The 144,179-nt window shown below is 36.1% G+C and overlaps 1 pseudogene; it reads left to right on the forward strand.

Annotated features, from left to right (window-relative positions):
- Nucleotides 1–35,104: 35,104 nt before the first annotated feature.
- LOC133775056 (poly(rC)-binding protein 2-like) lies at nt 35,105–113,675 on the forward strand (annotated as a pseudogene).
- Nucleotides 113,676–144,179: the final 30,504 nt, after the last annotated feature.

The following is a 144,179-nucleotide window of genomic DNA, read 5'->3' on the forward strand; positions in this document are numbered from 1 at the left end:
AGAAGAGTGGGCTGATATAATCAAAGTCTTAAAAGAAAAGAAAAGGAAAAAAAAAACAAAAAACTGGGGCTGCCATTGCGGGATAGCAGGCTGTCATTGCGGGATAGCAGGCTGTCATTGCCTGCAATGTTGACATCCCAAAACTGCTACACTGCCAATCCATGTTAACATGCCTCAGGAAGTGGCAGAAGAAGGCCTAAGTGATTGTGCCCCTGCCACCCATGTGGGAGACTGAGATGTAGTTCCTAGCTCCTGGCTTCAGCCTAGCCCCGTCCCAACTACTGTGGTCATTTGGGGAGTGAACCAGCAGATAGGAGATCTTTCTCTGCCTCCCTCTGTTCTCCTCTCTTCTTCTTCCTCCTTCCCTTCCCTTCCCTTCCCTTCCCTTCCCTTCCCTTCCCTTCCCTTCTCTCTCTCTCTCTCTCTCTCTCTCTCCTTCCAATAAACAAACTTAAAAAAAAAAAAACCTTCCAACCAAGAATATTATATCCAGCCAATAATATGATATCCTTTAGAAGTGAAAAAGAAATAAGGAATGAGAGGATTTACCACCACCAGATCAGCCTTATAAAGAATTCTGAAGGGAGTCAAACACTGCAAGTAAACATTATGAAAAAGCGTAACACTACCAAATTCACTGACAGGGCTGATATAATCAGTACCGAATCAACAAAATGGCAAGTGTTTGTTCTTACATTTACCCTGAATATAAAAGTATTAAATTCCCCAGTTAAAAGACTTAGGCAGGCTGAATGAATAAAAAGCCAAAATCCCACTGTAAGCTAGGACATTTCCTTCACAAATAAAGATACATAAGACTGAAAGTGGAGAGCTGGAAAAAGATATACCATGCAAATGGAAACCAAATATGAGTAGGAATAACCACACTCATATCGCATAAACAGACTTTAAATCCAAAACTATAAAAAAGAGACAAAGATATGCATTATTAAAATGACAAATTGAGCAAGAAGATATAACCATAAATATATACACACCAAATAAATGGCTACCCAGATATACACAGCAAATACTATCAGACCTTAAGTGACAGATAGACTCCAATACAAAAGTGAATGACCTCAGCACCACATTCTCATCAATGGACAGATCATCCAGACAGAAATCAACAAAATGAACCATACTATTGAGCAAATGGACCTAAAAGTTACAGGACATTTCACACATCTACAGAGTATAAAATCTTCTTATCAGCACGTGGAATATTTTCTAGGACAGGCCACCTATTACATGAAGAATTGTCAGTTAATTTAAAAAGATTAAAATCATACCATGAATTTTCTCATACCACATTGGAATAAAACTAGAAATCTACAACAAGAAAAAGAATACATTTACAAATATATGGAAATTAAACAGAGTGCTACTGAATGAGCAATGGGTCCATGAAGAAATTTAAACAAATCAAAAAGTTTCCTCAAATAAATGAAAGGAAAACACAACATATTAAAACGTATAGGATATAGCAAAACAGTTTATTAAAGTGGAAGCTTACAGCATTAACTCCAATCATTAAAAAAGAGAAACATCTCAAACAAATGATCTATTGATGTATCTCATAGACTCAGAAAAACAAGAATGAACCAAACCAAAAATTTCAGGAGGCAAGGTAAACATTGAGGATCAGAGCAGAAATAAATGAAATTCAAACTAAAAAAAATGCATAAAGTCAAAACAAAAAGCTTTATTTTGAGAAGATAAATAGACAAATTTTATATAGACTAATAAAGAAAAAAAGAGGACTCAAAACCATACTTAGAAAAGGAGGTATTACAATTAATACCACTAAAATAAAAATAATCACAAGAAGCTACTTTGAAAAACTATATGTTAGAAACTGAAAAAAACTCAGGCAGGTGCCATGGCTCCCTTGGCTAATCCTCCGCCTGTGGCACCGGCACCCTGTGTTCTAGTCCTGGTCGAGGCACCGGATTCTGTCCCGGTTGCTCCTCTTCCAGTCCAGCTCTCTGCTGTGGTGCGGAAAGGCAGTGGAGGATGGCCCAAGTGCTTGGTTCCTGCACCTGCATGGGAACCAGGAGGAAGCACCTGGCTCCTGGCTTCGGATCAGCGCAGTGCGTTGGCCGCAGTGCGCCGGGTTGTGGCAGCCATTGGGGGATGAACCAACAGAAAAGGAAGACCTTTCTCTCTGTCTCTCTCTGTCTCTATCTCTCTCTCACTGTCTAAATCTGCCTGTCAAAAAAAAACAAAAAACAAAAAACAAAAAACCTGAAAATACATACAACCTATCAAAGTTAAATCAGGAAAATACAGAGAATTTTAACTGACCCATACCATGTGATGAGATTGAAGCTGTCATTAGAAGTCTCTCAAAGGAAAGTCCAGGACCTGATTTATTTACTACTGAATTCTACTAAAACATTTAAAGAGAAACTAACTCCAATAGTTTCCAAAATATTTCATATTATTGAACAGGAAGGAAATCGTCAAATTTTTTATGAGGCATCGCTTTGATACCAAAACCTAACAAAGATGTAACATGAAAACAAAACTGAAGAACTTTATCCCTGATGAAAACAGACATAAAAATTCTCAGCAAAATACTATCCAAACCAAATCCAAAACCACATCAAAAAGATCATATATCACAATCAAGTGAGATTTATCATAGGGAGAGTACTTCAACATTCAGAAAGAAATGAATGTCAGAAATCACATCAATAGAGTAAAGAACAAAAACCATATGATCATCTCAATAGATGTGGAGAAAGCATCTGATAAGATTCAACACCTCTCATGATAAACACCCTCCACAAATGAGGTATGGAATGAACATATTCCCAAATTATAAAGGGCATATATGACAAACAAAGTGAATGGGGAAAAGCTGAAAGTGTTTCCCCTCAGATCTGGAACAAGACAAGGATGTCGACTTTCAGCACTATTATTCATATAGTACTGGAAGAATTAGCAAGAATAAGATAGGAGAAACAAGTCAAGGATATCAAAATTGTAAAGAAAGTAGTAAAAATATCTATATTTGCAGATGACATGACATCATGCATAGAAAAACCTAAACACTACACCAAGAACCTGTTAGGACTAATAAACAAATTCAATAATGTTGTAGATTATAAAATTGTATAACATACAAAAGACAGTAGTTTTTTAATATGCTGATGATGAGATCACTGAAGAAAAAGCAAGAAATCCCATTCAGAATAGCCACAAAAAATCAAATATCAATGAATACATCTAACCACAGTGAAAGATCTCTAAAATAAAAATTATAAAACACTGATGAAAGAAATCTTCCAGGAAACATACACACAAATACAAATGGAAAGGCTTCCATGATCAGTGACATTTTTTAGAAAAATGAAGAAACAATCCCTAAAATTCATATGGAATCATAAAAGACCCAGAATAACCAAATCAATCCTGAGAAAAAAAGAAAGCAAAAAGAAAAATATAGAACCATCACTATACCTGACTTGACTTGAAGCCTTCTATGAAGTTATAGTAATAAAAACAGTATAGTACTGGCATAAAAACTGACACTTAGATCAATGGGAAAGAATAGAAAGCCCAGAAATTAGTGCACACACATATAGACAACCGATTTTGGACAAAAGTGCTCAGACTACGCAGAAGGGAAAGAATAATCTCTTCAGTAAATGTCAGACCAAACTGGCTGTAAATTGTGGAAGAATGAAGTTACATCCCTAGCTCTCACCATACACAAAAGTCAACTCAAATGGGGCCTTACTTTTAAGACCTGAGACTATGAATTTTCTGGAAGAAAATGAAGAGGAAACATTTCAAGAAATGGTGTAGGTGATGACTTCTTGCTTAAGACCCCACAAAGCACAGGCAACTGGAGCAATACTAGACAAATGGGATGTATGAAACTCAGAAGATTCTTCAGAGCAAAGGAAATAATGATTCTTCAGAGCAAAGTGAAGAGACATGCAACAGAATAAGAAAAAATATTTTTAAGCAACCTATACAACATAGAATTAAGATTCAGAATATATCAGCAACTCAAAAAACTCAAGAACAAGAAAAGCAATGAATCCAGTAAAGAAATGGGATAAGGACCTCAATAGACAGTTCTGAAAAGAAGAAACATATGGGCTGGTGTTGTGGCCTAGTGGATGAAGCTGCTGCCTGCAGTCCTGGCATTCCATATGGGCACCGGGTCGAGTCTTGGGTGCTCTACTTCCAATCCAGTTTTTTGTTACGACCTGGGAAAGCAGAATAAGACCCAAGTACTTGGGTCCCTGCACCCAAGTGAGAGACCTGGAAGAAGCTCCAGGCCCCTGGCTTCAGATCAGCCCAGCCCTGATTGTTGTGGCCTTTGGGTGGTGAACCAGCCAATGGAAGATTTCTCTTGCTACATGTGCCTCTCTGTACTCTGCCTTTCAAATAAATAAATAAATAGTTAAAAAAAAAAAGAAGGAAAATAAATACAAATGACCAACAACATACAAAAAAAAAAAAAAATGCTCAACATCACTGGTCATAAGGGGAACCCAAATCAAAACCACAATGTGGTAGCACCTCACCCCTGTCAAAATGGCTACTATCCAAAAGACAGAAAGTAACCAATGCTGGTGAGGGTATGGAGAAAGTAGAAGTAAACACTACAAGTGGAAATGCAAATTAATGCAGTAAATTAGTACAATAAGAAAATTTCTTAAAAAACTATAAACAGTTGTCAAATGATGGAGCAACCCCAATATTGTGTATATACCCAAAAGACAAAAAGATAACCACACTACCACGTTTATAGCAGCACTATTCACAATAGGGCAAATACAGAATCAAACATGCTGCCCATTATCAGAAGACTGCGTAAAGAGAACATAATACACACACATGCACACAATGGAATATTGTTATATAAAAGAATGAAATTCTACACACTTGCACACACACACTGGAATATTATTCAGTTATATAAATGAATGAGATTATACCATTTGCATCAAAATGGATATAGTTTGAGGACATCATGTTGAGTACAATTAGCTGGACACAGAAAGCCAAATATCATATATTCTCCATTACATGTGGGAGATAAAATTAAGAAGAAAAACTGAAAACAAAGTTCTATGTCAGTATTGCTACAAATACAGTTTTACAGTTTTGTCAGCTTTTTTTTTTATGTCTTTGTCAAACCAATGGTTACAATTGATACACTACAGTTTTGATGATCTGTGATTGTTTTAAAATTCACTGTACATGAGTGATATGGACATCTTTTATTTATAGCCTTTGCCTACATTCCAGCTGAACTATGGTCTTTTTCTTTCAATTTTTGAACTCGTTCTTTAGTGGAGTATTAAGTCTTTGACTACAGTATAAATTAAAATTCTTATTTCCAATGTCAGAGAGAGAGAGAGAGAGAAAAGAGGAGAGAGAGACTGAGACAAAAGGGAAGGAAGGGGTGAGGGAGGGAGTATTATTATATTCTCAGAAGAATATATATATGAACTACATTGAATCTGTTCTCTGTATTAATATCATATTAAATTGAGAACTGATGAGAATGGTAATGTAGTGATTGTCAAGCATGTGTTGTGACCCTGAACATCTAATATATTAGTAAATTTCTATAAAAAAAGAAAAGCAAAGAAGAATCTGGAGCGGCTGAAATAAACACTGAAAGTAGAAGCATGTCCACAAATGACTAGTTTCCAATTTTGTCTTTAATAAAGAACAGAAATAAAATGACTTTTATGCACTGAGAGAACCAAGTAACAAAATCTCTTTCAGAGTTATAAGAGAAAAAAGATAAACATGTTTCCAAGTAGAACAATGTACCCCAAAACTATGAATAATATATTTCAATTAAAAATAGGTTTTAGAGTAATATGTTTGGCACTACACTTAAGATGTTGCTTGGCACACTTGTAGTCCTTATCAGAATGACTGGGTTTAGTCCTGATTCTGCTTTTGATTCCAGCTTCCTATTCATGAACACTCTAGAAGGCATCAAGTGATGAACCAAGCACTTGTGTCCCTGCCACACACATGGAGACACAGACTGAATTCCTGGCTCCTGTCTCTTAGTTTCAGCCATGCTGGTGTAGGTATTTGCGGAATAAACCACTAGATGGAAGATTTCACTCTCGCCATTTCAGTTCCTCTGCCATTTAAATAGATAAGTAAAAATTAACAAAATATTTTCATAAGGAATAAAGGTATGTTAAAATACATCTTGGGGCCGGCGCCGTGGCTCAACAGGCTAATCCTCTGCCTTGCGGCGCCGGCACACCGGGTTCTAGTCCCGGTCGGGGCACTGATCCTGTCCCGGTTGCCCCCCTTCCAGGCCAGCTCTCTGCTGTGGCCCGGGAGTGCAGTGGAGGATGGCCCAAGTGCTTGGGCCCTGCACCCCATGGGAGACCAGGAGAAGCACCTGGCTCCTGCCATCGGAACAGCGCGGTGCGCCGGCCGCAGCGCGCTACTGCGGTGGCCATTGGAGGGTGAACCAACGGCAAAAGGAAGACCTTCCTCTCTGTCTCTCTCTCACTGTCTACTCTGCCTGTCAAAAAAAAAAAATATATATATATATATATATACATCTTGGGAAAAAATTAGGAGAAAGGCATACAAAGTGATTATGTCCATATAGGTATCAGGAAAGTGGATATTTTGAAGTTTATATAACCTCTTCATAGGGGAGAGAAAAAGAGGAGGGATTTAGTCAATTTGGAGGGGGAGATAATGTATTCAGAGAAAATTAATGCCCAAAGAACAAACAACATATTTCTGCACTATGGATCTGTAATCAACTCCTCTTTTTCCTTGAGAAGTTTCTGTGTGATGAGATTATAGGGAGAGGACTCAAGCAGGTACACTGATTGCTTTTTTTTTTTTTTAAGATTTATTTATTTATTTGAAAGTACAGAGAGGCAGAGACAGAGAGAGAGGTCTTCCATCCCCTTCATTCCCCAAATGGCTGCAACAATGGCCAGAGCTGGACCGATCCAAAGCCAGGAGCCAGGAGCTTCTTCTGGGTCTTCCAACATGGGTGCAGGGTCCCAAGGACTTGGGCCATCTTCTACTACTTTCCCTGGCCATAGCACAGTTGGATCAGAAGTGAAGCAGCCAGGACTTGAACCAGCACCCATATAGGATGCTGGCACTGCAGGAGACGGCTTTACCCACTATGCCACAGTGCCAGCCCCTATTCTAAAGGAACTTCCTTTAGTCAGATAAGGAAGATTCTGAGAAATTTCCTCTCTGCGTTTGGAAAGGCAAAACGGTGTACGGGATGGAGGTGGTAGAAGTGAGATGTTAGCGAGATCTTGGTTCTGAGACTGCCCTTTTATGGTTCAAAGTACTCAGTGTATCAAAGTACTATTCTTCGAGGGACTTATATTAAATGAGCAAATAGAATGCAAAATGTGCTGAGCTCAAGAGAGAAGTGGAGTCACTAGTGACTTCTGAGGTAGGGAATCAGTTGTTTTATAAACAGCTAAAATGCATTTTAGAGCATTAGATGCCCATGAGAGCCTTTCACCATTTAGAATTTTAAAACTTTTAATCAACATATTATAAGCTACAACTGTTGCGCATTATCTCCCACGTGGCAGCTGTGGAATCCACCATCAGCTCCGGCCTTGGCTGTGTCGTCACCTCCCCCTCCTGCTGAATTCCAGGGGGCTGTTTCAACTTCTGCTCCCACCTTCACTGCAACCTCTTCTGTCCTACCAAGCCCCTTGCTCATCTATTCCTCAAAACCATTATCTGCCCTCATGTACTTCCTCCCTAGCTCCTACTCCCATCTCACTGTATCTCCCCCTCCCACCTAGGAATTCAGACTTTATTTTAGAACCAGTCTTGGCCCAAAGTCTACTATGTCTGTCTTATCAGTTTGGGAATGGCTGTCTCCATGGTTTCCAACTGGTCTTTTGTCCCTCTCTTGTTCCAGTTTTACCATAAGAATCCTTTTGGGCTACATACTTATTGAGAAACAAATTAGGTATCCCACCCTTCTGATGGCTTTTTTGTTTTATCATGAGCAAGGCAGATAGGAAAATCAGGTAACTAATTTTTCTATAAATCTAGGAAGATAGATAGATAGATATATGATATGATATCAGCATCCTAAGTCATTTAGGTGTAACTGCTAATTTAAATTGGGTAAAGGCAAATGAGATAAATGCATCTAAATGTAAACTTTTGTATACTCAGCATGTTATATTCTATAAAATACTATATGGGTTAGTTTATAAGCTGTCTATGAAAATAGTTCAACATCTCTTGGAGTAACTCAGGCTGAAATTTGTGTTACCTTATTTAAAAATGTTATCTTAATTTGGAGATTTCTAAGAGGTTATTTCTAAATGTAAATCAAGGACATTGACAGATGGAAAACATCACAAGTATACTAATCTATTTCTCTTTGACATAAAATTAAAATCTGATCCTCTGTTAAAGTAATGTGTTAAAGTAATCTATTATGTTCTCTCTATTCCTCTTTGACATAGAATTAAAATCTGATTCTCTGTTAAAGCAAGGAGTTAAAGTAATATGTTCTCTTAATGTCTGTTAAATTCTAATTGTTTGAAAACAGCTGAGTTTTTATGAAGAGCCATGGGTTATTTAAATATATGCTTATTTTCAAACATTTGAATAATCACCTTGGAACAATGATCAAACTTGGTCTATATTATGTCTATTTGCCTGTTTTTAATGTTTAAGTGATTACCTTAAATATAATCAGACCTAGCCCACAGCCTTGGTTAAAATGCTCAGGTTAATGTACTAATTTTTGGCTAAGCAGTTTGACTCTCTTCCAGTTTAAATTCTAAACCGAGTCTTCCAACTTTGGGGCTTCCAGTCACATCCCTGGAACTCTCAAAGGATGAGACTCTAAATTTGTTAAAGTAACAGCTGTTTGAGTCAATTCAAATTATGCAAAGTGTACTAAAATGTGGTAAATGATGTCAGACTTATGTTGTATTCATGTTTTTGCTTTCCAGCTAAAGTGGTCTTATAAAAATGAGAGTAAATTCTGTGGATACAAGCCTGTACATGTCTTTAATATGCTTTAAACTTGTTTCTTTTACAGATCTGTTTTTGCAAAAACTGTAACGTCTCTTTTTAACAGTGTCTGCTTAATTGGTTACTCTGCCATTTCTAAAGTTAGGTCGTGTAAGCTCTTTTTAACTCTGTTAAACAGTTCTGAGTTATGTGATACTTTCGTGTGCTAACTCTCATGTTCAAGGTTTTTTATTTCTGGTTTATTTGACAAGGGACTGAGAATTCATATTCTGTCAAGGTAATTTATTGTTTACTGTCTCTGTTAAGTTTAAATTAATAAAAAAAATTAAGTCTTAAAAAGTTATGTTAAACATCATCATGCTTAGATCTAGTCTAAAAGTGTTAAAATTGCCCTAATTAAATAAATGGCTGTTATTTCAGGATGTTAAAAAATTCTATTTTGACCAAATACTCTAAGTTCTCTTAGCACCTTTAACAAACTTTCTGAAAATCAAAGTTCTAAATTCTCTAAACTTTTGGTATCTCCAGAGGGCCCCTGGAGATGTCAAAAGATATATCTCTCATCTTGCAGAGATAATAACCAATCGGGATGTTTAAATTAAAAGTACTGCCAAAATGCAAAGTAATTCAACACTCTACTAAAATTCCTCAAAACCCACAAGGACAAACAATCATCAAAAACCAAAAAACCAACTTATAAAACAAAAAGGGGGAATTATGCCCCCACAAGACCAACTATGAATGGTCATGCTCACCTTGAATATTTTAAATTTTCCAAAACAGCAGCCCTTGTCAGCCTTTCACAAACATTGGTCCTTCTAAGTACCCTACCTTTCGGTTAGGGTAAAATGGAAGGACTCACTAATGGGATGCTGGCAAGGACCAGACCCACTGATAAGTGCTGGTAGATAATATAAAACAAAAAAGGGGAAATGTTGGGCATTGCCTAAAATCTCCATTACAACATGGCGCCTGGTGGCGTGTCTGCTGCTGTGGTTAAGCTATGTAAGATCAGATCACCACCGGCAGGGATAAGTCTGCTTTAGTTCCGGACATGTGGACAGTGCGTGATCTCTATACTTTACTTAAGATGCCCCTGTGCGTGGTCCACCCATGCCTGCATGACCTTATCACTGATTGGCTCCCCTACTGCGCATGTCCTTCATAAGCTTTATAAGCCTGTACGCTTCCTCAATAAAGTAGTTCCTGCTTCGGAAGAATTCACAGGTGCTTGTGGCGTGTTCATGATCCGTCGACCTTACTTTTCCCGTTCGTTCACCTTGTTAGGGAGTGCTTGTGCTGCCCCTGCTGGTCAGGGGCCAGCATCGGGCTTGAGACCCTGACATACAACCATGGCTTTTTATTATTCTTTGGTACTGAAAATAATCGAACATTAATTGTGTATATAAACAATTTTATACAATCTTGCAAAGCAAAAACTAACCATATTGCAGATCAGTGTTAGGTCATCAGATTTATAACCATTGTTGTAGCTATTCTTGTATACAGTACTTTTTAAAGCAGTGATATCCAATATGTTTTCATTGTAATAAAAATTTTTACTTAAAGTTCTGAAACCTGAATCATCTATATTTTCACAACTATATAGAAATCTTTTATCTTTGCCTATGATCTCATTCCTATCAAATGACCCTCCCTATCAGATTCCTATGGAGCTTTCTCATTAGGAGCATTTCATCACAGAATTTTGATGGGATGTTAATTATATCTTAATTTTTATTAAAATATCAGCCTGAATACTAGTATTTTAATATTAATGGTGAGGCCAGTGCCGCAGCTCAATAGGCTAATCCTCCGCCTTGCGGCACCGGCACACCAGGTTCTAGTCCCGGTCGGGGCGCCGGTTCTGTCCTGGTTGCCCCTCTTCCAGGCCAGCTCTCTGCTGTGGCCCAGGAGTGCAGTGGAGGATGGCCCAAGTGCTTGAGCCCTGCAGCCCACGGGAGACCAGGAGAAGCACCTGGCTCCTGGCTTTGGATCAGCGTGGTGCGCTGGCCGCAGCGCGCCAGCCATGGCAGCCATTGGAGAGTGAACCAAGGCAAAGGAAGACCTTTCTCTCTGTCTCTCTCTCTCTCTCTCTCACTGCCCACTCTGCCTGTCAAAAAAAAAAAAAAAAAAAAGAAAGAAAGAAAGAAAAAAAATTAATGGTGACAAATTCTAGAAATGACAGTATTGAACAACACTCATAAAAGAGTTAAAATATTATACTCTGGCAAATTGATGATTTAAGTGAAAGGCACATGGGAAGTAATAGGTGTAAAGAGAGAACTCTGATCTTCATTCTGTTCCTTAAATTTTAAAAGAGATTCCCATATGAAATAGATCCTCCTTTTATTAGAGGAAGAACAACATTCTTGTCATCAAGGATAGAAAGTCAAGGCCAAGGGAACTCTATACAAATACACTTTGTTGAACTAACCCTTATCTTCGTCTTCCCCTCTCTATCCAATTAAACACCCTAAACTAAGTCCCTATACCTTAATCACATTTTCACAATGTACTATTCTTTGTCTAATTCAATATATAAATAACTGGTTATAATGGCTTCATTGAGTCTTCATTTCTTTACAAGGGCTCCCTTGTCATATAAAAGTTGTACTAAATAAATTTCTCTGATTTTTTCATCTTAATCTATTTTGTATCAATCTAATTCTTGCACCAAGCTAAGATCTTATGTTGATGGAAGTAGAAATTCTCTTAATTCTAGCTGGCTTCATATAAAAAAGTTTTTCCTTTTCTGAAATGTGCATTTAAGATATTGAGACATTTAAAGTAAAAACATATTGTATGCCCACAAATGCTAAGTATGTGAATACAGGCAATATTTCTGGGTGCCAATAATATTAAATATCTAGAAAGCAATTCCTAACCGTACTGAGTATTAATTTTCTGGGTTCTCCCAAATAGTCCACACAAAATATCAGCCTGATTTAGAGTCAGGCTCACCAATTTTTAAGCACTAATTCAGTTTTCCTAAAAAGAAAAAAAAAAGTAAATGCTTATGGAAGTGTGCACATCACTCTATTTTAATGACATATAGTTCCACATTTTCTGGAACTCATTATTTTCAGCTAATAAAATATTTTTACTTCTAAAAGCAAGGTCCAAATCATATTAGTGCTAGTGTAAAATTTGTATATAGTAATTATACCAATTATTTAAAATGGATGTTTTGTCTTCAACCACATTTTCTGTGAAATTTCTTCTCAAATTCATGTCTATTTATGGATAAACAAGAAATTGTTAAAATTTTAATTAAAGGTTCTAAGGTAATTTTGATACATTTACCCCTCTATTTAAAATGCATTATTTTTCTGAAAGTTTGTGATAAAAATATAATTCAGACCATGAAATTGTTGTTTTTATAATCTTTTTTTCATAATCTTATTTTTAATAGAGAAAAGAAATGAAAATTGAAATTGGAATATCCTGGCATTTTTTCTCTTAAACATTTCTGTTTTATATTTGAATGACACTCTTCAAAATACTTGATATTTGGAAGAGAACTTCAAGGAGATCATTTCAAAAATACTTGTTTGCAAAAGTCACACTTTTAAAGTGTATTTTTAACAGCACTCAAAGCTTAAGTGTCTGTCTTCTGGAAATTCAATCTGAGACTGAAAATCTAGATGGGTGCCGGTTTGAGTTCCAGCTGCTCCACTTCTAAACCGGCTCTGCTATGGCTTGGGAAAGCAGTGGAGGATGGTCTATGTCCCTGAGCCCCTGCACCCATGTGGCAGACCTGGAGGAGGTTCTTGACTCCTGGCTTTGGATCAGCGTAGCTCTGCCATTGCGGTCATTTGGGGAGTGAACCAGTGGATGAAGACCCCTCTCTATCTCTCTCTGCCTCTGTCACTCTGTAGATCTGCCTTTCAGATAGATAAATAAATCTTTTTTTTTAAAGTCTAGAAAGTTGTTTTATTTACTCTTATGTAATATAATCTGATGAGCTTCTAGTTTCAGCACCTATTTGTTTATATTTTTGTTTTTATATTTTTATATTTTTGCTTAAGGAAGTATTTTATAAGCTGCATTTTGCATTTTATTTTAATGACCTAAAACAACTATCAAACTTCATAATTAATTTGCTCTAAAAATGATCAAATCAAAATTTACATTTATCAGATCTCTGTGTTGGTTATAATCAGTAAAATGAAATGGTAAATGCAAAGAAATGCATCTCTTATAGTTGGATAAATCTATCAATAGAAATAAAAACCAGCTGACTCTCATTTTTTTAAGTAAGCTTGAGAAAGCATCTGTCTTATAATAAACTGTACTTTATAAACCATTTAAGAATTCATTTTCATTGTCATGATTTAGTTTGTTGAAAATGGCTTTCCCCAGCTTAAAAGTTACTGTTCTTATTAAAGGAGATTTTCTATATGGAAACCAATGGACTGCAGTAGACAGTAATTTTATAAGGCAGAGGTTCTAAAAGCTGTGTTTCCCTCACTATTTCAATAGTGCTTGAATATCTCCAACATAGAGACAGTTAAAAGAACTAATGATTTATAAAATTCCTTTCAAGTTATAGTACAAAGAGAATGCAACTGTAAAATATAGGAATATGACTCTTTTATCACTGTCAAAGTTAAATGGAAAGCAGATCTTATTGTATGATGGAAAGAGTGGGAACTTTATTCAGCTTGAGGCAAAAAGATAATAGAAGAAAATATAACTGTTAAAAAGACAACTGTAGAGGTTTTGACATTAAATAATTTCTTCAAATTCTTTTTCAATGTTAAATATTTTATTGACACTAATTCAAATGTTTTGAGTTCACCAACTGAATAATCATTCTAAACATTATATGTTTTCCTCAGTAAAGATGGTTACACATGTGTTAGGGTATAGTTCAACGCATAATGGGTTACAAGGTTGGGGGGACTTGCCTATGATGTAGTATTTAGGTTCATACTGAAGAGCACTCAAATGGTATATTTGGATGATTGGACAGGAAAATACAGGACATGATAAATATGGAAATTAACATGGAAGATTACTTGAAATATGAAATAATCATATTTTGGTGGGACATTGATTTTAAAAAAGAAGAGTCAAATCTATCCAGGTAGCAATTTAAATGTGAATCACTGGGCACCTGACTTAAGGATTTAAATACTTAATTATGTAGGAATTAATACAATGGTAAATTATCTTGAGTAGAGGGCAGAATAACAGGTAAAATCTCAGTGACATAAACAAGAACACTGTTCACAAATCTATGATCTAATAATTTCCTTTGTTTTCAGCATTTTTTTTTCCTATTTTTGGTTTTGCAAGGGATCAAAGTGGCTATTGTCATGGATCTACTGGATGGTCTAATGGCATAGATTTGGTCTGCTGGCTCCTGCTTGTTGTGAAGTTGTTTGATGAGGAGTTCGACAGATATTCTCATAAGTAGCACAGTGAGTTGGTGCATGGTGGTCTTAAAACCGACTAGCCTATATTGTCAGGTTCCCCTAAACCAAGTGTAAGAAATGTTCCTTGGAGGGTATCAAGTTCTCATCTTCAGATTGATATTTTACTAGTTCATATTTTTCTTGGTACTTAGCAAGTTATCTGTTGTCTGAGATTTATTTTCATATTTGAAAGAAATGGGCCATATTTATTGAAGCTAAATTCCCTTCACAGATTTTTTTTCTAGGATTCATTGCCTACCTTTAATTTTGAATAGTCATGGCCTCTTTTAGTCCAATATGTAAGATATCCTGGAAATCATTTTCTATGTGTCAATTTATAAGTTATTTATTTAGTCAAAAGTCAAATAAATAATTCTGTCAGAGCCAGACTCCTCTGTACTCTGGTGGTGTCTAGGTGTTATAGAACAACATCCTTATTATTCTTAGAGGCATTCAACCCAACAGATAATGTCTGCTCACCACCACCTTACATCATTCAAAGTTCTTGCTAAGTCTTTTCACAGATATTCCGAACTTCTGATCTTTGTAGAGAAACTATTCCTTACTTTAAAACATTCTGACAATCTGAAGTATCCAGCTATAAATTTTCTCTTCTAAATTGGGAAATACTAGAGCATTTATATTCTCTTACTATTCTAGTGAATAACTGGAAATTTTCTTTCTTTAGTTCCTCACTCACTCAACAGTACTTTATAGGATCAGAAGCACCCAGCAGCCCCTTCCATATTCCGTCATATTTCTCCTCAGCTGTGCCCTATCTGCTAAGTTAGCACCTAGGAAGCTTTCCCCATTGTTCACTGATATATCACACACATCTCCAGACTTCCCCAGGTCCTTTTGTTAGCCTTCATGAACCGCTAGCATATTAAGCTGAACAACAAGATCCATTTGACACTGACCTCAAGGCTAATGTCACACATTTTTAATTATTTTTTTATGGAAACACTTCAAGCACCAGTTTTGGTATCACATAAGTCTAAGTTAAAAACCACATTGGTTTTTCATTGTTTAAACAATAATCTTTCTGTGCACTTTGCCCCTGCCCCTACAACTGTGTAAATCACAAAGCATTGCAATCTGCTCTGCACTGAGCCGGGTGATAAGCTGAGTGGTCTTAGGGGAATTCTTCATGGAGTTGCAAACAGATGGTGGCTAATGGAGAAGCTATTTGGTACATAAATTCTGTACCTGGGTTAGTGTACTCTATTCCATATGAGTTTGGATTTCAGTGGGAAAGTGGGAGTTTTTTTATATACTAGCATTGTGCTCCAAGAGAGAAAAGGCTGAAGCTGTAAATTTGGAAAATGATGATCATAACTTCTATGATATCCTTTTAATCAAAGTAAGTCTCAATATCAACCACGATTCAAATATTGGAGTAGAGAATTAATTACAATGGTAAAAATCAATTACAAAAAGCTTTATACACGGATGGGAGAAATTGTAGTAAACATCATTGTAGGTAATTTTCCACATGAAGTACATTTGTTTAAGAAGAATTGCCAGGATATATGAGATTCAAAGAGAACAGATTAGAGGAATGGATGTTAGTGGGAAATGGATGCAGTAACTTGAGTGAAATAAACAGATGCATAACCAAGGTAGTAAGAAATGTAAACAGAATGACAGCTTGGGTGTTAAAGATTAACAAAAAATTGAACTAATAATGAAAGGATATGACAGATTTCAAGAATTAGGAAATATCTGAATAGTATGTCAATAAAGAAAGCTTAAATTTAGCAGGAAAATAAAATCTTAAGATTTTGAAATTGATTTAGGACATGAAGATTTTGTGATGTGTTTCAATCCAATAGACCTTTAGTTACCACTGGGTTATTACTTTTTAAAACTTTTTTTAGAATATACAGGTAAGTAGAGAAAGATTGATCCTAAAAATCTCAGACTCTACAAATAACACAATTATTTAATTGATTAAAATAATAAATTAATTGCTATAGGATAACATGAGTAAACAGCAAAATCAATCAATATATTATATATTACAAAAGGTTATGTAGTTAAGTATAGGAAGAATGTAAATTTATTGGTGCCATGATCCATCTGAATGCTAAAAAGTTACATGTTTCAAGAAGGTGTCTGACTTAAAAAAATCTTGCTTTTAAATACAAAAATAAGATTATTTTATATTTTATACAATTAAAAATTGTTAGAAAATTCTTAAAGAAAAACACCTATATAAATTAAGTATATATTTGTATATATACATATATATGTATGAGCTCAAAGTTTATATATACATGTGTATATACACACAATATAGATTACTAAGCTAGATAACTGGAAATTTTTATAGACTTCATGAAGAAAAAAGAAATCAGAAATTTGTTCAGGAATTAATTAGTATAAGATACTATGCATGTGACTTCATTTTGCCACACATAGCCCTATATTAACATATTCTGTAAGCATATTTTTCCAATATGAGAAGGAGAAAATGAAAAAGATGACAACAGTTCATATAGATCAGTGAGTATCAGCGCTTACATTAAAATCCAGGTATGTTAAACTAAATAGGCTATGTGATAGCCAGTCAATCAAGATAGTGCTATTTACTGGCTCAGGTCCATGGCCACTCTAAATTTTATAAAATAAAAGAATATATTTGAATGGTGCAACCATAGTTTTATGTTACATATTAGTAAAAAGTATATATGGCAAATGTTGAAAGAAAAAATCTAAAACACTTATAATTAAAAGTGAAGATAGCTTGCTCAAAAATATAGATGTATATGCCAGAAATCAACTTGGACGCTTTTAAATTATTATTTCATATAAATACATGAAAAGGGTTTGTAAACTGACTCTTCTTTTCAAGCATTATTATTATAAGCGGCTAACTTCTGGTAAGGAGCTAAACACTAAATGCTTTCTGATTAATGTATTGAGAAATTTTTATACATTTCTTGGTATATACACAAAGGAGAAGTTTAAAATGAATCCAGACATCTCACAAAAGAAAACAAGCAAACAAAATGCCAGCCATGATTGCTGACATTGAGTCAAATATACCAAGCTCACTTTGGACCTCAGGATTAAACAAACAAACAAACAAAAAGCCTTTTAGCATAAGATCACAGACATTGAGTTCAGACATTAAAAGTGTTAAGAGATTAACAGGGTTCTAACCGAGCTCAGAAACTCTATTAATTCAAGTTTACCTTTAATTGTAGTTATTTCTAATTGTCTCGTGTTATAAAGTATGATTACGTTCTTTGGGGATGACTGATAATATGATCTGGCTTTATTATCTTTATAATTAAAAAAGGAAACTGCATCACTGACTCTGCTTTACCTAAACAAACCACTCTATTAATTTAATTGAGATTATGAACTGTGCACTCAAATGATTTGGTTCTATTTCTCTGCAAGCAGAGATCACATATTTTACCTGGAATCAAACCACATAATACTTGCTTTGAATAACTATTCTACAAATAGCTCCTAAATGAGAGCTTACCCCAGGCTATCCTTGATACCAGTCCTTTCTTTTCTCTTTATCAGTTATTCAAATTCTTATGCCTCTGTGCACTATCATTCTTGATACTATCAGAATCAGAATTAAGGAAAAAGAATGACATAAATCAAGGTGTAAAGGTTTGCAGAAGCTAGGCATGTTCATTAAGATGGAGTAGAAAATTGGCTCGTTTAACATAAATTCTGAACAAAACACAGAAGTTTGGTTCCCCAAACTGCAAAATCTACCAAAAACACTTTATTTTTTAAAAATATTTTACTTTATTTGAGAGGTAGAGTTACAGAAAATGAGAGGTAGAAACAGAGAAAGGTCTTCATTCCGTTGGTTCACTCCCCAAATGGCCGCAATGGCCAGAGCTATGCTGATCTGAAGCCAGGAGCCAGGCGCTTCTTCCCAGTCTCCCAGGTTGGTACAGGGGACCAAGAACATGGGCCATCTTCCATTGCCTTCCCAGGCCATAGCAGAGAGCTAGATTGGAAGAGGAGCAGCCGGGACTAGAACCAGTACTCATATGGGATGCTGGCACCACAGGTGGAGGATTAACCTACTGTGCCACTGTGTCGGCCCCCAGGAACACTTTAAAATGATGCACCTTCCTGACATGGTGTGAAGTAAAGGGGAAGAGGATGGTGCTGGACAAGTAGCAATATTCCTAAAGATAGGTAAGGAGCAGCAATTATTCAAGTATAGGTTGGAGAAAGCTTTTCAATTCCACTCTTATAGCTCACTGGCTCTGCCTTGAAACAATGACACCTGTATTGCATTCTAGCAAACCATGGCAAAAGACCACACCATAGATATCGAAGGATAAAATCAAGGCAGCATCTATGCCATTCTGTACTGAGGGAATTGAAAAGTGAAGCAGGCTGTATGGACTCCATTAAGTCTAATTTGAGTCTGACATCCCTGTTTCCTAGGTCCTGTCACTCGAGTGGCCCAGCTTCAATTCATGGAGAATTACCTTTCACCCTTCTGTTTGGACCTGTTGACATTTTCTCACATGTTGTGTCTCCCTTGACTACCACCTCAACTCAATCTTTCCGACATCACTCTATGAATGTTCTTTCCTTTTAAGGCCTCACATGATCACAGTGACTTACTAATGTTCAGGATAACCTCATTTCCAACCCACATATTTAATTTTACCCACAAAGTTCCTTTTACTATATAAAGTGACATGTTTACATGGTATTAGGGATTGTGGGCAAATATCTTTGTGGAGGGACTGTGGATATAATTACACTTGTTGCAAATGGCTATATTTGTCATTATAAAACCAACCAACCAACCAACAACAACAAAAAAAAACCAGAAATCTTAATCTTGAAAAGAGAACTGACTAGAGCCATGTAAGCCATGAGTCTTTGGAATTTTTGTTTAATCTACTTAGGTCTTTTCATTTCCCTCATGCATAAAATAGACAACAATATCAAATTCATAAGTTCACAAAGAATACATGTTAAAATTTATATTTTATCCAAAAAAATGAGAAGGAAAATTATAATATAAAGTGCTTTAGGATCATCTTCACATACAAATATATTAGAACAAGCTATGCAATATGAAGACAAAACTTTTCAACCTCATTCCACATAATGGAGTTTAATAATAAATAAAAAGGCACTGCCACTTGACAAAAGAACTTTGACACTGAAAAGAAATAAAAGTGAAGAGGTTGAAGCAGTATTCCAGACCAGAATCTAATGAACAACCCAAATACGGAATAATGTTCAATGTTCAATCTCAACGATAGTAATTAAATAAATGCAAATTAAGAGAAAATTCAATTTGTTAAGCTAATGAAATGAAGGCAGATTAGATTTAAAATCTCATACATATTAGGAAAATATATTATTGCCATTTATCTGAAGAAATGGACATACCTGGACAAATGCTTGTGATAAATTTGTAACAAGCTTATTCTCAAATTGAATTTGACAATCATTATATAAAAACCCACTAATATTTTAATGAGTGCACTTTTAGGAACTTTCATAAGATATATAACTCTAGTAAGACTTTATCTGTAGATGCATTATTACAGTTCTATCTATAATAAGAGTTAATATACTTTGAGTACTTACCATAGGAATAGCTCTATTATAAACTTTCATGTATGCATGTTTATGGTAAAGAAAACTATTGTTCATCCAATATTCCATGTGCACCCCATGTTATTCAGCCCTAAGAACATTTAAATTGGTGCCATGTGATTATTTTGGATTAACAGATTGTAACATTTGGGTGTGTGTTGCTTCCAGGCTGTGGAAGCAACATGCCTCTGCTGAGAGGACTTTGGAAACCTTTAAATTGCCCCTAGGCTTTTGATCACCTAGAAATGATAAAATGAAGAGCACCTGCTTTTCTGTGTAAGCGTAAGAGAACTTTCCAAGTGATGTAGATAGATCTGATGTGACTGAGAAGTAAATGTTTCTTCTGCCACGCCACTGTGATTTGGGTTTGTAGGTTATTCTAGCATAATCTAGCCAGACCAATACATTATGCTTAGCCATCCAATCCATTATGTTGTGATTAAGGTTAGGTAAGATATTTTTTCAAGCTACGCTTGAGGAAATTAACATATCCTGTGGTTAAGAAAAAAAATCAGTATTAGCCAAACAGTGGGGAAATAATATTTAAGGACTTGTCTTCAATGTCAGTCTTTTAGCTTTTATAACAAAGACCACTGAAAACAATTCTAGTTTAATAAAAGAATCCATATACATTCAATGTCTGATCCATAACCTATCATCTTAAGTGGTCAGTAGAATGACATCTCCAATTTGATTTTAATAAATTTTTAAAAAAACCTTAAAATCTAATTTAAGGTTTTAAATATTTAAAAGACGTAGATATCTTGCATAAAAACTTTATATACTCTGATTACAAGTCAGTTCCAGGTGTAGTTGAAAAGTATTCTAATAAAACCTGAAACCGCCCTACTATGAATACCTAGAAAAGAGGGAAGACAGAGAGGAAAATCATCAGCATTGGCAGTAAAGTGGGGACTGATAGCTGTACTGCCTTGAAGATTTGATGTTAAAGCCCTCACAAGGAATAGGAGTGAGGACATGGTTTAAAGACTGTGAACTTCAAGATGCCTGGATAGCCAGGAATGCGAAAAGGAGAAATCTCCCTGGACTAGTAAGAAAATTCATCTTTTGGCATGGGCAGAATAAACATATCTTTCTGTGTCTCAAATCTGACCAAGAAAAAAAAAAGTTTATCTAAATAGATGAAAGCTTGAATTTGCATTTCACATAGTAACTGTTTAGCGACTTGTACTATATTGTATGCTGAAAAATCTCATGGTACAGAAGTTACACAGACCAATGAAATTCCTGTGGCTCCAAAGAAATAAATGTAAATGTCTTTAGAGGAATGCCTGCATGAAACAGAACAAGAGGAGGCCTCAGAAGGGATATTTACCACAATAACTGTGTATAATGCAAATTTCAGACTACACATTTAAAAAATTGCAAATCACATAAAAGTATAAACCTTCATGAGCAAGAAGCAGGAGGCATAATAAGCATCAAGGTAAGATCAATAGGCACTTAAGATAATTGTATGTTTTCCATTGTTATAAAATATAAGAACCAGACACTACGAAAAAAGGACAGGCAGTTTAGAAAAAAACAAATTGCTTGTCATTGAGACAAATAAAAAAACGCAGATAAATTAGTTAAAAGAAGATTAAACACATGTAACAATAGATATAGTCAATTTGCAAATAGACAGATGCAGCATAAGGTTATGGAATAGAGGAAGATGACTTAATAGATGCCTCACTGGATTTCCAAAAATATGAAAGAGCTGGACAAAAAGCATACAGAGATTATGACTGATGTTTTCTGTGTGGTAAAAAATATTTCCTCAAATTTAATAAGCTCCCCATATCTTTAACAAGAAAAAATACATGCATGCATACATAAAATATAGTCGCATTGGAACATACAAAATAAAAATATTAAAAATTTATGGACTTTTACACTGATTATTATTTTTTTTTGACAGGCAGAGTGGATAGTGAGAGAGAGAGACAGAGAGAAAGGTCTTCCTTTGCTGTTGGTTCACCCTCCAATGGCCGCTGCCGCCAGCGCGCTGCAGCTGGCGCACCTCACTGATCTGAAGGCAGGAGCCAGGTACTTATCCTGGTCTCCCATGGGGTGCAGGGCCCAAGCACTTGGGCCATCCTCCACTGCACTCCCAGGCCATAGCAGAAAGCTGGCTTGGAAGAGGGGCAACCGGGACAGGATCGGTGCCCCGACTGGGACTAGAACCTGGTGTGCCGGAGCCACAAGGTGGAGGATTAGCCTGTTGAGCCACGGCACCGGCTTACACTGATTATTATTAAACTTATTATTAAACCAAGTTGGAGGAATTGTGAGATTAAAAATCACATAACATTGAATTATAAGAACCCATTTAATCTAGATTTCAAGTAAAACCCCTCTGGAAATAAAAAGGAAAGGACAAAGAGAATTTGCCATGAACAAGATGTCACCAATGCCTACAAATCATAATCTGATTTAGAGACAGGGAAATTGGACTCTGAAAAGCAAAGATTCAATTCAAGACACAATGTGAGTAAAGCAATACATTGTAGGTCAGAAGGAATAGTGGTGGCATAAATACCACTACTCCTTGTGAGGCAAAAATTCTTCCTCTCCATTCTGCCACTCCCAACACAGGAAGGATCCATTGGGTGAATTCTGAGACCAGTAGTTGACAGGCATAAGGTCATTCAGAGAGAACTTTGCTTTGTGTCAGAGGCAAGCAGCCTCTGACAGCATCATGAAACTCTGCCATGACTAAGGGTAAAGAACTAAAACTCCTCTAGGTAAGTCCAGGTATTTGTTATGTCTGTATTTGTCAAAGTTCCTTTTTGTGCTGTGATTTGAGAGTCCAAGGTTGGAGAAGAAGGATTAAAAAATGGCCACTGCATATGATATATGTCTCTCCCACTACAGGGGCCAGAGACAAGTGAGTTAACAATGACTAGGTTGTTTTTTTTGTTTGTTTGTTTTGTTTTGTTTTTAAAGATTTTAATTTATTTAAGAGGTAGTTAGAGACAAAGAGAGGTCTTCCACCCACTGGATCACTCCCAGATGGCCACAGCAGCAGAAGCTGAGCTCATCTGAAGCAAGGTGTTTGCTCTGGGTCTCCCACACAGGTGCAGGGGCCCAAGCACTTGGGCCATCTTCTACTGCTTTCCCAGGCCATAGCAGAGAGCTGGATCAGAAGAGGAGAAGCCGGGACTAGAACCAGTATCCATATGGGATGCCGGCACCACAGTTGGAGGCTTAGTCCAGGACGCCACAGCGCCAGCTCCAAGAATGACTAGGTTTTATGTGAGATCTTACTGCAATTCAGAATGATTGCATCCATAACTCTTGTAAGTGAATAGTAGTAAGACACAAATGAAATTTATAAGAAAATTATGGGCTCTTTCTGTGATAATATCAATTTTGAAAAAGTATTTGCTACACAGCATATGTCAAGGGTCAGGGGAAGAAACATGCATTTCTGTGCACAGGAACACATTTTCAAGGATCTGAATTAACCATAAATAAATACTTTGGTTTAACATGTATATAAATTAAAGGATAATCCTTTATATCATTATTTAAAAAAAAAACATGGCAAATTAAGTTGCAAATGGATACATGCAAATGTTTTCACTATTATAAACTTCAAATAAAGAAACACACATATTATGATTTCACAAAATTTATGGAAAATGAAATTAAAAATATTTACTTTCACATAAAAATTTCGTAATTTATGCCATTTTTACATAATATGAATTTTGTTGCATTTTTGAAGACTCTGAGTGCACTTTAAAAAACTTGTCAAAATAAACATTTTTAAATCTATTTTCAATTAACTATTTGAAATACTTGTGTGTATGTGCATATACCCAATCTTAATTCTTGATAATGTAGAAAATATTACATTAACAAAACATTAACTCTAAAATTATTTATATTATTCTTGTTTCACCATTTTATATAGTAGTGTTTTTTTTAAAAGATTTATTTATTTTTTATTTGAGAGTCAGAGTTACACAGAGAGAGGAGAGGCAGAGAGAGAGAGAGAGAGAGAGGAAGAGAGAGCGAGCTTCCATCCGTTGGTTCACACCCCAATTGGCCACAATGGCCAGAACTGTGCCCATCCTAAGCCAGGAGCCAGGAGCTTCGTCTGGGTCTCCCACGTGGGTTCTGGGGCCCAAGGATTTGGGCCATCTTCTACTGCTTTCCCAGGCCATAGCAGAGAGCTGTATCAGAAGTGGAGCAGCCAGGACTAGAACCGGCACCCATATGGGATGCCAGCACTTCAGGCCATGGCGTTAACCCACTGTGCCACAGTGCCAGCCCCTATAGTAATGTTTTAACAGAAGTTGATATTCACAAAAAAAAAAAAAAAAAAAAACAGGTAACAATAATTTAACTATTTTTCACAATATAAAGTATATTTAAATTCTTGGTAATGATTCAAGTCTAGTTCTTTCTAATGATAATAGAAAACTTCTTAATTCTGCCAACATGAGACAAGCTTTGCAGTTTAATGCATTTTTAATAACAGAGTAGTGCATCCATCTATGGCCCATTCCTTTATGCATAAAAGAAGATGCCAATCGTTATACACTATTAATTTAAGTATTTATCAATGCAGTGAATGTGATTTCCATAAAGTATTACTTATTTACCCTTAACATTGTTAAAATCAGTGTCATATATATTTGTAATCTTTTTATCCAATGGAACATGTTGATAATAAAACCCACTCATAAAAATCACGTAAGATCCAAAAAGACATTTTAGAATGCTATATTTTTGAGACAAATTACCAGACTTGAAACCTCTTTATGTTTAATACATTATAAAGTTTAAATTATCAAAGTTTTTAGATGATACTTTTACATATACATTCTAGAGATTGATTTCTAGTCTCATAACTTCAAAATAAGCTTATACCATTGAGGTAGGTTAATACATATGGTATTGTTTTTCATATATTAATGGTGATAAGATTATGGATATTTAAAACTTGAAAAGAATTAATATTGAAATACTTTACACAAAGTTGAATTGATCCAAAAAGAAAGTTGATAAAGTTGTCACAGAAAATTACTAAGTAGCTTCCTTATAAATGTAAGTCCTTAGTTCTTGCCCTAATGATATATCTGTCAGGAGTAAAGATGCTGAAAGGCAACATTTAGAATATAATTTTATTAGTGGTTTGGTGACAGACTTTTGCCAATTCAAGCTGCCATGAAAATTTCAATACCTGAAACTGTGAACTTCTTCAATTTTAGATTTCATTTACACTTGAGTTCGCCACTTCTCATTTCAAAGGGAAAAAAAAAAAACCACATATACATTTAAGAGCTAAGGAATGAAGCTCTAATATCCAATAGAGTACTTAGTTTTATAAGCTCTTTAAATTGCAAAATTCTTATGACTAAAATGCAAGCTAGTAAAAAAAACATAGATTATTTTTTTTTTTTTGTGATGGACTTGGAGCTTTAAATGAAAGTTCAAAGTGTTCATAAAATGTTCTATTGGTTTCATACATTCCAATGTGCTAAGGAAAAAAAAAAGTGATAATATATAAACCCAATTCTCGTCTTCCCTTGATGATGTGAGAGGAAATACATGTAACCATTTTAGCCAAGATACATTTATATAGTATCTAGTACAAGCACTAAATCTTTTGAATGAAACATAATCCAGAAAGTCAGTCATTGACTTATTTTTATTTAAACAGATAATTAATTAACATTTCCAGAATATTGATCGATTCTCTATATTTGTGGTACTGAAATTCTGATTATGGAAGAGTGTGCCAGCAAATTTTGAGAAGTGGTAGGCTGAAAACAAATGATCTAATGAGACTATGTGAAAATGTACAGTTTTTCTACATTGAATTAATCATAACAAAAGTGAATAATTTTACCCTTATGGATGAAATGCTTGCTATAATTGGCCTAATATTATGTTGAAATTGATTCTAGTCACAAATTTTGATCCCAAGTAAAATTTGAGAAATATAATTTCTTTTCTTTGTCCTATGTCACTTTATCATTGTTTTAAGCATAATGCATTTCAACAAAAAGTAGTGCAAAAAGACTGGTTTAGAGAAAATTGATGTCATACCATTTTGAATCAAAAATCATTAAAATTTGGCAACTTTTATAGCATTAAATAACAGTGTACAGCACATTAAAGACAGAGATCCTACATAATATTTTTTTAAAAATTAATTAATTTTCTATGCCATTTCCAATTTAACACCAGATTTTTTTCTTTTCATTTCCAATTATCTTTATATACAGAAAATCGATTCAGTATATAATTAGTAAAGATTTCATCAGTTTGTACCCACACAGAAACACAAAGTGTAAAAATACTGTTTCAGTACTAGTTATAGCATCACTGCACATTAGACAACACATTAAGGACAGATCCACTCCAACAGTATATTTTTCACTTTGTGTTGCTATATGGGGGCAAACTGTTGAAATCTTTACCTAATATATACTAAACTGATCTTCTGTATATAGAGAATTGAAAATGAATCTTGATGTGAATGGAAGGGGAGAGGGAGAGGGAAAGGGGAGGGTTGCGGGTGGGAGGGAAGTTATGGGAGGGGGGAAGCCATTTTAACCCATAAGCTGTACTTTGGAAATTTATATTCATTAAATAAAAGTTTAATAAATGAAAAACAAAACAAACAAAAAAAACATTACAAAACAAAACAAAATTTGGCAACTTTTCATTGCTAAAATTTTATTTATAGAAACTTAGAATAAAGTTAGTCTAAAGGTAACTAAGGTCTGGTTTAAAAGTTCTCTTTTTTCCATGTAAAATATTTTCTTATTTTTAATTAATTTTTTGAAAGAGTTAGAAAAGGGTTGGAGCAGGGGAGGGAGGAAGAGAGGGGAAGAGGGAAAGGGAGAGACAGAGACAGAGAGAATCTTCCTTTTGCTGATTCACCGCCCCCCCCCCCCATCACCCCAGTACTGGGTCAGAACAAAACCAGCAGCTTCATCTAGGTATCCCAGATGGATGGCAGGGTTACAAACACTTGGCCTGGGAAAAGCAGCAGGGGATGGGCCATCAGCAGGGAGCTGAATGGGAAGTGGAGCAGCCAGGACACAAATCAGCACCCGCCTGAGGAGTTGCCAGTGTTATAGGCAGCATCGTTACCAGCTACACAATGTGGGTCCCTTTATATAAAGTATTTTCAGCAATCAATAAAAAACTATTTAAATCAAATTATAGCCTATTGCAAAATGGAATCCAAGGGAATTCACTGCAAATATTTTTTAAAAAATTCAAGGAAGCATATATTATAACTTGGAAATTTGAATGATATTTTACAAATTATATATTTAAAATTATTATAATAAATGTCCTCTAAAGAGGGGAGTTGGTAAAGAAGCATCAGTACCATGGGCTACGACCACTCAGGACTAAAAGACAATAGCATTAATACATGAAAGGAGAAGGATGGGTTTTAATTGTTGTTATTGTAGAGATAAAGGACGCGAGTGAAAGTGAGCGAGAGCATGCTTGCTGGCTCCATTCACTGGTTCCCTCTGCAAAACCTGGGACTGAGTCATGCTGAAGTCAGGACCCTGGAACTTAATCCAGTCTCCCAGGTGGGCGGCAGGTACCTATTACTTGAGCTATCACAATTGCCTTCCCAGTGTCTGAGTTAACGGGAAAGTGGAATCAGGAGCCGGAAGCAGGAATTGAATCAATGCACTCTGATATGAGACTCAGGCATTCTAACCGGCATCTTCACCACCAGGCCATATTACTTAAGTGTGCTGTGGTAAGTAATCGAAGCCAGAATCAAGGTTATATATGATATAATTCCATTTATACTTCAATTTGGAAAAGGCAAGGTGAAAAAAGGGAAGAAATATGCATGTGTGTACAAATTTATACTAAAAGTCTGCATGGATATTCTTTCCATAAGCAAAAATTACAAGTAGCCATTCAATATCTTCTTTATAACAGAAACCTAAAAATTCAAGATGATTAATGGATGCTAATCTATACATCAATAAAAGTTATCCATGTATAAAATACAAGATGTGCAACTATGAATTTAATCTTGAAAGAAAGTTTTCAAATATCACAAGTATGTACATATACACATTTATTTACACTTAATATTAAATATATGTATTGTAAGTGACAAATACTTTGAAACGTCAGCTGATTTTTAATGATACCATACAAAAAAATGGCGACTGGGGAGAATTATGTCAGATAGAAATTTCCACTCATTGGTTATCAAACTTTATGCTATAGACTTATAAATTGCTGAAGATTTTAAAAGCTTTTATTTATGTTGAACATAACTACTCATGTTCACTGTATTCTAAAGTTTGAGAATTTTCAAAAGCACAAGAAAACACACACTTTCAGATATCAGTCAGAATAATGGTACACATGCAGCTTCCAAAATAGAATTCTCATGAAAGAAGGAACCAAACAAGAGAGCATGTTTTATTTTTTTTTTAACTTTTATTTAATGAATATAAATTTCCAAAGTACAGCTTATGGACTACAATGGCTCCCCTCCCCCATAACTTCCCTCCCACCCACAACCCTCCCATCTCCCGCTCCCTCTCCCCTTCCAGTCACATCAATTCTCTTAATATACAGAAGATGTTTAGCATATATTAATAAAGATTTCAACAGTTTGCACCCACATAGAAACACAAAGTGAAAAATACTGTTTGAGTACTAGTTATTACAATGTACAGCACATTAAGGACAGAGATTCTGCATGAGGAGTAAGTGCATAGTGACTCCTGTTGTTGACTTAACAAATTGACACTTTTGTTTACGGCGTCAGTAATCCCCCTAGGCTCTTATCACGAGTTGCCAAGGCTATGGAAGCCTTTTGAGTTTACCAACTCTGATCATATTTAGACAAGGTGGTAGTCAAAGTGAAAGTTCTCTCCTCCCTTCAGAGAAAGGTACCTCCTTCTTTGATGACCTGTTCTTTCCACTGGGATCTCACTCACGGAGATCTTTCATTTAGGGTTTTTTTTTTTTTTTTTGCCAGAGTGTCTTGGCTTTCATGCCTGAAATGGAGAGCATGGTTTTAATATTGTGTAATGAGTCTAGTCCTATGGTCTAGTGGGTAAAGCTGCTGCCTGCAGTGCTGGCATCCTATATGGGCACCAGTTAAGACCTAGCTGCTCCATTTCTGATCCAGCTCTCTGCTATGGCCTGGGAAAACAATAGAAGATGGCCCAAGTCCTTGGGCCCCTGCACCTGTGTGGGAGACCTGGAGGAAGCTCCTGGCTCCTGGCTTCAGATCAGTGCACCTCCAGCTTTTGCAGCCACCTGGGGAGTGAACCAGTGGATGGAAAACATCTCTCTCTCTCTCTCTCTCTCTCTGCCTTTCAAATAAATAAATCTTAAAAATATTATATATTTATCAAAGCAGTCTTGTCTTAACTGACAGCTGAAAGGATCTTGGGTCCAGGCATTCAGGGACCATACTCTGTGTACTTAAGTCTAGGAGTATGATTGGTGAAAGTTGATTATTCATGAATTATTTTTTCCTTTTAAGAATCATTTTACATTTTAGCAATATGTCCATTTTTTTTGAAATCAGAAACAATTGAAATTGCAATTAGTTTTTTTTTTTAAAGATTTTATTTATTTATTTGAGAGGTAGAGTTACAAACAGTGAGAGGGAGAGACATAGAGAAAGGTCTTCCTTCCATTGGTTCACTCCCAAGATGGCCGCAACTGCGGATCCAGAGCTGCGATGATCCGAAGCCAGGAGCTGGGTCAGACCAGATCTGTTGTTATTACTCTCACATGAATTGGAAAATATTTCACAGTGTGTAAAATCCATTTAACTTTAAAATATTGATATATAAAGTTTCATTTAATTCATATTTTCATTTATGATTCTGCCAATTGTTTTAACTGGAATATTCAAGTCTGATAAAAAAACAATTACTAAATTAACAATTATAATTAATCCTTCCCTCAGTGTGAACCAGAAAGTTTTCTTTAAATATGTAATATGTATGTGCATTCTTTTACTGTGTTTCATACATTTTAATATGGTATTTAAAGATCCACATTCTATCTTTATATTTAAAATTTCAATTAATACATAATTATTTAATTGTAAATGAAAAATATGTATGATATGTAAACTAAATCATAATTGCATGTGCTGTTTAAAACATATACCAGAGAATTATTATGGAAAGTTTTTGAAGATGTGGTTTTTGAATTGGAAATAGGGTGACTAAAGCATTTTCCTTGTGAAAGTGATCATATAATGACATCCAAAAGACATGGAAAGATTTCAGTTATACAGGTAAGAGAGTGTGCTTCAGGTAGAAACATACTTGGTCATTCTAAAATTCGTGTGAGGGTAAGAGTTCCCAAGACAGCCTGGATAATACTATGCTGTGAATAAAAGGCAGTGGCATTTGGCAGTTAATTAATGGTCAAATTTGATTATCTATCTATCTATCTATCATTTGTATATCTCTGTCAGAGCTACTGTCTTCTGTGAAAACAGCATACCAGAGACTGGATAATTTACAAGGAAAATAAATTTACTTCTTACAGTGCTGGAGACAAGAAGGCTAATATTCAAAGTTCACATTTGGTGAGGGCCTCCCAAGACACAGTGGAAGTCGTCACACAGTAAGATCACATCCACAAGACATGGGAAAAGAGTGATCAGGGCAGAAGAAAGGGGCTGGAATTAAGAATTATGTCTAACTGACTCCCACACTAGCACATTCCCACAATAAAGGCATTAACTTATTCACAAGCCTCTTTTACATGCCCCACCTCCCAGTATCATCAAAGTGGCTATTAAACATAAACATAAATTTTGGAGGGCGCATTCAAACTACAGCACTAGCTATCATTCTCTAACATATTACTGTATCAATTTACCAACTTATCTAATTTTATCTCCATCTATAACTTAGTTCCTTGAATAGTCCCTCCTTGGGATACAGTTTTCACATGTTTTATATGCACACTTTTATGTGGATTCCATGATTTCTGTATTTTTATTTTTATTAACCTTTGAAGGTTATTGGTCCCATTTATAAAGACAACAAAAGTGAGACAGAGAATTAAATAAATCAGTTTAACTTAAAAGATTCTAAGTAGCTTGCTTTCTGATTTTCTTATGTATTTTGTAATCGCTATGTAGGTCATTTTATTTAAATCAAAGACATATTGTTTTTCCATGGATCAGTTTGTATTATTTAAATTAATATCTTAAAATACATTTATTGTTGTTTGGCAAAATGCTGGATTTGAAAATACTAGAAGTTTATTACCCTATGGAGAGAACATAGTAACAACCAAACCTGGCTAAAGTAACCATAATAGAACTCTGGAACAAAGCACAAATACCAACCAAATAAATGCCCACTTAACAGAAATTTCGCATTCAAAATGATAGTAAATTTTTCAGTATTTTATTTGTTCTTATCCTGCCACTCCTTGCACCTGGTCCTAGTTTGAAAGATGTGGCCATTCAGTTCCCAGTTTCCTCTCTTGAACTACTAGAAGCAAAACAGACATTATTTTTATTTGCTTACCTATCCCAGAGCTATCTGAAGAGTTGCACTCCATTTTTTTATAACTTTGATCTTAGTCAGGAAAAGGAGTAGTAATGCTAGAAAAACCTACAGGAAGACTACCATCCCTAGAAAATTTGGACTAAGACATTACCAGTAGAGATAGTGCATCTAAGATTCCCTGGAGAAGCTGGCGTGAGACTCCTTTAGAAACTGAAACATTTAAAATCCGCTGTGTATAAGAAGAAATCCAAAAACCGCACTCGGGTACAAGAAATTGTATGCACAGAAGAGTAAAAATTTATGCTAGGCTAACCTCTAGTCTTAGAATGAATGAAACTTGATAAACATTATGTGAAATGAAGATGTTCTTAAATTATATTGAATGATTCCAAAATAAAACAGTAAATGCCTAGTCAATTATTGAAGAATTGCTTAGTGCAATATCAGTCTACAGACTGGGAGAGGTGACTGTTTTTACAGCACCTCCTTCCCCATACACACACAAATCACAAAGCATTTAAAGACACAATAAAACACTATTATTTAGAGGAAGAAAACACAGTAGGAGAAACCATCCCTCAAAGGCACAGACATCTGACTTACCAGAGGTTTTATAACAGGTGTTTAAATATGCTCAAAAAGCTAAAGGAAAAACTCTAAGGAAATCAGGAAAACAAAATAATATCAACAAAAAACAGAAACTAGAACTAAACAGAAATTTTGGACCTGAAAAAATGCAATATCTGAATTGAAAAATTCACTATAGTGGTTCATAACAGATTTGAGCAAGTAGAAAATAAATCAGCAAACTTGAAGACAGGAAATTTGAAATTTTAAACTCTGAGGAGAACTACAACAAAAGGGTGGAGAAGAGTGGACAGCATCTAAGGAATTTATGGCACAGTTTCAAGCTGATAAATAAATCATCATGAGAGTCTCAGAAGGAGAAAGAAAAATAGACAGCTTCTTTTAAGAAATAACAACCAAAAAAATCTTACCAAATGTAAGGAAACATGAATTTGCAAATCCAAGCTGTTCAGCATACTCTCAGAAGACTAAACCCAAAGAAACCCCCAAGTGATGCATTAAAATGAAACTGTTGAAAGCCAAATGAAAGGAGATCATTTTAAAAAGTATCATGTTCAAAATAGCGCATGATGTTCAAGGATTCTCAACAAGATTATCAATTATCCAGATATTGTTGGATTTCATTAACATGCAGTTCCTGAAATACTCAACTTACAGAAACTGAAAATACAATAGAGTTGATAAGGAGCTGAGGTAAAGGCCTAACGGGAAATTTATGTTTCAAAGCCCCGAGTTTTAGTTTGGGATGATCAAACAGTTATGGAGACAGATGGTGGTAATGCATGAAAATAACATAAATGTAAGTAATGCAACTAAAATGCACACATACAAAGGGTAAACTGTAAATTTAATGTTATGTATGTTGAAGCACAATTTTTAAGCAAAGAAGTATAATTTTAAATGAACTTGCTTGTCTCTTCATGGTTCAAGAACTGTCATGTAGTCACGTGGCTTTCTTTTGATACAGATAATTATATTTTCTTTAAAAAAAATTCATTTGATAGGCAGAGAAACAGAGACAGACAGGCACACAAAGAGTTCTTATCTGCTGCTTCATTCCCAAATGCCTTCAAGGCCAGAGGGCCAAAACTGAGAACTCAATCCAGGTCTTCCATTTGGGTACAAAATCCCCATCACTTGTGTTATCAGTGTTGCTTCCCAGGATCCATATAGTGGAGAACTGAAGTTGGAAGTAGGAGTCACAAAATGAAACCCAGGTATTCTGATATGGGATCTGGGCTTCTTAACTGCCTGCCCCTATTTTCTTTTAAATTTCATACATCTCGGAAAAACCCTTCCTATTTAAAGTGTGTTTTAAAACAAACTTTTAGAAGCAAGTTTTAGTTGTATAGGTTGAGCATTCTTAATTTAGAAATTCTAAACTCTGAATTCTCCAAAACATGAAACTTTTGGACTCCCACAAGACACCATAAGTGAGAAACTCCACATCTAACCTCATGTGAGGAATTGCAGTCAAAATACAAATACACTAAAAATATTGTATGAAATTAGCTTCAGTCTATGTGTGTAAGGTATGAATTTTGTGTGTAGATTTGCATCACATCCCCAAAACACACACTATATTACTTTTATGGAAATATTCCCAAATCTGAAAAAAAAATCCCAAATAAAAATTTTCCAGTCCCAACCATTTCAGATAAGTGATACTCAACCTGTAGTCTATTTCCAAATATACTGTCATTCATTGATAAATATCAGTCTGATTTAAACCTATATAATATTTATTTTTCTTTTGGTATTATCTATGGTTACTTCACTTGCACACCTACGTGGTGACCATAATATTGGAAGATCTCAGCAGACTGTGACCCTGGCCACTGCCCATCTGAATCCACAATCACATTCCTGTTGAAGCTCTACTTCCCACAGGTTGTCTCAGTGACTGAAAATGAGAAAGCTGCTAATTCAGGCTCACTCCTGTGAGAAACTGGAGTATTCTAAAAAGTAACATTGGCTTACGACCTCCCCGTTAGCTTGGCAGAACAGAACTGCAGTCTGAAACTCTTCTTGCCCAATCCTCCCACCCTGTCTCCTGCAAAGGAGTAAGAACTTCATGGAGCCCAAAGCCTCTCCATGTCTTCTACTGCTCCCTTCCCTTTTCCCATCACAGACACAGTAGTCACCTTTTTCCATGGGGGATATGTTCCAAGACCCCATGTGCATACTGGAAACCACAGCTACTACTGAGCTCTATTTGTTCTTACACATACATTCCAACCAGAAAATTTATTTAGGAAGAGAGATTAATAGCAATAAAATTTAAATAAAATAGTTATACTATATTGAAATATATTTTATATGAATGTCACCTTTCACTCTGTTGGCTTCCCAAAGTATTTTTTGCATTGTATTTTTCTCCTTTTGTGACAATGTGAGATGACATATGCTATGATGTGATGAAATGAGGTGAATCACATAGGTATTATAATATATTTTTAGTCTCCAGCTTCAGGGTAACTTGAACACATGCTCTGTGCTACTGTGACAGTCGAGATGACTCAAGTACACTGCGTATAGTGAATGCAGAATGGATACACTGGACAAATGAATGAGTCACTTCCTAGCAAGAATGAGTTGGACAGTGTGAAATTTCATTATGCTACTCAGAAAGCCACACTATTCAAAATGTATGAGTTGTTTTTATCTATAGTTAGTATTTTCTGACAGTGGCTGACTGAAACCCTAGAAATGGAAACAGCATATAAAGGAAGACTTCTACATTCCTTTCTAAATCTCTGTGATAGTCTCAGGTAAACAGTGCTTCTCAGTAGACTTAAACTGAAATAACCAATCTCTCCCCATAGGTATTCAATTTCCTGTACCCATGGATGCATTGTGTGTCCCTTCAGAGACAAGTGACGCACAGTATTAGTCAGCTTTCTATCACTTTAAAACATGCAAGAGGACTTTCTTTGAAAGGAAAAAAGTTTATTTTGGCTTAAAGTTTCGATGTCACAGCAGAAAACTGGGCAACTGTACTACTATGGAACGTGCGAGAGGCTGGCGACGGTGGAGCACGTGCAGAAGAATGATCCCACTGTGAGCCACGAGGCAAAGAAGGAACCTAGGCCAAATCTGGCTTAAATAACGAATACTCTCACAAGAATTATGCTCCCAAGGTAAGCTCCCAATCACCTAAAGACATCCAATTGGGCCCACTTCCTAACAACTATCATTAGATCAAACTTCCATTTTAATCCATTGATCATTAACGTGAACCATTATATGTTCATTCAAGACTTTGGCGCATAAAAGCCTCCATGAGTTTGGGGAACCCGAAACCTGTTCCATAAATAGCATGTACATATACAGAACATCTATATATCAAATTTTATACCACATGTTTTTTTCTTTAATGAATGGAGAATTACTTTATGTCAATACATAGAGTTGCTTTTCGCTTTTTAATTTAGTATCTTTTTTCACCACCAACCCTTTTAATACATCCATAAAATAATGGATGTAGTAGACTTCTTGATTCCATTAACAATAACAAAGCTTTTGAGAGAAAATTAAGTGTGCAGATATGAGTAATGGTATAGATACATCTCCAAATATTTTTAAGTTTGATTTCAGCTATTTTTCAGTCATGAAAATATTGTGAATCACTTTTTTTTGAATAAGTCAATGTTTACAGATGTTTACACCACTGATTTCCCCATTCTTAAAGTTTTAATTTCACTTGATTCATTAGTTTTCCTGTGATCATTTAAAAATAATTCTTTTAAGCCGGCGCCGTGGCTCAACAGGCTAATCCTCCGCCTTGCGGCGCCGGCACACCGGGTTCTAGTCCCGGTCGGGGCACCGATCCTGTCCCGGTTGCCCCTCTTCCAGGCCAGCTCTCTGCTGTGGCCAGGGAGTGCAGTGGAGGATGGCCCAAGTGCTTGGGCCCTGCACCCCATGGGAGACCAGGAGAAGCACCTGGCTCCTGCCATCGGAACAGCGCGGTGCGCCGGCCGCAGCGCGCTACCGCGGCGGCCATTGGAGGGTGAACCAACGGCAAAAGGAAGACCTTTCTCTCTGTCTCTCTCTCACTGTCCACTCTGCCTGTCAAAAAAAAAAAAATTAAAAAAAAATAATTCTTTTAAAAATGTATAGATGGCTTGTTTGCTAAGTATTTTATTTTGGGAAATATAATACATTTTCATTAGCCATATTAATACATAGTAATCTATGGGTTGTATAATTACTGGGACAAAGGATTTTATCCTCAAAATGTGTTAGTAGTTCATTTATTATCTTACACATTGTACATTGCTTATGATTCATGAAATTCATTAAAATTCTCCGTAGTTTTCAATTGAAATTCACAAGGAGAATCTACTTGATCCAATTTACCTTGCTGTATCAGAGAATTAAACATAAATCAATTCATGTGAAAATGGACGGCCCTTGTGTCAGAGGCACGAAAGTTCATCACTTACTATTTTGTACTACACCTGGTGTAAAAGATAACCACCTATTGATGATCCCTGTGGTAGGTGACCTAAATGGAAAGTTCCACTTGGAAGATGTTCCAAGTACGAACATTGGGATTGACTGAAAAACAGACTCAAGGGTAAATCTGGAGGAAGCTGGTCACTCAGATACTCAACACATTCTTACCATTAGTCTTGATATAGAGAGTTTAAAAAGATTTTCAAAGATCATGAGTGTAACTCTAATCACACAATAAAGAAACAATGAGAAAGAAACAATGGGCTGCTCACTGATCTGGACTTTAAAAAAAAGATTTATTTAAAGTCAGAGGTACAGAGAAAAAGGGAGAAACAGTGAGAGAGATTTTCAATCCACTGGTTTACTTTCCAGATGGCCACAATGTCCAGCGCTAGATCAGGCTAAAACCAGGAGCTTCATCCAGGTCTCCTATGTGGATGGCAGAGACCCAAATGCTTGTTTCATCTTCCACTACTTTTCCCAGGCCATTAAGGGAGCTGGATCAAAGGTGGAGCAGCCGGGATATGAACTGGCATTCATATGGGATGCCAGTGTCACAGGCAGCAGCATTACTTGATATACAACAATGCCAGTCCCTGACCTTGATTTGTGTCTAGGCTATCACTTGAAAAACTTCATCAATAACAGAGTTCCACCCCACAAAATCTTTGTGTTCTTGCTATCACAGGACCATGTCTGAATTACACATAGAACTTTAAATCTACAGATTTTTTTTCTTTTGCAAACCTGTAGGTGAGATTTGCATAGACATAACTAGAATAATAATTTCAGAAATTAAGTAGGAATTTTACTTATTTTATAATTTCAGTTTTACCTCACATACTGCATCAACAGAAACAAAAAAATCTATCATGTAATGAAAGTCAACAGAGTGCCTTCCCCTAGGAGGTTCACACCTCCCTTAGGATATACCCCATGTGAAGAGATAGATAGGTCTGGGCCTCTGAATTTACAAGGCCTAAAGCCCACCAGATTATTATCAAGCCCCTTCTATCAGGTTCTATTTGCCTCTCAATCAGAAAACTTAATTGTAGCTTAGACAGCACCTTTCTTAGCTCCTCTAATAATGACTCTGTCCTTTGTTCTAGGCCCTGTCTAGTGCACTTGGGCCTCATTCCTTTGTAATCATAACCTCTACTCTACCACCAATGGCTCTACTCCCAACCTGTGTGTACTGATGGTCCTCTTCCCCACTTAATGCTGTATAATTGTTCAAACCTGGTAAATGCCACTCTTAGGATCATTGGTTACTATCCTCACTCTGTCTTTTATGACCTTGTGTAAATATGAGCAGAGTCGGCAAACTTGGAAGGCTTCCATAGCCTTGGCAACTCATGACAACAGCCTAGGATGGTTACTGGCGCCATAAACTAGAGAGTCAATTTGTTGGGTCAACAACAGGAGCCACTGTGCACTTGCTCCTCATGTGGGATCTCTGTCCTTAATGTGCTGTACATTGTGATTGAATGCTATAACTAGTACTCAAACAGTATGTTTCACTTTGTGTTTCTATGTGGGTGCAAACTGTTGAAATCTTTATACTAAATTGATCTTCTGTATATAAAGAGAATTGGAAATGAATCTTGATGCAAATGGAAGGGGAAAGGGAGCGGGAGAGGGGAGGGTTGCGGGTGGGAGGGAAGTTATGGGAGGGGGAAGCCATTGTAATCCATAAGCTGTACACTGGAAATTTATATTCATTAAATAAAAGTTAAAAAAAAATCTATCATGTACATATAGTTTCATAAAAGGGCATATCATTTTTCTCAAAAGGTATATGGAAGAAAGTTTGAAAATGTTAGTATGGTCAGATATCCAGAAATATAGATTCTTTAAAAACTATGATGATTATATTTAATAAATAAAAGTTCAAGTAAAACAATTTAAAAATTCATTAAAAGTTATTTTTCCTGAATTGGTAGTGCCTAATGAAATTTGAATATATGTAATTCAAATGAAAAATGAGAACATTTAAGGAAAATTTATATATGCAACATAGAGGAATGAATGTAAATTTAGTATTATAAAAGTGCAAAAATTCATATTATCAGTAATATAGATATTGAAAAAAACAGTAAGCCTATTTCATCTTACTGAATACAACTTTGAAAATATTTTATTTTTAGGTAAGCATTTTACTTTTAAAATCTAAAAATGCTTAACTTTTTGTCAGATTCACATTATATGTAGGTATCATATAAATATATATATATATATATATATATATATATATATACTATGCCTTCATGAAAATGATGTGATTTTTTGCTAATGTGCTGCTGAGTTCCATCTTTGTTTGGCATTTTTACTTTTTACCAAGAAAAACAAAAAGAAACACAATCAAAAATAAAAACAAAAACCTTTTTCTCTCTTATATGCACATTCCGTATTGTCATTGTAAATGACATTATAAAAATATCTTGTATTGCTAGGATATGCATTATTGTATCAATAACAAAGATTATTACCTCTATCAATGGTGGGAGTACAGCTTTATATAGAAATAAAGGGTATCATGATAAGAGATTGTCTCACCACTGTGTAGTTCTTCATTGTATACTTCCTAACCTACATGACAAAAGAATTTCTAGAAACTATATTAAATTAATATGATGTGTTTTGTGGATTGCAAAATAACCACCTGGGGCATTTATGATATCAGTGATGAATTATGATCAAGGTTTTGAAATATCACATATTATATAGAATAGTCTGTAAAAGCTAACATTCGCTGGGATGGTTTTTATAGTAGATGAAAGATGACACAAACCCCATACTATCACTTCCACTGAGAAATAAAGTTTAAGTCATTGACAGTTGAATCTGGGCTGGTATTAGTGACTTGCTTGAATGACAGAGTTCAACGGAATTGATTTGGGGATGTTCCTGAGGTTAGGTCATAAAAAAACAAACAAGCAAACAAACAACAGCAAAAAAACATGGAACTTTCAACTTGACTACTTATAACATAGTTACTCTGTTTTGAACTGACAGATAAGAAGTCTGTTACAGAAGCTGACTCAACTATCATAGTCATTTCCCTCTAAGGTTTCAGTTAAGGGAATGATTTCATCTTGACTCCTGGAGATCAGCCATTCAATGAGCCCCGTAGTGCCTAGTGCCCTCCATTGGCATCTAGAAGAAGTGAATTACAGGTATGACTTGTACAAACTCCTGGCCGTTCTACCTAGGATCTGGTACCTTGGAAATCAGCACAGGATCACCAAAGAACTGGGCCCCTGCTGCTGATGTGGGAGACCCAGATGGAGTTCCAGGTGCCTGGCTTCAACTTGGCCCATCCCAGGCCATTGTGGCCATTTAGGGAGTGAACCAGCAGATGGAATATTTCTCTCTGTTTCTCCCTCTCTGGCTCTCTCTTTTCACTCGGCCTGTAAAATAAATACACATTTTGAAAACTGATAATATTCTAATAATATATGTTTTGAGATTTCAGAAATATCTAAGAATGTGCCTCATATAATAGCTCAAGATCATTTAATCCAAGAAAAATACATTCTAGTCTCAAAGATCCTCACCTCTGGCTTTGGTCTCATGACCTGATCCTAGTAACGTTTATAGGAAGACCAAGAAGTTTTCAAGCACTGTGAGCTAAAAATGAAATAGAAGAGGAAGAGGCAAATAACAGTGAAAAAAAAAAATCCTGTATGCTTCCTAACTTTGTGCAGGGAGGAATTAGATTGAAAAGTCTACCAGCTGTAAACAGGGGCCATTTCTCATGAAACAGGAGACATAGAAGACTACATATCAAGGTAATTCACATTCAGATCTATAAAGATTAAATTCCCAACCAATGCCCAGTTCTTCTGATTTATATTCCAAATTTGTTTTAAAATATGGAATGGGCTTTTGGGGAATTCTCAGAGCTAATAATGCATGTTAATACAACTATATTAAACAACTGTATCACCCTTTATTGATATATAAATTAGTATATTAAAGCCTGTAAAATTTTGTGCAGTTCACCTTGTAGTGAATTGGTAAGACAGGCAATACAGAGACGGACTGCATTTCAGTGACCCTAATATTGAAATGTAATGTCTCTTTCCAAGTATCTGGGGAGCTGTGGGTTTTTATTAGAGTGATTCAATTTTTATAATAAAGGCTACAAAAAATTTCAAGCCTGTTTACTGTGTTTTTAAATAGAACTTCTGATAAAAAAAAAACAAACCTGTACATTACATATAGTATTTTAAGTAGCATTTTAAATGCTTTAAAAATCAATATTCCTAAACTATATTACTTTAAAGTTTCTAAAAGCATAAGCCAAGTCAAAGTTTCTATAAACATAAGGCAAGTTGAAAGGATCTAAACACAGTATAATATATTATTTTCTAAAAACTTCTAATAATTGATTTCTTTTAGAATTTATTGTAGGGACCAGTGATCTGATGCCATCATCCCATATGGGCATCAGTTTGAGTACTGACTGCTTGTCATCCAATCCAGCTCCTTGCTAATATGCCTGGAAAAGCATCAGAAAATGGCCCAAGTATTTGGGCCCCTGCACCCATGTGGGAGACCTGGAAGAAGCCCCTGGGCCCTGATTGGCCCAGCTCAGGCCATTGTAGGCCTTTTGAGAGGGAGCCAGTGGATGGAACATCTCTCTTTCTCACCATTTCTCTCTCCCTCTGTAACTCTTTCAAATAAATAAATAAATAAATCTTAAAAAAAAATAAAAATAAACGTACTTTAAGGGGCTGGTGCTGTGGCACAGCAAGTAAAGCCTCCACTGGCATCCCATATGGGCACTGGTTCAACTCCCAGTTGTTCCACTTCCAATCCAGCTCCCCGGTAATGCACCTGGAAAGCAGTAGAAGAGGAACCAGGTCCTTGGGCCCCTGCCTGCAACATGAGAGACTTGGAAAAAACTCCTGGCTTTCAGCTGGCCCAGTGTGGCCATTGTGGCCTTTTGTGGAGTGGACCACTACCCCTTCTAACTCTGCCTTTCAAATAAATAAAATTTTCAAAAAAATAGACTTTTTTTTATAACCTTTAAGAAACTACCTTCCCAGACTGCTGTTTCAGACATCTCATTGCCTTAACTTTATAATACAAGCATACATTGCAACATTCTACTTTGAAAAGCAAAATAATTCAATTGGGAATGCACACAACTCAGGCTTCAGCTTCAACCTAAGTCATGTCAATGGGTAAAAGCAGACAAGACAATGTTAATATACTCAGTTGTTGACACGCTGTGTCTGCTTTCTCCTTCTTACAGAACTCATCTATCTCACTGCATTGGAAAAGGTTTACAACTTCCCTAACACATGCACGGTTTATTAATATACCTTTTATGGATAAGTTTTTAGCATTGTAAATAATGAAGAATAAGAAAACAAACACAGGATTCATTTATATTCAGGACTGAAGAATAACAGGGTACCAGTATTGAATACTGGATAAAGATCAATGACTTTAATAGAAAGATTTATAACATATCTCTTTTGCTTCTTTGTATATTACTGCAAAAATAAAGTGCAATTCACTGAATACTGGAGGTAAATGCTATATCAGTCATTTCACAATGTTAAGTTCAAAGACCCAAATGATGATATTAAACACAATTTCAGGTAATTCATTCAAACATTTTTTGAAGGAGCTTTTACATATATATGAAAAATTCCTAAAGGATTCACCAACACATTGTTGCATCCTGTTATTATTTAGGATGTGTATCAACAGCAATCATTGTTCACCCAAAGATCACCCTGCCAACCACATGACTATCAAAAAATACAGTCTAAAATATTCTTCTAGCTAGAAACTGATAACCTAGTAAAGACACTAACATATATGAAAACAAACAAAAAAAAAACATTAAACAGTTTTATACAATTAATACACAGAAAATAAGTACAAATTAATTTAAACATTGATTGTGGACAAAAATGAAAGCATGATGGAGTAGGGGATATTAAGACAATGATAAGATGGGATACTTCAAACAGAACTAATAGAAATCAGTGTTTGGCACAGCAGTTAAGTAACTAGTTGAAACATCCACAGCCCATGTGAGTACCTGTTTTGGGTCCTGGCCCTTCAAATCCTATCCAGTTTCCTATTAATTCACACTCAGAAGTTGGGGGTGTCAAGATGATGGTTCAAGTACTTGGGTTCCTGCCTACCACCTGGGAGGCCAGAATGGAATTCCAGGTCCCTAGCTTTGGCTGGGCCTGTCCTGGCTGTTTCAGTCATTTGGGAAGTTAACAACAGATCCAGTTTGTTCGTTCTTTCTCTCTCTCTCAAAATTAAAAAAAAAAAAAAATTGAAAAAGATGGTTGAGTGTGGAACATCTGACACATGCAACTGCTGTATGCGAACAACCACAGAGGTTAACGCAATTATTACAGCAAATTCTATCACCAGTGTTCCAGATGATTCTGATTAAGCCCCTAACAATTAGAGAATTGTAAATTCTTGGGGCTTGGCTGAGATGATGTGACACAAGAAAGAAACATAAACATAATACAGTATAAGGTGATTAACATAGCTTAAAAGTTCTTAATTTGGAAGGTAAGCAGTTTTGGGGGAATAGGCTTGTTATGGAGTATAACTACACTGAAATACAGCCAAGTAGATATTTACTTATATTGACTCCATGTTCATTTTATTTATTTTCCCAGCAAAACATGTACATTTGATAGAGAGCTTGCCATTTTGTAAATACATCGTGAATTAGCAAGTGAGCATGGGTTTTATTTCTAAAACTTGCAATTAAAAAACACATGACATATGAATGTTAAATTTCATCTGTCCTAACTCCTAAAACGTAAATTAGTAAGGAACAATAGGCTAATACATGTTGTCCTTAATTGTATATCTACATTTATATAGATATATGAAGGAGCGGCTGAATGTTAATGTCTAAAACTCACTGATGACGTTATGAAAACTATAAAAAATAGTATTTAAGTAAATAATATTATACTATTTCAACATGTCTTTATTTGGGATTAAATCAGCATAGGGGTGCCAGATAACCTGATGGGATTAAAGAAAAAGTTGGTTTATTTCACATTTTTATATGAATTCAATTCCCATGATTCACTGAAGAATAAATAGTAATTTATGATTATGTGAATTGAAACCATGGTTTTTAACCGCTTATATGTCTGATGTTTTGTAAAATATTTGAGTTCCTCAACAGATACTTTTCTTTGAAGGTGTGATATGGGTTTCCAAGTGACAATCAAAGAATTTAAGTTATGGTTAAGTAACACGCAAACCCTAAGAACAGGCTTATAATAATTCAATTTTAATTCATAAGAATATTGATGGAATCCAAAATTATAAAATTTCTATCTATAATATCTGAGTGTGTGTACTTGTGTACATTTATAGGGACTTAGAATTTATTTTGTGTATGATTTTTTGAGGCAAGAAGGTTAATAAGTCCATTTAGATTTAGAGGGAAGCAAATAATTTTAGAAAGATAAACTCTAAAAATGCTTGCTTAGCATGACTCAATGGCATTTGAAAGACCTTTTGTCTTCTCTTAGTGTAATAGCATTTTTACTGAATAGAGGATGAGGATCTTAAATTGGCCTCTAGTTTTTATTAGTATTTATAAAATAAAGGTTTAAATCTCTCATACTGGTAAGTACCTGCTTTCCTGGTTATCTTGAGACAAGGACCTTTCAAAGCTGGAGATACCACTCCACATTTTATTCATTTCACACCAACTGAATCTGATAACATCTCTCATTATTTGAGGTTAAGAGAGCTTGAAGGCTCCAAACAGGTTAGAATTCAAATGCACCAGGCTGACTTCAGACACAGTACCTAACTGAATAAAACCAAGTTAATTGTTATAAACAAAAAATGTTACAGGAGAACGTTGTCCTTCAACGTTTTCTCCCATGTATTTATTTTTTAAATATACACTGGGCTTTGCTCACAAGAGTGGTTCATTGAGAATGACATAAAAGAATTGAGCTGTTGAATATGACATATAAGATAATACAACTGCTATTTAAGTCGCTCAAATATATAGGATAGATTGATCTACTTTATAGGCTGTTGTAAATGTGCTATTTTTTTCCTCTATATAGATTTAAATTACTATTATTGTTTCTGTAAATGTTTTTTCCCATGAAAGCCAAATGAAAACTATTTTTAAAACATAATAGAAAATTCTTAAGTAAATGTAAATGTAAGTAAAATTCTGTAAGTAAATAAGTAAAATGAAGAAGATCTTAACTAAAAAATTCTAGGAATTCAACTGCGAATACAATTAAAAGTACTTCACATAACAAAATCAGCATCTCTTTGTTTACTTTGTACTGGCCAAGCACTAAGAAAACTATAAAGAATTTAGGAAAAGCATGACTACCAAAGGTTACCAGAACCCTAGACACAGACATTACACTTAGAGAAAAAAACTGAACACTGAATCTACAGTTTTGATATCTTCCTCTCTGACATAAAGGAAAGGAAGTATGGTCTAGGAATTAGTCATGATGATTAATTTAATATGAATAGTACACTCTTCCTATAAATTTGATCCTTGAATGACATGAGTTTTAGTGAGACCAAACTTAAAATAAGCTGACTGAAAGCAAAGAAAACGGACTGCCTCAAATTTTTGCACAATCTGCGACAAAAATTGCTATAAATTTATTATCATAAACTTGTCCTTATAAAGATATTCATTCTAATCTTCACTACCTAGTTCATACAAATCTTCAAATAAGGTAAATATCATTTCAAAACAAGTCTCAGGATATTCTTATAATAATCATTTTATGGGTTATGTATACAGGCAAAAGTTTTAAAATGTACAAGGAAGCCAAAACATGGCAAGAGAGAACAAAAATAATTTGCAGTAAAATGACATTGACAAAGACTTTGTTATTCACATAGTACACAATAATTATATTTAATATTCTAAATAAAGTTTTATGTTTAAACTAATTATTTGTACTATACCTTTTTAAAAATTATATATATATATATATATATATATATATATATATTTCAGAGGCAGAGAGAAAGAGATAGTGAGTTCCTTTCTGCTGTTTTTTTCTACCTCCTACTCCAACACCTCCAGGCTAGGGAGCCAAATCTGGGGGCTGGAACTCAATCCAGGTTTCTCAAGTCAGTGGTTAGTATCCAGCTAGTTGAGCCCTCAACTGCTGCTCTCAGAGTGTGCATTAGGAGAAATCTGGAAGGCGAAATGAAGCTAGGACAAGAACAGAGACACAGCTGATATGGGATATAGGCATCTGAATTATCATCTCAACTGCTAACACCGCACTTAGTTTTGACTTTTTAATTATAACATATCTAGAATCATAAAGAAAACTTAATGAAGAATGTACTCTTTTTTTTTTTTTTGACAGGCAGAGTGGACAGTGAGAGAGAGAGAGACAGAGAGAAAGGTCTTCCTTTTTTATCTGTTGGTTCACCCTCCAATGGCCGGCGCAGCCGGTGCGTTGAGGCCGGCACACTGCGCTGATCCGAAGGCAGGAGCCAGGTGCTTATCCTGGTCTCCCATGTGGGTACAGGGCCCAAGCACTTGGGCCATGCTCCACTGCACTCCCAGGCCACAGCAGAGAGCTGGCCTGGAAGAGGGGCAACCGGGACAGAATCCGGCGCCCCAACAGGGACTAGAACCAGGTGTGCTGGCACCGCTAGGTGGAGGATTAGCCTGTTGAGCCAAGGCGCCGGCTTAAGAATGTACTCTTGTATCATTATCCAGCGTCACCAAAGGATGGCAATTTTTGAATCAAAATTATTTATTGAAAGGTAGACAGTCAGAAATACACACACACACAGAGAGAGAGAGAGAGAGAGAGAGAGAAAGAGAGAGAGGGAGGGAGAAACTTCCGCATGTGGCTTCACTCTTCAAATGTTCAACAACTAAGTCTGGGCCAGCCCAAAGCCAGAAGCCCAGAATTCAGTGTAGGTCTACCTCTGCCATCATGTGATTAGCACCAGTCTAACACTACTAACTAAATTTTAGTCATCATGTAGATTTGATCAATTTTACATATATTCATTTTATGGCATATAGTTCTATGGAATTTCTTCCCATATTTAGATATGTATGACTAGCATCACCTAAAGATTACAGTATCCTCTCTTCCAAATGAAATGTCAAACTACATCTTGAAATGCACCTTGTTAACCACAAATCCTAGAATTGACTGCTCTGTTTTTAAGCACTGTAACCTTTCATCATGAGGGGATCATAAAAATGGTAACCTGAATCATAGAATTTTACTCTTCTGAGATAAGCTTATTTTTTTCTTTCCTGCCAGTCCATGGTATAGGTGGGCAACATATGTTTTAAATACCAACCCATTATTCATCCACTAAAAGATACCTGATCTGGGCTTCTTCTTTGGAATCCAAACTTAAAACTGCTATAAACATTTGTTTACAGGTTGTTATGCAGACTTAGGTTTTCAGTTATCTAGATAAAAAAATCCAGATCTGTGACTGCTAATCCATATGGAAAGTGTATAGTTAGTTTTTATATGAAACTGCCCAATTATCTTAGAAATTTATCATTTGTATATCCAACAATGTAAGACAAGCCCACTTACCCATTATTTCTATACTTAGTATTATCAGTATGTATTAGTAAAGCCATTCTAAAGGGTGTGTACTACTATGTGGTATATAGTACTATGTCATAATAACTTTAAGGAGTACATCTTAATGATAATTATGTTCAGAATTTTCTCATTTACTTTTAAAAATGTTTATTAATTCTCCTTTTACTAGAAATGCATAAAGCTAGACAGAGATATCTTCCATCTGCTATTTCACTCCTCAAATACCCTCAATAGCAAGGGGTGGGCCAGGCTGTAGCCAGGAAACTGGAACTCTACTCTGTTCTCCCACGTGGTGGTATAGACTCAAGTATTTGAGCCACAACTTTCTACTTCCATTGTGCACACTAGCAAGAAGAAAGACTAGAAGTGGAGTAGTCTGGACTTGAACTCAAGTACTCTGACATGGGATGCAGGTGGCCCAAGTGGCTACTTAACCACTACACTAAATGCCTACTCTAAATATGTTCCATTGTCATCACATGTACTAAGTTTCAGGTTTTGTTTTCTTAAAAAAAAAATGCCTACTCTGAATCATTTCTTACTGTTTTACTGAAAGAGTTTGTTATATATCTGGTTACAAGTCATTTATCTTACGTGTGACTTGCAAATATCCCATCTTATCTCAGCTGATTATATTTCCATTATAATATCTCCAAGTGAAAGAATAGTAAGTATAGTAGACAGTCATTTAGAATGTCTAAATTAAAGCAACTGGAGTATGCTTCCAATAGTTTGGGAAAAAGACTGACTACATGACACAAAAGTCAATAGCTTTGCATATAAGTTGAATGCTAATTTATTGCTTTTAATAAATTTAAACAAAGATTTGAGGGCCTGTGCTTTGCCATAGCTAGTAAAGCTGCCTCTTGCAGCTTCCTGCTAATTCACCTGGAAAAGCAGAAGATGGCACAAGTACTTGGGCCCCTGCACCCGTGTGAGAGACCTAGTTGATGTTCCAGGCTCCTAGATCAGTCTGGTCAAGCCCCAGCCATTGTGGTCATTTGGGGAGTGAATCAATGCATGGGAGGTATCTCTCTATTTTCTCTCTTCTGCCATTCAAACAAATAAGTAAATCTTTAAAAAATGTATTAGATTCTTTTTTTGAAAATACATAGTATATCTTATTAGACTATTTTATTTATATTACATTAGTTTTGCTAGACTGCATTTTACATTATATACTTTCATGGAAAGAGCAATATGAATACCTTCTATAAAGGTATTTTTATGTTATCAGAGAGAAAACATGGATCTTGAAACATATATCATATATCCAAAGGAAATGTTTATATATAAAGATAAAATTAAATCAGGAAGAATTGAAGTCTATTAATTTCTAGTGATTTTAAGAAATTAAAGCTTGGCCAGTGCCACGGCTCACTAGGCTAATCCTCCACCTTTGGCGCCGGCACCCGGGCTTCTAGTCCTGGTTGCTCCTCTTCCAGTCCAGCTTTCTGCTGTGGCCCAGGAAGGCAGTGGAGGATGGCCCAAGTGCTTGGGCCCTGAACCCACATGGGAGAACAAGAGGAAGCACCTGACTCCTGGATTCGGATTGGTGCAGTGCGCTGGCCTTAGAGACCATTTGGGGGAGTGAACCAACGGAAGGAAGACCTTTCTCTCTGTCTCTCTCTCTCACTGCCTAACTCTGCCTGTCAAAAAAAAAAAAAAAAATTAAAGCTTGAAATTGGCAATCTCCTGGCATCTGTTATTTTATTTTACATTGTCAGAGAAAATTTACTTCTCTCTATGAACATTTGGAACAATCAAAGACATGTAATATACTGCTTTGTCTACTTGTTTTTTTTTTAAGATTTATTTATTTTATTTGAAAGCTAGAGTTACAGAGAGGCAGAAGGATAGAGAGGGGCAGTGGGGGGAGAAAGAAAGAGAAAGAGAGAGAGAGAGAGAGAATGAGTCTTCAATCTGCTGGTTTACTCCCCAGATGGCCATGATGACAGGAGCTGCACTGATCTGAAGCCAGGAGCCAGGAGCCTCCTTTGGGTCTCTCATGTGGGTGCAGGGGCCCAAAGACCCAGGTCATTCTCTGCTGCTCTCTCTACCAGGCGACAGCATAGAGCTGGATTGAAGTGGAGTATCCGGGACTTGAACCAGTGCCTATATGGGATGTCGGCACCACTATGCCACAAGGCCAGCCCCTGCTTTGTCTACTTGTGATTTTATTCTAAATTTTCCAAAATATTTCTCCTATCAATACTTTAATTATCTTTGAGGATATAAAGCTACAACTTGCCTAGTGTGGGGCATGAGCGCGGCCAGGCCAGGCCAGGCCAGGCCAGGCCTGGCCGGGGGGCTCCGCATGCGCAGCTGCTCCAGGGTGCCCCCGCCCGAGCTGCGCGGAACGAAGTCACGAGGAGCCAAGTAAGATGGCGCCCAGAGGAAGTAAGATGGGCGGAATCCAAAGTTGTTTACCACTAAAACTAATTGGCTGCGCAACAACAAGGGAGGTAACAAAACTAGTAACAAGTGTATAGACATAGGGCTAGTCCTATAGAAATCCCCCCATAAGGTGATTTTTTAAGTGATTGGTTGGTCCTTAGCCCTGCCCCAATGACTCTGCAGTTTTGTGTTATAAAAGGTACTATTATGCAAAAGATGACTGAGTCCTTGCTAGACTTGGCTCCCCGCTGCGTCTGATTGTCTCCGGGATGGGATCGGAGGCTGGGGAACGGGGGAGCGGGCAAGCGGCGCACTTACCTTTCCTCGGACCCAGTCCATCCTACGGGTGGACTAAGACCCAGCAGCCTAGTGCTTCTCTTAGGGTAAAAAATAAATGCAAACAAATGAATACCAGAGAAATTGCACTATGGAATGATAACTACATAAATTCTGTTTACTTATTTCACTCCCCTACTCTGGAAGAGACAAGTGGTTTGTTTCTGTCCCTAGAGAAATCTCTTGGTATGAGCTTTGAAATGTCAAGTATAATTAAGACAAAGTGTTCTTTTTAGGCCAAGAAAAGAAATATATCTTTCAAAATAACTGTAGCTTAAAGTCAGAGAACACAAAGAGTCCATCTCAGTTGAAAAAGCTCATCATGTTAGATCTGTTGTCAACTTCAGCATGGCTCCAGCTACGTATGCCATTTAGTTAGGTGCCTGATTATTGCTTAGCATGGCTGGTACTACCCATGTGTACTATTACCAGGAATTTACAAAGTCCTGAGTAGTCAAATAAAAAGAACCCAGATGTCAACTACTATAAAATATAAATAATTATGAAGTAATCAGAGAAAAATTTCAACTCAAAATAGTAAATCCATAAGTAATTGTGACAAAATGGGAAAGAAAAAGCAGACTAAATTCTGTTAGTGTTTCACTGACATTTCTTATAGCTGTCATAGGTACATGCTATGTAGCAGATATGTGGAAACTAATTTTTTTCAGAGAATAGCCATGCATCACATTTGTATAGAAATAGTACCACTCTTTGTGATATCATGAATGGTTTGTCAAAACAGTATGTATGTTAATTAAGAGGAAATATGCATAAATCATACTACAGTAGATTTTTCAAAGCATATACTTCATGTTCATTCAGTGTGTGGCTAGATACAATATGTGACAAGAACATTTTAAAATTTTTAGAAAATTTTTATGAGCATCTTCATTTTTCAAACAGAATAAACCAGTATGCTTTTTGTGAATAAATATTCTGTCACTTTCTTTATTGATCTTTTGAACAAGTAAGGAGAAGCCCTGACATGCTATTGACATGCCATTGTTTTATGTACAGGGATACCAGAGTTTCCATACAGATATACAACTAAAAGACTATATGATCTTGGCAAATGCTAAATGAGCTCACAATCATCATAATTACTTATTAAATATAATATTCATAAGTGCTATGGGATTTCTGGTTTAATCTCAGCTTTCATTCATTATGACTCCTGATTCTGTTAAATAAGGTGTTCTTGAAATTTCATACTCTGGCTATATTTTTGAGACTTTGGAGGGCAGTCTGTTGGAGGGATGCATAGAGTTGGGCTAGATTCAGCATCATTTTGCAGTTTTAAGAATTCTGTCATTTCTCATGTTCTTGCTTCTATTCCATATACTTATATGACTGTCTCCAATTATTTTCTTCTTGGACAGGTTTATCTATTCTTTAAGGATAATGTCAATTATATAAGCTCTCATAAATAGAATGTTCCCTAATCCATAAGGAAATAATTAATAGCTTTGCCATCTTTGTTTCCATGACACATTTCTATTGTGTTATAATCTCTAGCCCATTGAATTACAGAAGGTTAAATATGTACCTAAATTCCAACTTCTGAGCTTCTCATTAGATTTTAAAGACAAAATATATTATTTTTAAAATTTAGTTATTAAAAACAACTCAGTACTGAGAAAATATTTAACTGAATTGAATACAATGTATCATACAATTATAAATAAGTATGTATTGTTAAACAAAAAAGTAGAAGATAATCCTTATAGCCTTTAGAGATCCATTTATGTATCTCCAAGACTGATGTCCACATCACACAGAAACAATGAGAGCAGCTCAGATTGGATAACAGGTGCAGAAATTATACACTAAGGATATGAATGATTTGTGAGAAATATATTTTAGTAAAATGAAATATGAATTTGATCTCCTTCTTGGTACAGGAATACAGAGAAAAAATTCCTCATAAACCACAAAATGAAGTTACCAGTAATTTTGTCACAGGTTTGAAATTTTTAGATAACTCTATGGCACAAAAAAAGCCCCTAAAAATAGTAAAGATTAATATTTTCAGCAGAGAATCTAAATCTTAAAAAGATCATAACCTCCCCTTTCAATTACATGACTCATCATTGTCAGTTCTGTATTCACAACCACCAAGTGTTTCAGGACTCTGGGTAAATATAAAATTTGCATATTTTAACTGACTCATCTGTTATTTGTTAGTCATTTCTTTAGTAAAGTGCAAATCCCAAAGAATATGCCACTTGCCATATTTTGTTTTATTTCTTTTTTGTAATAAATTTATGAAGTATATTTGTAGATGATAAAATTGAGGCTTATGAGACTTAAACTCAGCATTTAGATTCAGTCTTAAGTTGGCAATTTGAAAGCCTGTGAATTTAAAAATACTCTGTCCTTTTTAGAAAAGGAAACATTTTATGTCTATTCTATATTAATGACTATTACAAAAAATCGTGGTTTTGCCACTATGTTAAGAAAAATAAACACTGTGTTTTCAAAACATATTTTTAAGTAGAGAGTATTTAAAAGTGACAAATTCCAAATTCTAAAAAGTATGTGACCAGTAATATAAAGATTAGCTAAATAGAATAAAATCAGACCATTTCAAAACTAAGGTAACTGATGAACACTAAGATATGTTTACTAAAAGTAATCATTTGAAGAGATGTGGCTGTTGTTTCCTTAGGTTTGCATATGAACATAATTTTATATGGTAAGGAAAATGTGAGAAATGCAGATCCAGTTAATGGGCTATTTGTAATTTTTTTACTCCTGGCCATAAGCAATAACAAAGACTTTACCTGTCAGACCTAATGGAGGACACTGTCCTCCCCATACAACCTGGTGCACAGCATGTGTGGTACAGTCTCTCAACAGCATGGCCGTCAAATGTTCAAGGCCCCTGGCTGCTCAACCCTTTCATAAAACTGCACTCCTAGTCCAAGAACATTCAGTTATCTTTTTCTATGGCTTTGGGCAGAGATATTTTTCATGTACCTTTGCTGAGACCTGTTTATGGGGAGGAGAAAAACAAAAAATCACTTCTCCCAGCTCTGACTCAGTATCCAGTACTCAGTACTTCTCTATTCTCTCTTGCCTTGGCCCCAATCCCAGGGTCAACAAACCTGCCTGCGCCTTCATTCAGGGTCATTTACCAGTAATATGACCCCTACATCTATGTTTATTCACCTGATCCTCTAGTGGTGCTTTTCCATGGGGGAAATTAAGCAGGGAAAGTCAATCTCTGGGTTTAGCTTCTTGCTCATAACATCACTTAATTCATTTTTGGCTTAATTCATTTTTGGCTTGCTTTAATCAGCTGTTCTGGCAGCTGGCAGTTCCACTCTTTTCTTCCAGCTCAGCGGAGCTCCTGACACTGACTCCATTTTTTTAAAATGTTTTTGACAGGTAGAGTTACAGAGTGAGAGAGAGAGACAGAGAGAAAGGTCTTCCCTCCATTGGTTCACTCCCCTAATGGCTGCCACGGCCGGAGCTACACCGATCTGAAGCCAGGAGCCAGGAGCTTCTTTCCTGGTCTCCTACGGGGGTGCAGGCATCCAAGGATTTGGGCCATCCTCCACTGCTTTCCTGGGCCACAGCAGAGAACTGGACTGGAAGAGGAGCAACAGGAACTAGAACTCGGCACCCATATGGGATGCCGGCACCACAGGCGGAGGTTTAACCTAGTGCGCCACCATGCCAGCCCCCGACTCCAATTTTTGATGTTAAACTGTGGATAGCTTTCAAGCCACACCCCTCTATCTCTTTCGCTTCTTCCCTGAATCTGGTCAAGCTAGTAAGAAGCCCAGGTGTTCCCTCCTTTGTTGCCACTTTTATAGCCATGCAAAACTCTGTGTGTGGCAGACATTACCCCTGCACACCCTCTAACCCCAACTAATGAATTATAAATAAACTTCTTTGGTCTCTCAAGATATTATAGGACTTTTTTTGGGAAGGGTATCTGTTGTTTCCAGAAAGGCTCATTATATAAGTAACACTAATTTTCATATTCCCTTGATATGTGTGTGTGTAATTAAAATAAAATTATATTTTGGGTCATGTGCATCTTTTCATAGAGTAATTACAACAGACTATAATAAAAAGAATAAGTGATACAATTGGTTAACATCATTACCTTCACACTAGAGATTCAAGGAGCTATTCCCAGAATATGTTGAATATTAGATGGAGAGCTGAAGGCTCATGTAAAATTGTCCAGGTAATGAAGCAATAGTATTTCAGGTGGAGTAAATATATTTGACAAACCACAGAGGCAAACTGTGTTCATAACACAAAAATATTTGGAATACATTTTATAAGCAAAATGAGAGAATTTTAAATTATTTTAAAGTTTATGAGTTTGTTGGGAGGAAGGAAAGATATCTCATTAGTATCTTATGTATATCTATGAGTGCAATGCTTTTATATTCCAAATACAAATGAAATCATGCCTTATTTGCTTCCTTGTAACTAGTTTATTTAATTTAAGGTCCTGTAGATTCTCTGTTGTCATCAATGACAAGATTTCACTTTTTTAGGCTGAATAGTATACCACTGCATACAACATTTCTGATTCGTTCATCCACTGATAAACATGTGGGTTCCATGTCGACTATTTTAAATAATGCTGCAGAAAACTAAATTTCATTTTCTTTGGGTTGCTATATCATATGGTTGCAGTAATTTTAGTTATTTGAGGTACTATTGGCTTTTTATCTTTTTTTTTTTTTTTTTTTTTGACAGGCAGAGTGGACAGTGAGAGAGAGACAAAGGTCTTCCGTTTGCCATTGGTTCACCCTCCAATGGCTGCCGCGGGAGGCGTGCTGTGGCCGGCGCACCGCGCTGATCCGATGGCAGGAGCCAGGTGCTTCTCCTGGTCTCCCATGGGGTGCAGGGCCCAAGGATCTGGGCCATCCTCCACTGTACTCCCTGGCCACAGCAGAGAGCTGGCCTGGAAGAGGGGCAACCAGGACAGGATCGGTGCCCCGACCGGGACTAGAACCCGGTGTGCCGGCGTTGCAAGGCGGAGGATTAGCCTAGTGAGCCATGGCGCTGGCCACTATTGGCTTTTTAAAAAAATATTTATTTATTAATTTCAAAGAGAAGGGGAGGGGAAGAGGAGAGGGAGAGGGAACTCTTCTATGAACTGGGTTATTTCCCAGTTGGCTACAATGGCCAGCACTGGGAAAGGGAGAAGATATGAGCTTCAACTAGATCTCCCACAAGGGTTGCAGAAGCCCAAGTACTTGGGCCACCTTCTATTGCTTTTTCCAGAACACTGATAGGATGCTGGATGGGAAGCAGAGCAGCTGGACATGAGCCAACACCCATATGGGATCCCAGTTTCACAGGCAATTGCTTTACCCCCATGCCAAAATGTTGATGCTGAAGTAACATTTACATAACTGCTGTATTGATCAACATTCCCACCAACAGTGCTCAGTTCTATTTTGTATGTATCCTCTCTATCACTTGCTATCTTTTATCTTTTTGATAACAGCCACTCTAACAGTCAAGAGAGGTCATATTTCGTTTTAACCTTACTTTGTATTTCCTTCATGATTGGTAATTTTGAGCACTTTTTCATATAACTGTTGGTAAATTTATATGTCTTCTTTTGAGAAGACTCATTCAGATCATTTGACCATATTTTTTAATTGGACTTTTTGTATTGAGCTGCTTGATTTCCTTGTATATTTTTTCTTATGAATTCCTTCCCAGATACATGGATCATAAATATTTTCTTCTATTCTATAGGGTGTCTTTTCACAATTTTAATTATTCTTTGCTATGTAAAAGGGTTTTAGTTTAATTGGATCCCATTAGCTACTTTGCTTTTATTTCTTGTCCTTTTTGGGTCTTGTCTTAAAAAAAACCTTGCCCACTCTAATATTCCTAAATTTCTAACGTTCCTATATTTCCTTTTAGTATTTTCATAGTTTCTGGTCTTACATTTAGCTCTTTAATCCATTTTGAGTTTTATATATATATATATATATATATATATATATATATATATATATATACAGGGTAAAAGGTATGGAGCTACCTTCATTCTTCTCTCTGTGAATACCTAATTTTCCCAATATCATTTGTTAAAGAGATTATCCTTTCTCCTGGGGCCAGTGCTGTGGTGCAGTAGGTTAATCCTCTGTCTGCAACACTGGCATCCCATATGGGCACCGATTCTAATCCAGGCTGTTCCTCTTCCAGTCCAGCTCTCTGCTGTGGCCCGGGAGGGCAGTAAAGGATGAGCCAAGTGGTTGGCACCCTGCACCCACGTGGGAAACCAAGAAGAATCTCCTGGCTCCAGATCAGCACAGTTCCGGCCGTTGCGGCCATTTGTGAAGTGAACCAATGGAATGAAAACCTTTCTCTCTGTCTCTCCCTCACACTGTCTATAAGTATACCTCTCAAATATTAAATAAAGTCTTAAAAACATAATAAAGAGACTGTCTTTTCTCCAATGTAAATTCTTAACACCCCTTTTAAACATCATTTATCTACAGAATGAGTTTATTTCCAGGCTATTTCTGTACCACATTGGTCTATGTGTTTATGGCAATATCATCCTATTTTGGTTCCTAAAGCTTTATAGCATATTTTGAGTCGAGTGATGCAATGCCTTCAGATTTATTGTTCGTGCTCAAGATTGCTTTGGGTATTTGAGGTATTTTATGATTATATACACATTTTAAGTGATTTGTCCCCATTTCTTTGAAAAGTCATAGGAATGTTGATAAAATTACACTGAAGTTGTAGATAATTTTAAGACATATGAAAAATTTAACTATATTAATTAAATAATTCAGGCATACAGGATGGTTCAAAAGACACACATCAATAAATGTGATATACCCCATTTACAGAACAGAAAAAACAATATAAGCACATCAGTAGACACAGAAAAATATTTGGCAAATATCCTTTGAAGACAGAGAATCTCAGCAAATTATAACTTGTTATACTATAGGCCACATGCGGCAAACTCATGGTTAACTTCATATTCAATGGTGGAAATTTTCCTTTAAGTCCAAAAATAAGATAAAAATACTCATTCTTTCAGAATAAAAAAGAGATACTTTCTTTTGATTCTTCCATTTAACATAGTAATGGAAGTTCTAACAGAGAGTAGGCAAAAGAAAGAAATAAAAGGTACTTGTATCAGAAAGGAAAAATTTAAATTCTTGTGTACAGATGACATGTTCATAAATATGGAAAATCATAAATATTACTAAAAATTGTTAGCATTATAATCAAATTCATTGTTTCAGAATACATCAAGACAAAAAATACTCAATATTTCTTTTCAATAAGAATGCTCAATATTTCTGTTCAATAAGACTCACAAGCAAAGTCAAGAGAACAATCTCATCTGCAATAGGTATAATAGCCTTCCCAAATACATAGGAAAAAAATTAAAAGAATTTAAAATATATGAGCATTGAAATCTGTAAAACACTGATGAAGGAAAATGAAAAAGGTACAAATAAATGGAGATGTATTTGTGCTTATGAGCTAATTATGCTTTGGATAACTGAACGTAGTGTTTTTCATTCATATAAATATACTTTTTTCTACATGCAACTAAGCGAGTCTGCAGGTCTGTGGAGTTACCTGGGTTAGAGACCCAGACTATAGGATCTAAGTACTAACTTTAAGTACAGAAATGAAAGGCCAAAGAATATAAAGGAACAGTTCTGAGGAAAGAACCATAAACAACATTAACACTATGTAAATTACAACTGAAGAATCAGAATGGATAGCAGAAATGAAGTAGTTTGAACTCATGTAAGTTAAGAAATGCCGTGACTGAAGTGTGTCAATGCGTCAAATTTATATTTTGAGTCCCTAACCAACAATATACTCTATTTGGAGAGAGGGACCTTAAGGAGGTAAATAAGGTTAAATGAGGGCATAAGAAGGGTGGGGCCGTAATCCAGCAGGACGGACGTCTTTATAAGACAAGAAGATAGAGCATAGCATTCTTTCTCCATGCACACACACAGAGTCTTAATGAAGGCACAGCAAGAAGGTGGCTGTTGACAAGGAGACCAACACTGTCAGCACCTTGATCTTAGGCATCTAATTTCCAGAACTATGAGGATTTAAATGTGTGTCATTTAAGCCACCCAGTGCATAGTATTTTGTTATGGTTACTCAAGTAGGCCAGTACAAACCTGCTTGGTTCTAGATGTTAGGAGAGAAAGTGCTTGATAAGAAGTATCTTGTACTATACAAAAGTCAGGCATGACAGGAATGAAAATATCCAATTGCTATCAAATGGAGTGTTTGCCATGTAACAAAAGTAGGAGGAGTTAAAGTCAATGGATTGGGTGTAGAAATCAGATTAGATGGCTGGCACCATGGCTCAATAGGCTAATCCACCGCCTGTGGCGCGGCACACCAGGTTCTAGTCCCAGTCAGTGCACCGGATTCTGTCCCGGTTGCTGCTCTTCCAGTCCAGCCCTCTGCTGTGGCCCTGGAAGGCAGTGGAGGATGGCCCAAGTCCTTGGGCCCTGCACCCAAAGGGAGACCAGGAGAAGTACCTGGCTTTTGGCTTCGGATCAGCACAGTGCGCTGGCAGCAGCGCGCCGGCCACAGTGGCCATTGGGGGGTGAACTGACGGAAAAGGAAGACCTATCTCTCTGTCTCTCTCTCTCACTGTCCACTCTGCCTGTCAAAAAAAAAAAAAATCAGATTAGAATGAGAAATGTTAATAAAATGCATCAGTTATGATGAAAATATAGGAAGATACTACAGAACATGGATAGGAATAAAAGCATGGGCAACAGAAAAATTGATGGAGGCTTCTGTTTATTATAATTGACTTGAATATATTTAAATGTTAATGATAGCCCACAGAAAGTAAAATATTAATTAAATTTTATATATTTCTGATAAAGCATAAAAGAGATTAATCTGCATGATTTTTATATAATTTTGGAGATGGACCTCGCTTCATTTGCTATAATGTCTGAATACTGATTCTGAGATTCTGTGATCTAGAAACAGAGATAGATGTTCTATAGAGATGACCTGTAAATTTAACCCCACTTGGGCTTTGGCCTTTAATCTTTTTTTTCTCTTCCTTGTTCTCTTCAATAGAACAAATTCAAATGAAGATTTTCTGAGGATCAGAGACTGTATATTATTGAGAACTTTGAAAATAGGAGGTTCTTAGAGTTTTTTAGAATCAAAATATCTATCCCTGGGGCCAGTGCTGTGGAGCAGTAGGCTAAGCCTCTGCCTGTGGTGCCAGCATCCCATATGGACTCCGGTTTGAGTCTCTCTTGCTCCCCTTCCAATCCTGCTCTCTATAATAGTCTGGGAAAGCAGTAGAAGATGATCCTAGTGATTGGGCCCTTGCACCCATGTGGAAAAACTAGGAAGGAGCTCCTGGCTCCTGGCTTTGGATCTGCCCAGCTCAGGCAGTTGTGGCCACTTAGGGAGTGACTAGTGGGTGAAAGACCTTTCTCTCTGTCTCTTACTCTGTCTGTAACTCTACCTCTCAAACAAATAAAATCTTAAAAAAAGAAAAAAAAAAACCCTATCACTTCATTATAGTTATTTATGGTGTGAATCTGTAAATGTACTTCAGTGAACTCTTTGGCTCACTTGCTCTCTCTCTCTCTCTCTCATATATACAAATATTTTACATTTTTAATATATATTTAGGACATGATGAGGATTTTCCAGGATACTGATGGCAAAACAGTGTTACTTTCCTTGGTATTATTTAAAAAGCACTCATCTAATCATTATTTTTTCACATAATTTGTGTCTTTTATGCTTATCTCCATCATCAAGTCCTATAATGTAATATTTTTTCAGACTTATTATAAATTTTTAGAAACCAATACCTCAACTCACCTTTTAAACTTTAGAGACTCCATTTATAGAAATATCATGAATAAATAATTTTAAAAGTTTGGTATAGAAAGAGTTGGATCACTGGAAATGGACCTGCCCTGGAGTCGAAGGATGCCCAGGTCAGAGCCACAGATCTTATTGGCTCTAAGCTGAAAAGCCCTTCACTCAGCCCAACTTCCAAAGTGACCACTGCAGCTGAGGGGATGGTCAAAGGGTCAGCAACATTGCAGGCAGAACTGTAAATTTCTTGTTAGAGATGCCCCCTGCCTTTACCTGGCCAGCTCTCCTCCCAGGCCAGCCAAGTAATGAAAGTCAACAGAGTGCCTTCCCCTAGGAGGTTCACACCTCCCTTAGGATATACCCCATGTGAAGAGATAGATAGGTCTGGGCCTCTTAACTCACAAGGCCTAAAGCCCACCAGATTATTATCAAGCCCCTTCTATCAGGTTCTATTTGCCTCTCAATCAGAAAAATTACTTGTAGCTTAGACAGCACCTTTCTTAGCTCCTCTAATAATGACTCTGTCCTTTGTTCTAGGCCCTGTCTAGTGCACTTGGGCCTCATTCCTTTGTAATCATAACCTCTACTCTACCACCAATGGCTCTACTCCCAACCTGTGTGTACTGATGGTCCTCTTCCCCACTTAATGCTGTATAATTGTTCAAACCTGGTAAATGCCACTCTTAGGATCATTGGTTACTATCCTCACCCTGTCTTTTATGACCTTGTCTAAATATGATCAGAGTCGGCAAACTTGGAAGGCTTCCATAGCCTTGGCAACTCATGACGACAGCCTAGGGTGGTTACTGGCGCCATAAACTAGAATGTCAATTTGTTGGGTCAACAACAGGAGCCACTGTGCAGTTGCTCCTCATGTGGGATCTCTGTCCTTAATGTGCTGTACATTGTGATTGAATGCTATAACTAGTACTCCAACAGTATGTTTCACTTTGTGTTTCTATGTGGGTGCAAACTGTTGAAATCTTTATACTAAATTGATCTTCTGTATACAAAGAGAATTGAAAATGAATCTTGATGTGAATGGAACGGGAGAGGGAGCGGGAGAGGGGAGGGTTGCGGGTGGGAGGGAAGTAATGGGAGGGGGAAACCATTGTAATCCATAAGCCGTACACTGGAAATTTATATTCATTAAATAAAAGTTAAAAAAAAAGTTTGGTATAGAGAATTAACTATAAACATATTTAATATTTAATATAATGAAAAATTAAATAGCTTGAAAGTTGTTAAATAGCAAACCAATTGAATAAATTACATCACATCTGTATGATGAAATACCATGGAAAATTAGAAATGTCAGAAAACTTCAATGGATGATAGATACTCAGTAAATACACATAATAATGTATTTCTAAATAGAAATAATATATTGTAATATTCTAACTTTAGGAATACCCTAATTTTGTTTCATTATATGTACAAAAATGCATAATACTCCAAGGAGACAACATGAGATTCCACTGCATGGTATGATTTTATGTGCCTATGTATATTGCAAACATTTTCTGTAATTTAAATACATCACATTGATACTGAGAAAATCAATGACTCAAACATGAATACTGTTATGGCTTGCAAAATTATATTTTTATACATATCAATCTATGTGTGTTTGTGATGGTGCTATTTTAAAAGTTTCTCCAGAATCAAGAAGTGTCTCTAAGAACCTATTTATTTTAAATTTAATTTATCAAATTATTTTTCTTGCCTACTAATTTTGTCCTGTATATTTCATATTAGTCTACCTTTCACTCCTGGACTAGATCTTAAAAGGTGTAATAAAAAAAAAAAGAAGATCTGTATCTTTCATCCTCTTACACCAATAACTTGAGATTACATAAAGTATATTATTCATGAACAGCCTAACAGTGCCATTCTTTCCTCTTTACAGCTACAACTTGCCCTGATGGTTGAAGTGAAATATAAGATAATTAAAGTTGGAATAATCACCAAAATATATTCCTATCTTCCCCCTTGAAGTTCTTTTAATTAAGTATTTAATTTAATTATATGTATCAATATATTCACTCTTCACCTCTCTCCTGAAGCCTTCCTTAAACAAGTCAAGATTAAAGCATCCACATTCAAATTCAATGTCTTCATCCTCTTAATCCTCTTAAATATCATTCACATTCTGGACTGCAAGTGTAATTAAAATAATATTGTTATTTCCAACTGGTGTCAGTTCACCTCCTTGGATCACATTTCTCTAATTAGAAAACTGCATGGTTTTGATTATTTCTATCCTTGTTAGTTGGTAATAGATCTGGGTCAAAAAACATATACTGAAGAATGTGAACAACTTCTGTACCGGAAAGCTATGACATTTTCTGAGATTCATAGAATAGGATCAAAATGACACTGGAATCAGCTATGAAGAAGCTTCCTCTGACCATAAATGGTAAACTTGGCCATTAATAAGCAAAGTTATAACCAGAAAAGGAATTGATAACTCTGTTAATATAATTCTGAAAAATCAACCTCAGAGATGTTAGGGAATCAAAGTATTAATTTGAAAATATAAAAATAAAAAGATATAATTATATACCCAGTGGTATCCCAGAAAATTAACAAAAAAAAATTGAAAAGATTTAGACGTGGCATATTAGAACATTATTTTAACAACCATTAATCAAGAATTAGTGAGTGGCTGCTAATAACACCAAAAGACATCACTTGACTCCAAATTTAAGTACTCAGTAACATCCATAATACACTATCTCCAAATAATTATCTTAATCCAATCAAACCTGTAGATTTACCTAAAGATTTACAGAATGTTAAAGAATATAAAAATATTTTAAATAATATTAAGGAAATATAATTAGGAAAATCAGACTATGGAAAAGCTATACAAAATTTGACCAACTTCCCCAAAAACTTTTGACGTTAAAAACAAGAATAAACTAGGAATCTCAATGAAAACACCTTAAGAAACATAAAATATAATGTTAAAAAAGTGGACCAATCAAATGCATGTATCATATAAATTATATGCTATGATATAATTATAATTATATCTAATACCTGTTTGTCAATGTTGAAATAAAGCAAGTATTGTATTTGTGGAACATTTGGTTAAAGTATTAGTAGTTAAATGAATTCAAATTATTTTTTTAATAGTCTCATGTTACCAGATATTATGAGTTGAACTCAATGACTTCACTTTCATGAGTTGTTAGAACATTGAAAGAATAAACAAGGAAAAGATGGTCAAGGAAAAGATGGTTATGAGTACAATATTTTTGAATTACACAATATTCTCACAAAATGACCATTGTCAGGACAGCAATGCAATTTTGGTTCTAATGATGACACAAAAGTGAGACCTGAAAAGGAATCTTACCTCAATTCAAAAATAAAACCTCTTCAAGTATATTTTCATATTAAACTTCTCTTATATACAAGCAATTTCAGAAGCAAAGAGAAAAATTACATGGCTTTTATAACCCATTTAAATTTCCTTAGTCTAGATTTCTAAAACAAACTCCTTCTGAGTTTTTTATAAACATCACATAAGTATTAACAAATAATCACTGAATGAACCTAGCTCTACTCCATCCAGTCTTGCTTACTATTGCTCTCATAACTTCCATCCAAACCACCTCCTCTACTTTTTTCCAGAACATTGAATGTCTTTCTCCAACTGAAATCACATTTTTATCAGAGATGTTGAAGTGAGCTTCCAAAAGTTAGTCAAAATTAAAAGATAAGCTTATGTTGGTGTAAAAAAACTAAATCCATGGAGACTCCCTTTTGTATTGAAAGAGAGATCTAGATTCTGAAGTTCATACACTGTAAAAATTTCTTGGTGCAATCAACATTGAAAAAATAGCTGCAATAGGTTGTTGGTGGTGAATTTCTATGCTTCTAAAACTGCTCTTTGAACAACTGCAAATTACAGTGGTTGCCAATTGTATGGTAACTGATGCTACCAGTTGTGAAACTTTGAAATGACTATTCTGCTGCCATGGATTATGAGGACTAAGTATGACTTTGGAATAAAAGTCAGTGAGATCTCTCTCTCTCTCTCTCACACACACACACACACCACCACCACCACCACCACCGCCACCACCACTCCCCCCACACAGAGAGAGAAAAAAGGAAACAGAGAAGAAGGAGGAGAGAGAGGGAGAGAGGGAGAGTCAGTCACACAAACAAAAACAAAACAAAAAGCAATAACTCAGAGTAAAACAAGGAAGGAATTGGTTAGCCAGGTAAATTGAGAACAATGACATTAAGGGATAAAGATTGAATTAGTTGACTGGATAAGAAAATGTCAAGCTCTAACTATATTTCTGTGATATTTGAGGGTATATTCCAACTGTAATATTGTGGAGCATAGCAGAAGTTTCTAGAATGAGGCTGGAAGTTATGAAAATTCATACAGATATAATTGCATTAGAAATCAGATATGATATAAATCTGTTCTAGCCTTCTTATGCACATTTTATGATTTTAGTGGTATTTGGCTGACACTTTGGTCACTCTAAACATTCCACAATCCACAGGATAATGATAGAAAACCATCTATATTTTTATTCATTTTAGCAAAGATATAGTCCCATTTGATTGCCCACAGGGTTTGGCAGAAATGCTTGACCTCTTTCCAGGATATGCTTGTAATGTGTGATAACTGGAAAAAAATAATTAACTCTTCCCTGACTAGAAGCAAGCTGTGAGAGTAAGCTGCATTCTGGGAAGAAACAGATCTCAGAACATAAAGTTGTTTAATTAAACTGTGTGTTTTTGTCCACCTCCTCAATGACTACAGTCCATCTTATTTAGGCATTTAATAGTCACATATATACACATAATTTGTGAATCCCATGAGAATTATAAATTTCTTGAGCACACATATCTCTATAATACAAGCATTATCAGTCAAGTTTGAGCATCATGAATTAACTTTTGATAAATTAAGTCACCAAAAATCCTAGAAGTTTTATGTGGAATTTAAATCCAGGTTCTCTCATGCAGAGGCTACAACTGTTGATGTGCTTGCTGGCATTTCACTTTGATCCTATGAAAGCACTGCTGCTCAGATGAATATTTTATTCTCACAAGGTCAAATCTTTTTATTTTTCCAGTCCCTGATATAACCCTATGTTTAAACTTATAATTGTACCATTATTTGCTTTTAATGAACATAGTAGATCCAAATACAAAAACCATTTGTACTTTTACAGATTTTTAAAGGTCAGATCTGGATTTTATTGACTGTACTATGGATAACCACAGATTTTTAGGAAATCAGTTAAATCTATTTAGCTTCTTTGTGAAGGTATTTGAGTTCTACATTATATTCATTTATTTATTTATTTATTTGACAGGCAGAGTGGACAGTGAGAGAGAGAGAGACAAAGAGAAAGGTCTTCCTTTGCCGTTGGTTCACCCCCCAATGGCCGCTGCGGCTGGCACTCTGCGGCCGGTGCACCACGCTGATCCGAAGCCAGGAGCCAGATGCTTCTCCTGGTCTCCCATGGGGTGCAGGGCCCAAGCACTTGGGCCATCCTCCACTGCACTCCTGGGCCACAGCAGAGAGCTGGACTGGAAGAGGAGCAACCGGGACAGAATCCAGCGCTCCGACCAGGACTAGAACCCGGTGTGCCGGCGCTGCAGGCGGAGGATTAGCCTATTGAGCCACAACGCCGGCCTATTATGTTCATTTATAACATGAAAAGATGTAGATACTCATCCAGCATTTGAAAAGTATAAAATGAATGCAATCTATAGTGAAAGAGAACAGACTTTGATTTTTGACATATTTAGGCTTGATTTCAACTTTATAACATTGGCCAAAGTATTTTAACTCCTTGTACTTTTGCTTCAATATTTCTATAAGTACTGGTTGCTAGAGGAAGAACTGTACATAGGAAGGTTGATAGGGAACGGCTTCCACCATGAAAACCTTGGTATTTGTGTATAAAAATAAAAGCTGGGCTATCTCAAATCTGCACTGGTGGGGGCCTATCAGAAAATAGTATATATAGACATGAATAGTGAAAAATTGGGGCACTTGTCAGAACACCCTGGAATGCCAAAGGAATGAAATCAGAAAACACAAAATTAGCATAAAAGGAAAAAAATGAACAGAGAAGAGATGCTGTGGCTCACAGATTGTCTTGAGAAAAAAATGGTTTTAAGTTTGCAGGGTACCCCAAAATTATACGTCAATATGCCAGTTTCATGAGTTACTCTAATTGAATCAGGATTAACGTATTATAAGTCAAGGAAGAAATAATTTTTAAAATCATTGTAAGGAATAGAAAATTGAGATTCAGATGATTGTGTTGTACAAAGTAATAGCATTACATATATTCCTTTAAAATTGGGATTCGCATGAAATTATGTGACTATTACATTTTATTTGAAAATTCCACAGGAAAATATCAACCAAATATCACAATCCGAAAAGATAGTGAAAAAATTGAATGTTGATAAGGTTATTTTGGTGCAATAATTTTAATAGTTGTTTTCATATTACACATTTTCTACTGACATTCTGAATACCTCGCATATGTGTGTATACACACACACACACACCTTGTTTTACAAAATTATTTTGCAATCAGTCAAAATGTGCACATTTTTATAGACCACAGAAAATATACTATTAATTCTTTATTTAAAAAATATTTTAAAGATGTGGGATGAGGGGAGAGGAGATAGACAAACAGAGAGAAACAGAGAGATCCCCCAGCTTTTGATTCACTCTCTAAATGTCCATGAGAGCCAGGGTTGGGCCAGCTGATACCAGCAGCTGGCAACTCAATCTAGGTCTCCTTGGTGGGTTGTAAAGACCCAAGTATTTGAGCCATCACCTGTTGACTCCCAGTGTGCACAAAGGCAGGAAGCTGGATAAAGAATGGAGCCAAGATTGAACCTAGGCAAATCCAACATGGGATGAGGGCATTCCATGCCTGGCTTAATCACTGTGCCAAATGCCTGCCAATAATTTGTTTTTCTATATATGGGACGCTGGTATTATAAATTATTTCTCAAGGGCCATGCCTAACTGCTGCTTCTCAAGCTGTTGTCTGTAATGACTATCCACTTTTCCAGTCTAAGCTTTTTCTGCCTTCACTCAGAAACATAGAATCCTATAAAATGGAAAATTACTGGGGCCAGTGTTGGGATTCCTCGTGTGAAGCCACCACTGTGATGCCACATTCCAACTTCGAGTGCTAGTTCATGTTCCTGTTACTCCACTTCTTATCCAGCTTCATGCCAAGGCATCTGGGAGGGTAGAAAAAGACTGGCAAGTACTTTAGGCTTGCCATATATTTGGGAGACAAAAATGGAGACCCTAGCTCCTGACTTTGGCCTGGTACAGCTCTGGCTATTGCCAGAATGTCGGTGGTAAGCCAATGGCTGGAGAATCAATCTCTCTCTCTTTTTTTTTTTCTCCCATTCTCTCTCTATATCCCTCTTTCTGTCACTCTGCCTTCCAAATCAATAAATTATCTTAAAACATGGAAAGCTAGTAGGTAGCAAGTAATACTTATGGTATGGGAGAAGAATGTTGCAAGAGTTTTCAGATTTTATACACCTAAGATGTATAATATTGATGTCCAAGCAAAACAATAAGGGTTGGAGCAAAAACTACCACTATAGCTGCAATACATATTCAAATTAATAATGTTTAATTTAAAAATTTAGATATATAAAGTTTAGGAAAACTATACCATATGAAAAATACTAGTGTTCTAAGTAGGAGTTCCATAATCAAACCTAGTCATTTAAGGATGTGAACAGTGAATGTACATAACAACCAACAAGAAAATGCAAAAAGGATTTGGGCCAACCTTCCAGTATAAGAGTAGTCAAAGGCTGTGTGTTAATAAATACTTGGAAAAATGGTAGCTGGCCAAGGACAATATTGAAAAGCATACATTAAAAAAAGAGAAACACCAAATTTTGGACATTGAAAATATAAGGAAGAACAAGATTAAAAGAGTATAACATTATTATCCAAAAGCAAAACTGCTTCTGAGAATGTATCTGTTTGTGCCATCCAGATGCCAATTTCAATTTATTTGTCACTCTTAAAGCTATGCTAAAAAAGCCTAAGTGCCACTGACAAAATCCAGTTCAGTTGAAAATTCAGCAGAATCCAATTAAAATGTAACAGAACATGAATAAAGAAAAATAAAAATAAAGAAAAATAAATTATCTGTGACAAAATTTTGAGTATCATCCAGTGACAGAATACATTCCTATATCAGAAAAAAACAAAAGACAGATTTTATACTGTGGATCTCAAATATAAAAGCTCAGGCATAATGATAGTTTTAAGTTGACATGTGCAAATCCACTTCTAACTACAAACACATAGAAGAACTGATTATAATGAAACATGTACATAATTGAACTTCAAACAGTATGGAAAATTCTTTTTGAGAGCAGAAACAAAAATAAAAATCAAGCCAGTAAGTAGGAGGTGGTGTCACATCAGTTTATGTCAAGGTTTTGTATTTTTTGTTTTGATCCCATGACTTGGATAGTGCATTCTAAAGCTCACAAAACTAGACACACATTTATGTAACAAATTTATGAAAAATATATCAGTAGTCATTAGGACAATGCAAATTAAAACCATAATGTGATACTGTCTCAACCAAGTTAAAATGACTATTACTAAAAGGACAAAAAAAAATGTTACCTAAGATACAAAGAAAGGTGAAGAATTAAATGCCATTGGTGGAAATGTAATTTAGTATAGGCACTATAGAAAACACTATTAAGATTTTGTAAAGATCTAGAAAAATGAATGCCACATGATTCATCAATCTAACAATTACTATATGTCCAAAATAAGCAAAATAATTACATCAAAGTAGTACATAAATTACCATGCTTATTGTAGCACTATTTAGGACAGACAAAATATAGATCAAGCAAGGTTTCCACCAACAAATGAACTGTTAAAGAAAACAGGGTGTACATGTAGACAACGGATTATTATTCAGCCATAAAATAATGAAATCCCGTCTTCTGCATGAAAAAATGTATTGAAATGGGGTATATTATGTTAAATGAAGTAAGCCAGGTATAGTAAGGCAAATAATGCCAAGTTCCCCTTTGTAGATTTTTTTTTTCTAAACTTGTTCAGAACATAGAAAGGTGATTCCTAAAGGCCTACAAGTGTTAGCAGAGAGAGTTATGCAGGTTCAATAATGGGTACCAGATCAGACTTAAAAGATCAAGTTCCTAGTATACTCAGCACAGTGGAAATGACTACACTGCACAAACTTTTGAGTCTTTTCTGAGCAAATATGAGAGAAGAGTTTGAAAACTCCTCCATAAAAACAAGGAGAAATACTTATCACTGTATTGAATTATACATATTGTATGTATTTATTGAAAACCACACTGTTCTCCACAAATATTTCTGTTTAAGGAAATGAAAAATCTGAAATAAATATTATACAGCTGTAAAAAAAAATGAAATCAGGTCATTTGCAACAAAATGGATGACCCTGGAAAATATCATGCTTAGTGAAATAAGCCAGTCTCAAAGGGATAAATACCATTTGTTCTCCCTGATCTATGAGAACTAATAGAGTACCTAAAATGAAATCACTAGAAGTGAAATTGACACTTCAAGAAGGTGTGGCTTGAGATGACCTTGTCTTGACTGTCGAGGAATAATTTCATTTTCTTTGTTTTTTCGTCTTTTTTTCTTCATACTACTTGTTGAACTTTTTACTTAACATAGAGTTAATCATATGTGTATAAAGTCAATTGAAAATAGATCTCAGTAAAAAATAAGAGTGGGAATAAGAGAGGGAGGAGAGAGTTTGTAACTGTAAAGCTGTATACATACATTCCTATGGACTTACTTCTAGGGATATAGTTTAAAAATTTGTTATGGGACTCCAAATCCCATATTAAGTGTTAAAGTGATGATATAGATAGGACTAAGTGTTAAGGAGATCATATAAATATGATCAAGTGCCTGGCAATAATAATAGATAGAATTAAAAAGGAGAGAATGTCCAACATGGGAAGCATCCACACAGCAGACTCATAGAATAATTGCTTTGAGTAACACTCTGACCTCAGAATCAGCCTTTAAGTTTACCTGTTTGGCTGAAAAGCACACTACAGCATTTCAGACATGGAAAGCCAAGATACTGTGGCAAAAAAAAAAATGTTCTGCATGAAGGATCTCTTTTTTATATATTTTTTTAATTTAATAAATGTGAATTTACAAAGTGCAACTTCTGCATTGTTGTGGCTTCCCCCCCCCACCTTCCTCCCTCTCACAGCCCTCCCATCTCCCACTCCCTCTCCCATCCCACTCTTCATCAAGTTTCATTTTCAATTATCTTTATATACAGAAGATCAACTTAGTATATACTAAGCAAGGCTTTCAACAGACTATGCCCACACAACCGCACAAGATATAGAGTACTGTTCGACTAGTAGTGTTATCATTAACTCTCATAGTAAAGCACATTAAGGACAGATATCCTACATGGGAAGCATGTGCACAGTGACTCCCGTTGTTGATTTAACAATTGACACTCTTATTTCTGACATCAGTAATCACCTGAGGCTCTTGCCATGAGCTGTCGAGGCTATGGAGGCCCCTTGAGTTCACCAACTCTGAACCTGTTTAGTCAAGGCCATATCACAGTGGAGGTTCCTTCCTCCCTTCAGAGAAAGGTGCCTCCTTCTTTGATGGCCCATTCTTTCTGCTGGGGTCTTGTTCACTGAGACCTTTCACTCAGGTTGTTTTTGCCACAGTGTCTTGGCTTTCCATGCCTGTGAGACTGTCATGGGCCTTTTAGTCAGATCCAAATGCCACAAGGGTTGATTCTGAGGCAGGAGTGCTGTTAAGGGCATTTGCCATTCTATGAGTCTGCTGTGTGTCCAGCTTCCCCCACAGGATCTTTCTCTCCCTTTTAATTCTATCCTTCATTATTTGCAGACACTGGTCTTATTTGTGAAATCTCTTCAACGCTTACCCTATCTTTTTGATCAATTATGTACTTAAACTTATCATTTTGACAAGTGAGATGGCTCTACCATTGGAGGTAAGTCCAAGTGAGCATGTGCCAACCTGTATATCTCCTCCCTCTCTTATTCCCACTCTTATATTTAACAGAGATCACTTTTCTGTTAATTTTAAATGCCTAAGAATAATTGTGTATTAATTACAGAGTTCAACCAGTGGTAATAAGTAGAACAAAAAGAACAAAAACAACAACAACAAAATACTAAAAGGAATAAAATAGAAGTTGTTCCTCAACAGTTAAGACAAGGGCTAATCATGTCATTGTTTTTCATGGTGTCCATTTCACTTAAACGGGTTTCCTTTTAGGTGCTTGGTTAGTTGTCATCCATCAGGGAAAACACGTGATATCTGTCCCTTTTGGACTGGTTTATTTCACTCAGCATGATATTTTCCAGATTCCTCCATTTTGCTTCAAATGACTGGATTTCATTTTTTTTACTGCTGTATAGTATTCCATAGAGTGCATATCCCATACTTTCTTTAGCCAGTCATCCGTTGATGGGCATTTAGGTTGATTCTATGTCTTAGCTATTGTGAATGGAGATGCAACAAACATTGAGGTGCAAACAGTCCTTTTTTTCCCCATTTAATTCCATTTGGGTAAATTCCAAGGAGTGGGATGGCTGGGTCATGTGGTAGGGCTATATTCAGGTTTCTGAGCACTCTCCAAACTGACTTCCATAGTGGCTTTACCAGTTTGCATTCCCACCAACAGTGGATTAGTGTCCCTTTTTCCCCACATCCTCGCCAGCATCTGTTGTTAGTTGATTTCTGTATGTAAGCCAATCTAACTGGAGTGAGGTGAAACCTCACTGTGGTTTTAATTTGCATTCCCTGATGGCTAGGGATCCTGAGCATTTTTTCATGTGTCTGTTGGCCATTTGGATTTCCTCTTTTGAAAATGTCTGTTAAGGTCCACTAAGGATCTCTGTGAGTGAGATCCAGTGGGAATATGAATTTCCAAAGTACAGCTTATGGATTACAATGGCTTCCCCGCCCCATAACTTCCCTCCCACCCACAACCCTCCCCTCTCCCAAACCCTCTCCCCTTCCATTCACATCAAGATTCATTTTCAATTATCTTTATATACAGAAGATCAATTTAGTATATATTAAGTAAAGATTTCAACAGTTTGTACCCACACAGAAACACAAAGTGAAAAATACTGTTTGAGTACTAGTTATAGCATTAAATCACAATGTACAGCACATTAAGGACAGAGATTCTACATGAGGAGTAAGTACACAGTGACTCCTGTTGTTGACTTAACAAATTGACACTCTTGTTTATGGCATCAGTAATTACCCTAGGCTCCTGTCATGGATTACAATGGCTTCCCCCCTATAACTTCCCTCCCACTCGCACCCCTCCCATCCTCCACTCCCTCTCCCCTTCCATTCACATCAAGATTCATTTTCAATTATCTTTATATACAGAAGATCAATTTAGTATATATTAAGTAAAGATTTCATCAGTTTGCACCTACACAGAAACACAAAGTGTAAAAATACTATTTTAGTACTAGTTATAGCATTACTTCACATTGGATAACACATTAAGGACAAATCCCACATGAGAAGTAAATACACAGTGACTCTTGGTGTTGACTTAACAATTCGACATTCTTGTTTATGGTGTCAGTAATCTCCCTAGGCTCTAGTCTTGAGTTGCCAAGGCTATGGAAGCCTTTTGAGTTCGCCAACTCTGATCATATTTAGACAAGGTCATAGTCAAAAGTGGAAGTTCTCTCCTCCCTTCAGAGAAAGATACCTCCTTCTTTGATGATCTGTTCTTTCCATGGGGATCTCACTCGCGGAGATCTTTCATTTAGTTTTTTTTTTTTTTTTTTTTTTCCGAGAGTGTCTTGGCTTTCCATGCCTGAAATACTCTCATGGGCTTTTCAGCCATATCCGAATGCCTTAAGGGCTGATTATGAGGCCAGAGTGCTGTTTAGGACATCTGCCATTCTATGAGTCTGCTGTGTCTCCCGCTTCCCATGTTGGATCGTTCTCTCCCTTTTTACTATTCTATCGGATAGTGTTTTTAGACAATAGTCTTTTTTATGTGATTCCTTTGACTCTTAGGCCTATCATTATGATCAATTGTGAACAGAAATTGATCACTTGGACTAGTGGGATGGCATTGGTACATGCCATCTTTTTTTTTTAACTTTTATTTAATGAATATAAATTTCCAGTGTACGGCTTATGGATTACAATGGCTTCCCCCTCCCATAACTTCCCTCCCACCCGCAACCCTCCCCTCTCCCAATCCCTCTCCCCTTCCATTTGCATCAAGATTCATTTTCAATTCTCTTTGTATACAGAAGATCAATTTAGTATAAAGATTTCAACAGTTTGCACCCACATAGAAACACAAAGTGAAACATACTGTTGGAGTACTAGTTATAGCATTAAATCAAAATGTACAGCACATTAAGGACAGAGATCCCACATGAGGAGCAAGTGCACAGTGGCTCCTGTTGTTGACCCAACAAATTGACACTCCAGTTTATGGTGCCACTAACCACCCTAGGCTGTCGTCAGGAGTCGCCAAGGCTATGGAAGCCTTCCAAGTTTGCCGACTCTGATCATATTTAGATAAGGTCATAAAAGACAGAGTGAGGATAGTGACCAATGATCCTAAGAGTGGCATTTACCAGGTTTGAACAATTATACAGCATTAAGCGGGGAAGAGGACCATCAGTACACACAGGTTGGGAGTAGAGCCATTGGTGGTAGAGTAGAGGTTATGATTACAAAGGAATGAGGCCCAAGTGCACTAGACAGGGTCTAGAACAAAGGACAGAGTCATTATTAGAGGAGCTAAGAAAGGTGCTGTCTACGCTACAAGTAATTTTTCTGATTGAGAGGCAAATAGAACCTGATAGAAGGGGCTTGATAATAATCTGTTGGGCTTTAGGCCTTGTAAGTTAAGAGGCCCAGACCTATCTATCTCTTCACATGGGGTATATCCTAAGGGAGGTGTGAACCTCCTAGGGGAAGGCACTCTGTTGACTTTCATTACTTGGGTACATGCCATCTTGATGGGATTGAATTGGAATCCCCTGGTATGTTTCTAACTCTACCATTTGGGGCAAGTCTGATTGAGCATGTCCCAAATTTTGTACTCCTCCCTCTCTTATTCTCACTCTTATATTTAACAGGGATCACTTCAGTTAAGTTTCAACACTTAAGAATAACTGTACTTTTCTCTAAAGGGAGGAGAGAACTTCCACTTTGCTTATGGTCTTGTCTAAATATTGATGCAGTTTGTGGATTCAAAAGGCTTCCATAGCCTAGGCTGCTCATGTCAAAAACCTCGGGTGACCAGTGACATCATATTTAAGAATGTTAATTGTTAAATTAACAACAGGAGTCACTGTGCACTAACATCCTATGCAGGACCTCCGTCCTGAATGAGTTGTATTGAGAGTAAACTGTAAAACTAGTTATTAGTTTGTGTGTGTGAGTGCGTGCACACGCACACAAATTGTTGAAATCTTTACTTAGTATAGAGTTGTTCTTCTGTATACAAAGTTAATTGAAAATGAATATTAATGGAGAATGTGATTGACAAGAGGAGATAGAGGAAGAGGAGGGGCAAGAGTGTGGGTGGGAGGGCTGGTATGGTGGGAAGAATAACTATCTTCCTAAAGTTGCGCTTATGCAATTTGTATTGCTTAAAATAATAAATACAAAGAAATAAATGAAACTAATCACTGATTCTTTGAAAAGATAAGCACAATTGATAAACTCTTAGTATAACCTAAGAAAAAAGAAGTTTCAAACACATGGTATTAGGTATGAAAATGGAAACATTATCACTGATATCACAGAAATATAAAAGATTGTAAGAAACTAGTGTGAACAACTATTGACAACACATTTAATAACTCACTTGATTTGATCTTCAGTTATTAAATATACACATAGATGTACCATACTGTACCCACACTTATATGTGTAGGAGTAAAAATGAACACGACACAAATCCTAGAACCTGGAAATTCTCCTGAGTATGTAAAAAAATAGATCTAGATTGGTCTGTCTTTCCAAAATGGCAGACAAAGACATTTGGTCCATCGCTCTTGCTGAAGTCATTAAGAAAATTTTTTAAAACAGTTATTATTAAATATTATTGAAGGGATCCAAGAGCCAAGCAGAAAATGAATTGTAATTCAAATTCCAAGAGTTTGACTCTCAGATATGAAGATCGTGCTAGTTCCCACCCTTGATCATCACTGCCACATACATCTATAAATTTCAAGAAGCAATGTAGAGGAAGTAACAGGTAGCATGAAAAGGGAGATAAATTTAACCAGTGTTTGAACAAAAGTAAGTTCTAAAAACATTTCAGTTGCAGAGGCTTTGAGAAAAGATACTTAAATCAGTGTGTATGTGTGTTTTATATTGAATTAGGTTTCTGTTTTCAAGGCATCCAGGATGTTTAGTAGTGTTTTTCACCCATTTGGCCATTCTGACATTACATACAGAAAAATTAATTTAAAAAAACAGAAATAAATATATTCAATCCAAAGAATGGCTTTTGGTAACACACAAAACTTCATTTGGCAGTTTTTTCAGCTCTGCATAGATTATATGGGTACTATGTTAAAATAGTTTTTACATACTTAGTGTTACAAAAAAATGATAGTGGCATTTTGTGGTGCAAAAGATTGAACTCTAATTTGTAATGTCAGTATCCCATATTGGAATGCAGATTTAAGCCAGCGCCGTGGCTCAACAGGCTAATCCTCCGCCTTGCGGCACCAGCACATCAGGTTCTAGTCCCGGTCGGGGAGCCAGATCCTGTCCCCGTTGCGCCTCTTCCAGGCCAGCTCTTTGCTGTTGCCAGGGAGCGCAGTGGAGGATGGCCCAAGTGCTTGGGCCCTGCACCCATGGGAGACCAGGAGAAGCACCTGGCTCCTGCCATTGGATCAGCGCGGTGCAGCGGCGGCCATTGGAGGGTGAACCAAAGGCAACGGAAGACCTTTCTCTCTGTCTCTCTCTCTCTCACTGTTCACTCTGCCTGTCAAAAAAAAAAAAAAAAAAAAGTCCTGAATGCTCTGCTTCCCATCATGATCATGTGCCTCTGAATTAGCAAATGAAGTTCAAGTATGTGCATCCCTGCTACCTGTACACCCATGTAGATGATCCAAATGGAGTTACTGGCTACTGTCTTCAGCATGGCCCAACCTGGTTGCTATGGCCTTTTGGGAAGCAAACCAATGAATGGAAGATGCCTCTCTCTCTCTCTCTCTCTCTTTCTCTCTCTCTCTCTCTATCTCCTCCTCTTCCCTACCACCCTCCCTCCCTAATCTCATTGCCTTTCAATTAATAAATACAAAAAATATTTTTAAAAGGTGTTATGTATGCCATAGTTATAAAATATACATTGGGTTTTGAAATTTTAGCATTCCTCAAAAAGGCAAAATATCTCAATTTTTTTATTTCTAAATGCTGAAATAATACTCTGAATATATTAGGCTAATTAAAAATAATAAAATGTTTAAATTAGTAAAATTAAAAAAAAAAACAGGATCTACTGAAAAATAGTTATTTTCATCCATGGTTTACATTCTAAAATCCATTAACTTATTTTGATCTTTACTGAAAACCACACATATTTGTACAATGTAATAAATAACTATGCCAATTTTCCTGGAGATATTGATATTCAACATGATATGAGTTATCTCTTTTTTCATTCTGCTTGACACAAACACACACACACACACACCTCCCACACACACCAAATTATAGACCTACTGAGCAAATGGCCTTTGGCTTGGAGAAAATTGGATCCTGGGATAACTCGCTGAATTTATTTTAGATTCAAATAGTCTTTAGTATGCACAAATCATTAAAGCACACGTCTGGGCCTGAAGAGGGTTTCCTTCAATATTTTATAGGAAGGATTTTGATCTATGATTTATCAGTCAACTGACAGCAGTAAGGGCAGAGACTTTTTTTTTCCATTAAGAATCAATTCTTCTGGTAGATAGATTTTTATTTCCATTCTCATTCCACCCATTGAAAAAAAATCTTCTTTGGGATATGTCTGTCAATTTGAGTGGCTGGGTACAGAAGTGGTGTAAAATGTAGGAGTTTTAAACCTGCAGGAAGTATTGAAATGTTGCAAAATACATAAAAATGGATAAATAAAAAGTACCACATACCTTTGTTTGTATTGTTGGTTCATCTAAAAGCAAAAAGCATTAGAGGGATGCCTTTTATTTATCTAAGGGTTATGTTTAGGTTTCATATCTACATACATCTTGTCAATTCATGTGAAGATTAACAAACATGTTTAATAAATGCAATTATATATTTCTGAAAGATCTGTAGTTCTTGTCTTTAGAATATTTTGTTCAGTGTCATTTATTTTTATTTTGTGATTGATTTCAAATCATGCTAGCCAGTATATTTTTCATTCCTCAGCTATGTGTGACTGAAATTCAAGTAAGTTTTTCAGTCAGTTTATATTGACTTAAAAGCAAATATTATGGAAAAAATTATCAAGTTTTACAAGATGTATCATGGCGCTAATTATTTCTGCAAACAAGCTTGACTGCAAAAGGGCTGGAAGGCATAGACAGCTAAGTTGCAGCCTCTGGGCTTCAGGTGCACATCACATAATTTGCAAATGTTTTTCTTAGGGAAGCATTCTCCTCCTTACATTACTAGTTTTAAAGGTCTTTTATTATTTCAGACTGCTTCACTGAAAAGGGACTAAGTTTGTATGAAGGTCCTTTTTGTGATTATGAATTGGAAGTAAAACAGAGCTCTACCATTGGAGTAGAAAGATTGCAAATGGTAGTTTTTAGTTTGTAAGTTCTTCCCAATGAATAAAGCATTTCAATGTTCTCTTTCACAGGATGTATAAAATGACTTCTAAAACCATAGCAAACATGAAACTTGCATTTATTAATCAAAATCACAAATCTGTCTATTCACATTATGAGATATTTTTAAAATACAATGAATTGCGGTCTTGGATCATTAGTTCCTTCCCCCATATCATGATACTTAAATATAGGTTTTTACTTCCAACTTTTACTAGGTTATGACATAGATGTTCCTTTTGAAATCTGAATGACTAAATAATAGGTATTTCATTGTTAGTATCATTAATGCACACACACACACACAAGTTCAATATCTTTAACCAAAGCCTGCTCCAGCTTAATAGCTCTTTCCCAGACACAAATGTTTTAAGGAAAAGCATGACTCAGGTGGCACCAATGTAAAATAGGCTGTTATTTCCTTTATCTTTGTAGCAAATCCCATGTTGATGATTACACATGGTGTATATGGTTTTGTATATTTGTGTTAGTGTGAGAAATATTAATATTTAATATATATGACTAGATAACTCTTTCCATCCCCTGGGAAATGTCACTTGGCTCTACTTTGAAAGAGCAATGTCCAAATATACTCTAAAATAGATCCAGAATAGAAATGTCAGTAAAGAAGATGATATTTAAAAATTTAGAATATTTTTGGTCTCTGGTGGATATTCTTTTCATGAAGCGACAGGGGTTTGGCTCATCTGAGGTTATGCACTTTTAAAAAATAATGATGGAAGGAAGAGACTAGGAAAACTGGAGAATAAATTTTGTCTAAAACTAAAGAGAATCTGATGCCATTCAGTAAATTTGGAAATTACTTAAAAGGACCTGTTAAGATCCACAACCCATTAACTTTGGTTATTCCAGATTTCTTAATGGTAAATGATATGTAGTATAAAATATTTCAACCAGGAATGCAAAATTATTATTGTAATAAGAAAATCTACTCACAATAAACTGGGCTGTGAATTAGTTGTGTCTATGAGAGAGTGGTCACCACTCTTCAAACAGACTCTGATACAAGCTGCAGCAGACTGCTAGGGTCTGAATGTATGTCACTCCAATATTCATTTTTTGAAATACAATTACCAATGTTATATTTTTAGAAAGTGGAATCTTTCGGAGGTAATTAGCTCATGAGAGCAGATCATTCAGGGATGGGACTTGTGCTCTTATAAAAGGAGACCCAAAGAACTGTCTTACTCCTTTCACTTGCTGCCATTTTGACTTGCATTAAATTAATCTTGGCCATATTTCAAGACTCTATTAAGATATAGTGTAGCTACCAAAAATTGTGCTTAAAATTCCTAGTACCACAGGCATTTTGGGTTTTGCATCTCTTGGAGCCTTCCTCCATTCCATTTTGGCTGGAGGTCTTTGACTCTAATAAATCTTGCTTTTAAATCTCAAAAAAAAGTAAGATGTAGTTTAGCTTACATTATCCTTGAAAAGCTTTCTTCAAACACTAATACATACACCTGGGGTATCTGTATGTGTGTGTTTCTATCATAATGCAAACATGCGTATTTCATAGTCTAATAGTTTGTTAATTACTTCATCTCTCCATAAAACTAAATTTCTTGAAAACCAAGAAGCCTTTTTATTCAAAAGTGTTTTCCCTACAGCAATTTCATGGCTTAAACAATGGTTGGTAGTTATAGAATACATGGAATAAAATATGATATATAGAAATAATGAACTGATCTGATGAAAGGATGAAACAAATGGAGAAAGAGGGAAAGGGGGAATGTTAAGAAGGAAGTAATGAAACTAATGAGAGATTATTTCTCAAAAACTATAAAAATCAACTTAATCTTTGCGTGAGAATATAATACCAACATTAAGGGAAGAACACCAGTGTTGAAGTCAGGAGACAAGTAAGTGTCTTCAGTTCCTCCTCTTAGTATAGTCATATGAACTAAGAAAAGTGATACAAATGTCTACAGCTTCAGGGTCACCTTCTGTGTTGATAACAATGTATGTCCATTCTTTTACCCAAGAGCATAATAAGAGTCACATTTAATATTTGTATACATGCTTCATATTTTTATAGTAAAAAAAGTATAGAGTCCTATTATCTCAAAATGTAAAACAGATCAAAAAGGAAACCTGGATAAATATAAACATTTATGTAGCATATCTGCATTTTTAATAATTTTACTTTATAACACTGAGAACAATTATCAATTATCATGAGATCTACCCTGTGAATTTATTTTTAATGTGTGTAATATAGTGTCATTGCCTATAAGCAGGTTTAGAACAGATCTTATTTGTTCATTTTGCTTAACTAAAGTTTTATGACTATTAGTTAATAACTTCATTTTTCTCTTCCGTGAACCCTCAGAAAAATCACTGCTCTGCTCTTTGATTCTACAAATTTGATACCTCTATTGAAGGTGAAATCAGGCACACTTTGCCTTTTTGCCACTGGCTTATTTCATTTGGCCTAATTTCCAAGTTACATGTATTTCAGTTGTATATTGCAGAGTGCCCATTTTATTTCTAACATAAGTATATAAAATTCATTCTATATATCAAATTTTATAAGTATAATTTACTTAGTTAAAAAGTTATATATTATGTAACTTCAAAGATGGTGTAGAGGGCATTATACTGATTTTATTCATAAACTTTCATCAATATATAGAAACAGGTTGCTATTCTCTATCTTATAATTTTTTTTAATTTATTTATTATCTATCTTATAATTATAGTATATTTGACACCTATCACACAATTGGGAAGCCAATACCACAAACATTTTCGGATGCTTTAGCATCTTGTACAATTTCTTAACTTTTTTGTTTTGCTGTATTAACAAATCAACTTCAAAATATTAGTGGCTTTCAACAAATGTTTATTTTTCTCCTGTAGGCTAAAGTTGTTGGCAGCTATGCTCATGTTCCACTTTTAATTTCTTTCATTTTAGAATGAAAGGGAATTATTCCAAATTGTGACATGCTGTCTTATGTGTGATAGATTAAAAACAACCTAACAGATGATGGATTTCCTGGTTCCCAGCCTTGTTGATGAAAGTGAGGACAGCACTGTTGCCAAGGAGAATTACCCTCTAGATCTTCAGTACTCCAAGGCAACATACTGAAATTCCCCTTGGTAGTATTCACATCTCTGGACACATGGATGAGAAGATCTCCACCTTAGAGAAGACTCTGGTGGTCCATGGGGAATTCTACCTGAGCCTTGTCTTTTCTGTGGAAGACTACAAGGTAAATGGCTATGACTTGGGAAAACTTCACTTCAGAGTTGATCACAAAGTGCAGGTCTCCTCCAAAAAAGCCCATAAAGACAATGAATTTCACTGCATGTTTTGGAAGCTGCGTAACTCCTACACAGATGTGCTGCACAACTCCACCTATAACCTAGAGGGACCATAACCACTCTAGCACCTTTCACAACATAGGAACTTTTGTGATGATATAGGTCTGTTGAGCAAGAACTGTCACTGGTCATCAGAAACATAACTGCAATGTGCAGATCTGTATTTATTATCATTATCTCTTCTTGAATTTAACACACAAACCACCCGGGGATGAGGCTGTGTACATGGTGCCTCTAAGCTAAAGGCCTTGTGAGAGGAGCAGTAGGGGCTGGAGTTGGTATATTACACCCCATGTGGGATCTGTCCCTAATGTGTCGTCTAAAGCCAAGTGATGCTACGACTGGTACTGAAACGGTATTTTTATACTTTGCGTTTCTGTGTGGGCACAGACTGATGAGGTCTTTGCTAATTAAATACTGAAGTGATCTTCTGTATATAAAGAGAATTGGAAATGAAAAAAAAAATAACCTGGTGTTAAAATGGAAATGGCATAGAAAATTAATTAATTTGAAAAAAAAAATTCTGTAGGATCTCTGTCTTTAATGTGCTGTACATTGCTATTTAATGCTATAATTAGTAATCCAATGGTAGTTTTTTCACTTGATGTTGCTATATGGGCAAAAAGTTGAAATCTTTACCTAATATATACTAAACTGATCTTCTGTATACAAAGAGAATTGAAAATGAATCTTTACATGAATGGAAGGGGAAAGGGGAGGGTGGCGGGCGGGAGGGAAGTTATGGGAGGGGGGAAGCCATTGTAACCCATAAGCTATACTTTGGAAATCTATATTCATTAAATAAAAGTTTAATAAAAAAAAAAAAAAAAAAAAACCAACAATAGCCTTCAAAGCCTCTGTATGGAATTCGCATCATCATAAAATTCACCAAAATGAAGTCTATTGCTACATCAATGGCCTAGGTAAGTATATGCTTTCCACTTGTACTACAAGAAGGTACTGTAGATCCACTGAAACCAAATGACACATACTCAATTGTGGGTAGTAAATAAATGGGAGTGACAATTCATGATAACACAAATGGTCTGCTATCTATTTCTCTTTTGACGAGCTCTGTAATGCTTCACTAATTTCTTAGGTTTTTCTGTCTTCAAAATATATTATATAGTTTAGATAATTAGCTCTGTGCTTCTCCTTTGATTTCTTCGTTTTCACCCAGCTGCATGTCCCTATAACTATCTATATATGGACTCAGCTCTACCTAATTACTTTAGGCTGGCAATTAATCAGGAGCCAAATTTATAGTATATACTTACAGTGTGAGTGTCAGTCCTTTCAGTGGATATAAAGCCTCTTCCTGAATGTCTGCAGATTTATTCAAGATTCTAATTTCCTGCCCAACATTTATTTATCAGCTGTTTTCCATGAGGCTAGGTACTGTTCTTCCTCATAGGTGTTTTAGCGTCTTGTAACAGGACACCTCAAATAGCAACAGTACTCAAATATATGTGAAGACCTCTACATTATTCCTTTCCTGAACCTGCCTAGCTTCTCCTACTACATATGATTATTTTAGAAAACAGAGATAGATCAAGTTAAGTATTCCATTCCCCTGGAACACTGACATTTCATCTCTAATCAGCCCATTTAGACCAAGTTTTACTCAAAAAGCACATGTTCTGATTTTACTCTGATATTAATATTATTTAAATTAGCATGTTCTTTAGATAAAACTATGTCAATTTTGAAGCTTTTAAACCCAAATGCATACTATTGTTATAGTATTTGATAAAATATTGAGTTCCATATTGATGGCCACAAAAAGGCTCTCTATGTGACATAAATACAGTGAATAAGTATTTCTTACTATCATAATTTTAAGTCACTAATGATACATCACAATTTGAAACTATTCCAGGGCTCTTCAAAGTGGATAGAATAAAACATTGTGAATTTATATGTGTTTTGATAATATGCATAGCAGTGTTAATAATTATGTAACATTAAGCTATACTTTTGAAGTACATATTGGACATTTGTATATCATGAAGCTGTGAAAATGTAATAATTATACTTGGCATTCTATAATTGATTATTTTGCATCCTTAAATCATGCGCCACACTAATATCCAAAAATTCTTCTTATCCTTCAATCCCTAAATTTTCAGGATGGTCAGAAAATTATATTAAAAACCTCCTAGCCCCAAACTACAACATTTATGCTTCAATTATTGATAGAACATGACCTCATGTAACAAGTCCCCACTAAGAATAATAACAGCCTGTTCTCCTGCTTCCCCTTGGTCTTTCTGCCTTCTGACCAATTTTAACACTTTCTGCATATGATCCTGTGTGGCATGGCACGTTCAAGAGTCTAGCAAACAATAATGAATACAATCTTCTTTCAATGGCATTGTCCTCTTAATGTCATCACTCTGTCATAACCGTAATTAAATCCTGGGTACATTTTGAGACAGAATTGCTATCTCAAGGACATCTAGCTGAACAAGCAGCACTTTCATGGTTATTGGGGTTTGTGGATTTCTACTTGTCAAACATTGTAATACAACTTATAATTTGGTTGTGATATCAGTTTTCAGTTATATATGAATATTATAGAGACATACTTTTCTACAAAGATAAACAGATAAAGCTCAATAAAAGTACAATTTAGAATTAAACCAGATAAAGAAAACAAAATAAAACTGAATATCTTTTTAGCTATTTCCACATGTAAAACCTGGAAGAATGACTAATATTTGAAGTGAATGAATTCATAAATTCATAATATCTCTTGCATGTTATTAATTAAATCAGCTCTTACTGTAGTACTTAAGTTTACAATATATAGAACACATAAAATCACATACAATAACATTATAAACAGTTCCTAGGCAGTTGTCTGGTAATTTGCATAAAAATACTCAGATTATTGGACTTTAAAGAAGTCCAGGACAACAGGGTGTATAATGTGTATTAAGTTCTATACTATTATCTGTTTCCATGACAACCAGGCAGGCCCCTGTGGCTGATACATTTTTCTACTTGTCAGTGGGCCCTGAAGGCTGATTTATTTTGTCTGGGTAACTGCAGGGCTAGTGGCCACTATCGCGGAAACCCTGCTTATGTAAGTCAACTCATAAACTGCTGTGCTGTTGGTGTTGTCATTGCGGCTGTTGCAGTGTGGCCTGAATAAAGAATGTCCCACCTACCTAGGGCTTCACAAGTGTTCTCCCAGCTCCCGGCCCTGTGCAGTTGAGCTTGTCTCCGACCATCATTTAAAGGTTTAGTTTAAATGTCTTGTAGTGGACTTTTGATACAATGGTTAAGATGGTTGCTACATTGCTCAGGATATTCACATAGCTTACTGGAATGTCTGGGTCTCTACTTCTGAGCCAGCTGCCTGCTGATAAGTGTCCTGGGATGCAGCAGGTGATACTCAAGAACATGGGTCCCTGCCACTGACATGGAAGTCCCTGGTTGAATGCCTGGATCCTGGCTTCATCTTGGCCAACACTTAACTGTTGCATAAATATGGGGAGTGAATCAGTGGATGGATGGATGGATGGATGGATGGATCAGTCTCTCTCTCTCTCTCTCTCTCTCTCTCACGTGTGTGTGTGTGTGTGTGTGAGAGAGAGAGAGAGAGAGAAAGAGAGCACGAGCCTTTCAAGTAAATTTTTTAACTTCTAAGAAGAGATACACATATATTTAAAACCCCAAAGAATGACGATTTTACTCTTATTACATTACTTTTTTAACATTTATTTATTTATTTGAAAGTGTGGTGTGACAGAGAGGAAGAGACACACAGAGAGAAAGCATGGATCCACTGGTTCATTCCACAAATGGCTACAGCAGTCAGTGCCGGGCCAGAACAAAGCAGCAGCCTAGAACTCCATCTAGGTCTCCCACATGGGTGGGGGAGCATGAACTGACCTCCGCTGCTCTCCCAAGTGCATTAGCAGGGAGCTGTATCAGAAGAGCCATGACTCTGGCCAACTCCCAGATATAGGCCACCAGCATTGTAAGCAGAGCCTGCCATTTATTACATTTTTTAAACATTTAAATTGCCTAGATTTAAAACTGAAACGTGATTAAGTTAAAATATGAACTATCATTAAGCAAGCCTTTAATTCCTCAAAGCTGAATTTATGTATTCTGGTAGATCATTGCTTCCTGCTAAAAAAGGACAATTCTTCCAAAAACCTGGGAGGTCCTGGTGATGTTTCTGCCTGTGTCTGTTTTTGTGACTTCCACGCCTCTGGACAGATGAAAAGCTCATTGCTCACATTAGTTCAATTTAAATTTGGAATTGGTACTTTCTGTAATTTCCTCTCCTCACCTGAGATTTCCTATAAATGAGTTGGTCCTACTTACTCTTATTTAATTGATAGATATCTCCCATAAAATTCCATGTGTTTAATCTCATGAAAAGAATAATCCTAAAACTTACCATCTGTGAAGATGCTTAATAGAAGTAGTCATAAGTTAATAATTTATTATTTCTAAATAAATTTGTTTTAATTAGTTTTCATGTTAATCTTAGACAGGACTGTCAAAAACACTATGGGAAGTACAAGCCTAGGTGACAGTTCTTGTACAAAAATATGGTAAAAGATGGATCCTCTGAGTACTGAAGACATAGAAATATATACCGCACCTACGGGTGAGCCACTCTCTTTTCATTAAGTACTCTCTTGTCTTCTGTTATTTCACCACTAAGCTACTTGAAAGAAGCTCAGTATTTCCACTTTCTCAGCTCCCACACATACTTTAAATTATTAATATCCAGTTTCATACACTGCTCTTGGGAATCTCATCAATGATCACCCAGGATCTGGTTGGTAAATTGAAAGGCACAACTCATTTTAAATGACATCTTATCTATTGCTTTAACTGAAATTATCCTTGCATTTATGCTATCACCTCAGCTATTTACTTTCTTCCAGATCCAATTTCTATCTCTGAATATCCATCTATATATCCTGCTAGCATCCAGAGTTTCACAAATGAAAGCAGAAAATATTATCACCTTCTCACACACCTTCTCTGACTTCCCATATTTTCTGTATCTCTAAATGGCATAATCATTTATGTACTACTTAAACCTAGACTTTCTAGGGTGAATGAATGTCACCCTTTTCATTCCCAATAAAATTGTTGGTTATCGGAGCAGGTTTAAATTATCTGACCACTTCTCCTTTTCTTTCCTTTTGCCTGTGTCTTGTTTCTCATAATCTCCGATTTAGATGATTACAATACATTTCCTGAGTATCTTCCCACACATACTCATACTATTTTAAGAAGAAAAATCGCTTCAGTTTTAAAAGCCAAACTCTCTTCCCATAGGGTAAAATTCTCTCTTTGGCTTAATATATAAGATCTTGCTCTGTCTCCTGTTTATTCTCTATTTAAATATTCAGCCTCTCACATTGTAAACATTGTATTTTTCTGCCCCATTTAATGGGTTTGCAACTGTCTCCCTTTGCACATTTTTTCTTTTGCATGTTGTTTTAAATGACACTGAACTCTCTTTTTATCAAACTGACATGTCACCAAAATTAAATATCTGTTCATGAGGTGAAATGTTTCATGATCCTCTGAGCGATTTAATTACTCAACATCTCTTTCTCCCAAAGCACATTGTTCACAGACCTTTTATGCCCTTAGTCAGGATGTATTGTATCACGTCAGTATTTCCCTAGGCTAGCTTAACCTGAAAGTTCTATGAGCACATAGGAAATGTTGATTCACATTTGCTCTTTCATTGCCCAACACTTCAAATGACCTAGTTTAAAATGTTCACTGGCTGCATATTGTCTTCAAAGCAATGCCTGAACCCAAGTCCTTGAACCTCTATGGTATTTTTCCCAAGTACATGCTTGAACTCTCACATCCAAATCTGACAGTTGTACAAAATAGGTATTATGTGTATGTTTGCCCATGCCACCTAGTAGCAGTAGCTAAAATTTAGATTAGTAATCCTGACCATATAAAATTTGGTAGAAGTATCTTGCAACTTCTCTATCTGCTCTTATACTTATTATTTGTCATACGCAAGTTCCAGGTAAGTGCAGGAAATAGTTCCTAATTATTCATTAGAGTTGATTGTTAAAATTTAAGAAACTGTTGTTAAAAGTTGTAGAGATATTAGATTCAATGATGTAAAACTATATTTAAATAATTAAACTTTATTATATGATCCCTTTACTATTATTTCTTCCTTTGTGGTTTTGTCTATTGTGGAAATACATTGCAATAGTGTGCTATTACACAATTTTTCTGAACATTGCTTTCAACAATATCACACAGATAACTTCAAATCGGCCATGAGTTATTATATGATTGATTGCCTAAACTTTGGAAAATGATACAGGAAATAATTCTGCAGCTTTTAAGTGTAAAAGCCACCACTTGGGACCTTTGCATTCCATATCAAAGGGCCTGTTTGAGTCTTGGCTATTGTTCTTTCAGTCCACCTAGTGCATTCATGTAGGTTGCAAATGATGCATGAAATCCACAGCCCTCTCCCACTCACATGAGACACCCAATGGTGTTCCAAGCTCCTGCCCTCAGCCAGGTCTGGCCCTGACTGTTCTTTTTCTCTCCCTCTCTCTCATCACTTTCTGTATTGTCTTGATTTTCAATAGATGAAAATAAACATTTTTAAGAATTAGGAAGTATTATTTCTGATTTTAGAAATAATTATCTAATTAATGAAATGTTATTCATATAATAATCAAATGTATGTATTTTCAACATGTATCGTCATTATTTCTCTTTTGTCTCATTACTATAAATGAAAATATTAACAAAATACATATTTGAACTACAATCACTCATCAATTGCATCCTTGACTGGTGGACTACTGATTATAAAAGTTTAGCATAATAAAAGATAATAATTGTGCAATATCGATTGGCTTTATTTTCTACAAAATTTTATTATTTGAAAAATGCATTTTATATTCAAAAAATTTTCACTAAAAGTATGTGTCCTTTATATTAATAAAAATTTCCATACAATGCTATGCATACAAATTTAGATAATTAGTTGTTAAGGACACAATAGCTCATCATTGGCAAAACCACATAGGTGTCAACTGAAAAACAAAACAATGCTCTTGTAAAGCGTAGAATGAAGATGTGATGATGTAACTGAAAAAGATAAAATTTTACATTTTCTAACAACATTTTTTAAAAAACTAGTATAATTTGCTATGTAACTTGTAGTTAAACTCACATTTCTTGATACTAACTACCATTTCAGATTTAGTCCCAATTAATTTCTATGATCTGGTATAATCTCTTAAACCTTCTGTATCATATCTCCATTAGTAAAAGGCAGGCTTTATAAGGATGTATTTTTAAATGGATAGGTTTCAGATACTATCTAATAAATAGTCTGACATATTTCTCAATATCTGAATTAGAATGAATTTATAATGTATAGGACAAAATCAAATCTTTACTAAATCCATGATAATGCATGATATGAGGATGATTGATGAGAAGAAAAATTACTTAATAATTATTAATTTCAAGACAAAAAAGGCCAGTCAAGTTTAATTAGAGACAGAAAAGGAACCTTGTCAGGATTATTACATATTTCATAAAACCCAAGGGTAGTCCAATTGAAACACATATGGGACTATTGCAGTGTTTCTGGGACATCTCTTTCATTACCTCATCAATCTTCAGTGATATTGGGTTTCTGTTTACCCTTGAAGTTTCTTTACTACTGTTATTTAGCCACAGTCACAACCGATACCAAAGGATTTCCATTGTCTAAAGTCAAGATCACCAGAGAACGGAGTAGTTGCAACAACCTGGCCCAATTTTCTAGTAAATAACTTTAAAGTGCCTACAAGAAAGGTATTATCAATCTCATTTGGATGAAGGAAACCCTCTTTCCCAATTGCTAAGCTTGTGGGGTCTGAGTTGCCCTCCATAGAGCCAACTCAGGTCCCACGTAGGTGGTCCTAATAAACCTGAGAGATACTCTTGAGATGGTTCTAAGCAATGTTTCACTTATTTTTAAACAACTTCACTATTTGATTTATAATATGCATTATTATCACTAAAGGTATATCTTTAATAAAATGATATTTTCAAGAATAATGTCCCCTTTTCTGTGGATTTTTAATAAATCCTTACTTTTATAAAGTTTTATATTTAAAATTATCCATACAAAAATCTGGAAGTATTTACCGAGACCCACTCCTGAGAATGACTATTGCAGATTTTGGATAGCCTGTATATTATGTAAAATCTGAGACCATCATTATATTTGCTATTCTATAGTTTAAGCCAAAATCTTAGTGGAAGTTCCCACAATGAAATTATCATAAGTAGTAACTTAGTCACAAACATTAAAATATTTTGGATTAAATAATTTCCATAATGAATATGACAAAAATTATTGAAACCATTTATTTTCACTTTCTATTAGGAAGAGGTCTATTGTTTTAATATGCTATTGGTCATCAAGGCATGAGAACCTCAAAACAAGTATAACAATCCACTCAATCCACTCTAAGAAATTACAGATGGGTTTATATTTTCAATCAACATGTTACAAAATCCTAATTATCCAAGGTATCATCAAAGTGTTTATGGAAAATGCACATAATGAAAATGATGTACATGTGTTTTAAAATTTTTTCCACCAAAATTAAATCATACTAACTTTTTGTTACATGGCTTAATACGATCTGGTCTTAGGCATTAAAAAGGATAAAACATCTGTTTGAAAAGAGCCACTTTAGTAGAGCAACAGGAATTCTACTCAAATTAAAGCAAAAAGAGGCAGTACATTCATGGCAAACTTTGAGTAAACCAGTGAAATCAATGATGTTCTATTAAAAAAATTAGGGGGGAAATGTCATACAGAAATAAGCAGTTTACGAATAAATAACTTTTTTTTTTTTTTTTTTTTTTTACCTAAGATTGGATGATGAAGACAGCAATGACAGACCATCCACATCAGTTTGTAAGGAAACAGTTAAGCTCGTCTGGTCCCTCGTTGTAAAGTTTCGATGGTTAGCATCAGAAATAATAACCAAACCAGAAACACCTCAACTGATTTAGTCTACACATTTCTGACTGAAAAGTTAAACCTGAGCAAGCTTTCTATTGGATGGGTGCCAAATTGTTGTACCCAGATTAGCTAGAGATGAGAACAAAATTTTCAATGCAAATTTCAAACAAGTATGATCAAGATCATGAAGGAATTTAAAGAACTGGAACAGGAGATAAAACATAGCTTACCAGTGTGATCTTGGAACCAAAGCACAATCCAAGCAAGGGCTACCAGGAGATTAAAGTGGTCCAGTCAAAGCAAAATTGTGGCGAGCAAAGATCACAGCAGCATGATTTTTTTTTGAATGTTCACGGAATTCAGCTTGTTGACTATCTAGAAGGCCAAAGAACAATGGCACTTATTAGAAAAACATTTCCAGAAAGTTAGCCAAAGTTCTTTCAGAACACCCAGAAAATCTTCAGGTTTTCTGTCCCCATCACGACAGTGCTCCTGTTCATTCCTCTTATCATACAAGTGCAATTTTGTCAGTTTCAGCTGGGAAGTATTAGGAATCCACCTTACCCTACTGATTTGACTCCTTCTGACATTTCTTAATATGAAAAAAGATTTTAAGAGCACATTTCTTTAGTTAATAATGTAAAAACTTGAAATAATATATTGCACTTATATGGTTAAATTTCAGGATTCTAAAGAAATAATCCATTGTTATATAATTTTCAGTTCTTCAGGGATGGCCTAAATGGCTGGTATCATCACTTACAAAAGTGTCTTGAACTTGATAGAGTATATGTTGGAAGTTTTTGTTTGTTTGTTTGTTTGTTTTTAATCATTTAGCTATATAATCCATGAGCTTTCTTGAGTTCCTTCACACTGTCTATGAAAAATTAATATTTTTATTGTCTTTGCCTCTTTTAATTTTAAACACACTGAAAGGCTACAGTTTTGTCCTAACAGAGTAAAGCACTGGATTAGGTGCCTTCTTTCCTAATATATACTTACATGCTGTTAGTTATGCTTACCAAGATGTTGCACTTGTCAGTAAACAAGTATATCCATCATATAAATAGTTGGTATCTATAATGAAAACTCAGGAGTAGCAATAGTACTGTCTACTAAAATTATAACCCAACTGTTATTTTACAATTTCAGGAAACACCAAAGTTTGTAATAGCAGTAATTTACATGTAAACAGATACAACTGTGTTATTTTTCTACCAATTATAGTCTTCTATCTATTTCCATGTCACTGTCTACAGCCGAATGTACAGTTAGTGTGGAGCCTTAAATTATACTAGTTCGCTGCAAGAAAACATGCTAACCAATTCTATGTTTCTAAAGAAAGAAAATAATTAACATCCTAACTAATATTAATACAAATAATACTATAACAAGGTGAAGATAGGCTATGTCTTGACTTTCCAATAGCTATAGTTATTGAAAGACGAATGCATCATAGAATAAACAAGCACTCAAGATCAAGGACATTTAATATTTTCTCCTTCTTAGAGTTTGAGAAACTTAATTTCATGATTCCTAGATTTTATGGGACCAACGTTCATTCAATGAACATTTCAAGTACTAGATAGTTTGTCAGATACTTGAATCAGAGTGATTCATCCCACAGCTTCCAATTGTCAACCAGAGAAAAAGAACACACACTCCCCCAAATATAAAAAATCTGATATACACAGGATATGATGTTTTTGAGAGAAAATAAATGGAAATATTTGACACTGGTTTGGTGATTATATATATAAAACAATTCAGTAACTAGTCAGTATAAACATAAAAACAACATTAAAAGACTTATGTAGTTACCAAATATACAATTATATTTAATAGTGACCACCCTTTATTGGCAGTATTATTTTCCAAAATTCCAGTTATTCACAAACATAATATGGAAATATTAAATGAAAATTCCCAAAATAAAGTATTAAGTAACATTTACTACTGTATACCTCTACTGCATATCTGAAGAGCAGTATTTGGATACCGAATAGTAGTTATCCAAAATGACTCCAAGTGATAATAGAGAAAGGGGCGTAAGCACAGGAGGCTCAGCTAATTTACAAGGTCATGGAAGACTTTCAGTTGCCTGAGTTTAAGGAAAAAGCAGTTTTATTCCAGCTATTACAGGAATTGCTATTTAGTAAATTGTCAACATTATTGATAGTTTATGTAACAAGCCTTTCTTGAAGCAATGCATTTACAATTTAATAATATATTCTAATGAAAAATGAATGATTGTCATCTTTAATTCTGTTAATAGTATCAAATTTATTGATATGTATATATTGAATCATCCTTATATTCTAGGGATATATCCCTTTTGGTCAATGGAATATTCCCTTAATATTCTATATATTTTACCATGAAAATATTGTTTTTTAATATATGCATTGACATTTAATTGAAAGGCACATAGATATTTTTCCATTTATGAGTTTACTCCTGAAATGATTGCAAAATTCAGGGCTGGGCAGGACCAAAGCCAGGAGGCTGGAACTCAATCCAGGTATCCCACATGCATGGCAAGGACCCAGATTCTTGAACCATCATGTGCTAACTCTGAGTTTGTATTAGCAGGAAGCTGGGTTGAAAGTAGAGGAACAGCAATTCTCACCAGGCACTACAGTATAAGATATGAATATACCAAAGCAGCCTCTTAACCATTGTACTAAATGCTCAACTCAGCTAATATTTTGTTGAAGTTTTTGCATTTGTTTTCATCAAGGATATTAACCTGTAATCTTATTTTCATGTAGTGTGCTTGTCTGTTCTTGATATCAGGAAAATATTAGTTTTCAGACAGAAGTCTTCCTGAAAGACTGATCTGAAAACAGAAGTCTTCCCTCCACTGCTATTTTTCTGGAAAAATTTGAAAGGGAATGGTATTGATTTCCTTAAAATATTTCGGAGAATTCAGTAGTAAAACTATTTGTTCCTGAACTTTTCCACAGGAGTTTTTTGGTTGGTGATTTATTTCCCCTACTCATTATTCTTCTATTTAGATTTCTTAATTTTTTTAAATGAGTCAGTCTTTGTAAATTGACAGTTTCTAGGAATGTATTCATTTCTTCTACGTATTCAACTTATTGGAGCATAATTGTTCATCAAAATTTCTTGCAATCCTTTGTGAAATCAGCATCATTTTCTATCCTTTAATTTATAATTTTCAGTCCTCTATTATTTTCCTGGTTAGCCTAAAAGTTTATAAACTTTATCTTTCCAAAAATCACTTATTAATTTTACCAGTTTTTATATTATCTTTTTGTCTCTATTCAGTTATTACTACTCTGATTGTTACAATTTCTTTCTACTAAATTAGGACTCAATACCCTCTCTAGTTCTTTGAATTATAAATCTCATTTGAAATATTTTTTTTTCTTTTACCTGAGAGGCAGGCAGGCAGGCAGACAGACACATACACACACACACACACAGCATTCCCATTCTCATGTTTATTCCTCAAATGCCCAAAATGTCTGGATGGGGGATTGACAGACAGTAGCTGGGAGTTCAATTCAAGTCTACCAAATGGGTGTCAGGAAACCAATTACCTCAGCCCACACCCTGCCTCTTAAGGTCTGCATTAGCAGAAAGCTGGAACCAGAAGCCAGAGCTGGTAATCAAATCTAGCTCCAATGTAAGAAGTGGGTATCCTAACCAGTAACTTAACTGCTCGACCTTAAATATTTTGTAGCATCTAAATTTGTCTAAGCTTCTGAAGTTGCCATCTAGTTTAACAAGTTTTGTATTGAAATGTCATTTATAAAATAATCATGCTCTAATGGTGGAAAACCATATGTTTTTATAAAAATATTTATAATACAAATTGTAAATATAATATATAAAATTAATTTTCGAAGTGAGCTGTAAAGACAGTATATTCCTAAAATTCTAATGTATAACATATTTTCATATTTATATATTTTATTGTCTGTGACAGATTCAACCAGATAGTTGCTGGAGTCTGTCCAGTATTTGCTTTCCTCCCAGTAGGTCACTTGGAAGTAATCTACGCAACACAATTCCAATATGACTTGAAATAACCCATCCATCCAATGTTTACTTTTATTCTTCTTTAAAGGCATTAATACTTCTAATCTCCCTCTAAGTATTTCTTACATCTTATTTGTCTTGAAAGGTAGTATTTGCAGTATTATTCCTTTTTACTTTTCTAATATATATTTTGATATTCTTGTTAATTATTTAGAGGATTTATATATTTATAAATTATTTTTCTATGCTTCATTTCTAAGTCAATTATATTTTGCTTACAGATAATTCAATATTATTTTAATTATTGTATATTAGTAGGGGTGGGATTTGTTGAAGAACTTGGATAATCATGAAAAATGTGTACATTTAAATTGGTGAATATACTACTGTTTAGGATATTCATGTAATTTTATTTTTAAACATTTGCTTACTAACTTTTTATTTATGAACTTTCAATGATTGATGGGCTAGCATTTTCTTTCTTTCTAGGGGGACAAGCATTTGTCCTGGTGGTAAACATCTTGATTGGTTGGAACACCTGCATCTCAGGCCAAGAATACCTCATTTTGTCTCAGCTCTGACTCCAGTTCCTGATTCCAGCTTCTCCTCACTTTGAAGATGTTTTCCCCACTTCTCTGTCTTCAAACTTTGCTGTTTGTAAATTAGTGACCATTGTTCATTGTACTTTACTTTCTATTGTTTTTACAATCTTCCCATGTTTTAATTGTTGTAAAGTTTCATAATCATAGTCAGTTATAGATTTGTTTCTATCTTGTTTGGACATGTTAGTTTTTTTTGTTGTTGTTTTTGTTTTTTTACTTAAGTTTCATGTATTACTGATTCTGAGAGATATTTATGTACTTTATGCTCAAAGAGTAGTGCTCTCTCTGAGCAGTACTGTTATCTTCTAGGACTGATTTAATCTCATACACCTACCTTAGTATCACTTTAAGATTTTATGTTTTGAATGAAATTGTTTCTTTCAGATGCAGTATCAGAAATATCTTCATGTTTATGATAATTAAATCTCTTTTAATACTTCCAATTCCATTGGTTAAATCAATATATTTCTAATCTCAATGTATACACAAATGTATAATTTCTAGAAATGTTGTTTTTATTTCTAAAAGCCTTAACATTTTTCATAGCCTTCTTTGCCTCAGATATATTTTTTCAGTATTCTAAACAAGTTAAAAGCTGTATTTCATTTGTTTTATATTTCTAATGTCTTAAATCATTGCAAATCTAATTATGAAATTTAATATTTCTGTTGAAAGTAACAGATGGACTGATTTTTAATTTTTTTTTAGTTTTTAACAGATTCAATATAGCTCGTAGATAAATCTAAGAATAATATTGGTGTTCCTTCCCTCTGCCTTTCTTTTTTTCTTTCCAACTTTTAGTTTTTGAGATAACATATTTTTTTAAATTTACATTGCAGTCAAGGGTTTAATGCTCTACCAAATAAAGAGCTCTTTGATTGACTGATTACTTTCATTTTTTTCAACACACATTCATTTGAGCTTTGTCTTTGGAGACTTAAGTCTTGGAAAGTGTGTGCTTTTCTTCCAGGATTGGATTAACACCTGGAAGTACCAGCAATACAATGAAATTATAAAATAAGCAATTTTTTATGGTTTATTAATCAAGTAGCATTTTAAATTTAGATTCAAAATTCACATGATGGATGGTTAAAAATTCTAATGTGTTTAGCCGGCGCCGTGGCTCAACAGGCTAATCCTCTGCCTTGCGGCACTGGCACACAGGGTTCTAGTCCCGGTTGGGGCGCCAGATTCTATCCCAGTTGCCCCTCTTCCAGGCCAGCTCTCTGCTGTGGCCTGGGAAGGCAGTGGAGGATGGCCCAAGTGCTTGGGCCCTGCACCCCATGGGAGACCAGGAGAAGCACCTGGCTCCTGCCATCAGATCAGTGCGGTGCGCTGGCTGCAGTGCGCTGGCCGCAGCGGCCATTGGAGGGTGAACCAACGGCAAAGGAAGACCTTTCTCTCTGTCTCTCTCTCTCACTGTCCACTCTGCCTGTCAAAAATAAAAAAAAAAATTAAAAAAAAATTCTAATGTGTTTATTTTTGAAAGCATTCATCAAAATCAATCCTGAAACAAATCATATACCTTAACATTTCCACTTAAAAGGAGTTATTTTTATTTTATTAATCATACTGCTACTATTAATGTATTATTTTGAGGACTTATCTTTATGAAACCTTGATCCCCAAGGACCTTAAGACTTTTTATTGTTTGTTTGCTAACTTTCTTCCTTTCACTTTAGTCTCTGTTCAGGCCTAAACTTCAAACAATTGTTCGGTTAGTATCAGCAGAATCAACATTTTCATTGATCATATACCCCTGGATTTACTTTATTCTCTCAACTTTGTGTCTTATGACTTCCTCTGTTTGCTTTATATTTTAAGCCATGGGATTGGAAATTGTTTTTCCACATTTTTGATTAAATTATGGTATTTTTCTATTATGAGCATTTGAGCATTTTTTTGTTTTTGAAGTATATAGATATAGATATATCCATTCCACCATATTATAGGAAATAGAAGTCTACATTCCTTTATCATTTTATACTGTATAAACACTGCCTTCAATTTTACAAAATAACACAATTTTAATCAGGGTAGTTTAAAAACTGATCTCATGCATTTACAAATGGTTTCAGCTGAATTACCACTTGATTATAAAACAGGCATGAATTCCAGGTTATTAGCCACTTTAAAACTTAGTTATGTGATTAATTCATTAATGTCTACCTCACATCCTAGTCTATAAAATTTTGAGGACAATGCTGTGACTTACAATTTATCATCATCATCTAGCAAAACGTCTCTTACTACAAGTATCTGCTCAATAAATGGAAGCCAACCAGCAAGGAAACAGTCTTAACCAAGTACATGAAATTTACTAGGATTTTAGAGCAAAATTTTAGAAAACAGATGAAACTTGAAAGCTTGTCTGGTCAAATAAGATATAATAATCTTCAGTGCCCTTGCTATTCTAACCAGGGCAAATCAAGTTTCTATTATTGTCTTCACACTATCCATTTTTTAAGAAAATTTCAATATTTTACATTTATAATTATAGATAATACCATCTAATACTTTGTGTGCTACTGTCATTCTCTGATGTATAACAACTTTTTCATTTGTATAAATTTTAGCATTCTTCTTCCACATGCCTGTTGTTCTTCTTCTTGATGATTTCAGATCCAAGTAGATAATCACTCTCATCCTATGGATTTTTGATGACTTAAGCTTCTCATTTCCAATATATAGTTTCTCCCACTATACACCAAATATCTGCTTGCATAATTATGCCCTTGTTATCATTAATATCTGTAACACTTGTTATAACCTTGTTGTAAAATCTGCACACTATCTCTTAGCTCATTCCAGCAATTATTTAACCACATCAACATCTTTCACATTAATCCCACCTACTTTCCTCACATTTTTCATTTTAGTTCCCATGTACCATAAATAATGTGGATCAATATTTTAATTTATTTACAGACACCATCAAGGCTCTTGTCCCTCCCTTACTCTGTAATGTCCACCTAGTGAAACTGCAAACCTACTTGTACTATAAGCCTATTCTGCACATTTATGCAAGCAGAAATATGTTCCATTATAAAATCATGTGAAAATGCTGCCTTATTTGAAATTAATGAACGCAGATATCAAAAAGCTTCTTAAATTTGCACAGAATTTGTTTTATAATACCTTGATACCTTTTAATTTATCACTTCATCTTATGATTCTCACTTATTTTCCCTTTCTAAAAAGTCACCACCCATTGATTGCACATTTTAATCAGAAGATTAAATCAAGAATTCCCTGTTCTCATGACTGCCAAGCCTAACAAACTCTTGCAGCCACGCTATATTAGGTGGAGAGGACTTTTCTTTAAGCTTTGTATCCTACTATTTTCTAAGTCTAAAAATTTTATCCTAAATTATATCTTTCTAAATTGCATTAGTAATTTGTTCTTGTTTACTAAATTATTCCTCTTTGAAAGATAGATTACTTTCTTTTATCTTCAAGTTTCTAATTGGAGGCAGCTCTATTACAATAGTGTTTTTGATCTCCAGGAAGGAATCAGTTTCTTTATTGGCGAATGTTGTCTATCATTCCACTTTCTATGCTGAACAGAGCTAATCTATTTTTAAAATCTGTAAACATAGGCAATTCTTCATTCTATTTTTCTTCCTTTTTCAGACTATGGAGATAACAATCTTGATTATGCATATCTGTATTCAAGTCTCAATCTGTTTGAGATGCTCTGTCCAAAAATCTAGACTTGGGGCACACAGAGAATATTATATATTACCATGCTTTATTCTCTTGTGTATTTTGAGAAAAATATGCAATCAATTGTTATCTATAAAACTGAAATTTTATATATATTTTTGACACTTGTGTTTATTTGTTAACATGTTTTGTACTTTGAAAGGCAAAAAAATAATAAGTACCTAACAATTGTCTTAACATAAAATAGAATTCCATTTATAAAATAGAAAAATTTCCTACATTCCCTTCAAGCTATTGTAGCATTATTCTGCTCCCTTTCAAAATGAATCATTTTAGTAATATCTCTCTACCAGGGTCCTATCTATTACGCTATATTTTTTTTTCCAATTACAATGAACCTATCCAATTATACTGTCTTGATCTTCATTCCTTGAATAGTGTTTTATTAAATCACCAATGAGCATAATATGCCATTTTAGAAAAATACTCCCACCTTAATCTAATTGAGACTTAATATTAAGTAGTTTCTTTACTGATATTGTTTTATATAATGTAATCCTTCAAGTTTTCATTTATTCATGTAAGCAATAACATCATTAATAACAGTTCATATTCTAGATGCAGAGATTTTCTCATTCAATAAGATACACACATATATAGTAACAAATAAATAAAATTATACAGCTGGACAGGTAAAGTGCCTTTAAAAAAATATTAGGGAATCATTTGCCGTGAAAACTGGGGAATCAGTAATTATCAAAATAATGATGATGGAAAGCTGAATTTAAAAGCATTTATTTTGAGCCACAACTCAAAAGAGGTAAGATAGTGACGGACACAAGAGATTGATCTGTATGAATAACTATCAGAGATGTGTTCCACACAGAAGGAAGATGCAGGCCAGCGCCACAGCTCACTAGGCTAATCCTTCGCCTGTGGCGTCAGCACCCCAGGTTCTAGTCCCGGTTGGGGCACTGGATTCTGTCCCGATTGCTCATCTTTCAGTCTAGCTCTCCATTGTGGCCTGGGAAGGCAATGGAGGATGGCCCAAGTGCTTGGGCCCTGCACCTGCCTGGGAGACCAGGCAGAAGCACTTGGCTCCTGGTTTCAGATCAGCTCAGCGCACCGGCCGTAGCAGCCATTTAGGGGGTGAACCAACAGAAAAGGAAGACTTTTCTCTCTAACTCTGCTTGTCAAAAAAAAAAAAAGGAAGATGCAAAGCTAAATCTCACCAGAGAGCACACATTTGTCATGTTTGAGGTACAGGCAGCATGATTGGCTAATAATCAAGAGGATGAATAAAAGAACAAACCAAACCATGAATTAGCAGGAGGAAAAAATAATCAAAATTAAATAATAAACAAAATTGAAACCAAAAACAAATGTAAAATGAAGAGCTGTTTTTTGAAAAACTAAACAAAACCAATACACCCTTAGCCCAACTGAAAACAATAAAAACAAAAACACAACAGGAGAAGATCCAAATTAAAACAATGAGATGAAAAAGCAGATGCTACAGTGGATATCACAGAAATAAAAATAATCATCAGATATTACTACAAACAGCTATGGGCCAATAAAATGGAAACTCTAGAAAGAAATGGATGCATTTCTGCACACGTACAATCTACCAAACTTGAGTCATGAAGACCAATAACCATGATAGAGATTGAATCAGTAATAAAGAACCCTCCACCCCCCCAAAAAAGACCAAGACCAGATAACTTCACTTCTGAAATCTACTAAACTTTTTGAGATCTAATTCAATTCCTTACAAACTATTCAAAATAATTTAAAGGTGGAGGGAATACTCTCCAACTCCTTCTATGAAGCCAGTATCACCCTAATTTGAAACTCAGAAAAAGACATAATAAAGAGAACTATAGACTGATATCCCTGACGAACATAGATGAAAAAATTCTCAACAAAATACTAGCTAATCAAATCTAACAACATATCAGAAAGATCATTCATCCAGACCAAATGGGATTTATCCCTGCAATGCAGGCATGATTCAACATACTCAAATCAATAAATGTGATCTATTACATTACAAATTGAAGGATAAAAACCATATGATTATTTCAATAGATGTGGAGAAAGCATTTGATAAAATACACCATCTTTTCAGTATATATAAAAAAATGCTAATCGGCTGTAGAAGCATCATTTCTCAACGCAATCAAAGAAACATATGACAAACCCACAGCCAGCCTCATACTGAATGGAAAAAGCTAGAAGCATGAGTTTTCATTATGATTCAGAACCACAGAATGATGTCCACTCTGAACATTACTACTAAATATACTTCTAGAAGTTTTAGCCAAAGCCATTAGACAAGAAAAAGAAATCCAAGGGATACAATGGGAAAGGAGGAAGTCATTTATCCCTGTTTGAATATGATATGATCCCATACATAGGGGAACCAGAAGACTCTAAGAGATTATTGGAATTCATAAGAGTTTGACAACATTGCAGGATATAAAATCAACACACAAAAATCAATAGCCTTTGTATACACAAATAGTGCCATGGCTGAGAAAGAACTTGTAAGATCAGCTTCATTTACAATAGCTACAACACTTTTTAAATAAATTGGGATAAATTTAACCAAGTGTGTGAAAGATCTGTACAATGAAAATTGTATAACATTAAGGAAGCAGAAGGTGACACAAAAACATGGAAAATTCTTCCATGTTCATTGATTTAAAGAATTTTTTAATATGATCAATATTGCCATACTACCCAAAGCAATTTTCAGATTCAATGTGAATGCGATGAAAATACCAATGACATTCTTCTCAGAACTGGAAAAAATGACCCAAAAATTCATATGGAATCACCAGTGACACTGAATAGCTAAAGCAGTCCTACACAATAAAACAAGCCTGTTAGCATCACAATCTTAGATTTCAAGATATATTATAGGGCAGTTATAATCAAAGCAGGCTGGTACTAGCACAAGAATAGGTTTGTGAACCAATGGAACAGAATAGATGACCAAGAAATTAATCCATGCATCTACAGCCAACTAATCTTAGACAAAAGAATTAAAATTACTCCCTGGAGAAAGGGAAGTCTATTCAACAGTGTTGCGAGAATTGCATCGTCATGCAAAAGTATGAAAAAGATCCTTACATTACACCCTATTATCAAAATCAACTCACAATGAATCAGGAATCTAGACCTAAGGCCTGAGATCATTAAATGACTAGAGGAAAACAGGAGAAACACAGCAAAACATTGGCATAGGCAAAGGATTTTTGGATAAGGCTCCATAAGTGGGGCTGGCATTGTGGCATAATGGGTAAAACCACCACCTCTGATGGTGGCATCCCATATGGATGCCAGTTAATTTCTTGGCTATTCCATTTCCAATCCAGTTCTGTGGTAATGGCTTGGGAAAAACACTAGATGATGGTTCAAGTATCTGTGCCCCTGAAGTCACATGACAGGCCTGGAGGAAGTTCCTGGCTCCTGACCTCAGCCTGGCCCAGCCCTAGCTGTTGTGGCCATCAGGGGTTGAACCAGCAGGATCAATATCTCTCTCCCCCAACCTCCTTCTGTAACTCTTTCAAACAAATAAACAACTCTTTAAAAAAAAAGACCCAATAAGCACAGGCAATAAAGGCAGAAATACACAAACAAGATTACATCATGCTAAGAACAAAGGAAATACTCAACAGGCAACCAGCAGAATGGGAGAAAATATTAGCAAATTATACATCTGATAAAGAATTAGTTTCCAGGATATATAAGGAGCAAGAAACTCAACAACTTCAAAACAAACAATCCAGTTAAAAGAAATGAGCTAAGGATATGAACAGGCATTTTTCAAAGGATGATACACAAATGGCTAAAAGACACATGAAAGAGGCTCAGGATCACTAGCCTCCAGCAAATACAAATAAAAGCTGCAATGAGGTTTCACTTCATCCCAGTTAGAATGGCTATCACGGAAAAATCAAAAAATAACAAAGGCTGGTGAGGATATGAGGGAAATACACTGTTGGTAAACCAGTACAATCATTATGGAAGACAGTATGGTGACACCTCAGAAACCTGAAAATAGATCTACCATGTGACCCAGTCATCCTACAGCAGGGAATTTACCCAAATAAAATGAAATCAGCATATTAAAGAGTTATCTGTACCCACATGTTTACAGCAGCTAAATTCATAATACTTAACATATGGAATCAACCCAGATGTCCATCAAAAAATGACTGGAGAAAGAAATGTATGTATACATGATGGAGTACTACTCAGCCAAATTAAGGAAGAAATCCTGTCTTTCTCAAAATGGATGCAACTGGAGACCATTACACTCAGTGAAATGGGACAGTTCCAAAAATATAATCATGTGTCTTTCCTGATTTATGCTAATTTGTATACAGAACAATACATGCAATGTATATGAGCGAAATTGACATTTTCAGATTTGATTATTGCTTAAAGCTCTTGTCTATAATCTTGATGAAAGTGGTTTTTCTATTTACCACTTGTTAAATTATTCAGCGCGGAGTTAAGCTTGTGTTTATAAAGTCAACTGAAAGTATGTCATTATAAAAAGAAAAATAAGAAAAGGAAGAGGAAGCATGGGAGAGAGGGAGGGAGGGGCAGTAGGGTAGGAAGTATCATTATCTTAAAACTATATTCAAGTACATAAAATTTGTTTCCTTTATATAATTTTTTAAAGTTAAAAAAAGTGTAAGTTAGAGTCCTGTTTCTCCACTTCCAATCTAACTCCCAACTAATGTGCCTGAAAAAGTAGTAAATGATGGCACAAATGCTTTTGCCCCTGTAATCCATGGGGGAGACCAGGGTAGAGCTCCTGGCTCTAGTCTGGTCAATCCCTGACTGTTGGGAAGAATTGGATGAAAGATATCTCTCACACTCTCTCTTCCTCTTTTTTTCTCTCTCTGCAGTCCTAACTTTCAAATAAGTTTTTTAAATCATAAAAAAGGATGTTCTTCTATAGGCAAATCCATTGCAAAATCAACATATAGGTAGCAGGTACATTTTGAATGTATGTGTATGTGCATTCATACCTATTTTACATATGTTAATGACATTATTTATATACAATAGGCAGCATATTTTAGATTGAAAACAATTTCTGAAAAACACTGGAATGTGAAAGAAATTTACATTGAGGTAAATGAGTATGTGTGCACACCATTGTTATGCAACAGAGATAGTAACAACAAATATGATTATATAATTAGGCTGAAGAGGAGGGCCACAGCATTAAAAATAATCCTATCAACTTCAAGTCAAAGTAGATCATGTATTTTGGCTCTTGTATTTCTATTATCTATCACCAACAGAAAAATAAAATCATTTAAATGTTTCTCACAATATCGATGCAAACAGTAAAAGTATATTTGACATGGTTTTGACAATTTTTGAAGACAAACTTTGAGAGCATTCTCATTAGACATTTTGCTTTAATTTTGAAACAGAGAGAATATTACTGTGAAAACTAAAATAGGTTTCAGTTCTGCCCAGGCTTTACTCTGTCTCTGGAATCGCTGAAGATTTGGGAAACGTGAATAGTCAGCTCATTAGGCGGACTCTTAGGAATCATTAGGGTGAATCTTAGGCATCCTAAAATTCCTTTGGGGAGTAGACAACTTTCTTTAGACTTTCTGTAGATTTGCAAATCCTGACATGATACCTTACACATGAGTATAAGGATACTTAAAAAGTTCATGGGGAATGCATACAATAATAAAACACTTGAATTTAATATTTGCTACAATACATTAAATCTATTTAATTCAATTTTTACATAATCTTTTTAAAGTACTGTTGTATTATCTTTTTCAATTGTTTTATTAATATAAAGAGAACAGATTTCATGCAGTCCATAGGTGCAGTTCCAAGAAGACAACCACACTTCCCTCACTCCTCTATTTCTCCCAACTCTCCTCCCTTACTCCCTCCCCTCACTCCATCAGGATTATTTGAAAGTCTTTTGCAAAGACATGTTAATCCACTCTATATATTTCATATATTCATTAATATCTAAGTTTATATTCTCTGTAATAATTATGTTTCATTAATTACCACAAAAGACACTGGGTATCCTTTTAAATGACTAAAAATATCAATTCAGGGACAGAATACAGATATAAAGCATCAAAACACATTATAAGTATTATAGTTACATGGTTTTATGCTTAATCTCATAAAATGTATTCTAAAAATAAAAAATGTCATTAACACTTATTGTTGCAAAACATATTTCCCAAGCATCCTGTAAACAATATCTTAAAATGGCTAATTAATAGGTTATTATCCATTAAAAGTATAAATAAGTTCTTTAAATGAGGAACATATTTTCAGATTGAAAGCAATTTCTGATAAGCCAATTGGAACATGAAATAAATTTACATTGAGGCAAATACATATATGAATTATTCAAAAGTGTCTTCTAAAAAATTTAACTGTGAGATCCAGTGTTAAACTACATCCTTCACTAGAGCTATGACATTAAAATTTTATTATAAAATATATTTTAAATAATGTTAACTTACTAAATCATATTTGAATTATGTTATCTTATTGAACCTGCATAAAAGATAGATGTTTATTGTTATAAGTAATTTTTAAAATATCTTACCTGTAACATAAAAAAGGTGGTTTTATTAAACATCTCTTTAGATGATTTTCTTCCCTCACAGAGAGTTACATATATCTGACCGTGGAGGAGGAAATAATGAATATATGCAGCATCTTCATCTCTATGCAGATGAAGAAGACCAAACTCTTGTCCTTGATTTAACATTCCCAGAAAATCAACCAACTTACAGGAGAACATGAAAAAATATTTTGTCAGCATTTTTAGTGTAATCATGTATTTCAGAACAGCAGTGTCCAACTTAATGAGAATTCCTTCAAAATAAATCATAACACTAGGTACGTTTTGGAAATAATAGCTCATCATTGAAAAGTTCCAAAGAGAGAAAGGCATTTCTGATAAGCTGCAAACATTAGACGTTCACAAAGAAATGAAATGTGAACACGGTCAACCTGTCTGAATGCCCCCTAATGTATTCTCAATTATCCACATTACAAAGCTAATATTGTCAGCTTTAGAAATACAATTAAGACCAGAAATCTACTGCCACAGAAACAGTACCCTTTGATCCAGTACTCAGTTCAGTTATCGCTGTAAACAATCTTCATTGTTTCCAAAGATATTTGTTTATGTATATGTAGATATTTTTTGCCTGAGTATATTATATTTATGAAGCAAGTCAATTCTCTGTAAATAAATATAAATGGAAAACAAATACCTCAAGAATCAAGTATGAGTGGATTTTTGTTCTGGTTACCTAAATTCTTTCTCAACTATATTTGTCTTCTGAGGACTACAGCTTTCTTTATAAAGCATGATCCATGCATCACTTGGTATAATTTGATTTCTTTCTTGTGTCAAAGAAAGTTATCTGTTATGTTTAGAAGCACATGGTTACACAAATTCTAGCTCCCATAAGTTTAACTTTGACATTTCCTAATATTGCTATGATCTATCAATGATTCCCAGGATTATAACTAAATTATCTAAAATGTGTTTTAGATTGTTAATCTATACACCTATTAAGTTGCCCTCCAATATGTAACAAAATTTGACACAGCTGGCCATCAAAATCATGGTATAGATCAAGACACTAGGGAAACCACATTCACTCCTTAAACATTTTGCTTAATATCATTTTTTCCTTTTTTTCACACAAGGGTAATACGACGAACAATAGTGTTCTATGTTTATAAGGATCTTCTTAATTATTTCCCTTACTCATCCCAAATCCTGAATTTTTTTGACATTGAGAGGGGTTCTCACATTTATATCTACAGTTCTGATAGACTTTGCTTTGAGGATTCAGACTGTATATTGAAAATTTTATAGTTTCTCTCAAAATAGACATCAAATTTACATGGAAATATTCTGTGATACATACCAAAATAAATATGCATATAAAGGAAGAGAGGGTGCCCTAGGTACTTGGTACATAAAAATATGAAATGCAAATAGAATATTTATATAGCATAGCACTGTGGGCAATACACCAGTAAGTTGCTAACTATGAAGTTCCTGTTTTGCTTATCTGAATTTTAACTAGAAATTTTTAGTGTTCAATTTAAATATGATCTTGTAATGAAACTTTTAATGGTAATTTGCATAATCTTCAAGCAAAAACATGGTTAGAGAGTTCAAAGAGAATTCAGTGTTCCTTTTCAATACTCATAATAAAGAACTTCAAAAACAATTGTTTATGACAACCAGGCAAGAAAATAGAATATAGATGTTGATCAATGTATAATTACAAACGTCTCTCATTATAATCATAGCAATGGTTTATCCCAAATAAATGCTCTTATTGGCTTGAAGGTATCTTTTATAAATCATTTTTTTTGCTTTGTCTTTTTAATGCCTCCAATGTGTAAAACAAACAGCAATGCAATCTATTACTGTGAGTCAAAGTTTGGGCAACTGAGGTTTATTCTGCTTGGGATGTTTTCTTGGGACAATAAAAATAAATGAAGTATCTCCTGTCATAGCTTCATAACCCCTAGCTACATATCAGAGTTAGGTGGATGTATTATCTTACTATCTCACCAATATTGTCTATTTTTCTATTCATTTTAATTTACTTATAAGTGATTAGCAAAAATAGTTAAAAAAATTGTATCTGTAAAAATTGAAGATTTACAGCAACAAAGGAGTGGGATTGACAAAGCTTGGGGGAAAGAGGGAAATATGGTTATCATCTTAGAATTGTATTTGGAAACAGATAAAATCTGTATGCTTTATATTAATAAAATCTTTAATAAATAAAAAGAAAAAAACTATAGCATAGTTAGATATAGCTTGACAAAATCCAAACAGAAAATGCTGTAATATTTATTTCAACAATTTTATTCATCTGTTAAATGCTGTAATATTTAAAGACCACTTGAACATATTTTCAAGTATCTCAATTTCTCTCTTCAGAAATATTTTGGCAAGTCCATTTCCAGAGAATTTTAATTCAGTATTAAGAAAATAATGATGCCCAGGTCAGAGCCACAGATCTTATTGGCTCTAAGCTGAAAAGCCCTTCACTCAGCCCAACTTCCAAAGTGACCACTGCAGCTGAGGGGATGGCCAAGTAGGGTCAGCAACATTGCAGGCAGAACTGTAAATTTCTTGTTAGAGATGCCCCCTGCCTTTACCTGGCCAGCTCTCCTCCCAGGCCAGCCAAGTAATGAAAGTCAACAGAGTGCCTTCCCCTAGGAGGTTCACACCTCCCTTAGGATATACCCCATGTGAAGAGATAGATAGGTCTGGGCCTCTTAACTCACAAGGCCTAAAGCTCACCAGATTATTATCAAGCCCCTTCTATCAGGTTCTATTTGCCTCTCAATCAGAAAAATTACTTGTAGCTTAGACAGCACCTTTCTTAGCTCCTCTAATAATGACTCTGTCCTTTGTTCTAGGCCCTGTCTAGTGCACTTGGGCCTCATTCCTTTGTAATCATAACCTCTACTCTACCACCAATGGCTCTAATCCCAACCTGTGTGTACTGATGGTCCTCTTCCCCACTTAATGCTGTATAATTGTTCAAACCTGGTAAATGCCACTCTTAGGATCATTGGTTACTATCCTCACTCTGTCTTTTATGACCTTATGTAAATATGATCAGAGTCGGCAAACTTGGAAGGCTTCCATAGCCTTGGCAACTCATGACGACAGCCTAGGATGGTTACTGGCACCATAAACTAGAGCGTCAATTTGTTGGGTCAACAACAGGAGCCACTGTGCACTTGCTCCTCCTGTGGGATCTCTGTCCTTAATGTGCTGTACATTGTGATGTAATGCTATAACTAGTACTCAAACAGTATGTTTCACTTTGTGTTTCTATGTGGGTGCAAACTGTTGAAATCTTTATACTAAATTGATCTTCTGTATATAAAGAGAATTGAAAATGAATCTTGATGCAAATGGAAGGGGAGAGGGAGCGGGAGAGGGGAGGGTTGCGGGTGGGAGGGAAGTAATGGGAGGGGGAAGCCATTGTAATCCATAAGCTGCACACTGGAAATTTATATTCATTAAATAAAAGTTAAAAAAAAAGAAAATAATGTAAATATACATTATTTTTTTTGAAAATCAAAATAAAATAGAAGATAATAAAATCAATTTCTCTTTTAAAAATCTGCCTATAGAAAGGGAAGAAATTCTTTCAAACTCCTTCCAGGAGGCCTGCATTATCTGGATGCCAAAACCAGATGAGCACACAACAAAAAAGAAAGCTGCACACCAATAACTTTGAACAAAATGCAAACATTCTCAACAATATACTAGAAATTAAATCCAATGTCACATTAGAATGTGCTTAAAAAGTTGCTCTAAAGACAGATCATTGTCCCTTCACCCCTCCTGGACTTTTGGGGCTAATGTAATCTCATACAACTCTTGCTTTATAAAAAACAAAACAGGGGAATGTCTGTAAAATGGCACAGTCTTATCTATGGCATGATCTATGCCCCCAATACTACCCTAGGCTCTAGCACCTGTGGCCATTGCTGGCAGTCAGGTGACCACAGGTGTCAGCTCCACCCCCATCCTAACGGGATTCACTGCTCCTACTTCCCTGCAAAGTTTTAAGAGGATCTGTTCCTGAAGACGTGTATCCCCCGCTCCCTCTCTCTCTCACACACTCTCTTACCCTCTCCCTCTCTCCCCCTGGCCTGTCGGGCTTCCCCCACCCAACAAGAAACCTTTCCTCTTAAAAAAAAAAAAAAAGCCACTCACCATGATCAAACATGATGCAACCCAGGTATATACAAGGATCGTTCAACATCCATAAATCAATAAACATAATATATCACATTAACAGAAGAACAAAAACCATATCATTGGGGCCATTGTGGCACAACTGGTTAAGCCACCGCTTACGACGCTGACATTCAATATCAGAGCATTGGGTGAAGTCCTATCCTTTCTACTCCCATCTAGCTGACTGCTAATGTGCCTGGTAAGGCAATTTAAGATGGAACAAGTACTTTGGCCACTTCCACCCACGTGGGAGACCCAAATGGAGGCCTTGCTTCCTAACTTCAGCCCTGCCAGGACTTGGATTTTTTTTAACCTAGAAGCATTTTATTTAATGTATACAAACTTTATGCATTTCATAAATACAAATGTAGGAACATAGTGGTTCTTCCTATCTTACCTTCCCTCCCTTCTTCCTCCTCCCTCTCCCATTCCCATTCTTATTCTTTACTAAGAGCTACCCTCAATTAACTCTATACCTATAAGATTAATCCTACACTAAGTAAAGAGTTCAACAAACAGTATGGAAAAAAAAAAAAAAAACTGCTCCACAAAGGTAGATTTTGCAGCCATTTGAGAAGTGAACCCATGGATGAAAGATCTCCCTCTCCTTCTCCCCCTAACTCTGACAATTAAATAAGTAAATATTGTTAAATATCACATGATGATCTCAACAGATGCAGAAAAGGTATGTGATAAATCCCACATTTTTTTTTATCATAAAAACTCTGAACAAATAAGATATACAGGAAGCAAACCTTAACATAATAAAGACCATACAGGCCTGCACCACGGCTCAATAGGTTAATCCTCTGCCTGCACACCGGGTTCTAGTCCCGGTTGGGGTGCTGGATTCTGTCCCAGTTGCTCCTCTTCCAGTCCAGCTCTCTGCTGTGGCCCGGGAGTGCAGTAGAGGACAGCCCAGGTCCTTGGGCCCTGCACCCACATGGGAGACCAGAATAAGCACCTGGCTCCTGGCTTCAGATCAACGCCGTGCGCTGGCCACAGCATACCGGCCGCAGCAGTCATTGGAGGGTGAACCAAAGGTAAAGGAAGACCTTTCTCCCTGTCTCTCACTGTCTACTCTGCTTGTCAAAAAATAAAAATTAAATTAAATTAAAAACACCATACAGAGGAAGCCAACATCTAACATCATATTGAATGTGGAAAAGCTAAAACATTTCTCTCTCAGATGTATAAAAAGATAGAGATTCTTACTTTTACTACTTTTATTCAACATACTACAAGAAGTCCTACTCAGTATAATTAAGCAAGAGAAAGAAATAAAGGCTTCTAAATCAGAAAGGAAGAAGTCATATTGTTAATATTTGCAGATGACATGATCTCATATATAAAAAAAAAAAAACAAATTCACCAAGAAAATAATCCAATTTACGATCACTACAAAAAGTTAAACAAGAAATAAATTTAACCAAAGAGGTGAGGGATACAACATTGAAAAACATAATGTGGGGCTGGCGTTGTGGCACAGCGGGTTAAAGCCCTGGCCTAAACTGCCAGCATCCCATATGGGCACCAGTTCTAGTCCTGGCTGCTCCTCTTCCAATCCAGCTCTCTGCTATGGCTTGGGAAAGCAGTAGAAAATGGCCCAAGTCCTTGGGCCCCTGCACCATGTGGGAGACCCGGAAGAGGCTCCTGGCTCCTGGCTTCAGGTTGTTGAAGCTCTGGCCATTGGGGCCATTTGGGGAGTGAACCAGCAGATGGAAGACCTCTATCTCTACCTCTCTCTGTAACTCTTTCAAATAAATAAAATCAATCTTTAAAAAAATATAGCACATTGATTATATTAAATGAAGAGGACAAAGTGGGAAGACAAACCATATTTGTGGAATGGAAGAATAGCAATGAGATACTCATACCACTCCAAAATTATTTACAGATTCAATGAAATCTCTATAAAAATGTCAAATTCATTTTGCACACAAAAAGGCAGTACTAAAATTGTGTATCTATATCTATCTCACTATATATATAACTTTTAAGGTATACAAGCTATATAGAAATAGTTATAGAAATCAAATTCAACTCAAAAGCAAACATTATGAAACAAATATTAAACCTAAAAATAAGCAGTAGATATAGATAGCCATCTAGAGGATGAAACACAAATGGACAACAGGGGCAAAAAAATGCTCAACATTAGTAGTCATCAGGGAAATGCAAATGGATATCTACAACCTCACTTCCGTTATATTAGCTATTATTAAAAGGACTTAGGAAAAAAAAAAACAGTATCAGAAAGGATGTGTAAAAAAGGGTACCTTTGCAAACTGTTGGTGGAAACGTAACAGTACAGCACCATTGAGGAAAACAATATATGGATTCCTCAAAAAGGAAAATACAGAGCTACCATTTGGTCCAGAATTTCACTCCTGGATACATATCCAAGGAAACAAAATTCATTTGCTCAGTAGATATCTCCGCTCCCATGTTTACCATGGCACTATTCAAAATAGCATAAAAAAAATGCAACATTAGAGTCCATCCACTAATGAATGGGTAAAGTAAATTTGGTTCAAATGCACAATGGAATACCATTCAGTCTTAAAAGAATGGAATGGGCCGGCGCCGTGGCTTAACAGGCTAATCCTCCGCCTTGCAGCGCCGGCACACTGGGTTCTAGTCCCGGGTGGGGTGCCGGATTCTATCCCGGTTGCTCCTCTTCCAGGCCAGCTCTCTGCTATGGCCCGGGAGTGCAGTGGAGGATGGCCCAAGTCCTTGGGCCCTGCACCAGCATGGGAGATCAGGAGAAGCACCTGGCTCCTGGCTTCGGGTCAGCGAGATGCGCTGGCCGCAGTGCCCATTAGAGGGTGAACCAACGGCAAAAAGGAAGACCTTTCTCTCTGTCTCTCTCTCTCTCACTATCCACTCTGTCTGTCAAAAAAAAAAAATAAAATAAAAATAAAAAAATAAAAAAAAGAGAATGGAATGTTGTCATTTGCAAAAACATAGATGGAACTGGAGGAGGGCATCATATTAACTGAAAGTAAACTAGGCACAGAAAAACAAGTACTGCTTAACTTCCCATATATGCAGTGTCTAAAAAAAAATGGATCTCACATAAGAAAATAATGGTGATTATTAGAGGCTGGGGCGAGTGAGAGGAGAAAGATGGGAAAGCCCAATTAATGAGTAATAAGCTATAGTTGGAAGTTCTGGGGTTCTAGTGTACAGCAGGGTAACTTCAAAGTTAACTCACTGAGACCAGCAGAGGCAGCAGCCAGAGCAGCCGCAGCCTGCGCCCTCCCTCCGCCGCCCTCCGCCAGCCCCGCGGTCTCTTTTCCCCCTTCCTCCTCCTCCACCCCTTGCCTTCCTGCCCATCCTTGCCTCCCACCATTTCTCTTCCTGCCCGCTCCCCTTTTTCCCATCAGTCACCTCCTTTGGCTTCACCCCATCAGTGACCAAAGACTTGACCACTCAGAGTCTAGCTCACAAGAACACTGCTCACCGTGGACACCAGTGGGATTGAAGGTGGATTAAATGTCACTCTCACCATCTGTCTACTTATACATGGCAAGGAAGTTGGCGCTATCATCAGAAAGAAAGGAGAATCTGTTAAGAAGATGCACTAGGAGAGTGGTGCATGTATCAACATCTCAGAAGGGAATTGTCCTGAGAGAATTATCACTTTGGCTGGACCCACTAAAGCCATCTTCAAAGCATTTGCTATGATCATTGACAAACTGGAAGAGGACATCAGCAGCTCTATGACCAATAGCACATCTGCCAGAAGACCTCCAGTGACCCTGAGGCTGGTGGTTCCTGCTAGTCAGTGTGGCTCTCATCGGAAAAGGTGGTTGCAAGATCAAATACAAGAGAGTACAGGGGCTCAGGTGCAGATGGCAGAGGATGGGCTCCCCAACTCGACTGAGTAGGCCATCACTATTGCTGGCATCCCGCAATCCACCATTGAGTGTGTCAAACAGATCGGTGTGGTCATGTTTGGAGTGCCCCTTGAAGGGCATGAACATCTCATACCGACCCAAGACGTCCAGTTCTCTGGTCATCTTTGCAGGTGGTCAGGACAGGTTCAGCACAGGCAGCGACAGTGCGAGCTTTCCCCGCACCACCCCATCCATGTGCCTCAACACTCACCTGGGAGGACCACCATTCAAGGACAGTATGCCATTCCACTGTCAGATTTGACCAAGCTGCACCAGTTGGCAATGCAATAGCCTCATTTTCCTGTGACCAATGGCAACACCGGATTCAGTGGCATTGAATTCAGCTCTCCAGAGGCCAAAGGCTATTGGGCAGGTCCTGATGCATCTGCTCAACCACCTCTCATGAACTCACCATTCCAAATGATTTGATTGGCTGCATAATTGGGCATCCAGGTGCCAAAATCAATGCGATCCGTGAGATGTCTGGGGTACAAATCAAAACTGCGAGCCCAGTAGAAGGATCTACTGATAGGCATGTTACCATTACCTGATCCGCTGCTACCATCAGCCTGGCTTAATCTCTAATCAATGTCGGGCTTTCCTCGGAGACAGGTGGCATGCAGAGCAGCTAGAACAATGCAGATACACCCATAATCCCTTTCACCACCACCAATGATCCATCTGTGTAGCTTCTGAACAGTCAGTGATTTCAGGTTTTAAACAGTTTGTAAATTTTCAGTTTCTACACACTTCATAACCCACTAGTGATTTTTTTTAATTAAAAGTGTTTTATTCTTTTCTTTGTTCAGCTGTTAATGCTGAGATCCATATTTCGTTTTATAAGCTTCTCCCCGTGTGGGTTTTTTTTTTTTTTTCCTTTTTTTTTTTTTTTTGGCTCATGAATGTTTCTGTTTCTCATGGAAAGGTAAGAGTGGAATATTAATACATTTCAGTTTACTTCTGTAATGTCAGGAATTTTTCAAAAAATTAAAAAATGGACTGGAAAAAAGTTAACTCCTTATATATTTCTATATAGAAATAAACTACGGTGGATGTTCTCACCATAAAAAAAAAATGGAACATGTTTTAGAAGATACATATGTTCACCCTGATTGAATCATCACACATTACTGAGGTTACGTCTGTTAATTTCCTTTAAGAAAATAAAGTAAGTTGTGGCACAGTGGGTTTAACTGATGCTTGTGACAAAAGCATCCTACATCATTGTGCCAATTCCAGACTCTGCTGCTCTGCTTTCCATCCTGCTTCCTGCTAATATGCCTGGGAAGGCATATTTGGGTTCCTGCCATTCACGTAGGAGCCCTGAGTAGAGTTTCTGGATCCTGGCTTTGATTGGTCCCAGCCTAGCCCAGGTCATTCTGGCCATATGGAGGGTTAACCAGAGCATAGAAGCTCTTCTCTCTCTCTCTCTCTCTCTCTTTTCCCTTTCAAATCATTAAAAGAAAGTAAATTTTAAAAACTAAATAAAACCTATGTGTAGATAACCCGAGTTTTTATAATATTGAGTTTATATGAACAATGTAACATTATATATAAATATTTTAAAGATTTTATTTATTTATTTGAGAGGAAGAGTTAGAGAGAGAGGGAGAGACAGAGAGAAAGGTCTTCCATTTGCTAAAGAGAAGCAGTAGGGACATGAATCAGCACTCATTTGGGATGCTGTCGCCACAGGCAGAGGCTTAGTCTACTATACCACAGCACTAGCCCCAACATTATATTGTTGATAGATACAAATAAAGTAGAAATGTCATGTATTTGAAATGATGTGAAGATAATCTTCACTTATTGTTTTATTGAAAGAGCTGATTAAATTTCCTAAGATTTGAAGATTGCTGAGAAAAAAAATGACTCAAGTTAAAGTTCTATCCCTGGATGGTTGTATGCCTTTGAGAAAATTACTTAAAATCTGTGCCACTTTTCTATAATATGAAATAGGAATAGTAATACTTCCAAACCTAAGGGGACAATACGAAAAATTAATGAAATTTTAAATCAGAATACTCTGCACATAAATCACCCTTAAAAGGTGAATTATCTTAGATAATGAAATCATTAGTAGCAATATGCTAAATTTTTAAACAATAAGTATAAGTAGATATCTTTGTATTTTTATGTAATGGAATTAGCCATGATTTATAATTTTTCAATTTATTGGCTACATTGTCTTAGAAGAGTAACCAATCTAGCCTGAGCCTTGACTTTCAATGGTAAAATATGCTATAATTATAAATGTTTTATCATTATCAGAATATTGTCATAAAATAGCATTTCTGAACTGCAAATCCATCTGAAATGCAATTTCCTACTACATGGTTTATTTAAAACATCTTAGACCATTGGATGGGAGAGTTACAAGGAAGTATAGAGAAGGACATATAATGCTATAGCAATTTTCAATAATTATCATTATCTGTAACGATTCAAATATTTTCCTCAATTCTTTTCTCCCTCCCTCTTTCATATCCTTCAATCCACTCCTCTCGTTTTACTTCTTTTTTGATTTTTCACTCCTTTTCCTTTCCTAGTTCTTTACAATTTGGTTTCCAGTGTAGAACTAATTATATTTATCATTTTTAAAAACTTTAATATTCTAGAGAAATTTAAGGTATTCTACTAATTTAATTTTGGTGTAGTGTTTTTCCCTTCATTCAGTATGAAATAGTACAACTTACCAAAGTGTCTTCATCCATCTGGCCTACTGTAACTAAACACCAGGTCTCAGTGGTGTATAAATGACAGAAATGTATTCCTCAGGTCCTTGAGGCTTGGAAGCCAAAGATCAAGGTATGGCAGATAGGTACCTCATTCATAGATGGCACCTTCTCACTTATCCTCACCTGGTAGAAGACAAATTCTCCTGGGACTAATTTATAAGAGCACTAATCTTGTTCATGAGGGATGCACACTAAAGATTTAGGCATTAAAGACCATTTCAGGCATGGAAAGCCAAGACAAAGTGGCAGAAATGTTCTGCCTGAAAGATATCCGTGAGTGAGACCCCAGTGGAAAGAAGGGGCCATCAAAGAAGGATGTACTTTTCTCTGAAGGGAGGAGAGAACTTCCACTTTGCATATGGCCCTATCTAAATACCAATGGAGTTTGTGGACTCAAAAGGCTTCCATAGCCTTGGCAGCTCACGTCAAGAGCCTCAGATGATCATTGACGTCATAAATAAGAGTGTCAGTTGTTAAATCAACAACAGGAGCCACTGTGCACTTGCTCCCTATGTTGGAGACCTCTGTTCTCATTGAGGTATACTATGAGAATTAATTGTAAAATTTGTCTTCAAACTGTACTTTATACTTTGTGTGTCTGTGTGGGTACAAATAGTTGAAATCTCTACTTAGTATAGAGTTGGTCTTCTGTACATAAAGTCAATTAAAAATGAATCTTAATGGAAAATGGAATGGGAAAGGGAGTGGGATGTGGGATAAGTGTGGGATGGGAGGGTGGGAATGGGGGAAGAAACACTATATCCCTAAAAGCTGTACATATGAAATTTGAATTCATCAAATAAAAAACCTTTCATCAAATAAAACTTTCCAAAAAAAAAATATTTGGGGTCTGGTGCTATGGCGTAGTGAGTAAAGCTGCTGTGACCGGTGCTGGCATCTCATATGGATGCCGGTTAGAGTCCCAGTTGCTCCACTTTTGATCCAACTCTCTGCTATAGCCTGGGAAAGCAGTAGAAGATAGCACAAGTCCTTGGACCCCTGCACGCACATGGGAGACCTGGAGGAGGCTCCTGGCTCCTGGCTTTGGATCAGCCCAGCTCCAGCCATTGCAGCCACTTGGGGAGTGAACCAATGGATGGAAGATATTCTCTCTCTCTCTCTCTCTCTCTCTCTCTGCCTCTCCTTTTCCATGTAACTCTTCCAAATAAATAAATAAATAAATAAATCTTTTAAAAAAGATTTCATCATTGCCCAAAAGCCCAAAAATCTATCCCAGCGCTCGCTTTATAATAACATCAGACTGCTGAATGGCTTTCCAAATATGAAGCTCATGGACACAGACTTTCAAATCATAGAATATGTACATTCCAAATTTTGGTATGCTGTAGATTAAACTAAGTGTGATAATCAACTTAATGCCTATATACCTCTATTATCTAACAGGAAATTTAATACCTGCTTATCTATGTCAATAAAAATATAAATTCTATGAATTCCATAAATCAATTTGTAAAAATACTATGATACTGAGTTTTTCTACCTTATTTATTCAAGAAAATTCGACAGTAATCCATTTAAATAAACACACACTAACAAATACTCTTAAACCTCATTATTCAAGGACTGAATATCTTTTAATTGTCTCATAGCCAAAATTTATAGTTAATGTGTCTTCCCAAATTCATTATTTTGAACATTTTCATGGTTATTTGTGGATATGTATAATGGCAAAACCAGTAAGTCATTTGATGAGCACATTCTAAGTTGAGTCCAATAAGGTGAAACTCTGCCTTTTCTGTTCTAACTCATATTCCATAAAAAGTCCTTTTCACAGTATGTTTATTGCCATATTTTTCAATTTCTGTGTTTTTGTTGGTGGTTTTACTGTTTAAAATGGGCCCCAAGTGTAGAACTAAGGGGTTAAGTGCAAGAATGCTATAATGTGTCTTTATAGAGAAACTTTGTATTAGATATATGTCAGATAGGCCACAAATTCAATGTTTACCCAATAATATGTAACATCCAGAAAAAAGTAGAGTAAATTTGCTAATCTGCGTTGAGGCCACTCCAGAAAGGACCAAAGGAACATCTATACAGGATAATAAAACTATGAAGAGCATTGAAAATAAGTTAAATGTGTATTTATGAGATGATGGCAGATGAAGAAAAAAGTTGTAGTAGAAAGCATTACTGCAGGCTACAAAACATATTTATGGTATTATTATCCAGGATCAGGAAAACATTAAACACTTGCCAGTTGTTGTTGGCTACCATATTTTTTTTTCAATGGCACCTTGTAATTTTATTACCAACTCTTCTTTTAAATTTTATTTATGTTATCCAAGTTTTACATATTCCATATATACAGATTTAGAAACATACTGGCACCCCCCTACACACACACACACACACACTCCAACTTTTCTTCCCCCTTCTTCTCGGATTCCCACTAAATATTTACAATGATCTATTATCAGTATACTTAATGATCTTACAAATAATCCTAATATAAGTAAAAGAGTTCAATAAGTAATATGAAAAAACAAAATAAAACAAAAAAGCTGCTCCCCAACAGAAGAGATAAGGGCAACAAACCAATCATGAATTCTCAAAATGTCCATTTCACTACAATGCATTACATTTCAGGTACATTATTAGTTACCTCAGATCAGAGAAAGCATATGATATTTGTGTTTTGGGGACTGGCTTATTTCACTAAGTATAATGGTTTTCAGTTAAACCATCTTGTTGCAAAAGACAGAATTTCATTTTTTTAACAGCTGAATGGTACTCCATAGTATATGTATACCATAATTTCTTAATCCAGTAAACAGGTGATGGGCATCTGGGTTGATTCCATATGTTAGCTATTGTGAATTCTGCTACAATGAACATGTGGGTACAGACACTCTTTAATATACTGATTTCTTTTGGTTTGGGTAAATTCCCAGGAGTGGGATGGCTGGATCACATGGTAGGTGTACATCCAGATTTCTGAGGTATCTCCATACTGTCTTCCACAGTGGTTGCACCAGTTATAGTCTGTTTAGCAAATGGTGCTGGGGAAAATGGATCAGAAGTATGAAACTAGACTCCTACTTTTACACCTTAAACAAAAATCCACTAAAAATGGAACAAAGACCTAAATCTATGACCTAATATCAAATCATTAGAGAATTCTGGAGAAACTCTGCAAGACATAGGTACAGGCAAAAATTCCTGGAAAAGACCCCAGAAGCACAGGCAATCAAAGTCAAAATTGACAGGTGGGATTACATCAAGCCAAGAGGCTCCTGCAATGCAAAAGAAACATTCAGCAAAGTGAAAAGGCAACCAACAGAATGGGAGAAAATATTTACAAACTACACAAATGATAAAAGGTTGACATCCAGAATCTATAAAGAGCTCAAGAAATTCGACAACAACAAAGCAATCCAGTCAAGAAATGGGCAAAGGACTTGAACAGGCATTTTTCAAGAAAGGAAATTCAGGGCCGGTGCCGTGGCTCGCTAAGCTAATCCTCTGCCTGCGGCACCAGTACCCCGGGGGTTCTAGTCCCGGTTGGGGCACTGGATTCTGTCCCGGTTACTCCTCTTCCAGTCCAGCTATTTGCTGTGGCCCAGGAAGGCAGTGGATGATGGCCCAAGTCCTTGGGCCCTGCACCCACATGAAAGCACTTGGCTCCTGGATTCGGATCGGCACAGCACGCCGGCCATAGCGGCCATTTGCGGGGTGAAACAATGGAAAGAAGACCTTTCTCTCTGTCTCTGTCTCTCTCACTGTCTAACTCTGCCTGTCAAAGAAAAAAAAAGAAAGAAAGGACATTCAAATGACCAACAAACACATTGAAAAATGCTCAGGATCACTAGCCTAGCCATTAGGGAAATGCAAATCAAAACCACCATGAAGTTTCATTCAACCCAGTTAGAATGGCTTTCCTACAGACATCAACAAATGAAAAATGATGGCAAGGACATGGGGAAAAAAGTACTCTGTTTCACTGTTGCTGGTAATGTCTTATGTGTTTTGAAAGGTGATATAGTGTGAGAAATCTTAAGCTCGCAGGTGATACAGGTTCTGCAGTACAGGAAGCTGATAGAGAAGTTTTTTTTTAAAAAAAAAAAAAAACCTGCTAAGTGATATACAGTAAAAATACTGTGGAAAAGCAGGTTTCAGTGTTAACATGAGAATGCATTGTTTTACAGAACATTAGGAAAATAAACTATAAAATGCTAATGGCCTTTAAATTCCTTGACTTTAATTTATTAACATTGAAATTGATTATTTTAAAGAAATATATATTAAATAAGATATATTTTAACAGAAGCACAGATAAAACAAGTTTTGTATTGATTGGTTGATGAAAATGTTTTGGCCAGTGTTTTACAGAAACCTAATATCTTTCCATAGAAGCAGTTATTCTAGATTTAAATGCTAATTCAGTGTTTTCTGTAGCAATTTAGAAGAGGACACCATGAACAATATGTGTCTAATCTTTGTTTTCTACTATCAATCCAGTCACACACATATACATGCATGCAGTCACATATGGCATTAGTAAAAAACTAAAATGCGAATAAACTTAATTTAAACTATGTTCCAATAGTTAAGAAAGTGAAAAAATTTAGTGAATAGCTCTTAAATAATTTTTGTCTGTAAAATAGATTCCGGCCAGCACCACGGCTCAATAGGCTAATCCTCCACCTGTGGTGCCGTCACACCGGGTTCTAGTCCCAGTCGGGGTGCCAGATTCTGTCCCGGTTGCTCCTCTTCCAGTCCAGCTCTCTGCTGTGGCCCGGGATTGCAGTGGAGGATGGTCCAAGCGCTTGAGCCCTGCACCCGCATGGGAGACCAGGAGAAGCACCTGGCTCCTGGCTTCAGATCAGCGCAGTGCACTGGCCGCAGTGCGCTGGCCGCAGTAGCCATTGGACGGTGAACAAACGGAAAAAGAAAGACCTTTCTCTCTGTCTCTCTCTCTCATTGTCCACTCTGCCTGTCAAAAAAAAAAATAGTTTCCAATATTTTCTCTCAAGAAAATTGGTGAATGATCACATGTATACCTGATAGAGCACTGAAAGATATTTAATAGTATCACTATTTTGTTTTCACACAAATAGTATGTGAAACTTGTTCTAATAATGTTCTGTCATATTCAGAAAAGTGTTGTCATTAAAAAGAAGCTTTGTGATTTTTAGTTTTATAAAAGTAGATATTAAATCCATGTGACATATGCTAATGAATACATTTAGATAAATGATACTAGTCACAGTTTGAAATGATGTGTTTCAGTATTTCAGAAATCATAATTTGAAATTATTTAAAATTTGTCAAAAAGTTTAATATAAACAAAATGTGTAGTGTATATATACATATATGTGTTCATCTAATATGTATTTATTTATTAATTTATACTTGATTTATTTAAATCAGCACTAGAACAAAACAAAGAATTTCAGGAAGAAGTCTTGCTTTATTTCTCCTCATATAACAAGATAAATTTCGGAGTCCGGCAAGATGGCGGAATAGGAAGAGAGCACACTGATAGTCCGGAAAGAGACAGTTTAATTAAAGTGGAGATACTGCAGGTTCAAGTAAGAGTTGGGGAAGAAACAGCAGAGGAAACTCTTCCAGAACTAGTGATTCATGGTGGACCTGAGTGGAAGGCATGCACGCTCACGGCTTGGGACAACAGGCACAGAATCTACGCACTGGCGCTGGAATGGGAGGTGAGCCGAAACCTCACTAGCCCAAGACACTGGCAGGAAAGCAGAAGGAGAAGCTCAGAGGGAACGAGGCTTGAAGCCCCATGGGGGAAAGTTCACCAGGCTAACTAGAGGAGAGAGGAAAAAAAAAAAAAGGGACCAGTACCCACACGAGTCTCTCTCTCTCTCTGCTCACCTCTCAAAGGTGAGCAAAACAAAGAGCAGGCGCCATTTTGGACATATGTAAAAGCTGTGCGACCTCAGGGCTGCACCCACCCTCAGCAAAGCAGAAAAACCTGACTTTGAGGGGGTGAAATAAGAGGTTAGGACCCAGTGAATGTGTAGAGCTAATGAACTGAGACTGTGAAAAAAGAGACGGTGGGTGAGAATACTCACGGAGTTCTTGTGAGCACTCTCCAGAGACGCTACAGTTCGGTAACCTTGGCAACCCAGTGGGAGACTGCAGGAGAATTTGAGCCCACACTGAGGGCAGCACAGATTCCCTGTGTGGTCCTTGGGAAAGAGCAGATGAATGTTATACCCACAGGAGCCAGAGATTGGAAGCTGACTGCCTTCAATTCCGCTCAGCTGTGTGGAATTACTTCCCTTCTGAATAAAAAAGAGAGAGAGAGAGAGATTTACCAGGCCTAACCTGGGATTGTCACCTATGGCACACCCTTAACCCTGAAGAACCAAACAGAGCTCTCCGGCCACACCCATCTCAAGCATCTGAGGCTCCATCAAAAGCAGACAGTCCACTTAATCTAGGGTCATATTATACCAAGAAAAACCACCACAGCAAGGGAAAAAAAAAGAATAAACCAAAGAATATCTCCACAATGCCAAGCAACAAACACATAAACTGAGGAAACAAGAACAAGGAAGACATTATGACGCCCCCAAATGAACAGGACACCCCAAGCCAAGATTGTGAAATGATGAGATAGAAGAAATGCAAGATACGGATTTCAAAAAAATTATGATAAGAACATTTAGAAGTTTTCAAAAACAAATTATTGAACTACAGAAATCCTTACTGGACAGGATAGAAAATCTCTCTCATGAAAATGAAATCTTAAGGAGGAATCAAAATGAAATGCAGAAACTAGTAGAACAGGAAAGTGTGATAGTGAAGAGAAATAAAAATTAAATGAAGAACTCAATAGATCAAATGACAAACACATTAAAGAGACTTAAAAACAGAATGGTTGAAGCAGAAGAGAGAATATAGTTCTTAGAAGACAGAGCACAGGAAAGTATACAGTCAAACCAAAGAAAAGAAGAGGAAATTATAAATCTAAAAAATATTGTTGGGAATCTACAGAATACTACTAAAAAACCCAACATTTGGATTCTAGGAGTTGCTGAAGGCATAGAGAGAGAGAAAGGATTAGAAGGCATTTTTAGTGAGATACTGGCAGAGAACTTCCCGAGTATGGAGAAGGACAGAAACATCCTAGTACAGGAAGCTCATAGAACCCCTAGTTAACATGAACAAAAGAGATCCTCACCATGACACATTGTAATCAAACTCACCAAAGTGAAACATAGAGAAAAGATTCTAAAATGTGCAAGAGAGAAACGTCAGATTACTCTCAGAGGATCTCCAATTAGACTCACAGCAGAATTCTCATCAGAAACCCTACAGGCTAGGTTGGAATGGTGAGACATAACCCAGGTATTAAGAGAGAAAAACTGCCAGCTCAGACTATTATATACTGCAAAGCTCTCATTTGTGAATGAAGGTGAAATAAAGACCTTTCATAGCAAACAGAAACTGAAAGAATTTGTTGCCACTCATCCTGCCCTGCAAAAGATGCTTACAGATGTGTTATACACAGAAACACAGAAACATGGTCATCAATATGAAAGAAGGTAAAGGAAGGAAACCTCACAGCAAAAGATAACAGGAAGTTCAAAGCATATATTAGAAAACATCTTTGGGAAAATGGCAGAGAAAAGTTACTACTTATCAATAGTCACATTGAACGTTAATGGCCTCAACTCCCCAGTTAAAAGACACCAATTGACTGAATAGGTTAAGGAACAAAACCCATCTATTTGCTGCTTACAAGAAACGCATCTTTCCAACAATGATGCATACAGACTGAAAGTGAAAGGCTGGAAAAAGATATACCATGCCAACAGAAATGAAAAAAGAGCAGGCGTAGCCATCTTAATATTGGACAACATAAACTTTACCACAAAAACTGTTAGGAGAGACAAAGAGGGGCACTACATAATGATTAAGGGATCCATTCAACAGGAAGATATAATGATTATCAATGAATACGTACCTAATTACAGAGCACCAGTTTATTTAAAACACATGTTAAGGGACTTAATGGGAGACTTAGACTCCAATACAATAGTATTGGGGGACTTCAATGCTCCACTCTCAGAAATATACAGATCAACTGGACAGAAGATCAAAAAGGAAACAGCAGATTTAAACGACACTATAGCCCAAATGGATCTACAGATATCTATAGAACTTTTCATCCCACACTTAAAAAATTTACATTCTTCTAAGCAGTACATGGAACCTACTCTATGACTGACCACATCCTAGGCCATAAAGCAAGTCTCAGCAAATTCAAAAGAATTAGAATCATACCATGTAGCTTCTCAGACCATAAAGGAATGAAGTTGGAAATTAGCAACTCAGGAATCCCTAGAGCACGTACAAACACATGGAGACTGAACAACATGCTCCTGAATGAACAATGGGTCATAGAAGAAATTAAAAGAGAAATCAAAAATTTTCTGGAAGTAAATGAGGACAACAGCAGAACATATCAAAATTTATGGGATACAGAAAAAGCAGTGGTAAGAGGAAAGTTTATATCAATAGGTTCCTACATCAAGAAATTGGAAAGGAACCAAATAAATGAGCTTTCAATGCATCTCAAGGATCCAGAAAAACTGCAGCAAACCAGACACAAAGCTAGTAGGAGAAGAGAAATAATGAAAATCAGAGAAGAAATCAATAGGATTGAATAAAAAAAAATTACAAAAAATCAGCCAAATGAAGAGCTGGTTTTTTGACAAAATAAACAAAATTGACACCCCATTGGCCCAACTAACTAAAAAAAGAAAAGATCCAAATCAATAAAATCAGAGATGAAAAAGGAAACGTAACAACAGACACCATAGAAATAAAAAAGAATCATCAGAAATTATTACAAGGACTTGTGGCCAGCAAACAGGGAAATCTATCAGAAATGGATAGATTCCTCGACACATGGAACATACCTAAATTGAACCAGGAAGACATAAAAAACCTAAACAGACCCATAACTGAGACAGAAGTTGAAACAGTAGTAAAGGCCCTCCCAACAAAGAAAAGCCCAGGGCCAGATGGATTCACTGCTGAATTCTACCAGACATTTAAAGAACAACTAACTCCAATTCTTCTCAAACTATTCAGGGCAATCGAAAAAGAAGGAATCCTCCCAAATTCTTTCTATAAAGCCAGCATCACCTTAATTCCTAAGCCGGAAAAAAAAGCAACATTGAAAGAGAATTACAGACCAATATCCCTGATGAACATAGACACAAAAATCCTCAATAAAAATCTCGCCAACAGAATGTAACAACACATCAGAAAGATCATCCACCCAGACCAAGTGGGATTTATCCCTGGTATGCAGGGAAGGTTCAGTGTTCACAAAACAATCAATGTGATACACCACAATAACAGACTGCAGAAGAAAAACCATATGATTATCTCAATAGATGCAGAGAAAGCATTCGATAAAATACAACACCTTTTCATGATGAAACATCTAAGCAAACTGGGTATAGAAGGAACATTCCTCAATAAAATCAAAGCATTTTATGAAAAAACCATGGCCATCATTCTATTGAATGGGGAAAAGTTGGAAGCATTTCCACTGAGATCCAGTACCAGACAGGGATGCCCACTCTTATCATTGCTCTTCAATATAGTTCTGGAAGTTTTAGCCAGATCTATTAGGCAAGAAAAAGAAATTAAAGGGATACAAATTGGGAAGGAAGAACTCAAACTATCCCTCTTTGAAGATGATATGATTCTTTATTTAGGGGACCCAAAGAACTCTACTAAGAGACTACTGGAACTCATAGAAGAGTTTGGCAAAGTAGCAGGATATAAAATCAATGCACAAAAATCAAAAGCTTTTGTATACACAGGCAATGCCACTGCTGAGAATGAACTGCTAAGATAAATCCCATTCACAAAAGCCACAAAAACAATAAAATACCTTGGAATAAAGATAACCAAGGATGTTAAAGATCTCTATGATGAGAATTACAAAAACTTAAATAAAGAAATAAAAGAGGATACCAAAAAATGGAAAAACTTCCATGCTCATGGATTGGAAGAATCAATATCATCAAAATGTCCATTCTCCCAAAAGCAATTTATAGATTCAATGTGATACCAATCAAAATACCAAAGACATTCTTCTCAGATCTGGAAAAAATGATGCTGAAATTCATATGGAGACACAGGAGACCTCGGATAACTAAAGCAATCTTGTTAGAACAAAAACAAAGCCAGCAGCATCACAATACCAGATTTCAGGACATACTACAGGGCAGTTGTTATCAAAACAGCATGGTACTGGTACAGAAACAGATGGATAGACCAATGGAACAGAATAGAAACACAAGAAATCAATCCAAACATCTACAGCCAACTTAATTTGATCAAGGATCCAAAACCAATCCCTGGATTAAGGACAGTCTATTCAATAAATGGTGCTGGGAAAACTGGATTTTCACGTGCAGAAGCATGAAGCAAGACCCATACCTTTCACCTTACACAAAAATCCACTCAACATGGATTAAAGACTTAAATCTACGACCTGACACCATCAAATTATTGGAAAGCATTGGAGAAACCCTCCAAGATATAGGTACTGGCAAAGACTTCTTGGAAAAGACCCCAGAGGCACAAGCAGTCAAAGCCAAAATTAACATTTGGGATTGCATCAAATTGAGAAGTTTCTGTACTTCAAAAGATACAGTCAGGAAAGTGAAGAGGCAACCAACAGAATGGGAAAAAATATTTGCAAACTATGCAACAGATAAAGGGTTGATAACCAGAATCTACAAAGAGATCAAGAAACTCCACAACATCAAAACAAACAACCCACTTAAGAGATGGACCAAGACCTCCATAGACATTTTTCAAAAGAGGAAATCCAAATGGCCAACAGACACATGAAAAAAAGTTCAAGATCACTTGCAATATGAGAAATGTTAATCAAAACCACAATGAGGTTTCACCTCACCCCGGTTAGATGGCTCACATTCAGAAATCTACCAAGAACACATGCTGCCAAGGATGTGAGGAAAAAGGGACACTAACCCACTGTTGGTGGGAATGCAAACTAGTAAAGCCACTATGGAAATTAGTCTGGAGATTCCTCAAAAACCTGAATATTACCCTACCATACAACCTAACCATCCCACTCCTTGGAATTTACCCAAAGGAAATTAAATTGGCAAACAAAAAAGAGGTCTGCACCTTAATGTTTATTGAAGCTCAATTCACAATAGCTAAGACCTGGAATCCCATCAACAGTAGACTGGATAAAGAAATTATGAGACATGTACTCTATAGAATACTATACAGCAGTAAAAAAAACAATGAAATCCGGTCATTTGCAACAAAATGGAGGAATCTGGAAAACATCATGCTGAGTGAATTAAGCCAGTCCCAAAGGGACAAATATCATATGTTCTTCTGATTGGGGACAACTAACTGTGCTCCAAAAAGGAAACCTGTTGAAGTGAAATGGACACTATGAGAAACAGTGACTTGATCAGCCTTTTTCCCGCCTGTTGATGTACAATGTAATACTTTATCCCTTTTAGTTTTTTTTTTTTTTTGTTCTAGTTAATACTATTGGTTGAACTCTGTAATTGACACACATTTATTCTTAGGTGTTGAAATTTAACTGAAAAGTGATCCCTGTTAAATATAAGAGTGGGAATAAGAAAGGGAAGAGATGTACAATTTGGGACTTGCTCAATCAGACTTGCCCCAAATGGAGTTAGAAATGTGCCAAGGGATTCCAATACAATCCCATCAAGGTGCATTGTACCAATGCCATCTCACTAGTCCAAGTGATTAATTTCAGTTCACAATTGATCACACTGATAGGTCTAAGAGTCAAAGGGATCACATAAACAAGACTAGTGTCTGCTAATACCAACTGATAGAATAAAAAAGGGAGAGAAAGACCCAACATGGGAAGCGGGATACACATGAAACTCATAGAATGGCAGATGTCCTAAACAGCACTCTGATCTCAGAATCAACCCTTAAGGCATTCGGGTATGGCTGAAGACCCCATGAGAGTATTCTAGGCATGGAAAGCCAAGACACTCTGGCAAAAAAAAAAAAAAACCAAACAAACAAAAAAAACCTAAATGAAAGATCTTTGCAAGTGAGATCCCAGTAGAAAGAAGGGGCCATCAAAGGAGGTGATATCTTTCTCTGAAGGGAGGAGAGAACTTCCACTTTTACTATGATCTTGTCTAAGATCGAAGTCAGCGAACTCAAAAGGCTTCCATAGCCTTGGCAACTCATGACTAGAGCCTAGGGAGATTACTGATGCCATAAACAAGACTGTGAATTGGTTAAGTCAACAACAGGAGTCACTGTGCATTTACTCCTCATGTAGGATCTCTGTCCTTAATGTGTTATTCAATGTGAATTAATTCTATAACTAGGACTCAAACAGTATTTTACACTTTAAGTTCTGTGTGGTTGCAAGCTGATGAAATCTTAATATATACTAAATTGATCTCCTGTATATAAAGATAATTGAAAATGAATCTTGATGTGAATGGAATGGGAGAGGGAGCAGGATATGGGAGGGTTGCCAGTGGGAGGGAAGTTATGGGGGGAAAAGTGATTGTAATCCATAAACTGTACTTTGGAAACTAATCTTTACCAAATAAAAGTTTAAAAAAAAGATAAATTTCCACAGCACTAACTATTCAACACTCATTTTATTCCTGTTACTATTTTTAAAGTTCCCTGAAGTATCTATGTATGTGTATTTCTGACTGCTTTGGCGTATTGAATCCCTCTACATACCTATTCTTGGTCTACCAGCATTTTAAAACCTTTGTGACTTTGTATTTTATATTTGCATCCACTACAGATAATCTCATTTTTTGTTTTAAATTTTGACTAGAGGGTACATATATGGCCTATGGATTGCCACGCCAGTAAAATGTCTAGGTCTCATTTCATAGTGTCGTTTCCTGCTAATGCAGACCCTGAGAAGCAGCAAGTGATGGGCTGGGTAGTTGGGTCCCTGATACTCATGTGGGAGACCTTGACTGAGTTCCTGGCTTCAGTCTGGTCCAGCCCCTACCCTTAGGAGCATCTTTGGCGTGAACCAATGCATGGGGGCTCTCTCTGTCTCTCACTGCTTCTCTTTTTATCAAATAAAACAAAATTGACTTGGCTATTTGTATTATATTCCTCTTTAAAAAAAAAAATCCAAGTAACTCAAAATATCAAGCACAGTTTTTAATTGGTAATTAAGTAAATGATGACTCATGACATTGAAAATATCCCATTCATTCAAAACTTCTTTCACTTTTTTTTCATTTTTTTAATAATTTTATTTATTTATTTATTTATTTTGACAGGCAGAGTGGATAGTGAGAGAGAGAGAGACAGAGAGAAAGGTCTTCCTTTTTGCCTTTGGTTCACCCTCCAATGGCCTCTGCGGCCGGCGCATCTCGCTGATCCGAAGCCAGGAGCCAGGTGCTTCTCTTGGTCTCCCATGCGGGTGCAGGGCCCAGGGACTTGGGCCATCCTCCACTGCCTTCCCAGGCCATAGCAGAGAGCTGGCCTGGAAGAGGGGAAACCGGGATAGAATCCGGCGCCCCGACTGGGACTAGAACCCTGTGTACTGGTGCCGCAAGGCAGAGAATTAGCCTGTTAAGCCACGGCGCCATTCATTCAAAACTTCTTTCACTTTTTTTTTTTTTTTTTTTTTTTTGTGCATGTGTGTGTGACAGGCAGAGTTAGACAGTGAGAGAGAGAGACAGAGAGAAAGGTTTTCCTTTTTCTGTTGGTTCACCCCCAAGTGGATGCTACAGCCGGCGCATTGTGGCCAGCGCGCTGCACCGATCCGAAGCCAGGAGTCAGGTGCCTCCTCCTGGTCTCCCATTTGGGTGCAGGGCCCAAGGACCTGGGCCATCCTCCACTGCCACAGCAGAGAGCTGGACTGGAAGAGGAGCAACCGGGACAGAATCCGGGGTCCCAACTGGGACTAGAACCCAGAGTGCCAGCGCCGCAGGCAGAGGATTAGCCTAGTGAGCTGTGTGCCAGCCTGTTCAAAACTTAACATATCAATACATTTTTAAATTTATTTCTGCATAAGGGGAGGGTTGTGGGTGGGAGGGAAGTTTTGGGAGGGGGAAGCCATTATAACCCATAAGCTGTACTTTGGAAATTTATATTCATTAAATAAAAGTTTAAAAAAATATTTTGCACCAAAAAAAAATAAATTACAAATTCCATTTTTAATTAAAAAAAAAGTACATTATGTGGTTGCATAACAATGCCACTCTTTAGAGTGTTAAGATAGTGATAAGAATGATTTTTAAAAACTTTTCTGGTATATTTTTATAACCAGTTGTTCTGGTTAAGACAACATTGATCAGTCCATGGACAATTAATTCTGCAATCTTACCTGCAATTATCAATCTTTTTCCCCTAGAACCATTGATTTTGGTTTTAAAGTGAAAATCAAATTTATGAGATAGTTTGCCAACACCAAGTTTACCTTACTCAAAAAAAGGAAATGAAGCAAAGAACACAGAGTGTCCTGCCGCATTCTGCATTCTGGAGTTATGCTGTGTCCCAGACACAGGAATCAACATAGCTACTCTGCTTAGAAGTAAAGCTGTGTAGGTGCAAACAGTCTTAATTAAAGCAAGCCTTCAGACCTGGGGAACCTTCTGCTTCATCTCATTAATTGCATGTTTTACATTAATTAAAAATTAGTCATTAAAGAATCTCGGTACAGAATTACAGCATATTTCAAAGGCTTAGCCAGAGTTTCATGTGTGTGCAATATAGATTCACCGAGTTAGCATAGAAAGGGATATTTGACCAGCGATCAAATTCTTAGACATTTTGGGAGGATGGCAACTAGAGCATATGTCATAGATCAACTGACACAGCTCTATCCAAATTGTAGTTCTCTTATTTAGCCCATAGTCAGTTCCAAATGTTGGATCAAATCATTAAAATTTATGACACTTCTTTCCTTGCAAATCTTTCCAGTGCATGCCCTTTACTTCTTGTGTTATAAATTTAGTCTGAATCTTTAGTGTCAGCTTAACTGTAACCATGATAACAGCCATCGTGTTTTGCTATTTACTTTAATGAAAATTAATCAATAGGATCTTCATTCAGTGTATTCAGAGTATTTTAATATATGATTTACATGACATTATAATTTGTATTAATGATAATAAGAGTTCGTTCTGCATGAATAGGATATGGTTTTGGGACAAGTTTTGTCAGTAAATACATAGAAGGATATTTCAAGGTAGAGTACTTTTACTTTTCTCCTTTACAAATATATTTATGTGTAAAGACAGGAACAAACAATAACAACAACAATGATCTGCACTCATGATTTCAATTTCCTCTCCTTTTATTCCCTAAAAAACACTCTATGAAAAGGATTTATCCCCATCATTTAAGAGAAACATCCCTGAGGCTGGGGCTGTGGCATAGTGGGTAAAGCCACCCCCTGCAGTACTGGCATCCCATATGGGTGCCAGTTCAAGACCTGGCTGCTCCACTTCCAATCCAGCTCTCTGTTATGGCCTGGGGAAGCAGTAAAAGATGGCCCAAGTCCTTGCACCTGTGTGGGAGACCAGGAAGAAGCTCCTGGCTCCTGGCTTCGGATCAGCGCAGCTCCAGCCATTGCAGTCATTTGGGGAGTGAACCATTGGATGGAAGACCTCTCTCTCTGTCTCTACCTCTCTCTGTAACTGTCTTTCAAATAAATAAAATAAATCTTTTAAAAAAATCCCTTTCATCTCTCTCCTTTACTGCAACCTAACCTTTCTTTCTATTAATTACACATCTTAGCTAATCTGCCATTTTCAGATTTTGTTTCATGTTTCTTCTACAAGTGTCCCTCGGATGCCCATGTAGTTTGTTCCCCCATCTACCTGAATATTGTTCAGAGCTCGTCTTACAAATAAGCCCTTCCTTGACTACCCCATTGAAAAATGGTAAAATCCTTCTTGCACTTCCATATCTTCTTTTAATGTTTTTATACTTTTTAAATTTTTAAAAATTAATTAATTTTCTAAGGAATATGAATTTCATATGTACAACTTTAGGAATATAGTTATTCTTCCTCTCATACCCACCCTCCCACCCACACTCCTACCTCTCCTCTTCTCCCCTCTCCTCTTGCCAGTCCCATTCTCCATTAAGATTCATTTTCAATCAACTTTGTACACAGAAGACTAACTCTATTCTAAGTAAAGATTTCAACAATTTGCGTGCACACACACACACACACCAGGAACAAATATCACATTTAACTCTCATAATACAACTCATCCAGGACAGAGGGAATCAGTGCACAGTGACTCCTGTTGTTACTTTAACAATTAATATTCTAATGTATGATGTTAGTGACCACTCAAGGCTTCTTATACAAGCTGCATAAACTATGGAACTCCATCAGTATTTAGACAAGGACATTAGCAAAGTGGAAGTTCTCTCCTTCATTTAGAGCAAAGTACATCCTTCCTTGATGGCCTCTTTGGTCCATTGGGATTTCACTCACAAAGACCCTTCATGTAGCATAATTTTTTACTGCAATGTCTTGGCTTACCATACCTGAAATACCCTCATGGTCTTTTCAGCTGGATCAGAAAGACTTAAGGACTGATTCTAAGGTTAGAGTGTTACTTAAAGCAATCATCATTCTATGAGTCTGCTGTGTAGACTGCTTCCCATGTTGGAACATTCTCTCCTTTTTAATTCTATCTACTATTATTACCCCACACTTGATCCTATTTACATGGTCATTTTAATACTTAATGCTATCTATATGCTCACTTTTTTTTAAAGATTTATTTATTATTTGAAAGTCAGAGTTACACAGAGAGAGGAGAGGCAGAGAAAGAGAGAGAGAGAGGTCTTCGATGATTCACTCCCCAGTTGGTTGCAACAGCCGGAGCTGCACCGATCCGAAGCCAGGAGCCAGAAGCTTCTTCCCTGTCTCCCACATGGGTGCAGGGGCCCAAGGACTTGGGCCATCTTCCACTGCTTGCCCAGGCCATAGCAGAGAGCTGGATTGAAAGTGGAACAGCCGGGTCTCGAACCGGCACCCATATGGGATGCCGGCACTTCAGGCCAGAGCGTTAACCTGATGCGTCACAGCACTGGCCCATATATGTTCACTTTAACACTTAATATGATCACTTTAACACTTAAGATGACAGTTTTATCACTTAACTCAATGATATTTTGGGTCCCATGACAAGTTTTTAAAATGTACCCTTAGAAGTTAGTCCTTAGGAATGTATACAGAACTTTACAGCTTTACAGTCGCAAATTTCCTCCTCCCTCTCTTATTTCTTACTGAAATCAAGCCTCAATCGACTTTATGATTAACATATGATTAACTATATTAAGTTCAAAAATAGACAAAGAGAAAAAACAAAAACAAAACAACAACAAAAACAAAACTATTCTTCAACAGTCAAGACAAGGTCAGCTCAAGTCATCCCTTCAAAAAGTGTCAATTTCAGTTCTGCAGATTTCATTTTAGGTGCTCTATTCATTTTCACAGCTCAGGGAGAACATATGGTATTTGTCCCTTTGTACCACTTGATTTTATACATTTTTAATTATTTTCTTTTCAAGTTCAATTGATTCTCTTTTCATCTGTTTCTAATTTATTAAAGAGAATGTTAAAAGAAACTTTCATTTCTGATATAATGGAAAAGTATAAATTGTAGGCCTCAGGGGTACAATAGGCAAAACTGAGATACCTATTTTTGGTGCCCAGAAATGAGTATATCTCTTTCCTTGTCAGTCACTATTTTGAAGAGTTAGGTTAATTGTTGGTGTGTGAAACAGATTTGTATTTTGTTGTCATTATCATTTATTCCATTCTTAGACTTCACATGCATTCTTATAGGAGCTATCATTCTATTTGTTTATGGAGAATCAGTCCCTGGGGTTCCTGAGAAACTTTTTCAGTGTGTCTGCTCCATCTTTCCCTCATATTTTATTTTGTTCCTGCATTACCAAATCAGAGTGGTATGTCTATCTCTCTCTCCCTTTCTCTCTCTCCCCCTTTCTCTCTCTCCCCCTCCTACTGTCTTTCCCAGTGGTAGATGATACCTTTATGCTTTGGGTCCTATTCATGCTTCTGCTATGGTTATGTAAAAGATGGCAAATTTGTGGCTTTCCTGATCTAGCCTGTATTTAGATGACCTGTATGTCTGAACCTCTGGGGTTAGGCATTCTCAGTTTTCTTGCCTCTGTGCCTCCCTTTCAGCCAAAATCTGTATTTTATCTATTATGGACCATCGTGTAGGACAAGGTTATCTTACCCTTGGCTCAGTAGTAGAAAACTTATTTATACCCATGAAGATTTCAGGGTGTGTTTTATCTACCTATCCTCCAAGAAGAAGGGTATTTTGAATCTGCATCTCCCCTAGAAGCAGTAGATCTTGCCCTTGGATGCATTGAGAAGCATTTTCCCAAACATTCCCTAGATGTCTGTATCTGTACTCTATTGTTGATGGCCTATTGTGTGAGAGAATCACCTTTTGATCCAACATGATGGCAAGAAAAAGTCTCCATTTCCTTCCTGTCCTTCATTGTCAATCCTGCAATTCTTTACAATATTCATATAGTGGTTTAATAAAATTTCTCTCAAAGTAAAATACAAACTTGCATCCTATTTTTGTTTTCCTCTTGGCCACTTATTTTGTCTTGAGTACATTATTTGTTATCAAATTTGCTTTACTAGAGGGCACTAGGAAATGCTCTTTAGCAATCTGTTTGTTATGCTTGTAATATTTCTATTAGTATTTATTTCTAGGGGCTGATGTTGTGTTGCGGCAGTTGAAACTATCACTTATAAATTTAGTATCCCATATCAGAGTACCATTTTGAATCTAGGACACTCCAATTCAATCCAACATGCCAATAATGTACCTGGGACAGCAGCAGATGATGACTCAAGTTTTGGGGACCCTGCCATCCATGTAGGGGACCAGAATGGAATTCCTAGCCCCTGGCTTTGGCCTGGTCCTAACCTGGTTGTTACAGACATTTGGGGACCCACTCTCCCTTATTGCTCTGTCTTTCAAGTAAATAAATAAATCTTCAAAAATTATATATATATATATATATAAGTGTGTGCATGTATCTTTAAATGATATATATGTATGTGTGTATATATGTGTATGTTTATTAAAATACTAATAGAAGCATGTGAAAATTAGTTTGTGACATCTCTATATACGGGAAGTCAGTTATAATAAACTACTAATCAGTCCTACTGTTTTAAGAACAAGTAGGTTAGTTTAATAGCATCTTCTGTAGAATAAAATGGTGATTAGTGACATGGAAGATATAGTAGTAGAAAATAACCAGATTGATGAGCAAATAGATTAATAAGGAAAACACAAAACAGGACTTAAGAATTTTATGGGAGTCTATTGATAGAAATTATACTGAGAGGGGGCTGGCACCATGGCTTACTTTGTTAATCCTCCACCTGCGGCCCAAGCATCCCATATGGGCACCAGGTTCTAGTCCCAGTTGCTCCTCTTCCAGTCCAGCTCTCTGCTGTGGCCTGGGAGGGCAGTGGAGGATTGCCCAAGTGTTTGGGCCCCTGCACCCACATGGGAGAGCAGGAGGAGGCACCTGGCTCCTGTCTTCAGATCGGCACAGCACTGGCTGTAGCAGCCATATGAGGAGTGAACCAATGGAAGGAAGACCTTTCTCTGTCTCTCTCTCACTGTCTGTAAATCTACTTGTCAAATAAAAAAAAAAAGAAATTATACTGAGAACCTACAATCTAACATGCATGTTGATAAGTTATAGATGGAGAAGAGAATAGGGGAGAAGTGACAATGGCTAACTGTATTACAAAGCAGAGGAAATTAAAAGATGCATAGATTCAAACTCTTCACTGAAAAACAAATTAATCCTTAAATACATACAGAATAGAACTACTGAAACTCAAAAAAAGAGAAAAGCTCAAAAGGTATTTTCTGAAAAGCCATTTGCAGTTCTAGAGTTACCATTTGAAAATCATTCTCTCCACTTCATTATCTCAAATACCTGCCACCATTGTTTTCAAATAAAGGAGACAGGGGAAGAAAGGAGAGAAAGCAGAGAGAAAGGGAGGCAAACAGGGAGAGAAGAGATAAGTATGTATACACTTTTTTTTATTAAGGCTTTGATAATCTTGAAATTAAAAGAAAAGTACATGAGTAACATTTGATTTCATGCACATCATCCATCCAGTAAGTTTCTATGAATATATACTATGTAAATCAACTTACTCAATGAAAACTGAATAACAGTTTAGGGACAAGCTTTTGAAAAACAAAAATTATTATCTTTAATGATTAAAGATTAGCGCTGTGGCAGCCCTGACATCCCATTTGGGTACCAGTTTGAGTCCCAGCTGCTCGACTTCTCATCCAGCTCCCTCCTACGGGCCTGAGAAAGCTGTGGAAGATGGCCCAAGTGCTTTGGTTCCTGCACCTACATGGGAGACCTGGAAGAAACTCCTCGCTCATGACTGCGGCCTGACTTAGCCATGGCCATTGTAGACATTTGGAGAGAAAACTAGTAGATGGAAGATCTCTCTGCCTCTCCTTGTCTGTATCTCTGACATTCAAATAAATCTAAAAGAAGATTAAATGATCGTTCTACTTTAACAGCAGCTTATAGAACAAACAACTTGAACTTATGAAGTATTTCATATTTCTGTAACATAAAAGCATAGAAAATTATACCATAATAAAAATAATTGTCTTCTGTTCAAGATGAATATATCTCTAACTCATAAATTTATATTTCACAGAATAGTAGATACTGTTCTACAATGGAATTATAGATTTATTCATTTATTTGTTTATTTTAAAGGCAGAATTATAGAGAGAGGGAAAGAGAAAGAGAGAGATGACTTCCACCTACTGGTTTAGTTCCCAAATATCTGCAATGGCTAATGCCGGGCCAAGCCAAAATCAAGTGCTTCTTCCAGATCTCCCATGTTGACACAGGGGCCCAAGTACTTGGGCCATTCTCTGCTGCTTTCCTATGCACATAGGAGGAAGTGGATTGGAAATGGGAAGGGTAGAATTTCCTATTCATATAGGCTGCCCACATCAAGACAGTGGGTTAACTCAAGATGCCATGACATTGGCCCTTCTGGTTTTAAACTCATCCTAGATCATTTTTTTTTCCATCTGTTGGATACTATACACAACAATTTGAAATCAATTAATATTTTATGGTCAAATAAACCTTGACAGTACAAAAATAAAAAATGCTTTAGTCATCTATTATAAAGAATTGTGTAAAAAATAAAGTTATTAGTTAAAAGAATGATAATTTCACATTATAAAATAATTGGGTTGAACTACATAAAAAAAGTCAGATTTAGCAATATGTACCCTTTACAGAATTCCAGGAACAATTATAAGCTATCACTCCAATATATGCTGTTCTTTTCTGTTGCAAATAATAATTAAACCTCAAGCAATCTATCTTAAGCAAAACAAATCAAACCTTTCCATATGAGCATCACTCTTTGTAGATTCCTCTTCAAAGAATAAACATACATATTTTTCAATACTTAAGGAAATGATAAGAAGCAAATAATTAAGAAGTCCAACTATTCCTATTCTTATTTACATTTCCACTGACAGCTACCACCTCATTCATTATTGTGATTCTTTATCTAGTATTAATTAAACTTTAAAAATGGTTTAGAAGTAGGTGATCGAAAGTAAAGCTTTTTTATTTCAATTAGAAAAGAATTTCTTACTGAGAAATTTTTTCTTAATATTATCACTATTGTATTTTAGAAATTTGGTCATATTTCTTATTAAAAGTCTTTTGTTGAACTAAATTATTGTTATGGATCATGTGATATTCTTCACCATACATTACTATACTAACATATTATTATGTTTTACTTGTAATAATGTGCCCTAAGAGGATTCTGAAGAACATTAGTGCTTCTGTGCTTGTCATGAGAAACCATTTCTGTAATTGGTGGTACTCTTTCCCTCACCTTGCACTCATTACATCTGACACGAAAACTGAGAAAGGGAAGCTCTTATACAATGACAGTGGGAATGTAAACTAGTATAGCTACTATGAAAAAAATGGCTATTCATTAAAAAACTTATAACTAGAAATCCCATATGATATAGCATCTCACTTCTAGATACAGACATATATGCACACATGTACACACACATACAATATCAAATCATTGTAACAAAGCAATAACTGTTCCATCATGCTTATTATTATAACAATATTCACAATAGCCAAGATAAGAAATCAACCAAGGTGTCCATCACTAGATCAACAGAAAAAAATATTTTAATATTCAGCCATAAAAATAATGAAATCACCGGCAGCTAAATGAATGGTACTGGAGAACGTCATGCTAAGTTAAATCAGCCACACAAAGACAAATGTGATGTTTGTGGAAGCAAAAGTGACTGACTTTGAACACATAAGGGAGATTACTAGAGGTTGAGAAGGGTGGAGGAAGTTTGGGTAATGGTTATCAAATCAGAGTAACATTGAAGAAATAAGTTTCTAATGTTACACAGCATAGCAGGATGACAAGAGTTCACAAAACCTATTATGAATTTATTTAATAAATAGAAAGAAAAAAACTCCAATCCTGCAATCAAAAAAATGAAAATGTTGATTATCCTGATCTGATCAATACACACTATATTCTTGGGTTGAAATGTCACACTGTAGCTCATAAGTATGTGGCATTATTTTAATAATCTTTTAAACAATCACTTCTAAAGCAGCCAGTGGTCGCACCAAGCCAGCATTTGGGATGCCTGAATATCATACTGGACTGCTGAGGCTAAAGTTCTGACTCCAATTATGATTATATTTTCCTACTAATACACAATTTTGGAGGCAGTAGGTGATGGCTCAAATGGTTGGGTCTCTCCCATCCTTGTGGGAGACCTGGATTGAATTGCCAGTTGCTTTAGGTAGGCTCAGACCCAGGTTTTAGCAGTATTTGGGGTGTTAATTAGTAAATGAGATTCCTATCTTTGTCTCTCCCTGCCTTCACTAAATTAAAAAAAAATAATAAATAAAATGATCACTTATTTAGGGTACCATTTCCCTCGAATGTCTCCCGAGTAGCATTAAAATTAATAAATCCACTTAGCATTAAAAACATATTTGATCTGTAATTTAGTTATTTATTTATTTTTTTGACAGGCAGAGTGGACAGTGAGAGAGACAGAGAGAGAGAGACAGAGAGAAAGGTCTTCCTTTTGCTATTGGTTCACCCTCCAATGGCCGCCGTGGTTGGCGCGCTGTGGCCAGCGCACCACGCTGATCCGATGGCAGGAGTCAGGTGCTACTCCTGGTCTCCCATGCGGGTGCAGGGCCCAAGCATTTGGGCCATCCTCCACTGCACTCCCTGGCCACAGCAGAGAGCTGGCCTGGAAGAGGGGCAACCAGGACAGAATCCGGCGCCCCGACCAGGACTAGAACCCGGTGTGCCGGTGGCGCAAGGCGGAGAATTAGCCTAGTGAGCCGCGGAACCAGCCTATTGTTTTTGCATATTGTAGTATACCTGTAAAAATGTGTCCAGTACTTTCCTTACAGAGGTCTTTCACTTTCTGTTAAGTTCTTCATTTTATGTATAACTAGTTTGGTAAACCACAAATGAGTTAAGTTTAATGACAAAATTTCAGTATAAGCAAACAAATCAAGTCCTCAAAACTTTTATATGATACAAAGTCCCAAAAATATTTCTAGGAAAAGTCAAAATTTACACTGGTGGATTTATGTGATTAGCATCATCATCTAAAATTCTCTGAGAAAATGTTAGATTAAAATTATATTGAAGCTATGACTTGCTTTATTAAATGAATTAAATGAATATTTGACAATACCAAAAAAGTAATTTAGAGCATTTTGAATGTTAAACATTTTAGTATTTCATGTGAGATACATATAAACCAGTTACGCCAGCAGAAATTTTAATATGCAAAATAAGACTCTCAAAATAATCAAGTTAATTTAATACAGGGTAGTAAAAAAATACCCTTAAGTGACATGAGTTCATGTTACATGTGTTTAAAACATTTAGCTCAGTCTTTTTAGAAGGGCATCCTGGGGGCGGAGTCAAGTTGGAGGAAGAGTGAGGGCGCACACAACAGTTTGGGAAAAGAAATTTTAACAAGGGTGGAGTTACTGCACCCTTAAGAAGAGACTCAGAGGAAAAAACTGCAGAGGAAACTCTTCGGGATCAAGTGGATGTGACACGGAGGACCTACAGGGCGCCCAGCCCTGCGGAGCCGCACCAAGCTGCGCTGAGCCGCACCTAGCAGTACCCAGCCGCGCTGCGCAGACCCGACCCGACCCGCACTGAGCCGCGCCACGGACACGGGGGCCACTAGAGTTGGGAAAACAACGAGCCCAGCTACAGAAGCCCACCCACAGAACTTGAGCCCCGGCGCTGGAAGCAAAGGTAACCAGAGAATTGGCCGCGAAGGTTAGATCGTGGTCGGAGCTCACGCGGGGAGGAGGAGGAACCAGCTGGGACACTAGCCTCTCTCTGCACTCTCCAAGATGCCAAACAAACGTAGAAACCAAGGTAACAAGAGCAGGGAAGACACTATAATGCCCCCAAATGAAAAAGACACCCCAATTCAAGATTATGAAGATGATGAGATAGAAGAAATGCAAGAAGCGGATCTCAAAAAATTGGCAAGATCATTAAGAAGCTCTCAAAAACAAATTCTTGAACTACAGAAATCCTTAATGGACAAGATAGAAAATCTCTCTCGTGAAAATGAAATATTAAGGAGGAATCAAAATGAAATGAAACAACTAGTAGAACAAGAAACAGTGATAGTGACGAGAAACCATAATGAAATGAAGAATTCAATAGATCAAATGACAAACACATTAGAAAGCCTTAAAAACAGAATGGGTGAAGCAGATGAGAGAATATCGGAATTAGAAGACAGAGAACAGGAAAGGAAACAGGCAAACCAAAGAAAAGAAGAGGAAATTAGAAACCTAAAAAATATTGTCGGGAATCTACAGGATACTATTAAAAAACTGAACATTCGGGTCCTAGGAGTTCCTGAAGGCATGGAGAGGGAGAAAGGATTAGAAGGCCTTTTTAGTGAGAAACTAGCAGAAAATTTCCCAGGTTTGGAGAAGGACAAAGACATCTTAGTACAGGAAGCTTATAGAATCCCTAGTAAACACGACCAAAAGAGATCCTCACCATGACACATTTTAATTAAACTCACCACAGTGAGACATAAAGAAAAGATCTTAAAATGCGCAAGAGAGAAACATCAGACCACTCTCAGAGGATCCTCAATTAGACTCACAGCTGACTTCTCATCAGAAACCTTACAAGTGAGGAGGGAATGGCGAGATATAGCCCAGGTACTAAGAGAGAAAAACTGCCAGCCCAGAATATTATATCCTGCAAAGCTCTCATTTGTGAATGAAGGTGAAATTAAGACTTTTCATAGCAAACAGAAACTAAAAGAATTCGTTGCCACTCGTCCAGCCCTGCAAAAGATGCTTAAAGATGTGATACATGCAGAAACACAGAAACGCGGTCACCAATATGAAAGAAGGTAAGGGAAGGAAATCTCACAGCAAAAGATCACAGGAAACCCAAAAATGATAGGGCAAAGTTACTACTTATCCATAGTCACATTAAACGTTAAAGGCTTGAACAATCCAGTCAAAAGACACCGATTGGCTGATTGGGTAAAAGAACAAAACCCATCTATCTGCTGCTTACAAGAAACACATCTTTCTAACAAAGATGCACACAGACTGAAAGTGAAAGGCTGGAAAAAGATATACCATGCCAACAGAAATGAAAAAAGAGCGGGAGTAGCCATCTTAATATCAGATAACATAAATTTTACCACAAAAACTATTAGGAGAGACAAAGAGGGGCACTATATAATGATTAAGGGATCCATTCAACAGGAAGATATAACAATTATCAATGTATATGCACCTAATTACAGGGCACCGGTTTATTTAAAAGATTTGATAATGGACTTAAAGGGAGACTTAGACCCCAATACAATAGTACTGGGGGACTTCAATACCCCACTCTCAGAGATAGACAGCTCATCAGGACAGAAGACCAATAAGGAGACAGTAGATTTAAATGACACTATAGCTCAAATGGACCTAACAGATATCTACAGAACTTTTTAATCCTACACAGAAAGATTTTACATTCTTCTCAGCAGTACATGGAACCTTCTCTAGGATTGACCAATGCTAGGCCATAAAGCAAGTCTCAGCAAATTCAAAAGAATTAGAATCATACCATGCAGCTTCTCAGACCATAAAGGAATGAAGTTGGAAATTAGCAACTCAGGAATCCCTAGAGCACGTACAAACACATGGAGACTGAACAACATGCTCCTGAATGAACAATGGGTCATAGAAGAAGTCAAAAGAGAAATCAAAAATTTTCTGGAAGTAAATGAGGATAAAAGCACATCATACCAAAACCTATGGGATACAACAAAAGCAGTGTTAAGAGAAAAATTTATATCAATAGGTGCCTACATCAAGAAATTGGAAAGGCACCAAATAGATGAACTTTCAAGTCATCTCAAGGATCTAGAAAATCTGCAGCAAACCAGACCCAAAGCTAGTAGGAGAAGAGAAATAATGAAAATCAGAGAAGAAATCAACAGGATTGAATCAAAAAAAAATTACAAAAAATCAGCCAAATGAAGAGCTGGTTTTTTGACAAAATAAACAAAACTGATACCCCATTGGCCCAACTAACTAAAAAAAGAAGAGAAAAGACCCAAATCAATACAATTAAAGATGAAAAAGGAAACGTAACTACAGACACCACAAAAATAAAAAAGAATCATCAGAAATTACTACAAAGACTTGTATGCCAGCAAACAGGGAAATCTATCAGAAATGGATAGATTCCTGGACACATACAACCTACCTAAATTGAACCAGGAAGACATAGAAAACCTAAACAGACCCATAACTGAGACAGAAATTGAAACAGTAGTAAAGGCCCTCCCAACAAAGAAAAGCCCAGGGCCAGATGGATTCACTGCTGAATTCTACCAGACATTTAAAGAACAACTAACCCCAATTCTCCTCAAACTATTCAGGGCAAGCGAAAAAGAGGGAATCCTCCCAAACTCTTTCTATAAAGCCAGCATCACCTTAATTCCTAAGCCAGAAAAAGATGCAGCATTGAAAGAGAATTACAGACCAATATCCCTGCTGAACATAGATACAAAAATCCTCAATAAAATTCTGGCCAATAGAATGCAACATCACATTAGAAAGATCATCCACCCAGACCAAGTGGGATTTATCCCTGGTATGCAGGGATGGTTCAATGTTTGCAAAATAATCAATGTGATACATCACATTAACAGACTGCAGAAGAAAAACCATATGATTCTCTCAATAGACGCAGAGAAAGCATTTGATAAAATACAACACCCTTTCATGATGAAAACCCTAAGCAAACTGGGTATAGAAGGAACATTCCTCAATACAATCAAAGCATTTTATGAAAAAACCATGGCCAGTATCCTATTGAACGGGGAAAAGTTGGAAGCATTTCCACTGAGATCTGGTACCAGACAGGGATGCCCACTCTCACCACTGCTCTTCAATATAGTTCTGGAAGTTTTAGCCAGATCTATTAGGGAAGAAAAAGAAATTAAAGGGATACAAACTGGGAAGGAAGAACTCAAATTATCCCTCTTTGCAGACGATATGATTCTTTATTTAGGGGACCCAAAGAACTCTACTAAGAGATTATTGGAACTCATAGAAGAGTTTGGCAAAGTAGCAGGATATAAAATCAATGCACAAAAATCAATAGCCTTTGTATACATAGACAATGCCACGGCTGAGAAAGAACTTCTAAGTTCAATCCCATTCTCAATAGCTACAAAAACAATCAAATACCTTGGAGTAAACTTAACCAAGGACGTTAAAGATCTCTACAATGATAATTACAAAACCTTAAAGAAAGAAATAGAAGAGGATACCAAAAAAATGGAAAAATCTTCAATGCTCATGGATTGGAAGAATCAACATCATCAAAATGTCCATTCTCCCAAAAGCAATTTATACATTCAATGCAATACCAATCAAAATACCAAAGATATTCTTCTCAGATCTGGAAAAAATGATGCTGAAATTCATATGGAGACACAGGAGACCTCGAATAGCTAAAGCAATCTTGTACAACAAAAACAAAGCCAGCAGCATCACAATACCAGATTTCAGGACATACTACAGGGCAGTAGTTATCAAAACAGCATGGTACTGGTATAGAAATAGATGGATAGACCAATGGAACAGAATAGAAATACCAGAAATCAACCCAAACATCTACAGCCAACTCATATTTGATCAAGGATCCAAAACCAATCC

Source organism: Lepus europaeus, chromosome 16, assembly GCF_033115175.1.
Source record: "Lepus europaeus isolate LE1 chromosome 16, mLepTim1.pri, whole genome shotgun sequence".
Lineage (NCBI taxonomy): Eukaryota > Metazoa > Chordata > Mammalia > Lagomorpha > Leporidae > Lepus > Lepus europaeus.